The 102,560-nt window shown below is 43.0% G+C and overlaps 5 protein-coding genes across 11 annotated transcripts; 2 read left to right on the top strand and 3 right to left on the bottom strand.

Annotated features, from left to right (window-relative positions):
- Positions 1-18,189: 18,189 nt before the first annotated feature.
- LOC139538852 (succinate--CoA ligase [ADP-forming] subunit beta, mitochondrial-like) lies at positions 18,190-35,967 on the bottom strand. Its single transcript, XM_071341341.1, has 11 exons — positions 35,793-35,967; positions 34,296-34,482; positions 30,739-30,838; positions 30,492-30,654; positions 29,596-29,724; positions 28,067-28,205; positions 23,267-23,428; positions 23,003-23,145; positions 21,976-22,096; positions 19,924-20,012; positions 18,190-19,253 (listed from the first exon to the last, which is right to left on the bottom strand). The coding sequence occupies exons 1-11, from the start codon at positions 35,874-35,876 to the stop codon at positions 19,179-19,181; spliced, it is 1,392 nt and encodes a 463-aa protein (XP_071197442.1). The 5' UTR covers positions 35,877-35,967; the 3' UTR covers positions 18,190-19,178.
- Positions 35,968-36,098: 131 nt separating this feature from the next.
- LOC139538854 (mediator of RNA polymerase II transcription subunit 4-like) lies at positions 36,099-39,778 on the bottom strand. Its single transcript, XM_071341343.1, has 7 exons — positions 39,629-39,778; positions 39,185-39,251; positions 38,772-38,942; positions 38,573-38,630; positions 38,379-38,465; positions 38,008-38,139; positions 36,099-37,845 (listed from the first exon to the last, which is right to left on the bottom strand). Exons 1-7 carry the CDS (start codon positions 39,697-39,699, stop codon positions 37,673-37,675), a joined length of 759 nt encoding a protein of 252 aa, XP_071197444.1. The 5' UTR covers positions 39,700-39,778; the 3' UTR covers positions 36,099-37,672.
- Positions 39,751-72,275, top strand: LOC139538853 (integral membrane protein 2B-like). The gene is made up of 6 exons (XM_071341342.1): positions 39,751-40,149; positions 69,657-69,788; positions 70,024-70,236; positions 70,378-70,488; positions 70,717-70,867; positions 71,329-72,275. Exons 1-6 carry the CDS (start codon positions 40,069-40,071, stop codon positions 71,415-71,417), a joined length of 777 nt encoding a protein of 258 aa, XP_071197443.1. The 5' UTR covers positions 39,751-40,068; the 3' UTR covers positions 71,418-72,275.
- Positions 72,276-76,160: 3,885 nt separating this feature from the next.
- LOC139538858 (serine/threonine-protein kinase Nek5-like) lies at positions 76,161-89,123 on the top strand. Of its 2 annotated transcripts, none has more exons than XM_071341348.1 (21): positions 76,161-76,265; positions 76,693-76,831; positions 76,972-77,068; positions 77,193-77,290; positions 77,587-77,670; positions 77,788-77,858; positions 78,057-78,143; positions 79,199-79,253; positions 79,342-79,542; positions 80,136-80,229; positions 84,686-84,810; positions 84,967-85,217; positions 85,336-85,414; positions 85,559-85,675; positions 85,768-85,848; positions 86,047-86,154; positions 86,273-86,476; positions 86,711-86,927; positions 87,578-87,706; positions 87,958-88,096; positions 88,183-89,123. In XM_071341348.1, the coding sequence occupies exons 2-21, from the start codon at positions 76,703-76,705 to the stop codon at positions 88,502-88,504; spliced, it is 2,688 nt and encodes an 895-aa protein (XP_071197449.1). In that variant the 5' UTR covers positions 76,161-76,265; positions 76,693-76,702; the 3' UTR covers positions 88,505-89,123. The 2 variants fall into 2 exon arrangements, with proteins under 2 accessions (XP_071197449.1, XP_071197450.1); XM_071341349.1 differs by having other exon boundaries at positions 84,692-84,810.
- LOC139538859 (GDP-Man:Man(3)GlcNAc(2)-PP-Dol alpha-1,2-mannosyltransferase-like) lies at positions 89,005-91,669 on the bottom strand. 6 transcript variants are annotated; one of them, XR_011667822.1, is made up of 5 exons: positions 91,578-91,669; positions 91,156-91,264; positions 90,531-91,019; positions 89,886-90,362; positions 89,005-89,700 (listed from the first exon to the last, which is right to left on the bottom strand). XR_011667822.1 is itself a non-coding variant. In XM_071341351.1 (5 exons), exons 4-5 carry the CDS (start codon positions 90,305-90,307, stop codon positions 89,303-89,305), a joined length of 633 nt encoding a protein of 210 aa, XP_071197452.1. In that variant the 5' UTR covers positions 90,308-90,362; positions 90,531-91,019; positions 91,156-91,264; positions 91,578-91,669; the 3' UTR covers positions 89,005-89,302. The 6 variants fall into 6 exon arrangements, 2 of the variants coding, with proteins under 2 accessions (XP_071197452.1, XP_071197451.1); XM_071341351.1 differs by having other exon boundaries at positions 90,073-90,362; XR_011667823.1 differs by lacking the exon at positions 91,156-91,264 and having other exon boundaries at positions 90,125-90,362.
- Between the last annotated feature and the right edge of the window lie 10,891 nt (positions 91,670-102,560).

Here is a 102,560-nt window from a genome sequence, read left to right on the forward strand (position 1 = left end):
ATTTCTAAGCAAACAGCTGGAGGCAGGCATTTCTCCTATAGAGCTCCATTTTTATGGAAAGGTCTGCCTATCCCTGAGAAAGACGCAGACTTGGTCTCGACCTTTAAGTCTTTATTGAAGACTCATCTCTTCAGTAGGTCCCATGATTGAGTGTAGTCTGGCCCAGGGGTGCAAAAGTGAACAGAAAAGCACTGGAGCAACGATCCGTTCTTGTTGTCTCTGACTGGCCGGTCCTCCTCTCTCCACTGGGATTCTCTGCCTCTAACCCTATTAAGGGGGCTGAGTCACTAACTTACTGGTGCTCTTCCATGCCGTCCCTAGGAGGGGTGCGTCACTTGAGTGGGTTGAGTCACTGACGTGATCTTCCTGTCTGGGTTGGCGCCCACTTCGGGTTTGTGCCGTGTAGATCTTCGTGGGCTATACTCAGCCTTGTCTCAAGGTAGTAAGTTGGTGGTTGAAGATATCCCTCTAGTGGTGTGGGGGCTGTGCTTTGGCAAAGTAGGTGGGATTATATCCTGCCTGTTTGGCCCTGTCCGGGGGTATCGTCGGCCAGGCAACAGTGTCGCCGACCCCTCTTGTCTCAGCCTCCAGTATTTATGCTGCAATAGTTTGTGTGTCGGGGGGCTAGGGTCAGTCTGTTATATCTGGAGTATTTCTCCTGTCTTATCCGGTGTCCTGTGTGAATTTAAGTATTCTCTCTCACCTCGGAGGAGGGGACTACCTGGCCTGATGACTCCTTGCTGTCCCCAGTCCACCTGGTCATGCTGCTGCTCCAGTTTCAACTGTTCTGCCTGCGGCTATGGAACCCTGACTTGTTCACCGGACGTGCTACCTTGTCCCGGCCTGCTGTTTTCGACTCCCTTTCTCTACCGCACCTGCTGTCTCAAACTCTGAATGCTCGGCTATGAAAAGCCAACTGACATTTATTCCTGAGGTACTGACCTGTTGCACCCTCTACAACCACTGTGATTATTATTATTTGACCCTGCTGGTCATCTATGAACGTTTGAACATCTTGGCCATGTACTGTTATAATCGCCACCCAGCACAGCCAGAAGAGTACTGGCCACCCCTCAGAGCCTGGCTCCTCTCTAGGTTTCTTCCTTGGTTCTGGCCTTTCTAGGAAGTTTATCCCAGACACCGTGCTTCTACATCTGCATTGCTTGCTGTTTTTAGGCTGAGTTTCTGTATAGCACTGTGACATCAGCTGATGTAAAAAGGGATTTATAAATACATTTGATTAATATATAATTTTCTTCCATTTTCACATTAGAGTATTTTGTGTAAATCATTGACAAAAAAAGACAATTAAATGCATTTTAATACCACATTGTAACATGTGAAGAAATCCAAGCGGTCTGAAATTTTTGCAAGGCGGTGTATTTAGAGTTCCTAAAATGGAGGAATTTTAAATACAAAGAAAGGACCCCTGCTTACCTGTAGCAGAGCTGCCCAGAGACAAGGCTGGAACAAAGTTGATGCCGTTGCCTAATGACTTAATGAGGAAAAAAGACAAGAACATTCATTATAAAACCATAATCATACAGAATTTGCAAACCATAAAAAACAACAGGCCTTAAACACTACCTATGTTTAATCTTTGTTCTCTCAAGTGTTGTCAGTGTTCTCTCTTGATACAGTAGTGGCATTCTTGCTCTGAGTGAAGTAAAGCTAGAAGAGAGCTTTTGATGGTTGCTCTTCAAACATAATTTCACACCATTCATTTCTAAGCAGGTAACTACCAAAATAAAGGAAACACTAACATAAAGTGTTTTAATAGGGCATTGGGCCACCACGAACCACTAGAACAGCTTCAACGCACCTGGAACTCTATTGGAGGGATGCGACACCATTCTTCTACAAGAAATTCCATAATTTGGTGTTTTGTTGATGGAAAAAGCTATCTCAGGCTCCACTCCAGAATCTCCCAAAAGTGTTCAATTGGGTTGAGCTCTGGTGAGCGAGAGACACACACACACACAATTTAAGCTCCTTTGAGACCCCTCTTTCAGTCACTGAGATCTATTCTTGCCAAGGAAGCCAAAATAATTGGCAACTGGGCATGACCCTAAGCATGATGGGATGTTAATTGCTTAATTAACTCAGGAACCACACTGTGTGGAAGCACAGGAACCACATGTGTGGAAGCACCTGCTTTCAATTGACTTTGTATCCCTCATTTACTCAAGTGTTTCCTTTATTTCAAATCAAATCAATTTGTATTTGTCACATACACATTGTTAGCAGATGTTAATGCGAGTGTAGCGAAATGCTTTTACTTCTAGTTCTGCCAGTGCAGTAATATCTAACATGTAATCTATCAATTCCCCAACAACTACCTAATACACACAAATCTAAAGGGGTGAATGAGAATATGTACCATTGAAGTCGGAAGTTTTCTTACACTTAGGTTGGAGTCATTAAAACTTGTTTTTCAACCACTCCACAAATTTCTTGTTAAACAAACTATAGTTTTGGCAAGTCGGTTAGGACATCTACTTTGTGCATGACACAAGTAATTTTTCCAACCATTGTTTACAGACAGATTATTTCACTTATAATTCAGTGTATCACAATTCCAGTGGGTCAGAAGTTTACATACACTAAATTGACTTTGCCTTAAACAGCTTGGAAAATTCCATAAAATGATGTGATGGCTTTAGAAGCTTCTGATAGGCTAATTAACACAATTTGAGTCAATTGGAGGTGCACCTGTGGATGTATTTCAATGTCTACCTTCAAACTGTGCCTTTTTGCTTCACATCATGGGAAAATCTAAAGAAATCAGCCAAGACCTCAGAAAACAATTCTAGACCTCCACAAGTCTGGTTCATTCTTGGGAGCAATTTCCAAATGCCTGAAGGTAACACGTTCATCTGTAAAAACAATAGTACGCAAGTATAAACACCATGGGACCATGCAGCCGTCATACTGCTCAGGAAGGAGACGCGTTCTGTCTCCTAGAGATGAACGTACTTTGGTGCGAAAAGTACAAATCAATCCCAGAAGAACAGCAAAGGACCTTGTGAAGATGCTGCAGGAAGCAGGTACAAAATTATCTATATCCACAGTAAAACTAGTCCCATATCGACATAACATGAAAGGCCGCTCAGCAAGGAAGAAGCCACTGCTTCAAAACTGCCATTAAAAAGACAGACTACGGTTTGCAACTGCACATGAGGACAAAGATCATACTTTTTGGAGAAATGTCCTCTGGTCTGATGAAACAAAAATAGAACTGTTTGGCCATAATGACCATCATTATGTTTGGAGGAAAAAGGGGGATGCTTGCAAGCCGAAGAACACCATCCCAACCGTGAAGCATGGGGGTGGCAGCATCATGTTGTGGGGGTGTGCTTTGCTGCAGGAGAGACTGGTGCACTTCACAAAATAGATAGCATCATGAGGAAGTAAAATTATGTGGATATATTGAAGCAACATCTCAAGACATCAGTCAGGGAGTTAAAGCTTGGTCGCAAATGGGTCTTCCAAATGGACAATGACCCCAAGCATACTTCCAATGTTGTGGCAAAATAGCTTAAGGACAACAAAGATAAGGTATTGGAGTGGCCATCACAAAGCCCTGACTTCAATCCCATAGAACATTTGTGGGCAGAACTGAAAAAGTGTGTGCGAGCAAGGAGGCCTACAATCCTGACTCAGTTACACCAGCTCTTTTAGGAGGAATTCATCCAACTTATTGTGGGAAGCTTGTGGAAGGCTACCCTAAAAGTTTGACCCAAGTTAAACAATTTAAAGCAATGCTACCAAATACTAATTGAGTGTATGTAGACTTCTGACCCACTGGGAATGTGATGAAAGAAATAAAAGCTGAAAAAAATAATTCTCTCTACTATTATTCTGACATTTCACATTCTTAAAATAAGATGGATTCTAACTGACCTAAGGCAGGGAATTTTTACGAGGATTAAATTAAATTGTGATAAACTGAGTTTAAATGTATTTGGCTAAGGTGTATGTAAACTTCCGACTCCAACTGTACAAATATATGGATGAGCGATGGCCGAGCGACATAGGCAAGGTGCAATAGATGGTATACAATACAGCATATACATGTGATATGAGTAATGTAAGATATGAAACATTATTAAAGTGGCATTATTTAGAGTGCATTGTATAAACTGACTAGTGATCCATTTATTAAAGTGGCCAGTGATTGGGTCTCAATGTAGGCAGCAGCCTCTCTGAGTTAGTGATTGCTGTTTAACAGTCTGATGGCCTTGAGATAGAAGCTGTTTTTCAGTCTCTCGGTCCCAACTTTGATGCACCTGTACTGACCTCGCCTTCTGGATGATAGCAAGGAGAACAGGCAGTGGCTCGGGTGGTTGATGTCATTGATGATCTTTTTGGCCTTCCTGTGACATCGGGTGCCGTAGGTGTCATGGAGGGCAGGTAGTTTGCCCCCGATGATGCGTTGTGCAGACCGCACCACCCTCTGGAGAGCCTTGCGGTTGAGTGCGGTGCAGTTGCCGTACCAGGCTGTGATACTGTAAAAGTATCTGTAAAAGTTTGTCAGGGTTTTGGGTAACAAACCAAATTTCTTCAGTCAAACTGTCTGTGTTAGTGGACCATTTCAGTTTGTCTGTGATGTGTACGCCGAGGAACTTAAAACTTTCCACCTTCTCCACTGCTGTCGCTTCGATGTGGATAGGGGGGTGCTCCCTCTGCTGTTTCCTGAAGTCCACGATCATCTCCTTTGTTTTGTTGACGTTGAGTGAGAGGTTGTTTTCCTGACACCACACTCCGAGTTTCCTCACCTACTCCCTACAGGCTGTCTCGTCGTTGTTGGAAATCAAGCCCACTAATGTTGTTTCGTCTGCAAACTTGATGATTGAGTTGAAGGCGTGCACGGCCACGCAGTCGAAGGTGAACAGGGAGTACAGGAGGGGGCTGAGCACGTACCATTGTGGAGCCCCGGTGTTGAGGATCAGCAACGTGGAGATGTTGTTTCCTGCATTCACCACCTGGGGGCGGCCTGTCAGAAAGTCCAGGACCCAATTGCACAGGGCGGGGTTTAGCAGTTACCTGTATATTCCAAACACTTACTTTAAAAAGCTTCAGACAATTGATCACCCAGTTATCAGACAGAAACCGTTAGCTGAAGTAACATTTCCATTTTAGAAGCCATCTCTTTTACACAACCTGACTTCTGCACCACTATAGTCAGGACTGCAACCTTTTCACAAGCTGAGAATAGACTGTTTGACATTTACTCCAGAAATTGTCTCTCACATTGTTTCGTGTGTGTGTGTGTGTGTGTGTGTGTGTGTGTGTGTGTGTGTGTGTGTGTGTGTGTGTGTGTGTGTGTGTGTGTGGCTTCACTTCTACATGCATGTCTGCATACTGTAGGGGTTCAAGAAAGAGAGAAAGAGAGAAAGAGAGAGGCAAAAACCCACCTGTGGACAAAAACACATTCCCAGAATGTCCTGCTGTTATGTGATTCATGTAATCCTCTCCCCAGGAGCACCAAGTTGAGTGCGGTGCAGTTGCCGTACCAGGCTGTGATACTGTAAAAGTATCTGTAAAAGTTTGTCAGGGTTTTGGGTAACAAACCAAATTTCTTCAGTCAAACTGTCTGTGTTAGTGGACCATTTCAGTTTGTCTGTGATGTGTACGCCGAGGAACTTAAAACTTTCCACCTTCTCCACTGCTGTCGCTTCGATGTGGATAGGGGGGTGCTCCCTCTGCTGTTTCCTGAAGTCCACGATCATCTCCTTTGTTTTGTTGACGTTGAGTGAGAGGTTGTTTTCCTGACACCACACTCCGAGTTTCCTCACCTACTCCCTACAGGCTGTCTCGTCGTTGTTGGAAATCAAGCCCACTAATGTTGTTTCGTCTGCAAACTTGATGATTGAGTTGAAGGCGTGCACGGCCACGCAGTCGAAGGTGAACAGGGAGTACAGGAGGGGGCTGAGCACGTACCATTGTGGAGCCCCGGTGTTGAGGATCAGCAACGTGGAGATGTTGTTTCCTGCATTCACCACCTGGGGGCGGCCTGTCAGAAAGTCCAGGACCCAATTGCACAGGGCGGGGTTTAGCAGTTACCTGTATATTCCAAACACTTACTTTAAAAAGCTTCAGACAATTGATCACCCAGTTATCAGACAGAAACCGTTAGCTGAAGTAACATTTCCATTTTAGAAGCCATCTCTTTTACACAACCTGACTTCTGCACCACTATAGTCAGGACTGCAACCTTTTCACAAGCTGAGAATAGACTGTTTGACATTTACTCCAGAAATTGTCTCTCACATTGTTTCGTGTGTGTGTGTGTGTGTGTGTGTGTGTGTGTGTGTGTGTGTGTGTGTGTGTGTGTGTGTGTGTGTGTGTGTGTGTGTGTGTGTGTGTGTGTGTGTGTGTGTGTGGCTTCACTTCTACATGCATGTCTGCATACTGTAGGGGTTCAAGAAAGAGAGAAAGAGAGAAAGAGAGAGGCAAAAACCCACCTGTGGACAAAAACACATTCCCAGAATGTCCTGCTGTTATGTGATTCATGTAATCCTCTCCCCAGGAGCACCAAGGTAACAAGATGTCTCACACAAATTACAACATGGAGAAGAACAAATGCATTATAAAGGAAGAGCCTCGCCAGGTATCATAAGTTGGTGTGTGTGTGCTCCAAAATGACCTCCGCCAGTCCTTGAAAATGCTGATGTTTTGACTTGGAACAAGAGGGGAAGAACCATGGGTGGGCCTCCACTGGTGGAGTGTGTGCGTGCATGCGTGTATGACGTGGTAGTGTGACAGCTCTATCTACTGGCAATTTCACATTTATAAACCCAGAGAGCAAGAAGCTCCATTTACTGCTGTTTCATTGTGGAGGAGAGAAAAATGACTCTCTCCAGAGTGAGTCATCATCTCATAGACTCTCTCCAGAGTGAGTCATCATCTCACAGACTCTCTCCAGAGTGAGTCATCATCTCACAGACTCTCTCCAGAGTGAGTCATCATCTCATAGACTCTCTCCAGAGTGAGTCATCATCTCATAGACTCTCTCCAGAGTGAGTCATCATCTCATAGACTCTCTCCAGAGTGAGTCATCATCTCATAGACTCTCTCCAGAGTGAGTCATCATCTCATAGACTCTCTCCAGAGTGAGTCATCATCTCATAGACTCTCTCCAGAGTGAGTCATCATCTCATAGACTCTCTCCAGAGTGAGTCATCATCTCATAGACTCTCTCCAGAGTGAGTCATCATCTCATAGACTCTCTCCAGAGTGAGTCATCATCTCATAGACTCTCTCCAGAGTGAGTCATCATCTCATAGATTATCTCCAGAGTGAGTCATCATCTCATAGACTCTCTCCAGAGTGAGTCATCATCTCATAGACTCTCTCCAGAGTGAGTCATCATCTCATAGACTCTCTCCAGAGTGAGTCATCATCTCATAGACTCTCTCCAGAGTGAGTCATCATCTCATAGACTCTCTCCAGAGTGAGTCATCATCTCATAGACTCTCTCCAGAGTGAGTCATCATCTCATAGACTCTCTCCAGAGTGAGTCATCATCTCATAGACTCTCTCCAGAGTGAGTCATCATCTCATAGACTCTCTCCAGAGTGAGTCATCATCTCATAGACTCTCTCCAGAGTGAGTCATCATCTCATAGACTCTCTCCAGAGTGAGTCATCATCTCATAGACTCTCTCCAGAGTGAGTCATCATCTCATAGAGTCTCTCCAGGGTGAGTCATCATCTCATAGACTCTCTCCAGAGTGAGTCATCATCTCATAGACTCTCTCCAGAGTGAGTCCTCATCTCATAGACTCTCTCCAGAGTGAGTCATCATCTCATAGACTCTCTCCAGAGTGAGTCATCATCTCATAGATTATCTCCAGAATGAGTCATCATCTCATAGACTCTCCAGAGTGAGTCCTCATCTCATAGACTCTCTCCAGAGTGAGTCATCATCTCATAGATTATCTCCAGAATGAGTCATCATCTCATAGACTCTCTCCAGAGTGAGTCATCATCTCATAGATTATCTCCAGAATGAGTCATCATCTCATAAACTTTCTCCAGTTTGTCATCATCTCATAGACTCTACAGAGTGAGTCATCATCTCAAAGACTTTCTCCAGTGAGTCATCATCTCATATACTTTCTCCAGAGAATGGCTCTCTTCCTCCTGTTCGAAGACAAGGATATATAGAAAAGAAAAAACAACAGTCCTTTTCACAAGAGACTAGAATTGTTTACAGAGTACACATACACTGAGTCAAATGTTCCCTCTAAACTGCGAGCCTGCGCCGGCGTGTAGTAGCCCCGAGACTGCCACACAGCTCCCTGGGACTGCTGCAGAAATATTAGCCTACAGAGAGAAGCACAAGATTGAACTTCATTCAACTTTTAAAAGCAGTGGTCACCATTCCTAGTCGATCGCCAAACATTTCTGTAAAAACCCCAACAATAAAGCCTTGTGTTCCTATTTTTTAATTCTTCTTGGGCTGTCGGTGTAGGCTCACCCGATTCAACTGCCGGGTAGGCAACTGTTGCCCTTTTTAACCATTTCATGTATCTGAAGGTACAAACTGTGCCTTCCCGGCAGGCCCAGAGAGCAAATCAAGTGCACTATAGGCCTACCGCTGGCCAATTAGATAGCTCAGATTACTATGTCTGCAGTTATATAGCAGTCATAAAAGAAAGCTACAGCAAAACTGATATGAGATTTCACAACGTTTAAAACCACGACTAGAGAGACTTTCAACGAATACAGCAAAGAGCTGTTGTTTTTATGAGTGAGTTCGTGTTTAAGTTCTTACTCAACACTGTCAACACTTTGTATTCAACACTTTTATAAGTCATAAAATGTGCATTCTTCCTATTTCCATTCAGCGCTACAACAAGCACTGCAGCAGTAATGAATGAGTAGGAAAGTCTATCTATAGGCTTGTGTTGTTGTTATTATTAGCGGCTTGGGTCTTTTTTAATGTCGAAGAATATTTCTCTGTTCTCTTTCTCTGTTCATAGGAGTAACAACATGAATTTGTGCATGAGGCAGAAAATGCGGTGCGACTCGAGTTTTGCCATCAGCTGGTCAGTGTCAGTGGAGGAAAGGGAGAGCAGAGGGAAGTTGAGAGGCGGAACCTCAGTTTGCTGCTCTTTCCTCCTTTGAGACTGACCATCAGTCAAATACAAATAAAAAGCTAATTATTTAAATGTATCCTCACTCAGCTGTGCCTCACAAGTAATACAACAACAGATCTATTACCTGTGTGATCATATAGCCGACCTCAAAAAAATGTATATAATTTTTAAAAAATGCCATAAACATCAATGCATTGGCAGGGCAATTCAAGCAAAGGCTTGCATTTTGACTCAGAAAGTGGTCTTGACCCAGAAAAGGTTGGTGATCCCTGTTCTAGAGTTTTCTCTGTTAGCGCAATCAACGTTTCCCTTTACTGTGACAATTGTGATCTAATCAATGCAATATTAGCCATTTTCAATACAACATACCGAAACAAAACAAACTATGCAAGAGATGTTGTTGTAGAAAGAATGCATCAGAGTAGGATTCTATTGCATTGACACCCAAGACTCAGCAAATACTCCACACAGACATGAGGTATAAACAATCAGAGCTGCAGTAGGCTAAAATGGAAATAGAACATTGCCATATATGGATCTGTGCCATTTCCTTTGAACTGGACTGTGTTTACAGCATGAGCAGTTGTGAGTAGATGTGCTTGTTATGAGATCAAAGCTAGAGCTGCATGTAGCCATGTGTGTACATTTTGTTCATGTCCTTTGCTAGCTAGTGAGTTATTAGCCCAGTCATAGATCATTTGTAGTCAACATTAGGGGAGTGATTGCTTCCTACAAGAGCACAAAACTTGTACATTTCTAGACATCTAAGCTAGTCAGGAAAGATCTGTTTTTGTCTTAAAGGGGCAGTGCTGTATTTTGAGACAGGCTTGAATAAGCTAAGTAACCAATATGCAGAGGGTAGAATAATTTGTCTGATTCTCTGAAATAATGGTATGGGAATAAGGATGCATTACATTTTGTAAAGCAGTTTCTTGCATCAAACAACACAACAACATTTTCAGTCACCTCCTTGTCTGAAAGACGTGGATAAACAGGTTAATGTCAAGCCCTGCATGTTTTTTCAAAAGTCTCATGGAATCTAGGCATACATTGAACACTACACATTGGCTGCTACTGCAGGTTGAATGATAAAAGAGCTATTTCCATGTTAAAATGTCATGGGATATATTTTCAACATTGTTTTTGATGGTAGGCTACTCTGGTAGGCCTACATTATGATCAAATAGCTACAGTAGCCTTACTTGGCCACTGTTAAAACTGTAACTTAAAGTGTGTACAGCCTAAGTGTTCACAGTAAACACGTGCTGGAAGTTGCACAGAATTTTCCCCACTTTCAAGTTTACGCTCAGCAGACCTGAAATTTAGTCAGTGCCGAAACATTTTTGAGGGAACATTGACTGAGTGTAAAAAATATTAAGAACACCTGATCTTTCCATGACATAGACTGACCAGGTGAATACAGGTGACAGCTATGATCTTTTATTGAATCCACTTCAATAAGTGTAGATGAAGGGGAGGAGACAGGTTAAAGAAGGATGTGTGTGTGCAATTCAGAGGAATGGGCAAGACAAAATAAAAAAAAGTGCCTTTGAACGGGGTATGGTAGTAGGTGACAGGTGCACCGGTTTGAGTGTGCAAGAACTGCAACTCTGCTGGGTTTTTCACGCTCAACAGTTTCCTGTGTGTATCACGAATGGTCCACCACCCAAAGGCTCCCAAGTGGCGCAGCGGTCTAAGGCACTGCATCTCAGTGCTAGAGGCATCACTACAGACACCCTGGTTCAGCGGTCTAAGGCACTGCATCTCAGTGCTAGAGGCATCACTACAGACCCCCTGGTGCAGCGGTCTAAGGCACTGCATCTCAGTGCTAGAGGCATCACTACAGACACCCTGGTTCAGCGGTCTAAGGCACTGCATCTCAGTGCTAGAGGCATCACTACAGACACCCTTGTTTGAATCCAGACTGTATCACAACCGGCCGTGATTGGGAGTCCCATAGGGCGGCGCACAATTGGTCCGGGTTTGGCCAGTGCAGGCAATCATTTTAAATAAGAATTTGTTCTTAACTGACTTGCCTAATTAAATAAAGGTTAAATTAATGAAACAAAAATCCAGCCAACTTGACACAAATATGTGACGCATTGGAGTCAACATGGGCCAGCATCCCTGTGGAACACTTTTGACACCTTGTAGAGACCATCCCCTGACTAATTAAGGCTGTTCTGATGGTAAAAGGGGGTGCAACTCAATATTAGGAAGGTGTTCTTAATGTTTTATCTCAAGAAAACACTTGCTATAATGTAACAGACACGTTCCTATACTTTGCTGTACAATTTACATTGCATTAAAGAATTGAAACATCCACTTACGATTCTTAATAGAGATAGTTTGAAATTTACTGGGGTGGGGGCTGGTTATCTAACTTTTATTTTGCTTTGGGGAGGATGTGTGTTTTTTTAAATGGGCACATGGGAGGGTAGTGCATTTGTCCCTGGTCTACATTCGCTCTTTTGCTGGTTTTACTATATTATTTCTTCCATCCTATCCATATTACCTCATACCCGTGCATGCACCTCCCCAGAGAGGAAGAGGTGAAGCGAAGGATAACTGGGCCCAAAATGTCTTCTCCAGCAGGTGCCGTATTTATTTGAAAAAATTCACTCACCAAGCGTGGAGTTTGTGTATGGAGGTCAGCGAGAGTGTCGAATTTGGTTTAACAAAAAATGTAATGGCTTATTTGCTACGTGTGGTTTATTTGATAGCATAGAAGTTTCATAATGCTTAGGTTGAGTGAGTGAGTGTATTAATGTACAGTGCCTTCAGAAAACATGTTTTTTTATTTTTATGTTTGCTAATTTCTTGAAAATTAAATACAGAAATATCTAATTTACAATAAGATTCACACCCCTGAGTCAATACATATTAGAATCACCTTTGGCAGCATTTAGAGCTGTGAGTCTATCTGGGTAAGTCTCTAAGAGCATTGCACATCTGGATTGTACAATATTTGTACATTATTCTTTTTTTTTTAAATTCAAGCTCTGTCAAATTGGTTATCGATCATTAGGACAGCGATGTCCAAGTCTTACAACATATTTTCAAGCCATTTTAAGTAAACTGTAGCTAGGCCACGCAGGAACATTCAATGTCGTCTTGGTAAGCAACTCCAGTGTATGTTTGGCCTTGAGTTTTAGGTTATTGTCCTGCTGGCCTTGAGTTTTAGGTTATTTGTCTCCCAGTGTCTGTTGGAAAGCAGACTGAACTATCAGGTATCAAGGTAAGACGCAAGTGCAGACTGTGTGAGGTAACAATGTTTATTGTAATAACAGGGACAGGCAAACAACAGGTCAAGGCAGGCAAGGGTCGATAATCCAGAGTAAGAGCAAAGGTACAGGATGGCAGGCAGGCTCAGGCAGAGTGGTCAGGCGAGCAGGTACAGGGTCAGGACAGGTAAGGGTCAAAAACCAGGAGGACAAGAAAAAGAGAAGCTGGTAAAAGACAGGCGCTGACAAGACAAACGCTGGTAAGCTTGACAAACTGGCACAGACAGACAGAAAACACCGGTATAAATACCCAGAGGATAAGTGGGGAAAATGGGCGACACCTGGAGGGGGTGGAGACAAGCACAAGGACAGGTGAAACAGATCAGGGCGTGACACTGAACCAGGTTTTCCTCTAGGATTTTGCATGTGCATAGCTCTGAACTCCCTAGTCACTGCCAATGACAAGCATAACATAACATGATGAAGCCACCACCATACTTGAAAATATGAAGGGTGGTACTCAGTGGTGTGTTGTGTTGGATTTGCCCCAAACAAAATGCTTTGTATTCAGGACATAAAGTTCATTTCTCTGTCACATTTGCGACATTGCAGTTTAAGTTTAGTGCTTTACTGCTAACAGGATGTATATTTTGAGAAACATTTATTCTGTACAGGATTCCTTCTTTTTTCTTCTTTAGTATTGTGGAGTAACTACAATATTGTTGATCCATCCTCAGTTTTCTCCTATCACTCTGTAACTGTTTTAAAGTCACCCCTGGCCTTATGGTGAAATCCCTGAGCAGTTTCCAACCTATCCGGCAACTGAGTTAGCAAGGATGCCTGTATCTTTGTAGTTACTGGGTGTATTGATACACCATCCAAAGTGTAATTAATAACTGCACCATGTTCCAAAGGATATTCAATATCTGCTTTTTTGTACACATCTACCAATAGGTGCCCTTCTTTGTGAGGCATTGGAAAACCTCCCTGGTGTTGTGGTTGAATCTGTGTTTGAAATTCACTGCTCAACTGAGGGACCTTACAGATAATTGTATGTGTGGGTACAGAGATGAGGTAGTCATTTAAAAATCATGTTAAACACTATTATTGCACACAGAGTTAGTCCATGCAACTTATTATGTGACTTGTTAAGCAAACCTTTACTCCTGAACTTATTTAGGCTTGCCATAACAAAGGGGTTGAGTACATTTCAGCGTAAAAAAACATGACATTGTGGGTATATGTTCATTTCAATTCAGGCTGTAACACAAAATTTGGAAAAAGTCAAGGGGTGTGAATACTTTCTGAAGGCACTGTAAGTAGGACAAGTGACATCCAAGCAACGTTGAGAAAAAACACATATCGGAGTTGTGCCTGTTTTTCACACACGTATAGCCCTCTCATTTGCTAGAATAGTCCCACCTGATCTTGCCTCCTACGACTGCCTTCCATTTTTTAAGACATTTATTTTCATTGTTAGAGCGGCCACTAGAGTATCTGGACAAATTGATAATCTGCTGCCACCCCTATCAAGGTGTTTTGGTATTTCCCTTATGCAGTACGCTTTTCTGCGCATTAACTTTTACTATACCACCACAAGTCATTCCAACCATGACAATGAGCCCGTCCTCCTATCAGTCCTCCTACTAGCCTCCTCTGCTGCCCACCCGCCCGCCCACCCATTCTTGACAGAAAGGGTCAAATTGATGCCCTTTATCATGCATGAATAGGCGAACAGGAGGAAATGCTCTGCCCAATCACTCATCCCCAGCAGAGTTTACCCATAGAGATGAATACACTCCTGTCATATAGCACTGGAGAGGGGGAGACAGACACACAGAGGGACAGATAATGGAGGAGGGAGAGATTGAATGGGAAAGTGAGTGATGTGTGAGAGGAGAAGAGGTGAAGAGGAGAGAAAAGAACTAGAACAAGACAGGGGACATCCTCTCTCCCTCCCAGCCACTAAGCTGCACAGTTAGTACACTATGTACGTACATTGAATGAGGTTTGACTGACGGGTATGAGTAACCCACATGAAGGATTTGACCGCTCTTCGCACCCTGGCATACCAAAGGCCCTCTGGGAAAGCAGTCTAAATGCCATCTCACATCGAGCTCAACCTGCTAACTAGGGCACATCTCCATAATCCTCCTTACAGAGCATGGTGTGCCAAGGAACAGAACAGAAGGCTGGTGACCAAGCATGATTAGGATTAGCCGCGGACACCAGGAGACAGGGAAAGAGCTCCTCTACCTCAACCCAGCTGGTAATGGCGTAGCCGGCAGGAGTTTATCCTAATGGAAGAAAAGACAGACGTAACTCTGCTTCTCCACGCCCTCAGATAAGAACAACCCGCTTAGGACCTAATGTTCCAAGGTGTATGGGTTTATTTAGTTTAGTTGAAGGCACCAGCAGACAAGCAGGGATAATACCCTTCATTATCAACCTAATGGTTCTTTTCTTTGCTGAGTCGCTGGTTCAGTCAGTTTAATAAAAGTGTCTGGGAGATATTTGTCTGCGTTAAATGTGTACATAGTCTTGGTCTGTTCTTGGTACACCACCAGACACAGGAAGTTCAATGTATTAAAGTTTGTTAGGAGGGTGATGTCAGCTAACTGGATGAGGTAAGGCAGATAGATATAAAGATATGGTCGTGTTCTATAACTGCTTTACAATATCTAAACCTAATTCAATCCAGGATGGCCCACATTGTTTGAGTTTTACTGTAAACTTTCAAACAATTCCAAAATCTGTTTTATCTCAAGCTGACATATGTGCATTGCAAGAGAAATGTTTGCTGTCGAATAATGATATTCCCATTAAAGATTATCAAAGTTTTGTGATGCTATTGATGAGCCCAACAGAGACCGAATGTTATAAAACAAAGAAACAGTGATTCTATATGTGTGTGTGTGTTTTTGTATGTTTTCATTGTTAATGATTATTGATGAACATACTGCATTGTGGGGGGAGCTAGTACCTAAGCATTTTGCTGCATCTTATTAACTGTGTATGTGATAAATACATTTATGTTCGAACATGCAACTTCTCCTTGAACAGAATACACGAGCATCATCAGGTATGCTAGACATTTTACATGATAAAATGGGACCCAATGCATTTGTTTACATTCATGTGCATTGTGTTCAATCACCTTCACATGGAAATTAGACAACTCTTTTATTTTACATCAATGTCTGTTTATACTGGCAGCCCACATGTACGAAGCCATGAGACATGCCCTACCTTTAAAATATGGGAACATCACCAGAAGTCTTGCCTTGTTCTTGCCTTCTTTCTTCAAATATTCTAATCCGGAATTTTAACAGGTTTATAAAGGACTGATATATATATCAGGGTCCAGGCAGAGTCCAGTCTTCATAATGATCACTGTAATCAACTCAACTGCTAGAATTGATCACAGTGTGTCTTTGAAGCAGTCAGTAAAGAATATCAAACCAACCCTACACAGCTCTTTAAGGCCTGATCTTCCTCCTCAACCTTTAAAGTGATACAAAATACCCTCTCCAGCAATCAAACCCCCATTACCTTGTGGCCAACAAGACCTTATTACAGTACAGTATAACTGATTCCACCCACACAGTGATATCCCACTGGGCCACAGCCATTAGCTCCTGCCCTTTGAAGGTTCCAGACGCACATCAATCAAATCAGACACCCCCTCTCTACGCGGGTACAATCAGTGCCCTGTCTCCACAACGTTATTTGGGATAATGTTGCCATGATTCAGCTGAAAACATCAAATCATTTCGAGCTCCAAAAGGAAAATATAAGTGAACCAGGGCCTCCCGGGTGGCGCAGTGGTCTAAGGCAGTGCTAGCTGTGCCACCAGAGACTCTGGGTTCGAGCCCAGGCTCTGTCGCAGCCGGCCGCGACCGGGAGGCCCATGGTGCAGTGCACAATTGGCCTAGCGTCATCCGGGTTAGGGAGGGTTTGGCCTGCAGGGATATCCTTGTCTCATCGCGCAGGTGTACGGTGTTTCGTCCGACACATTGGTGCGGCTGGCTTCCGGGTTGGCTGCGCGCTGTGTTAAGAAGCAGTGCGGCTTGGTTGGGTTGTGTTTCGGAGGACGCATGCCTCTCCCGAGTCCGTGCGGGAGTTGTAGCAATGAGACAAGACAGTAACGACTAGAAATTGGGGAGAAAAAGGGGGTAAATGTATAATTTAAAATATATATATATAAATGAATCAGTAAAGAGTGTGGACATCTGTTTGATGAGTTTTTTTCTTTCAGATCAGAGAAGCATAGGCATGAAAAGTTGAAGAAAGATTGGATCGGTCAAGTGTACTCTTCTTTGTATTCAACTGAAAGTAGAGGTGTGGCTATACTCATTAAGAAACAACTACCCCTCAGAGTTGAAATGTCTAAATCTGATTCGGGGGGTTGCTATGTTTTCATAAAAGGATATCTATATGGGGAGAAAATTCCCCTTCTTAATGTGTATGCTCCTCCCAAATCTCCCCCACAATTTTTTGGTAGCCTTTCAGCATTGGTCTCATCTTTCAATTAATCAATAACAATCATTGGAGGAGATGGGAACTGTGTTCTTGATAAGGATCTTGATAAGTCACCAAGAGCTAAATCATTAGGTAAAAGCTCTCAAGCTTTGGGCAAAATTACTAATGAAATAGGGCTGGTTGATATTTGGCATTGAACACATCCCTCAACCAAAGACTACACATTCTTCTCTGACCTTCATTGTTCATATTTGAGGTTAGTCTTCTCATTCCAAGTAACCTTGTTGGTCACAACCTTGTTGGTCACATGCTGTTGTGCAAATGGAATAGACAAAAGGTGGAAATTATAGGCAATTAGCAAGACACCCCTAATAAAGGAGTGGTTCTGCAGGTGGTGACCACAGACCACTTCTCAGTTCCTATGCTTCCTGGCTGATGTTTTGGTCACTTTTGAATGCTGGCGGTGCTTTCACTCTAGTGGTAGCATGAGACGGAGTCTACAACCCACACAAGTGGCTCAGGTAGTGCAGCTCATCCAGGATGGCACATCAATGCGAGCTGTGGCAAGAAGGTTTGCTGTGTCTGTCAGCGTAGTGTCCAGAGCATGGAGGCGCTACCAGGAGACAGGCCAGTACATCAGGAGACGTGGAGGAGGCCGTAGGAGGGCAACAACGCAGCAGCAGGACCGCTACCTCCGCCTTTGTGCAAGGAGGAGCACTGCCAGAGCCCTGCAAAATGACCTCCAGCAAGCCACAAATGTGCAGGTCATTTAATAACAGGTAGACCCTCTTTTGGCAGCAATAACTTCAACCAAACGTTTTCTGTAGTTGCGGATCAGACCTGCACAACAGTCAGGAGGAATTTTGGACCATTCCTCGTTACAAAACTGTTTCAGTCCCACAATATTCTTGGGATGTCTGGTGTGAACCGCTCGAGGTCATCCCAGAGCATCTCAATCGGGTTGAGGTCAGGACTGACTGGGCCACTCCAGAAGGCACATTTTCTTCACAATTCGGTTTTAACCCAGTATGCATCCACGCAGTTGCTCTAGAGATGGAAAATAAAGTTGTATTCTATTGGTTAGAACAGAAATTTGAATAGAGGCTGAAATTATTATACATATGTTATGCAACTGCAATAGAGTCTGGCATGTAGAAAATGTTGTAAGAATCTAACACTACTATGCTAATATCAACAGTATATAAGCTAATTTGGAGTCACATGAGCCTTATCATTATACACATTTGCGCTTTAGCAATTCCTCCATTGTTTTTGTTGACATGACTAATGCCAAACACAACCTAACTAGCCATAAGGAGAAGTAAACAACTTTCACATTGCAAGTACAAGTGCTGCAAAACTAAAACAAGAAGCAAATTGTGTGTTCCCTATTTATTAATTTTATTTTTTTTACTCCCCAAGAGAAGCATAAATATTTTATAGAAGAGAACAGCCGTCTCGATATTTACAAGATATAATAAATGTCTTACAACTCACAATAAGTGTGTTTCTGTGTTCTAAGGGCTGGGGAGTAACAGATACAGAGGAACGGAGAAATAGAGAGAAGACTTAACTACAGTACAATTTTTTAACAGTTGAGTGGACACGGCCCACCCCCATTTTTGTTGTCATATGTACCAGAACAGAGTGAGAAAGGTTGTTCCTGTGACATGGTGGCAGACTATTATATAGGAGACTGTCCTATTGAAGGGATGGAATAGACAAATACACAAACATGCAGTCAACCAGATAAGCAGTAGTTTAGATATCACACACACTAAACACTCACAAATAACTCTTACTAGTTCAGGAGTAAAGGAGAGTACTCCGATGCTTTTATCCAGGTATTAGTCAGTCTCTCTCGCCAGACTCAGACCAATCCACTATTCAGCTATGCATTTCAAATTGCATGGATGAAATGATTGACATAAGAGGTACTCCTAAAAGCGATTTACATTCCATCAACTCTTTTCTTAGCTGAAGTGTTTGCCAAGTATTAGTCCAGTGTCACTACCTAGCAGCTGTCATTACAATGGGCATCTCCCCTTTAAACCCCCCTCATTCTTACCCAATCTCCCATTCTCAGACCACTCAATATAAGGCACTCCTGCAGGACAAGGAGTCTGGGTAGTCAGGCAACTTTGTATCCCTCATTTACTTAGTTTCCTTTAATTTGGCAGTTACCTGTATGTGTGTGTGCATTTTGGAGCCTTGCCACAGAGAGAGAGAGAGAGAGAAACAGAACTAACAGAAGTTGGTGGGCTGTGTTATATTGGTGTATTCGCTCAGTAATGAGAGGCTCTTCTTGTTGTTCAAGGGGTGGGGTGTCAGGGTTCAGATGGGGTCGTAGAGTCAAGGGGCATGGCTTAGAGTGGCAGCTGGAAAGAGATGTCCACATGAGCCTCCTGAGCCAGCGACACAATTTCAGAAAGCTTCACAACCTGCAAAGAGGAAACAGAGAATACTTTAAACACAAGCACAGCAGCAGGGAACTATATGAGTGATCTCATTAAAAAACAGACAAAAACACTAAAAGTGAATAGTTTTAATTGCGGGGGGCTGTAACTGCCACAGGGTGGTCATGCCAAGCTGCCATTGTGCTGGCTAACTGATGCTCGTCTCTTTGGGGAGTAGAACACTCCAAAAACAAAGGAGAGCGAGTGGAGAGGAGAGGAGAGATAGTGGGAGTCAGTGAGAGCAAAGCCAGACTAGTGGTAGAGGGAAAGATAGATGGAGGGGCGAGATGAGAGAAGGGGGGCCTCTGCTCTGACTCACTGCTGCTAGCTCTGCCAGAAATCAAAGCCATAAAACTCAGGCAGTGTCACTTCAACCAGTCAGGATGGCGATGAGCTGGGTTTAAACTGTCACTATACCCTGACGGTGTCAATTGACACACACCCCACGCACACACACACATTCAACCCTGCTGGTGACCCTCGTCTCACACACACACACCTCATTGCTCTGGAACCTCAAACAGTTCCTGACATTCCTTTTCACATTCACACACTTCACATAGACCTACTGTACCACACACACACACACACACACCACCCTACATAAACCAGACCGGGTGCTTAGAGGGGTAGAGGTAGAGAGGTGTGGGTGTACCATTCTAGCGGCCTCGTCCAGATCGTCACAGGCCAGGAGCTTCAGTGGGCTAGCGGCAATCAAAGCTTTGGCATCGTCCACTCTGGATCCTGAAACACAACAGAACGAGGCTGAAGGAATGCTGATCTTTTAGAAAGCTCTTTGGTTCTCTTTTATATAGCTCAGATATCAGTAAGTGGACTGGAGGGAGGCTGGGAATGGAAAAGGATAACGAATCCAGTTATTTGTGTCATCCGTACCTGCATAATTGTGGACCCAACTCACTCGAGTGCTTCGCTATATCACATTTGACATTGTCTGTAAGCTTGAGTTCATTTGCACACAAAATCATCCAATGATGGAAAGTCCTATGTGTTGTCCTTGTTAATGCAGGCAGAGAAGAGCTCCAACTTCTTAATCATAGCCTCAATTTTGTCCTACACATTGAATATAGTTGCAGAGTCCCTGTAATCCTATATTCAGATCATTCAGGCGAGAAAAAACATCACCCAGATAGGCCAGTCGTGTGAGAAACTCGTCATCATGCAAGCGGTCAGATAAGTGAAAATGAAGCTTGTCTCTCAATTTTTAAAAAACGTGTCAATACTTTGCCCCTTCATAACCAGCGCACTTCTGTATGTTGTAAAAGAGTTACATGGTCGCTGCCCATATCATTGCATAGCACAAATAATACACGAGAGTTCAGGGGCCTTGCTTTAACAAAGTGAACCATTATCACTGTAGTGACCAGAACATCTTTCAAGCTGTCAGGCATTCCCTTGGCAGTAAGAGCCACCCGTGGATGCTGCAGTGTACCCAAGTGGCGTTGGGAGCAACTGCTTGCGTGTGCGTTACCACTCCACTATGTCTCCCTATCATGGCTTTTGCGCCATCAGTACAGATACTAACATGAGCAGCAGCTAAATTTGGCTACAGACGAACCGTTAGTGGAATTCCCGCGAGAGAGTAACGGTTAATGTGATTGGATGTTAATTATTTGACAAGGCTACCTGTATTTGACATTGTGTTGTTATTTCCCTGAACACATTTTATTTTTGGCAGTGAAACGAGGCTACTCAGGCAAGAAAAAAAAACTTACCCAAATGTATAGCCCAGTTGAAAAATATAAATGAACTGTTGGAAAATGTGAAAATATTTTTTTAAACATAAAAAAAAAAATGTGAATCACATTTTTTATTTGGCGTACCCCCGACGGCATTGCGAGTAGCCCTGGGAATACCTGGGCTAGACAATTGTAATAACAGCCCTGCATCATGATTACAAAAGCATTCAAAATAGCAGACTAAATAAATTAGAAGTCTAATTTGTGAAAGTTCATTATACATTACTAAACCGTTTGTGAAGGAAATCATTTTAGTACAATTACATTTAGTTTATGAGTGATTGAGTTCTGTATAACTTCACACATTCTATTTGTCCCCGTGTGTTTCAAAACATGTCCAGACGGGAGAGGCTGGGAGCTACAGGGTCCCATAGTGCCGGTATTATGTGATACTTAGGTCCGATACGATATGCATTGCAATTCTCACAATTCTATATTTATTGCGATTCGATACTGTGATTTTATTGCGAATCGATGTTCCAAACATATTGCTCACCATGTCTGCTGCAGAAAGACAAGTGAGCCATGAGAAAACAAATTTATCAGTCATGGAAATAAGTGCTGAAAACAAATTGGTACCTTACTTAAAAAAAGATGAAGAACAAGCTATGAAGGAAAAATAATATTGCGATAGTGTATCGTAAAAAATAACATCCCGATATGCAACTGTATAAATTCCCCCCCCCCACATCACTAGCGTGTGTGGGGAAGTACTAGAAGAGCCTAATCCTGACAGGCTGCTTGCTCGTTGACCTTTAAAAAGGCCACGCTCCACTGTCGCTGTCGCCCCCACCTCTCTCCCAGCCCCGTATGTTTGCCAAAATGGCAGTGCAGTAGCCTATATAACAAAGCTAAAATTGTTTTCACTGTAATTGCCAGAGGGTGGTCATGCCAAGCTGCTATTGTGCTAGCTACCTCATGCTTGACGGTATAAGGGAGGTCAGTCTCACCTTGTAACCGCACCACAATGGGGATCTTCAGGTCCAGGTCTGTAACAGCCATGATGATGCCCTGAGCGATGATGTCACACCTCATGATGCCACCAAAGATGTTCACAAGGATGGCCTGCACCTGAGGACCACAAACCAAAGAAGTTGACCATGAAAGCATAACCGAAGATATTGACCATAGAAGACCAAAAACCAAGCAATCACAAAAGCTTGATCACAAATTCATACAGGAACAATAACAACCAAACGTTTAAAAAAAAATCATATAACATCAACAAGATCAAGATCACACTGTAAATGTAATGTGTATTATAAAACTGTAGCGGTTTAAATGAAAACGTATAAATACCACACCATTACTGAGGCTACATAATAAACCACAGACACCACTAGGACCACACTAAGCAGGTGTCAACACATCGACAGTGATGGGAAATTAGCCACTAATCTCCCATGAGAGCTTATAACCATCTATCAAAAACCTACTCACCCATCAATGAATGAATGACTAACTGTATGTCACACAGCAGGTTAGAACCCTCCCTGTACTCCCTCTAAAGTCCTCCCCCATTCAAAATCCCACAGATAAATGTCACCCAATAGGTTCCACCAGTAGTAAACCCCACCCTCAGAGTGAGCTATCCTACTGATATCTTCAGGTAACTCCAGACATGTCTGTCAAAAGATACACTTACTAACTAGGGGATGCGTGTACTGAAAAGTTACTTTATACAACCATAACCTTCCTGAAGGTCCAAACATCAGGAATTCCTAATGAATCCCTACCCCCTAACTCCATTAAAACATCAATAGTATCAACTGCAGGCTACTACTGCTCTAGATACCCAGCCATCCCGTTCCAGTTGGGGATAGAGGTCAGGGTGAAGGACTGTGGAACACGTGACATGTCTGTGCCTATTGGTTCCACAGTGAGAAGTGAGTGCCTACTGCAGATTAATGCTTCTTCAATGACAACCAGAGATGCTAAGTGTTACAGTGATAAGTGTCCCCCATTCCCAGTCCTTACCTTCCTGTCAGAGGTGATGAGTTTAAAGGCCTCCATCACCTGGTGGGCTGTAGCTCCGCCCCCCACGTCCAGGAAGTTGGCGGGCGTGCCACCATGCAGCTTGATGATGTCCATGGTGGCCATGGCAAGACCAGCCCCGTTCACTACACAAACACAGAGAATATAGAGTGAATATACAAAAAATATATTTTTTTATCAATACTGCTACTATAAAGCTAGGTTTGTGGTGCTGTGAAGCAGTGTCGGGTGTGTTGTGGCGCTCACCCAGACACCCGATGGATCCGTCCAGGCCAATGTAGTTGAGGTCAGCCTTGGCTGCCTGTCGGTCCCTGGCATCCTCCTGGGTCCAGTCCTGCATGTCAAACACCTTCTTCTGGCGATACGCTGCGTTCGAGTCAAAGTTGATCTTGGCGTCCATGCACATCACTGTCAGAGGGACACACAGGAGACAGAGGCTGAGCCCAAGATGGCTGACATCATCATTTGGTGACAAAAACCCAATGACCCTGTAACTTCATTACAACAAAGCCAGATACAGATGTCCGTTTGTACTTGGAGGGGACATTTTCCAATGCCTGGTCCAAGGTGCAACAGATTATCTATACTGAACAAAAAATAAAAACGCAACATTCAACAATTTCAAAGATTTTACTGAGTTACAGTTCATATAAGGAAATCAGTCAATTGAAAGAAAAAAAATTGGGCCCCAATCTATGGATTTCACATGACTGGGAATACAAATGTTAAAAAGAAAAGTAGGGGTGTGATTCAGAAAATCAGTAAGTATCCATTTGCCTCATGCGTCTCCTTCGCAGATAGATGATCAGGCTGTTGATTGTGACCTGTGGAATGTTGTCCCACTCCTATTCAATGGCTGTGCAAAGTGGCTTGATATTGGCGGGAACTGGAACACGCTGCTGTACACGTCAATCCAGAGCATCCCAAACATGCTCAATGGGTGACATGTCTGGTGAGTATGCAGGCCATGGAAGAACTGGGGCATTTTCAGTTTCCAGGAATTGTGTACAGATCCTTGCGACATGGGGCCATGCATTATCATGCTGAAACATGGAGGTGATGGCTGCAGATAAATGGCACGACAATTAGCCTCAGGAGTTCGTCACGGTATCATTGTGCATTCAAATTGCCATCGATAAAAATGCAATTGAGTTTGTCTTCAGTAGCTTATGCCTGCCCATTCCATAATCCCACCACCACGGGGCACTCTGTTCACAACATTGACATCAGCAAACTGCTCATCCACACAACCGACAAATTCTCTAAAACGTCATCAGAGGCGGCTTATGGTAGAGAAATTAACATTAAATTCTCTGGCAACAGCTCTGTTGGACATTCCTGCAGTCAGCATGCCAATTACATGCTCCCTCAAAACATGAGACATCTGTGGTATTGTGCTGTGTGACAAAACACATTTTAGAGTGGCCTTTTATTTTCCCCAGCACAAGGTGGACCTGTGTAATGATTAGGGTTGACCCCATTTAGTCGACTGGACAAGTGTTTGGTCGATAGGCTGTTTGTCAACTGACATTTCTTTAGTTCAGCAGTAGCAAAATAAATAAATCCAAATCATGGTGTACTAGACACTACCGTTCAAAATTTTGGGGTCACTTAGAAATGTCCTTGTTTTTTAAAGAAAAGCTAATTTTGCATTCATTAAAATAACATAAAATTGATCAGAAATACAGTGTAGACATTGCTAATGTTGTAAATGACTATTGTAGCTGGAAACGGCTGATTTATGGAATATCTACGTAGGCGTACAGAGGCCCATTATCAGCAACCATCATTCCTGTGTTCCAATGGCACGTTGTGTTAGATAATCCAAGTTTATCATTTTAAAAGGCTAATTGATCATAAAAAAAAAATGTTTACAATTATGTTAGCACAGCTGAAAACTGTTGTTCTGATTAAAGAAGCAATAAAACGGGCCTTGTTTAGACTGGAGCATCAGCATTTGTGGATTCGATTACAGGATCAAAATGGCCAGAAAGAAATAACTTTCTTCTGAAACTCGTCAGTCTAGACACTAGACACAAACTAGACACATTAGTGTCTAGTGTGAGAAACAGACACCTCACAAGTCCTGAACTGGCAGCTTCTTTGGCTTTTTCTTTGCAACTCTGCCTAGAAGGCCAGCATCCCAGAGTCGCCTCTTCACTGTTGATGTTGAGACTGTTTCTCAAACTAGACACTCTAATGTACTTGTCCTCTTGCTCAGTTGTACACCGGGGCCCCCCACTCTTTCTATTCTGGTTAGAGACAGTTTGCACTGTTCTGTGAAAGGAGTAGTACACAGCATTGTACGAGATCTTCAGTTTCTTGGCAATTTCTCGCATGGAATAGCTGTCATTTCGAAGAATAAGAATAGACTGACGGGTGTCAGAAGAAAGTTCTTTATTTCTGGCCATTTTGAACCTGTAATCGAACCCATAAATGCTGATGCTCCAGATACTCAACTAGCCTAAAGAAGGCACATTTTAATGCTTCTTTAAATCAGAACAGTTTTCAGCTGTGCTAACATAATGCAAAAGGGTTTTCTAATGATCAATTAGCCTTTTAAAATGATAAACTTGGATTAACTAACACAATGTGCCATTGGAACACAGGAATAATGGTTGCTGATAATGGGCCTCTGTGCGCCTATGTAGATTGCTTTAAAAAAAAAGTTGTTTCCAGCTACAATAGTAATTTACAACATTAACAATGTCTACACTGTATTTCTGATCAATTTTATGTTATTTTAAAAAAGGGACAAAATTGTGCTTTTCTTTCAAAAACAAGGACATTTCTAAGTGACCCCAAACTTTTGAACGCTATATTTACAGGAATAAGACAGATCCTGCTTCTGTTGCCTGTTTGAGTGTTTGTTTAATAGCCTACTGATTCCTTCTGCACCAAGCCTCACGCAACTGCAAAATGTTGGATAAAGCAATTTCACAAATCCGGCTGTTTTTAATCTTTGCTATGCTGTAATTAAAGGCTTTATACTTTTTGTCATTAGATCAGTCTCTGGTATTATTTATTTATTGTTATTTACACTTTTCCAAATGGTCAGAAATGATTTTTATTTCTCCATTTTCCGTGATCTCCTTATTATGATCATCATTATAATTTTAATAATTCATGTCATTATCATTAGTAGGCTTAGTATAGCAGCCTTGTACATCCTGTTTAGCCTTAATACCGTACCTTACTTAGGCCTATATTTCAATACTTATAGGCTACTGTATCAATCAATCATTTATTCGTTCATGTCATCACACAGCATACGAGCCATTCATGACTTTAAATGCAATCAAGCATTTTAGTTTTCAAATAAAATAACAAAAGTGACCATTGAATAATTAGCGTAAACAATAAATAGGCCTAAACCGTTCCATTCATGTTTAGACTTTGCTGTAATAAAGGCTATATAAAAATATAAAAAATTACAGACTCTGGTACGCATATAATAGTTTACATTGTTCCAAACTGTCAGAAAAATTATATTCTAATCTAACAGCACTTGTTTGGCACACATAATATGCACGCATCGTTTGCTCCTTAGTTCCTTTTTCCTGATCTACAGTATTTTCTACAACGATCACATTTATTCCACATATCTGACTTTCCCTTTACCCCCTGAGAAACCAGTAAACATTCCCCATTTTCTTTATTTGTCACGTCCTCTGCATCCATTTTTCTGTCACGTTTTATGGCGTTCAGAGTTTGTTATAACCTATTTATTGATGTGATTATGATATGCTATTAGGTCACGCCCTATTTGTCATGTTTCACGTAAAGAGAGCAATGGTTGAGGGAATAGGAAATGTTTTTCCTTAACAAATTAGGGATTACAGTAACATAACTTTTCAGTCAGAAATGGCTATAATTATGTTGCAGCTTCAACAACACAGACAGTGCGATACACTGCTGATGTTCTGTGGTGGTCGCTGCAGCAAGGAGAAACAGACAACGGGTGCTAGTCACACAGTCACTTGCTGTCTTTTTTATTTTATTATCTTTTTTTTTTTTTTACACAGCAAGTCTGAACCAGGCCCGGCACAATCAAATCAATTGTGGTCGGACTCCCTCTAGTCATTTGTGTCTCTTAATTATTTAATCAAACAGTGTGCTTAAAGCATCAGACAAGCTCAGTCCAAAAAGTTGATTTGATTAAAACACATAGGATTTGTCTATATATGGAAAAATACACCTTTTAACGTTTCAACCAATCGATTGGTGAAAAGAATTCTTGGTTAACTAAGATTTTTTTTTGTCGGTGACAGCCCTTGTAATGATCATGCTGTTTAATCAGCTTCTTGATATGTCACACCTGTCAGGTGGATGGACTATCTTGGCAAAGGATAAATTCTTAATAACAGGGTTGTAAACAAATGTGTGCACAAATTTTGAAAGAAATAATCTTTTTACGTGTATGAAAAATTTCTGGGATCTTTTATTACCGCTCATGAAATCAACACTTTACATGTTGCGTTTATATTTTTGTTGAGTATAGTTCTGTGACATAGCTTTACTGTGTAACCTTGGTTGGCTGTACAGTACATGTCAAGGACAGATCTGGGTTAGTGACAGATAAGATAGAGACCTCTACAGATGTTGCTAATGTAGTAGGGTCAGCACTGGCCATTCCTACTGTCAATCAACTCTCCTGGTATGTTTGGGGTTGGTCAAGTCAGCCCATAACCACAAGGTCATTCGAAGTACATATGAGCACTGGAATGCCTTTTACATTTCAAAGCTAACATTTGACCCAGCCACCATACTCTAACATGTATGGCTATGATGTTGAAGACGGTTGGTTGTGCAATAACACCATCATTCCTTCAGTACCATGGGGTTTAGCTGCCTAATTGGCCCATCAGTTAAAAGTGCAGTGATTCACACTAAGGTTTTTCACTGGGAGTGCGTTAATGAGAATGATTGACAGTGAGTCATAGATCAATGGGAGAAGCCTCCAACCAAGCAACACACTCTCACCCAGCTCTTAACACTGGCGTGACTAACAACATCACTAGGAACAAAAAGCAAGTGTATGTGTACCCTGGCCAGAGGCGTCCTCCACCATGGGGTTGATCTCCAGCATGGAGGCGTCAAACTTCATGAAGACGTTGTAGAGCTTGATTATGTTAGCAGCTGCGTCGTCAATCAGAGCAGCAGGGAAGCCCATCTTTGTGGCAATCTGGAGAGAGAGCGAAGACAAAGAGAAGAGCGAGAAAAGAGTGAGGGAGCAAAAGAAAGAAATGTATCAATATCAGTTCTTCAAATCTACATTGTTTGTCATTTATTTCTACTTTAGCAACATTTACAAATCTATTACCAGCTTGTAAAACACTTGAATTCAATTGAAGGTGAGGAGGAACGAATGACAATGAGGGGTACAGTCTGGGTTGGCGCCCCCCCTTGCGTTGTGCCGTGGGGGAGATCTTTGTGGGCTATACTCGGCCTTGTCTCAGGATGGTAAGTTGGTGGTTGAAGATATCCCTCTAGTGGTGTGGGGGCTGTGCTTCGGCAAAGTGGGTGGGGTTATATCCTGCCTGTTTGGCCCTGTCCGGGGGTATCATCGGATGGGGCCACAGTGTCTCCTGACCCCTACTGTCTCAGCCTCCAGTATTTATGCTGCAGTAGTTTGTGTCCGGAGGCTAGGGTCAGTCTGTTATATCTGGAGTATTTCTCCTGTCTTATCCGGTGTCCTGTATGAATTTAAGTATGCTCTCTCTAATTCTCTTTCTTGGAGAACCTGAGCCCTAGGACCATGCCTCAGGACTACCTGGCATGATGACTCCTTGCTGTCCCCAGTCCACCTGGCCGTGCTGCTGTTTCAACTGTTCTGCCTGCGGCTATGGAACACTGACCTGTTCACCGGACGTGCTACCTGTCCCAGACCTGCTGTTTTCAACTCTCTAGAGATCGCAGGAGCGGTAGAGATACTCTCAATGATCGGCTATGAAAAGCCAACTGACATTTACTCCTGAGGTGCTGACTTGTTGCACCCTCGACAACTACTGTGATTATTATTATTTGACCATGCTGGTCATTTAACATTTGAACATCTTGGCCATGTTCTGTTATAATCTAAACCCGGCACAGCCAGAAGAGGACTGGCCACCCCTCATAGCCTGGTTCCTCTCTAGGTTTCGGCCTTTCTAGGTAGTTTTTCCTAGCCACCGTGCTAGGTTTCTGGGTTTCTGTACAGCACTTTGATATATCAGCTGATGTAAGATGGGCTATATAAATAAATGTGATTTATAGTGAATGTGAGAGACGTTGCCAGGTCATGGTAACATTGCAGGCACTCTAAGACACATGTAGTGTATGAGATGCCATGTTGAGTGAGCATTTCAAAGTCAAAACCTGACGTTTAAAGATGTTACACTGCATGGGGGGGACATGCCTAACGAATAAGGTTCTGAGGCCCGTTACTGCAAGTCGTTTGTTTAAACATGGACCAAAATAGCTAGCTTTAAAATCAGGTGGAGTATTGTTTATTTACCAGAGTATGTAGTGTTTCCTGGGATCTAAGAGACTGAAAGACAAATCAAGAGGTATTTCTACAACCCGATCAACTGTACCGAAACAGCTTGTTCCATCTTGATTCCCTCCATGATGTCGATTGGCTCCTTCACAATGGCGTCGGGATTTTCCGCTGCCACATCCTCGATGTTCACGCCCCCCTGAGAGCTGCCAATCAACACAGGGCCCTGTTCAGAGGGAGTGGCCGAGAGATTATGAGTACCAATCATTTTACACATTCATTGAGTGGCAATCAAACTAAAAAAGAGCAAATTAATGGAACATAGGTCTCACAGCAAATCAATTTGTATTTGTCACATGCTTCGTAAACAACAGGGGTAGATTAACAGTAAAATGCTTACTTACGGGCTCTTCCCAACAATGCAGAGAAAAACAAAAAAATAATAACACAAGGACACAATGAGTAACAATAACTTGGCTATATATACCATTACAGTGGTACTGCAGGGGTACAAAGTAATTGAGGTAGATATCTACATAAAGGTAGGGCTAAAGTGACTGGATAGATAATAAAAAGCAGCAGCATATGTGATGAGTCAAAAGTGTTGTGCAAAAAGGGTCAATACAGATATTATATAGTTAACCTAATAGTACCTGGGCTATCATAAAAAAATGTAACAAACGATTGAATTGATCCATCGGTCTTTAAATTCTCAATGACAACTGGTGTCTGATTATCCTATTTAGAAAACAGAACTGTAACAGCAGCTGGACGAGCAAGTCCCACGGAGCACAAGTATTTCAACATGTCCACGGCCATGTCCTTTACCACTACGCCATCTAGTGGGACCATCCAACACAACACAATCAACATTCAAAATAAAAAATAACAGCTGCCCAATATGTCAAATCTGACGGCCTGACCCAGAATGGCTGAGCGTGATTTGTCAGCTGTTGTCACCTGAGAGGCGTGAAGGGGCGGGAATGACCTCACCTGAAAGGATCTCTCCATGGTGATGGCGAAGTAGTACTCCCTGCGGGGGTACCTGCGCTCACAGATGAAAACCTGGTTACAGATACGGCCCTGCTCGCCTGTCTGCTTGGTGTACAGCTTACGGCCAATCATCTGAGAGGAGATGTCCCGGGCCTCCTCTGGACTGTAGGAGAGGGGAAGAGAGACAAAAGAATTGACACAGAGTAGAAATGGGTGCAGTTTGAGAGGAGTTCTCTCGGACACTCACGAGTAGACAATCTTCACTCCTCCCTTCAGACCTCCCTCGAAGGTGCCTTTGCCTCGGCCTCCAGCCAACACTTGAGCCTTCACCACTAGATCCTTGGTGCCTGAGACACCCACCCACACACACACGAGGGAGAAAGAGACCATAGCAGTTACAGACTAGCCCAACACTCCACTGCCATTTACACCCACAGACCGATAATAATGCAGACGTACAAACTACACAAAACATTGTCAGTGCAAACACTGCCTAACACAACCTTTCTAGCAAAGGCATGCACTCATGGCCCTAAATGACTAGGCTACTTCTGGACATTGTCAAGTTAATCTGTATCCACAAGCAGAAAACTATGTGTTAGCATCGAGTAAGCTACACAGTGAATGGATACATTGTTCTACATCATGTTAGGTCCTACTCATTACCACAGAGGAATTCAGTAGGGCAGAGATTATTTAACTTTATTGATCTAGTATAGTAACATATTAACAAAGTTAGACAACACACTATTACAGTTAGTTACAGAGTAGGCTACCTAAAAATGACATGCCTAAAACCTCTATGTAAAGCCTGGAAGGACATTTTGATTTCATTAACATATAATAATCTAAACACTAGTCTGAATCAAATGAAAAGAGTATCCCTAGTCCAGAGCAATGCCATTTATCAAAAAGGCTAGTCCAAGAGTAGAGTAGTTCCATGACACTGGCCCCTGAGGAAAAGGAAGCACTGATAGGTGTAAACAGGTTACTGTGTGTCCAGCTGAGCACAGCAGGCTGCAGAACAGTGTTAACTGATAGCCTTGGGTTCAGTGCTATGTTTAGACTGTAGTCTCTACTGCCGCCTCAGAGGCTATTAAAAACACCCTAAACAAGGCCAAGGGTCACACCATGTCAGATGTAGGTTACAGATTCTGTGTGCAGCACTCTCAGATTAGTCCAGAGAAATGTGGGTGAATGTGTATACATGGCATTTTCAAAGTAACAAGAAAGTACACTAGGGCTGACTTCAAAGATATGAATAGATTCGAATTCGATTTGTTAACTCAGATTTGAATCAAATCACTTTTGCTGATTCTAGCATTCGCAAATGCAGACGAGCTGTCACACACACACACACACACCAGAATGCCCCATAACAATGGTAACCCCCCAGCCCCTAAAGGGACAGGCCAGCTAAGTATTTTAACATAACATGAGACTATGTTCGTATTGTTAACTTTTATTATTTCTTATTGTTGTTGCATTGTCAAGAAGGAACCTGCAAGTAAGCATTTGGGGCTCCCGAGTGGTGCAGCGGTCTAAGGCACTGCATCTCAGTGCCTGAGACGTCACTACAGACACCCTGGTTCGATTCCAGGCTGTATCACAACCAGCCGTGTTTGGGAGTCCCATAGGGCGGCCACAATTGGCCCAGCGTCGTCTGTGTTTGGCCAATGTAGGCCATCATTGTAAATAAGAATTTGTTCTTAACTGACTTGCCTAGTTAAATTAAAGGTATTTAAAAAATAATAAACAATTTGTTGGACAATGTATACCATCTGTATCCCGTACATACAACTAATAAAACTTAACTCAATAAAATGTTGAAACCATGTTGGCTCACCGTTTACAAAGAAGATATAAATGGAGAACCAAAGTTCTGGATCAGATAGTCAACTAATGCTGGCTATTGTTAGTAATTAAAGCTACTAAGCCCTAAAACGGCACTGTCTTTGTGCCTTTTGAATTCTTATAAGATATTATAAACTTCCAGAGGTTCTCTCTGACCTCTGACTATGGCACTACGATGATAGAGATATCCCTAGATTACAGTATAGGCCTACAGTCCACTCTGACAACATACCTTACTCAGTAGTGGTGAATGATTAGTGCTTTTGAGGACGGTTTGGATTATGAAAAAAAAAAGAAAGTATATATTTAATTTTTTTTACATGAAATGCACTATGCATGATGTGGGTTGAATGCTGTAACCCAGAATAAGACAATAAAAATCAGATGATAGTACTGACTGCCCAATACTGCTTATCACTTAACATTACAAAAAATACATTTTAATTGTGTTCTATTACATTTGTTTTATTTGATGACTTTTATTTAATTCCAAGTAATCATCTCATCTCTATATGCGGTCTGACAAAATCTCTATTTTAGTAGTTCTTCAAAGTAAATAAGGAATACTTTTATGACTGCTGAATACCAACTACCAATCACTTAGATCATGTATTTTCAGGTAGAGATACCGCATCTCGCGAAGAAACTGTTTTCTATCGCGCCTTCTTCCATCTCATCTCTCTCTCTCTGCCCCACAATAACCTAACATAGCAGGCGTAAAAGAAAAACACAGACCGGACGAGTAGGTACCCAATGGATTATGGTCATTGTAGTTGTTTAATAACAAAGATCAGACATTTTGGTTAATCGCTCAGCACTATTGCTCAGTCAAACAACAATAAATAGGCCTATTGTATGTAGAACGCACTACTCAAGCACTAATACCTGGTCTGACATCAAAATCAAATTGTATTTGTCACATGCGCCGAATACAACAGGTGTACACCTTACCATGAAATGCTTACTTACAAGCCATTAATGAAAAAATGCAGTTGAAATATTTACTAAATAAACTAAACATTTAAAAAAGTATCACAATAAAATCACAATAATGAGGCTATATACAGGGGGTTCCGGTACCGCGTCAATGTGCGTGGGTACAGGTTAGTCAAGGTAATTTGTACATGTAGGTAGGGGTAAAGTGACTATGCATAGATAATAAACAGCAAGTAGCAGCAGTGTAAAAACCAAAAATGCAAATAGGTGACCATTTGATTAATTGTTCAGCAGTCTTATTACTTGAGGATAGAAGCTGTTAAGGAACCTTTTGGACCTAGACTTGGCACTCCGGTACCACTTGCCGTGCGGTAGAAGAGAGCAGTCTATGACTTGGGTGACCGTGGTCCAGTGATGTACTGGCCTGTACGCATTACCCTCTGTAGCACCTTACGCTTGGATGCCAAGCAGTTGCCATACCAAGCGGTGATGCAACCGGTCAGGATGCTCTCGATGGTGCAGATGTAGAACTTTTTGAGGATCTGGGGACCCATGCCAAATCTTTTCAGTCTCCTGAGGGGGAAAAGGCGTTGTCGTGCCCTCTTCACAACTGTCTTGGTGTGTTTGGACCATGATAGTTTGTTGGCGATGTGGACACCAAGGAACATGAAACTCTCGACCCGCCCCACTACATCCCTGTCAATGTAAATGGATGCTTTCGCCCCTGCTTTTCCTGTAGTCCACAATAATCTATTTTGTCTTGGTCACGTTGAGGAAGAGGTTGTTGTCCTGGCACCACACTGCCAGGTTTCTGACCTCTTCCCTATAGGCTGTCTCATCGTTGTTGGTGATCAGGCCTACCACCGTTGTGTCGTCAGCAAACTTGATGGTGTTGGAGTCGGGTTTGGCCACGCAGTCGTGGGTGAACAGGGAGTACGGGAGGGGACTATGCACACACCCCCAAGTTTGCCTACTCAAATTAATTTGCCCACATCCTATTAAGGCATGGCTTACCAATCTCCTTGGCAACAGAGTAGGCTTCATCGGGTGAGCTGGCAACCTTGCCCACGGGCACACAGACGCCAGCCTCTTTGAGCAGGCCGATGCTCATGTACTCATGCAGGGAGAGGTTCTTCTGCTGCTGCTGAAGGTGGGGTGGCTGCTGCTGAGCCCCAAGAAGGCCGGAGGAACCGCCCAGCACCTGGAGAGAGGGGAGGCAGAGGGGGATAGAGAAAACAATTGTGTGGGGGGGGGGGGGGGGGATGCAGTAACATAACAGTACCTACTCATATGTCAGGGGGAGTACATAGCGCTCTGTGAAAGGACACTGAATAAGAATAGTCACACCCATACAAAAGACTAAGAGGACACGTACACAACAAAAAATGTGGAGTAGATGTGTGCAATACTGTAAGTTTGCAGATATGAAAGAGGAACACATTAAACATATCATTTGGGCATCAAATTAATCATTATGTCATCATCAAACCCATTTATTTTCAAATCTGAAAAGGCCAACTTGGTTCTAAAAATGTCAGCTTTGTCAGTGCAAGTGAGCATGAACAAACAGCCTGGATGGTGCATATCCTCCCTTCTCCCCCCAGGGGCATCATGCATCCAAAAAATACAAGGAAGCAGAAAGTATGTGAGGATGCTTTGGGGGCTGGAGAATTGAAGATTTTTTTCAAACACGTGAAACAGCTTTTACCTGCAATCTAGTCATAATCATATATCTAAGCATTCCTCTTGAGCTGTCTGTATACTCCCAAATGGTGGTTATTTTTTTTAAAGAAACTAAATATGATTCTCTGAATCTCTGCTAAAATCTGGGTAAAAGATCGAAAGTAATGTGAGTCTTATTCGGTACATTTAGTTATTGTTTGCCTTTCTAAAGTCTACCAACCTTGTCAGCAGGTATGCCAGCTAAGATGGTCAAGCTAGCCACTAACTTAATTGATAGCTTTAAATGGCTTCTTGGTAGCTAGTTGTGAGGTTGGGCTAGCTAAAGCCAACTTCATAAAATTGCTAAGTGGATAGTAGTATTATAAAATGGGGGGGAAAAGTTGTTAATTGTGTTATTATACAGGACATATATGAGGGGGCACCTACCCCTGTACCCCCGATGGGCATGACGCTCCTGGCACCCCCCGTCCTGTCGTCTCTAGTCTATGGCAGCTGTGTTGGAGGTCACTGTCTAAACAACTAGTACTGTATGTGAGCGAAAAGCTATTGCTAACAAACAAATCCCTGAACCCCCATAAGCTTGTTTAAATACATGCACTGATACATTCGTCTTTCCATTGCTAAACAAGCAACGACGTTAGCTAGCGAGCTAAACATTAGTAATGTGGCTAGCTAGCCAACATAGCCAGTTTCCTAGTTACCTCAAAGGAGATAAGCGAATGTCAAATTTCACCCCATTTCTCGGGGACTTCGAAGACGGTGCAGCAGAAAAATTATCACAGGTACAGGCAGCCGGATTTCATAACATTTTTATCAAGGTAGACTTACTTTGGATGCAGTGTTAAGCGTCGATCTTGCCCCAGAATTTCTCAGGCTAGCCGACAATCGGCCGCAAATCAGGGACGCCGCCATGTTCCCTTCTCAAGCTGACGAATTAGGCGCTTGGTTTGTTATGTCACTACGCATGCGCCCGAGCGCCCCTTGCATAGGCGTGACTCACATTCAATGGTCTTCACAATTTGAAGACAAGGCTATAAATACATACGGTCAACTGGACATTATATAATGCACACTTAAAACGAGGTCATGGTGGCCTTTAAAATTGTATTCTCTAAGATATGAGCAACACAAACGTATTTCCTCAAAATTGGTATTTATTTACCCGGTTTGGAAAAACCTACTGTATATACAGACCTATTTACACATGGAGCAAACACTCATCAGTCAAACAAAACAAAAATGACTTTCTATATAAAGAATATACGGTGTGCTTGATGAACCTTGGCCGGCAAGTGTGAACTCGGGCAAGCTGAACAAATTCAAAATCTACTCCTGGAGAGATGTTTTAACCAATAGCAGAGACGTTAAGGAGCACTTGGGTTCAAATCTGCAACACATTCTTTCAAAACAAAACAAATACAGTTATATTCCCTTCAAGGGTACATGTACTTTTCAACACTATTCCCCATTGTCAGTCTCTAAAAAAAATAAAAATAAACAAATGATGGGGAGCCAGATAGACAATGAAAGGAATACAACAGTGTTATCACTATCAGAGTTACGTAGTACCAGACATTTCCCTGAACTGAATCAGCGTAACCATACTGTGGACTTTACAGACACTGTAATACACTACATGACCAAAAGTATGTTGACACCTGCTCATCAAACATCTCATTCCAAAATCATGGGCATTAATATGGAGTTGGTCCATGAGGGGGGACCATGACATTGCTCATGGTCCCCCATTTGCTATAACAGCCTCCACTCTTCTGGAAAGGCTTTCTACTAGATGTTGGAACATTGCTGCGGGGACTTGCTTCCATTTAGCCACAAGAGCATTAGTGAGGTCGGGCACTGATTTTGGGCGATTAGGCCTGGCTCGTAGTCGGCATTCCAATTCATCCCAAATGTGTTCGATGAGGTTGAGATTAGGGCTCTGTACAGACCAGTCAAATTCTTCCACACCGATCTCGACAAACCATTTCTTTATGGACCTCGCTTCGTACATGGGGGCATTGTCATGCTGAAACAGGAAAGGGCCTTCCCCAAACTGTTGCCACAAGGTTGGAAGCACAGAATCGTCTAGAATGTCATTGTATCTTGTAGCGTTAAGATTTCCCTTCACTGGAACTAAGGAGCCTAGCCCGAACCATGAAAAACAGCCTCAGACCATTATTCCTCCTCCACCAAACTTTACAGTTGGCACTATGCAGTCGGGCAGGTAGCGTTCTCCTGACCTCCGCCAAATCCAGATTAGTCTGTCGGCCTGCCAGATGGCGAAGCATGATTCATCACTCCAGAGAACAGCACTGTTGACAGGGGCAGCTCTTTAGTAAGGCCCTTCTACTGACAAAGTTTGTCCATGGAGATTGCATGGCTGTGTGCTCGATTTTATACACCTGTCAGCAACGGGTGTGGCTGAAATAGCCAAATCCACTAATTTGAAGGGGTGCCCACATTCAAAAGTATATATAGTGTATTACATTGGGGATGACAGATAATTTAGTACAAATGTTTCATCAACAAGCTGGGAAAAGAGAGGGTCAGAGTGATCAAACTCTAGCTTTTCATATAGGTTATGGGTGTGATGGATCGCTGGCTCTACGAGGTACTGGGAGTGTCCAATTCCCAACACACAGTCAGCTGATGATACAGATATATACACACAGGTGGGCGGGCTGATGGACAGACACACACTCAGCCAGTCAGTCCGAGTCGCTGCTGCTGCTGGATGAGTCTGTAGACATGGCTTCCACGTCGTCCTCGTTCTCTTTGTTGTGGCCGGGGGGCTCCAGCCCAAAGTCGTTGCCATGGTGCGGGGGGAGCATACCCACTGAGACGTCGGACGATTGCCAGGGGTACTGGGGTGTAAGCACATCTGAGGGGGAGAGGAAGGAAAGAGTATTTGAGCTGCGTGATAGGGTTAGTATTATACTGTATAGTCCACAGAATCATATCAAACACAAAGACCATAGGAGAAGAAAAAAACATTTGACTCAATTTGTAGAAGAAAGGAACCACACATACAACAAAAGCATACCCGGCAATCTCCCAGCAGCCAGTGCATCTCCAGGGAGGTGTCCGTTCACGCCATTAGTTGGCAGATTGCTCATGTGACCCAACATTCCACTGCGCATCTCCAGGTCAGTCGGGTAAGGTCTACGTGGATCACCTGTTATAAGGAATATGTCATCAAGTCGATTGAAGAGTAATTACTGTAGTATTGTGAATGCTAGTCACTGCTGTGATAGGGATTATTTGAACCTCAGCCACTATCTCTACCGAGAGGAAATTCCAGTCTGGAGAGAAGGAACATGCAAGGGAAGGAGGATCTGGGGGAGGTAGTGATTGGGGGGGAAAGGGTATCTAAGACTTCAAAACAAAATAAAAAAGGGCAGAAAGAAGACAAACCTGGTACCCAGTTGAGAGGGGCACACACTGCATTGCTGGCACTAATCCTGTGGGCATATTTGATGATCTCTTCTGAGGAAATACTCCCTGAAAGACAAAAGTTATTTTAGTTTCACATTTATAATCTCTGGTGGTATTTATGTATCAGAAAGCTCTCCAGCTACTCATACGAATGCTGTGAAAATCAGGCTCACCTTTTCTGGCCTTATCAATAGATTTTAGCTTCTCCTTTGCTTGGTATACAGCAGTCGCCTAGAAGAGAGAGGTTTGGGCAAAAAAGGTTAGGTTGAATCAAAGCCATAAACAATGTGCTGTTGGGTTCCAATTTAGTAAAGGAGACACATTGTAGTCTCTTTAGGATTTCTTATCATTCTCCAGCTCCACTATTCTCACCAGTATATGTTCAGCCTCCTTCAGCTGTTTCTGGAGCTGCTGGATGTCGCAGTCTCTCTTCTCCACCTCCTTCTCCAGGACGTGCATCTCTTGGTGCACCTTGCCCTGCTCCTGTGCCACCCTCATCAGCTCCTGGAACTCTCTGTCTCGCTTCACCAGCAGCTCCAGGATCTGCCCACAGCAAAACACATGCATTCAGACTTCTGACCGACTGCACATTGTAAGATAGACTACTATTGACACAAAGTTGTGTGGAGAAAAGCAGTCTCAAAAACCTATTTCACAAAATGCAAACTAAATCTGAGTGGTATGTTCAGGTATGGTGCACATCTTATAATTCTTTGAATAGCTTGGATTGCAGATATTGTTGCTACATCTAAATATAGTTTTAGGTTGAATCCGATGCCTGTTACCTGGGTGTCCTCGCCTCCTTGGGGGAGTTTTTGGCTCCTTGACAGTGCAAGCATCTCTATCAATTCCCTGAAATACGAGTAACATTGGGTTTTATATATACACAATCCATGGCTGACGTTATAGCCTATACAACAGTGGTTCACAACATTTTTCGGTTACTGTACCACCAACTGAATTTTGCTCTGCCTGGAGTACACCTAATGTACCCCCTCATGTGCATTTGACCAGTAACCCTATGATCTCATGAGTCTTCTCAAGTACCCCCTGTGGATAGGCCAATTACCCCCAGGGGTCCCAGTAGCCCTGGTTGGGAACCACTGGCCTAGCAGTAACATTACACTCAGAACACGAAACGTAGGCATTGTTAAATAAACTACAAACTAGATCATTTGAATGGCTGTTCAGGAAACAATTATTCGGGTGAGAAAATAATAAATTCGTACCTGGATAACACTTCTAAATCGTCCAGTACCGATAATAACCGCTCTTTCGTAGATTTATCAGTCACCGCCATCACTGTTTCCACGCCACTGCGCAGAACAGGAAATGGAGCTGATATTTTGTTGTGTGGAAATAAAGCTTGCTAGCGACGTCTGTTGGAAAGGAGTGAAAAGTCCTTCTGTTGGCGAAGTCACTGAGGCAAAAAATAGAAAGAGGCGGAGCCACATCTATACAGAAGAAAATAGTATTCTCTGGAAGTTAGGTACTCGGCGCTCAGCTGTTGAGTTGAGGTGAATATTTGGTTGAGTCGGGCAGCACGAGCTGTGTGTGTTTATCTGCGCGGTCGTAGGAGCTAGCTACAGCAGCAAGATTCCAAACAACTTCGACGTGCTAAACACACTCACACTCTGTTATTTTGAAATCAACCAGTGCAAATTTCACGATGGTGAAGGTATCCTTTAATTCGGCCCTCGGGCAGAAAGACATGAAAAAGGACAGCGAAACCCTAATTCCCGAGGACAAGGTGAGTAATTACAACTGCGAATAGCCATCAAGGATTGTGTTATTGACTGTACGTTTGTTTATGTGTAACTCTGTGTTTTTGTCGCACTGCTTTGCTTTATCTTGGCCAGGTCGCAGTTGTAAATGAGAACTTGTTCTCAACTGGCCTAACGCTACCTGGTTAAATAAAGGTGTAATAAAAACTAAACTAAAAGATTATTACGTTAACTTAACGTTAGTTATCTAACGTTAGAAAACATTGTCACAGTTGAACAGACAGATGGCAAAATGAAGACGTCAATCCCCTAGTTAGCTCCTTTAGAAAGATCAGAGATTAGCCAATACGTTATATATAGCTATCTAATTACCGACATTAGATACATTTGAACTAATTGAAAGTAATATTTGGCCAAATGTCTAAATTAATGTTGTTAGTTCTGAGACTTGCTTAATCAGCTCTCAACAATTCACTGACCACCATTATCTAACGTTAAATTATAGCCTACAGGGGCTGCCAGTTATTGCTTTCTTTCCCCTTCATTGCAAATGGCAGGCTGAATGTCAATTAATGTTTGAGTTTTGGAGATCAGCTGGAACTTGTTTGTCACTTGAAGCCAGCGCTTGTTTCAGTGTTCAGTCCCTGCTGCTTACATTGATACACCCTCAACTGTTCTTTCTCATTCCAAGAACAGCAGTAGCGTTATGATAAGGGTTATCAACACTGAATTGTCATCATTCTGTTTGTCAGTGTTGGTTGGACCAAGAAATGGACAGACACAACATTCATTTCTAAGAACGGTATGATGCCAGGTATTTAGAAATAATCTAAAATAAGAAACTTTGTCCCCAGGGGAGAAATTTCTCTTGCACATTAACAACATCTCAAAAATATATGAATAAATATGGTATATGAAATATGCAGTACAGATGCCTACATGACACAATGCACATGCTCACAACTGATAGGAAGAGTAGGAGCGTGAGACAGCACTCATATGATGTCTGCTCACTTATCATCAAAGCCATGCCAATTGGGCAGGTTGCCTCTGAGAAGATGATGTGAAGTGGCAGGCGAGTCTGCATTGCAAATAACTCCATCTGTCTCCCCTCGCTGACTCATACCATTCAATACATTTTTCAGTACACAGTTCTGTCTTCTATCCTTCCACCCATTAAGATTCTCACAGCCTAGACTGTTTCCCCTTGGGGAAATGTGTCTTGGTTCTCCCAACAAACCCAGCATTGTATTACATTTATCACAAAACAATACAGGGTTACATACAGTCAATATGGATAATGGAACTACCATGCATTGGTCAAATCAAGCTTTTATTTATACAGCACATTTCAGACAATATGCTTTACAGGATAGCATCTTTTGGCATCTTAAGGTTATCTGGCAGGCTATTCCAGAGGCTGGGGGCATAATAACTGAGGGACCTACTGGGTAGATACCATTAAAGCATGCCTGACATGTATTTTGGTGCACAATTGTGGGTTGATTTTAAAAACCAATAGAAGAATCTTAAAATCTATTCTAAATCTCACAGGCAGCCAGTGCAGAGACCTTAAAACTGGTGTAATGTGTGCTGTCCATCTTGGTCATTACGTGTGCTGCAGCATTCTGTATGTTTTGCAGTTGACCAATGGCATGCTTGTGTAGACCAGACAGGAGAGCAATACAGTAGTCCAGCCTGCTTGTAATAAAAGCATGAATAAGTCTCTCTGTATCAGCCTGAGAGAGAAACGGCTGCACCGTGGCAATGTTCCTCGGGTGGTTAAAAACCTATTTTGGTCACATTCCTGATTTAGTTCAGAATTTAAAATAGCACCTAGGTTTTTTACCTGGTGTTTTATCTTTATTGCCTGTGAATTCAAATGTGCGGCTAGATTCTCTCTGTGCTTTGGCTCCGACAATAAGTACTTGATTTAGCTGGAGGAAGTTGAGTCATCAAAGTATTTTAATCACTAATATAGTCTAATCATTTATTTGTGGAGCTAAAATCCTCTGGTGACACAAATGTAAAGTTGTGTATCTTGCTGTGCTTTCTGATAATGCTGTCAAGGGGTTATATATATATATATATATATATATATATATATATATATATATATATATATATATATATATATCACACACAGTTGAAGTCGGAAGTTTACATACACCTTAGCCAAATACATTTAAACTCAGTTTTTCACAATTCCTGACATTTAATCCTAGTAAAAATGCCCTATCTCAGGTCAGTTAGTATCACCACTTTATTTTAGGAATGTGAAATGTCAGAATAATAGTAGAGAATGATTTATTTCAGCTTTTATTTCTTTCATCACATTCCCAGTGGGTCAGAAGTTTACATACACCCAATTAGTATTTGGTAGCATTGCCTTTAAATTATTTAACTTGGGTCAAACGGAGTGTGGTGTCAGGAAAATAACCTCACACTCAATGTCAACAAAACAAAGGAGATGATCGTTGACTTCAGGAAACAGCAGAGGGAGCACCCCCCTATCCACATCGACGGGACAGTAGTGAAGAAGGTGGCAAGTTTTAAGTTCCTCGGCGTACACATCACGGACAAACTGAAATGGTCCACCCACACAGACAGCGTGGTAAAGAAGGCGCAACGGCGCCTCTTCAACCTCAGGAGGCTGAAGAAATTTGGCTTGTCACCAAAAACCACTCACAAACTTTTACAGATGCACAATCGAGAACATCCTGTCGGGCTATATCACCGCCTGGTACGGCAACTGCTCCACCCACAACCGCAAGGCTCTCCAGAGGGTAGTGAGGTCTGCACAACGCATCACCGGGGGAAAACTACCTGCCCTCCATGACACCTACACCACCCGACGTCACAGGAAGGCCAAAAAGATCATCAATGACGACAACCACCCGAGCCACTGCCTGTTCACCCCGCTTGCCTATGCCGTTCAGCCATCGCTCATCCATATATTTATATGTACATATTGATATTCATTCCTTTACACTTGCGTGTATAAGGTAGTTGTTGTGTAATTGTTAGATATTACTGTGTGGTCGGAACTAGAAGCACAAGCATTGCGCTACACTCACATTAACATCTGCTAACCATGTGTATGTGACCAATACAATTTTGATTTGATTTGAATGTTTCGGGTAGCCTTCCACAAGCTTCCCAAAATAAGTTGGGTGAATTTTGGCCCATTCCTCCTGACAGAGCTGGTGTAACTGAGTCAGGTTTGTAGGTTTCCTTGCTCGCACACGCTTTTTCAGTTCTGCCCACAAATTTTCTATGAGATTGAGGTCAGGGCTTTGTGATGGCCACTCCAATACCTTGACTTTGTTGTACTTAAGCCATTTTGCCACAACTTTGGAAGTATGTTTGGGGTCATTGTCCATTTGGAAGACCCATTTGTGACAAAGCTTTAACTTCCTGACTGATGTCTTGAAATGTTGCTTCAATATATCCACATAATTGTCCTCCCTCATGATGCTATCTATTTTGTGAAGTGCACCAGTCTCTCCTGCAGCAAAGCACCCCCACAACATGATGCTGCCACCCCCATGCTTCACGGTTGGGATGGGGTTCTTCGGCTTGCAAGCCTCCCCCTTTTCCTCCAAACATAACAATGGTCATTATGGCCAAGCAGTTCTATTTTTGTTTCTTCAGACCAGAGGACATTTCTCCAAAAAGTACAATCTTTGTCCCCATGTGCAGTTGCAAACCGTAGTCTGGCTTTTTTATGGCAGTTTTGAAGCAGTGGCTTCTTCCTTGCTGAGCGGCATTTCAGGTTATGTCGATATAGGACTCGTTTTACTGTGGATATAGATACTTTTGTACCTGTGAAGATGCTGCCGGAAACAAGGTCCTTTGCTGTTGTTCTGGGATTGATTTGCACTTTTCGCTCAAGTATGTTCATCTTTAGGAGACAGAATGCGTCTTCTTCCTGGGTGGTATGACGGCTGCGTGGTCCCATGGTGTTTATACTTGCGTACTATTGTTTGTACGGATGAACGTGGTACCTTCAGGTGTTTGGAAATTGCTCCCAAGGATGAACCAGACTTGTGGAGGTCCACTTTTTTTTTTCTGAGGTCTTGGCTGATTTCTTTTGATTTTCCCATGATGTCAAGCAAAGAGGCACTGAGTTTGAAGGTAGGCCTTGAAATACATCCACAGGTACACCTCCAATTGACTCAAAGGATGTCAATTAGTCTATCAGAAGCTTCTAAAGCCATGACAATTTTCTAGAATTTTCCAAGCTGTTTAAAGGCACATTCAACTTAGTGTATGTAAACTTCTGACCCACTGGAATTGTGATGTAGTGAAATAATTTGTCTGTAAACAATTGTTGGAAAAAGTACTTGTGTCATGTAGAGGTTGACCGATTATGATTTTTCAACACCGATACCAATTATTGGTCCTCCAATCAAACATTTTTGGAGGACCAAAAATAGCCGATACAGATTTAATTGGCCAAATGTTCTATTTATTTTTGAATTTTTAATTAATAAAACATATATATATATATATATATTTGTAATAATGACAATTACAACAATACTGAATGAACACTTATTTTAACTTAACATAATACATCATATAAAATCATATTTAGTCTCAAATAAATAATGAAACATGTTCAATTTGGTTTAAATAATGCAAAAACAAAGTGTTGGAGAAAGTAAAAGTGCAGTATGTGCCATGTAAAAAAGCTAACGTTTAAGTTCCTTGCTCAGAACATATGAAAGCTGGTTGTCCTCTTTTACGCTGCTTCTACTCTCTGTTTTATCTTATGCATAGTCACTTTAACTATACATTCATGTACATACTACCTAAATTGGCCCGACCAACCAGTGCTCCCGCACATTGGCTAACCGGGCTATCTGCATTGTGTCCCACCACCCGCCAACCCCTCTTTTTACGCTTCTGCTACTCTCTGTTCATCATATATGCATAGTCACTTTAACGATACCTACATGTACATACTACCTCAATCAGCCTGACTATGAGGTGTCTGTATATAGCCTTGCTACTCTCTTTTTCAAATGTCTTTTTACTGTTTTATTTCTTTACTTACCTACACATACACACACACACGCACCATTGGTTTGTTCCTTTTAACATGAGTCTTCAATATTCCCAGGTAAGAAGTTTTAGGTTGTAGTATTATAGGACTATTTCTTTCTATACCATTTGTATTTCATATACCTTTGACTATTGGATATAAGAATAGGTACTTTAGTATTGCCAGCTTAATCTCGGGAGTTGATAGGCTTGAAGTTATAAACAGCGCAATGCTTGAAGCACAGCGAAGAGCTGCTGGCAAATGCAGGAAAGTGATGTTTGAATGAATGCTTACGAGCCTGCTGCTGCCTTCCACCGCTCAGTCAGACTGCTCTATCAAATCGTAGACTTAATTATAATATAATAACACACAAACATGAGCCGTAGGTCATTAACTTCTTGGAACTATAGGGGGTGCTGTTCCGCATTAGCATATTTGGGTCTCCAAATTAAACTGCCTCGTGCTAAATTCTTGATCGTACAATATGCATATTATTGTTATTATTGGATAGAAAACACCTTCTAGTTTCTATAGAAGTTGGAATTTTGTCTCTGAGTGGTACAGAACAATATCTACAGCACTTTTCATGACAGGGGTCAGATTTCAGAAATTTTTACCCCTGATCTGGAGTCTGTTTTTAAGGCGACAGTGAATGCTATGAAGAAACCGACACTGCCTACGTCTTCCTCTGGGTGTCTGTACGTCATCACGTTTTGAATGGAATCGATTGCACAATCACAGCCATTATAAAAGAACAAAATGTATAGGGACCTCCCTTTCTCGTCGCGCGCCTGAAGCGTGAAGGACATCGGACTTGCCTCATTCCAAATCGTTGTCTAACCAGCAATATTTCTCCGGTCATGTTTTCAGTCGTTATAGTTGTTAAAAACATCATAATGTAGTTAATTTGAACCGTTTTATAGCAATTTATATCCGTTTAGTGCGATTTTGAGGAATTTCTTTGTTGTGCACTCTGAAACTTTGGACACGTTTTGTGGTCCCGTTCGATCGTTAGTGGATATTTCGAAGGACAGAGGACATCTATCGACCAAAAGAAGATTACAACATAGAAAGGATACATTGCCCAAGAATCTGATGGAATAACAGCTCAAAGTAAGCAATATTTAATATGATAAATCGTTGTTCTGTCGAAATATTTTAAACGCATATTTCGCCATTTTGTTTTATCGCGTCACTTGGCGAACCCTGTATTGAAAAGTAAGGATAATTTTAAAAATGTAAGTCAGCGGTTGCATTAAGAACTAATTTGTCTTTCGATTCCTGTCAACCCTGTATTTTTTAGTCAAGTATATGATTAGCTTTCAATTAAACTAGATCACTCTGATAGATGACGTCAGACATATTGAGGCTTGATTTCCTAGTATTTTTATTGTGTAACCACGGTTTTGTATGGCTAAATATGCACCTTTTCGAACAAACTGTATATGTATGTTGTAAAATGATGTTACAGGAGTGTCATCGGAAGAATTCTGAGAAGGTTAGTGAAAAAATTAATATATTTTGGCGGTGATTACGTTATAGCGCTCTTTGGCTGGAATCGATGCTCTGGTAACGTTTTCACATGTGGTATGCTAACTTATCGATTTATTGTGTTTTCGCTGTAAAACGCTTAGAAAATCTGAAATATTGTCTGGAATCACAAGATCTGGGTCTTTCCATTGCTATGCTTTGTCTATTCTTATGAAATGTTTTATTAAGAGTAAATTGGTCATACACGTTGCTCTCTATAGTAATTCTAGTCGTCTTGTGATGGTAGGTGCAATTGTAAACTGTGATTTCTACCTGAAATATGCACTTTTTTCTAACAAAACCTATCCTATACCATAAATATGTTATCAGACTGTCATCTGATGAGGTTTTTTATAGGTTATTGGCTATCAATATCTTAGTTTAGCCGAATTGGTGATAGCTACTGGTGGAGAGAAAAAATGGTGGACAAAGAAATTGTGTATTTTGCTAACGTGTTTAGCTAATAGATTTACATATTTTGTCTTCCCTGTAAAACATTTTAAAAATCTGAAATGGTGGCTTTATTCACAAGATCTGTATCTTTCATCTGGTGTCTTGGACTTGTGATTTAATGATATTTAGATGCTACTATCTACTTGTGAAGCTATGCTAGCTATGCTAATCAGTGTGTGGGGGGATGGGGGGGGATCCCGGACCCGGGGTAGAGGCTCGTGAAAGGTTAATATGGTCAAATCCAGAAACGATCATTTCGAAAACAAAACGTTTATTCTTTCAGTGAAATACGGAACCGTTACATATTTTATCTAACGGGTGGCATCCTAAGTCTAAATATTGCTGTTACATTGCACAACCTTCAATGTTATGTACAATTCTGGCAAATTAATTACGGTCTTTGTTTGGAAGAAATGGTCTTCACACAGTTCGCAACGAGCCAGGCTTATAAGATAAGTTTAATGCTAGCTAGCACCTTACCTTGGCTCCTTGCTGCGCTCGCATAACAGGTAGTCAGCCTGCCACGCAGGCCATAATTGGTGTCCAAAAATGCCGATTACCGATTGTTATGAAAACTTGAAATCGGCCCTAATTCATCGGTCATTACGATTATTCGGTCGACCTCTAGTGTCATGCACAAAGTAGATGTCCTAACCGACTTGCCAAAACTATACTTTGTTAACAAGAAATTTGTGGAGTGGTTGAAAAGCGAGTTTTAAAGACTTCAACCTAAGTGTATGTAAACTTCTGACTTTAACTGTGTGTATATACAGTGGGGAGAACAAGTATTTGATACACTGCCGATTTTGCAGGTTTTCCTACTTACAAAGCATGTAGAGGTCTGTAATTTTTATCATAGGTACACTTCAACTGTGAGAGACGGAATCTAAAACAAAAATCCAGAAAATCACATTGTATGATTTTTAAATAATTAATTTGCATTTTATTGCATGACATAAGTATTTGATCACCTACCAACCAGTAAGAATTCCGGCTCTCACAGACCTGTTAGTTTTTCTTTAAGAAGCCCTCCTGTTCTCCACTCATTACCTGTATTAACTGCACCTGTTTGAACTCGTTACCTGTATAAAAGACACCTGTCCACACACTCAATCAAACAGATTCCAACCTCTCCACAATGGCCAAGACCAGAGAGCTGTGTAAGGACATCAGGGATAAAATTGTAGACCTGCACAAGGCTGGGATGGGCTACAGGACAATAGGCAAGCAGCTTGGTGAGAAGGAAACAACTGTTGGCGCAATTATTAGAAAATGGAAGAAGTTCAAGATGACGGTCAATCACCCTCGGTCTGGGGCTCCATGCAAGATTTCACCTCGTGGGGCATCAATGATCATGAGGAAGGTGAGGGATCAGCCCAGAACTACACGGCAGGACCTGGTCAATGACCTGAAGAGAGCTGGGACCACAGTCTCAAAGAAAACCATTAGTAACACACTACGCCGTCATGGATTAAAATCCTGCAGCGCACGCAAGGTCCCCCTGCTCAAGCCAGTGCATGTCCAGGCCTGTCTGAAGTTTGCCAATGACCATCTGGATGATCCAGAGGAGGAATGGGAGAAGGTCATGTGGTCTGATGAGACAAAAATAGAGCTTTTTGGTCTAACTCCACTCGCCGTGTTTGGAGGAAGAAGAAGTATGAGTACAACCCCAAGAACACCATCCCAACCGTGAAGCATGGAGGTGGAAACATCATTCTTTGGGGATGCTTTTCTGCAAAGGGGACAGGACGACTGCACCGTATTGAGGGGAGGATGGATGGGGCCATGTATCGCGAGATCTTGGCCAACAACCTCCTTCCCTCAGTAAGAGCATTGAAGATGGGTCGTGGCTGGGTCTTCCAGCATGACAACGACACAAAGCACACAGCCATGGCAACTAAGGAGTGGCTCCGTAAGAAGCATCTCAAGGTCCTGGAGTGGCCTAGCCAGTCTCCAGACCTGAACCCAATAGAAAATCTTTGGAGGGAGCTGAAACTCCGTATTGCCCAGCGACAGCCCCGAAACCTGAAGGATCTGGAGAAGATCTGTAGGGAGGAGTGGGCCAAAATCCCTGCTGCAGTGTGTGCAAACCTAGTCAAGAACTACAGGAAACGTATGATCTCTGTAATTGCAAACAAAGGTTTCTGTACCAAGTATTAAGTTCTGCTTTTCTGATGTATCAAATACTTATGTCATGCAATAAAATGCAAATTAATTACTTAAAAATCATACAATGTGATTTTCTGGATTTTTGTTTTAGATTCCGTCTCTCATAGTTGAAGTGTACCTATGATAAAAATTACAGACCTCTACATGCTTTGTAAGTAGGAAAACCTGCAAAATCGGCAGTGTATCAAATACTTGTTCTCCCCACTGTATATATATATGAACTGAACTGTTCCGGACCCATCAACCAAACCTCATGGAACGCCACATGTGATATGTATTTTCTCTGAGTTATGTTCACCAAGGGTGACAAACTCTTGACCGGTTAAATAGGTCCTAAACCTATTTCATATCAAATTTTGTATGTCACATACACATGGTTAGCAGATGTTAATGCGAGTGTAGCGATATGCTTGTGCTTCCAGTTCCTACCATGCAGTAATATCTAACAAGTAATCTAACCTAACAATTTCACAACAACTACCGTATACATACAAGTGTGAAGGAATGAATAAGAATATGTGCATAAGAATATATGAATGAGTGATGGCCGAACGGCATAGGCAAGATGCAGTAGATGGTATAGAGTACAGTATATACATATGAGATGAGTAATGTAGGGTATGTAAACATTATATAAAGTGGCTAGTGATACATTTATTACATACATTTTTCCATCTTAACCTCTCTTGGGTAGGGGGCAGTATTGTCACGTCCGGATGAAAAGCGTGCCCAGAGTAAACTGCCTGCTACTCAGACCCAGATGCTAGGATATGCATATTATTAGTAGATTTGGATAGAAAACAGTCTGAAGTTTCTAAAACTGTTTGAATGATGTCTGTGAGTATAACAGAACTCATATGGCAGGCAAAAACTGGAGAAAAGAATCCAACCAGGAAGTGGGATTTTTTGTTGTTGTAGGTTTATAGTATTTCAACTCTTTGCTTATCCAAGATACAGTGGAAATGGGGTCATATTGCACTTCCTAAGGCTTCCACTAGATGTCAACAGTCTTTAGAACCTTGTTTGATGCTTCTACTGGGAAGTTGGGGCGAATGAGAGGGGAATGAGTCAGAGGTCTGCCAGAGAGCCACGAGCTGACCATGGGCGTTGATGTGAGAGAGTTAGCTTGCGTTCCATTGCATTTCTGAAGACAAATGAATTCTCCGGTTGGAACATTATTGAATATTTATGTTAAAAACATCCTAAAGATTGATTCTATACATCGTTTGACATGTTTCTATGGACTGTAACGAACTTTTTGACTTTTCGTCTGCACCTAGTGATCGCGCGTCATGAATTTTGATTACTGGGCTAAACGCGCGAACAAAAAGGAGGTATTTGGACATAAATGATGGACTTCATCGAACAAAACAAACATTTATTGTGGAACTGGGATTCCTGGGAGTGCGTTCTGATGAAGATCATCAACGGTAAGTGAATATTTATAATGCTATTTCTGACTTCTGTTGACTACACAACATGGCGGATATCTCTTTGGGTTTTGTTGGTCTCTGAGCGCTGTACTCAGATTATTGCATGGTTTGCTTTTTTTGTAAAGTTTTTTTAAAATCTGACACAGCGGTTGCATTAAGGAGAAGTGGATCTAAAATTCCATGCATAACAGTTGTATCTTTTAGCAATGTTTATTATGAGTATTTCTGTAAATTGATGTGGCTCTCTGCAAAATCACCGGATGTTTTGGAACTACTGAACATAATGCGCCAATGTAAACTCAGATTTTTGGATATAAATATGAACTTTACCGAACAAACATACATGAAGTCCTATGAGTGTCATCTGATGAAGATCATCAAAGGTTAATGTAGTATCCTTAAAGGCTTCTTAAAACTACGACTCATGAGACTTACATATGGTTTAGTATTTAATTGTAACTTAGATTTACATTATCTTATGCACCTGGCTTAAACTACCTGAAGCTTTCTAAATCATAGTTAAATAGGCAGACATAGGAAATAGCTACGGATAGCGGGAAGCAAACCCCCGTCTTGAGTCAATACTGCCATCTATTGGTAAACATAAATATACCAGGCTACTACAGGTAATGATTCAATTTATCTCTATTTCTGCCTTTTGTGACTTCTCTTTGACTGGAAAAATGGCTGTGTTTTTCTGTGACTTGGCTCTGACCAAACATAACATAATCGTTTGGTGTGCTTTCGTCGTAAAGCCTTTTTGAAATCGGACACTGTTGCTGGATTTACAAAAAGTGTATCTTTAAAATGGTGTAAAACACTGTTGACGAGGTGAGACGCTACCGTCCCACATACCCTAGAGGTTAAAGTGGCTGGAGTTGAGTCAGTAAGTTGGCAGCAGCCACTCAATGTTAGTGATGGCTGTTTAATAGTCTGATGGCCTTGAGATAGAAGCTGTTTTTCAGTCTCTCGGTCCCCGCTTTGATGCACCTGTACTGACCTCGCCTTCTGGATGATAGCAGGGTGAACAGGCAGTGGCTCGGGTGGTTGTTGTCCTTGATGATCTTTTTGGCCTTCCTGTGACATCGGGTGGTGTAGGTGTCCTGGAGGGCAGGTAGTTTGCCCCCGGTGATGCGTTGTGCAGACCTCACTACCCTATGGAGAGTCTTACGGTTATGGGCGGAGCAGTTGCCGTACCAGGCGATGATACAGCCCGACAGGATGCTCTCGATAGTGCCTCTAAACGTTTGAGTGTTTTTGGTGACAAGCTGAATTTCTTCAGCCTCCAGAGGTTGAAGAGGCGCTGCTGCACCTTCTTCACCACGCTGTCTGTGTGGGTGGACCATTTCAGTTTGTCCGTGATGTGTACGCCGAGGAACTTAACTTTCCACCTTCTTCACTACTGTCCCGTCGATGTGGATAGGGGGGTGCTCCCTCTGCTGTTTCCTGAAGTCCACGATCATCTCCTTTGTTTTGTTGACATTGAGTGTGAGGTTATTTTCCTGACGCCACACTCCGAGGGCCCTCACCTCCTCCCTGTAGGCCGTCTCGTCGTTGTTGGTAATCAAGCCTTCCACTGTAGTGTCGTCTGCAAACCTGATGATTGAGTTGGAGGCGTGCATGGCCACGCAGTCGTGGGTGAACAGGGTGTACAGGAGAGTGCTGAGAACGCACCCCTGTGGGGCCCCAGTGTTGAGTATCAGCGGGGTGGAGATGTTGTTACCTACCCTCACCACCTGGGGGTGGCCCGTCAGGAAGTCCAGGACCCAGTTGCACAGGGCGGGGTCGAGACCCAGGGTCTTCTGTGGTTTTCCACTAGAAATGTGTAATTGGACCTCTTTATCTTGACCACAAACTGTACAGAGATAGGCTTTTGATTTTCACCTTCCCACACATTCTTAGCCTCTGACCTTATAGTCTGTCTGTCTGTATAATCACATTTATGTTCTTCCTCCCTGGTTTGAAGTGGCCTTTAACAAATGCATTTTTCACCTCTGCAAGGGGATTTCTGTAGCTTTGCCTAGTGGTTCCACATGCTATAATTAGTTTATATTAACATCTTCAGACTTTATTCACTTGAGTAACCAAGATGAAGAAGACCCATCATTACAGTATGCTTGCTCCTTTGAACCTTTTGGGGTAATTCTTTTGTTAACCGTTATCTTGTTTTCTTTGGGAAGTCAGCGTTTTCGTGCTGGCCAAACGTTTACATAAGTTTCGAGGCAAAGCAAGAGGACCAGAGTAGCCTTCTCTTTGGCCCAATAGGCAGCATGCATTCAGCATTGTTCCTTGAGGCATTTAGGCATAGGCTCCATTCCAAATAGCCAACATTTCTTTGGCTTCGTAGATGGGTTGGCTGACAATGGCACGAAAAGGATGTGCACGCATCGGTGGCCGGAAGGCGTGTGTGCATTATGATTCTGAATGGTCAGACAGCTAGTAACAATGACAAGAAGCTGCCATGTGAGGAATCATAGGTGGCTTGTTTCTGCTCTTTGTATCCTATTGATACCATGTCTTGTTTTGACTGATGTCATGCTATGCTAATATGACAAAAATATATTTTACATGTTCACAGTCTAAGCCAGGGCTCTCCAACCCTGTTCCTGGAGAGCTACCATCCTGTAGGTTTTCACTCCAACCCTAATCTAGCACACCTGATTCTAATAATTAGCTGGTTGATAAGCTGAATCAGGTTAGTTACAACTGGGGTTGGAGCGGAAACCTACAGGAGGGTAGATCTCCAGGAACAGGGTTGGAGACTCCTGGTCTAAGCCAACCCTGTCTGTTTTGCCCCATAGTTGTGGTTTTGTTTCTAAATAACCAACCACTTCCCAGTAGGCAGGATGATGCTTCCCTGGCTGGGAAAGCAGTCTCAGGGAATGTGAAGGTCAGTGGCAGTAGCTCGTCAGATGGCGTGAGAGATGGACAGTGGGAGGGTCGGCTCTTGTTCACACTCTGCCTGATTAACGGGCGCAGAGTGATTGGCAGCGGGCAGGAGACAGGGCAGCTGCACATGCCTTGTGTGTATCAGGGGTTCTGCCAAGAGCAAGCCAGAGTGCTGCTCTGCAACCACTTAACAGTTCACTAATATTATGTAAATATAGCCCAACTTCATCATTATACAGACACTCCCTAACAACAGAGGCACCCTAGAATATGGTAATATTATAGGGCACTATAAAATCTGCGTTGCAGACGGACACGGAATCCAGACATTGAAACGGAATTCAACAATATAAAAAATTTATTAAACTTAGGACATCAACTAACTTCATTGAACTTAGTAGAAAATTCCTTAATTTTCCTGAGATTTATCATATGACATGAGCAAAATACATCAATGATTTGTATATTCCTTCAGCTTTCTAAAGAGCAGCGGCACAGGAATGCCCCTGTCTGTGTGCGCATTTGTCTATCACTTTGTGTAGCTGTTAGTGATGATGCTAATGTAATGACGACCGCCTTCTGGTAAATGGAGAGGCTTTCCCAAAAACATTAATATTAACTACAAAGTAGCCTACCTGGCAGAATGATTTCATGATTATTTGCATAAATCCAGTGGCCATTTGTTTTGCAAACACTGCAATCACATGAGTGCTACAGAAACACCGCTAACCAAATAAAGGTCTCTGGCTGGTGCCCAGTTGAGTAAAAGGGTAACTACACCCAAAATTCAAAATGTCTTAGATTTTTCCCAGACCTCAAAAGTGGTCTCCTGCTGTTTCTGGCATTGCTGTGGTCTTAGAAAAACAACAAAATTCGATATTCTATTAAATGTGATTTGTAGAGCAATAACCTTAAACAGAAAACTTAACACTAAATGGAGAAAAAATAATTTGTGAAAAAATAACATTTTTATAGGGCCCTGTACTAGCCACTTTCTAAACAGTATACTATCAGCAGGTCTAGAAGGAGACTGATGGCAGATCAGTTGATGGCAGATCCCCATGGTGTATGCATGACCTCTACTAGGCAACTTTCAAGGGGATGTCTATCTGGTCGGCTTGTTTGAACACAGAAACCGATCTGATATCGAGTTAGCACCTCAGTCTTTTCCTGTCAGCTGAACGTGTCAGCCAGTGTTTCCTCTATATTCACTTAGCAGCGGTGGCCCAAATTGTTGCCATGGCTCCAAAAAAATATGATAGATTTTAAAAAATATATATTTTCTATTTCTGCCGAGATGCGCTTTTTAAAGGGATAGTGCAAGATGTTGGCAATTAAGCCATTTTTCTACTTACCCATAGTCCAATGAACTGCATGCCGTTTGAAGGAAGTTTCTAACTACTGTTAGCGCAATGTCTGGACGTCTATAGGGACAGCTACCTTTTCCACTGCTGCTTAAAAAACCTAGGGGAAACGCTGTATCAGCTACTAAGCTAGTTGTTATTAGACTGCTGTGGCAGTGTGTCGGTACATCAATGTAAACTGTAGCATGTAAATAAAGGATGGGGCATGCAAATGTACAGTAGGCTATGTTAATGGGAGTTTTGGGTTGTATCAATGTCTGTCTGTAGATGGGAGAGAGATGGCTTGTATGGAAATGAATACAAATTAAGATCAAATAATATTCAGCAGTGCACAGACTAGGCCTTGTGTTCTGGCTTATGCAAGGGCTGCTTTTAGAGTAAAGGCATATCGGACAGTAGAGCTGGCTTGGCTCTGAACTCTCTTCTTCATTAGCCATGCTAACCACTTTGCTGTTTGAGCCTATCTTAAATAAGACCTGCTGGCAATAAGTTCACTCCGCATTACTGAGGAGATATTCTAGGCATGTTGGGGTGGAGATGGGAGGAGACAGGGATTTAGTTGCCTGTGCATGTTTATTTACATGTGCTTGCTTGTCTGTGTACTGTTTTAAAAAACATTTTTTTTACCTATATTTAACGGCCTAGGAACAGTGGGTTAACTACCTTGTTCAGGGGCAGAATGACATATTTTAACCTTGTCAGCTCAGGGATTCGATCTTGCAACCTTTCGGTTACTAGTCCAATGCTCTAACCACTAGGCTACCTGCCGTGTTGCCTAGTTGTTGTGGGTGTGTGTCAATTTATTGTATCGTGATTTTTGTTAATTCGAGTGGATGCACGATGGTATGACCATGGTGAAGGCTTATCGTCAAAGGCTTAAATTGGGTTGTTGCACCCCACAGATTTCCTTCTCTCATGTGGACATATGGAGCCATAGCTCCTCTGCAGAATCAAGTGTGATGTGGTTCTGAATTGTCTGGTCAAGAGCCCAGGCCAAAAACAACCATTTGATCTATCAGCAGACAGTTGGTGCCTTGTAGAAGAGTCAGATGGGGAGAGGGGTGCAAATTGAAGTAGATGGGAGGGAGAGCAGAGGGGTAGTCTGGTACACAGGACTCTCACACTGGCACTGCATGCTCATGCTGCTTATGTTGCTATCTGAGCCTGTGTGTTCTACGCGTCTGTGTTCTACGCGTCTGTGTGTTCTACGCGCCTGTGTGTGTGTTCTACGCGCCTGTGTGTGTGTTCTACGCGCCTGTGTGTTCTATGCGCCTGTGAGGCATGTGGATCCAAGGGGTGATTACACCCTAATCGCTCTGATAGACTCAGCCAGGGAGCTTTAGCCTAGAGCCCCCTACAGGGTGTCGATCATTAAAACTGGGAGATATTAGCCAACCAGCCTCAAAGGCAAGCACGCGAATTTAGTATATAGTTTGCTTATTGATCATAGTATGGATATAGTTATTAAGCCAAAAGTTCCTGGATGTCGTACTAAATTCACCAAAATATGAAGTATACAATGAGTGTACACAATTTCTGTGCTTTTAGGGCCCACAATGCAATTCATCAGAAAATGGGCATGGCTTCACGTTTTCAGATTATAAGAAAATGGCGGAAAATATGCAGCCGAAGTCCGACGAAACGGATACAAATACTTTGCTTTAACTAATTATGACAAATGTTAATAAAATGTTGAGCAATGTAATAATGTCATGACTTTTCAAATACGTTACGTTGGCTGACAATTTTTTTTGCCGCGCTATCCATACGAACCGCATAGCATTACAGCAGTATGTACCGGTATGTTAGCTAGTTACCTAACGTTAGTTGGCTACTAATACATTAAACTTGCCAGGCAGTATATTAACTAACTACCCAACGTTTATTGACTTGATTATTCACATCATTCTTAGCTAAGTGGTATAGTCGTTGTGCATTTCAAGAGTGCCAGAGTGCAGAATAACTGCTGAATTTACAAACGCTCAACACCCGTAGAATATGGCCAGTAAACGTCGGCAAAAAAAGTGTAATTAAATTGTTGCAGCACAGTTATAGTCACCAGCGCTCTTGATGACATGAAAACAGCCTAACCAGCTCTGCTAGGACGATTAAAATGGTCACAGTGAGGTGTTCTCTCATTTGTCTGGAAGTAGCTAGCCAACGTTAGCCAATTAGCTTGGGTGCTTGACTGCCGTTGAATGCTCGGTCAACCCTACTCGACCTCGGCCAGAGCGTCCAGTGCGCACTTTGAACACTCCAAGAGCAAAACGCATTGAATTAACGAAAGGACAATCTGACAACGCTGTGTATTTTAAGAAGTCCCAGAGCGCACTCTGGCACTCCAGATTGAATTTACGAACACACCCAAAATCGTAAAATGTCTAGATAGTCATTTGATATGCTAGCAAGGGGTTGCTTAGCAACAACATCAACTTCCGGTAGACAGGCGATGTGCTAGTACACTCAACTGAAGGATACCGTTCGTTTACAGTATACTAAAATTAAATAATAGTATGTAGTGTATATACTCATTAAGTATGTAGTATACATTACATTTTACATTTTAGTCATTTAGCAGACGCTCTTATCCAGAGCGACTTACAGTAGAGTGCATACATTTTATTACATTTTTTACATACTGAGACAAGGATATCCCTACCGGCCAAGAGCAGACGCTCTTATCCAGAGCGACTTACAGTAGAGTGCATACATTTTATTACATTTTTACATACTGAGACAAGGATATCCCTACCGGCCAAACCCTCCATAACCCGGACGACGCTATGCCAATTGTGCGTCGCCCCACGGATCTCCCGGTTGCGGCCGGCTGCGACAGAGCCTGGGCGCGAACCCAGCCCAGCCTGGGCGCGAACCCAGAGACTCTGGTGGCGCAGCTAGCACTGCGATGCAGTGCCCTAGACCACTGCGCCACCCGGGAGACAGTATGTTAGTATGGGTATTCGAACACAGCTTCTGTCACTCCATTTACCCCCCCCCCCCCCGAACTCACGACCTCGGACCCTAAACCCCAGAACAAGCTCACCTCAGCCCCAGACAGAGCAAAACGCATTGAATTAACGAAATTAACGAAATCTGACAGAACAAGCTCACCTCAGCCCCAGACAGTCTGCACAGTACCCAACAGACTAAACAACATGGTTGCCTCTACCTCCACGCTGATTATCTCTTTCAGAATGAAGGATGAGGTTTCACAGAGAATCCTTGAGTTACTGAAACTGTAGCTCTTCTTCTGGCACAGTGATAGACTACATCACTCCAAGCTACTGAAACTACCTCATTTCAGGGTATTGTTACATTTCTGAACTTTAGAATGAAGATGTTCAGTCAATGCGAAAGTAGAAAGGGAAGTATTTTCTCTCCTTGCTGGGGAAAGAGGCATACTATAACAATAGAACAGGAATAGAAATTCAGAAGTTAAACAAATTATACTCATCTGTCACTTTGTCATTTATGAGAATGTAAATGCCACTGTAATACAGTACAGCTTGATCGTGAAGACCAGTGTGTCAGTACCACTGAATTAGATATAGGCCTAGTCTAGGCCAGGTAGTTTGCATACTGAACTTGGCCACACCTGCTGTGTCATTCGTGGCAGCAGCAGGTTGGGGAGCAAGTGTAAACTTGCAGGAACACACCTGAGGGACAGATGGGTCTTGGTCGGAACAGAGGGAGAGGCTAGACGACGAAGACCACCAAGGGATAGAAGGACTCTCTCTAATGCAACCCATTTAGTTTTCTTACAATAGGAAGTGTGAGCAGCTGAGTTCATCATCAAGGCCATAGGGATAAAGGAGAGGCCAAAACAATATTTTGAAACTCATAAATACACCCTCCCAACCCACGTAGCATATGGTTCCCTCTATACCATGTGAGACCACCATCATGAGATTATTCAAAGGTAAAGCATACATCTTTGTCTGTTGTGGCTTCCTCCAAAGGGGTGAAGACCCAGCAACACTTTGAAGCTCAAACACATAGCTCGTGGTGTCTCGTACCATATAAGGAACGAAGCATTTATCTGAGAGGAAGCACAAGTGTTAGTGTGTATTGGTTTCCTTGATATGGGTGGTTTGGACACAGACCGAGCATTGATCATCACCCTAGTGTGACTGATGTGACTGCAGCCCAGATGAAGAGCCTGTGGCCTGAGGGGGCTTGGCAGAGCAGTAGAGCGGAAGCCAATCTCTGTCTGAGCAGAGTGGGGAGAGTAAACATGAACAAAGTATAGGCATTAGGAAAAGATTAAGCTGCATACAGTAAAGCACGTCAAGTATTTTCAAGCAAATGCTGGAGTGTAAAATAATTTAATTGTAACTTTATCAACACTTGGTCTTTATCAAGACCATTAGGTCTTTTTTTCTGTCCCCCTGATGAATATCTACTTGGATATCCCGTACCAGCTTCAAGCCTCTGGATGTGTGTATGTTCTAACCCTTCTCTCACGGAAATGGGGAAATAAACATTGTCAGAACAGACGAACACAGAGAGGAAGTGAATTGTAGCCAGCCGTAGAACAAAACTCAAGTTCATTTGAGTGCAGCAGCCTTGCGGTCAGAGTTCAATGTGAGAAAAAACCTGAGGGAAAGTATGTGGGTCATGGTATGAGAGTAAACTTTGGTAAAGCCTCTTTCTCCAAACCCAAGTGTATCCACACCAAAGACACTGGGGTGTTTCAGAAGTTCTGAAACCCATCGGTTGGCATGTTGGTCACGTTCATGGTTTCGGGCACATACTTACACTACCAGACTGGTACAAAACCATCTCTGAGAAGTACGGAAAGTAAGCAGTGATCTACCCCAGCTAGAGATGTGATCACTCGGAGTGTGTTTTGGTGCGATGGTGTGAGATGTAGGCCCACCACATCATTTGAATCAGTTGTTGTCATTGGAAGAAATAAAAGATCCCAGAAATGTTCCATATGTACAAAAATCATATTTCTCTCATTTTGTGCACAAATTTGTTTACATCCCTGTTAGTGAGCATTTTTCTTTGCCAAGATAGTCCATCCACCTGACTGGTGTGGCATATTAAGAAGCTGATTAAACAGCGTGATCATTACACAGGTGGGGAGAATAAATAACACTATAATGAGCAGTTTTGTCACACAACCCAATGCCACAAATGTCTCAAGTTTTGAGGGAGCGTGCAATTGGCATGCTGACTGCAGGAATGTCCACCAGAGCTGTTAACAGAGAATTGAATGTTAATTTCCCTACCATAAGCCACCTCCAATGTCGTTTTAGAGAATTTGGCAGTACGTCCAACCAGCCTCCCAAACGCAGACCACGTGTAACCACGCCAGCCCAGGACCCCCACATCTGGCTTCGTCACCTGCGGGATGATCTGAGACGAGCCACCCGCTGAAACTGTGGGTTTGCACAATCAAAGAATTTCTGCACAAACTGTTTAACCGTCTAAGAGAAGCTCATCTACGTGCTCATCGTCCTCACCAGGGTCTTGACCAGATAGTAAGTTCGGCGTTGTAACCGACTTCAGTTGACAAACGCTAACCTTCGTTGGCCACTGGCATGCTGGAGAAGTGTGCTCTTGACAAATGAATCATGGTTGCAACTGTACCGGGCAGATGTGTATGACGTCGTCTGGGCGAGCGGTTTGTTGACGTCATGGGGCACTCTGTTCACAACGTTGGTGGGGTTATGGTATGGGCAGGCATCTGCTACGGACAACAAACACATTTTACCGTGAAGAGATACTGAGGCCCATTGTCATGCTATTCATCTGCCGCCATCGCCTCGTTTCAGCATGGTAATTAATGTTCCCATGACGCAAGGATCTGTACACAATTTTTAGAAGCAGAAAATGTCCCAGTCACCCATTGAGCATGTTTGGGATGCTCTGGATCGACGTGTACAACAGTTTGTTCCAGTTTCCGCCAATATCCATTCCAGCCATTTCACACAGCCATTGAAGAAGAGTGGGACAACATTCCACAGGCTACAATCAACAGCCTGATCAACTCTATGTGAAGGAGATATCACACTGCATGAGGCAAATGGATACTTGCTGGTTTTCTTATCCACTCCCCTACTTACCTTTTAAAAAAAATAATCAATGACCAACAGATACAGATCTGTATTTCCAGTCATGTAAAATCCATAGATTAGGCCCTAATGAATTTATTTCAGTTGACTGATATTCCTTATGAACTGTAACTGTGAAATATTGAATGTTGAGTTTATATTTCTGTTCAGTGTATTACCCCATTTCCTCTTACCGTAAGTCGACGCCTATCCCTGGGAACTCCCTGCATTCACTCAACAAAGGCAAAACCGCTCTGGCATTTATCTCATGGGCAAGAGATTAGGTGTAAACGCACCCAGAAAGCCCAAGGAAATATTTCCTTATTGCTATCTCTTGTAGGCTACATCACTTGCAGCCAAGGAGTCTAAAACATAGTGAATAATGGGATGAATGTTAGTCTCTTTCTCCAGTCTCTTGCCAGCTTTTGATCTTTCTAGAAACCCCACTCTGCTGCTCCCAGAGTTGTTGACGTTATTAAATTGATTGGAGTCAGGCTGACTTAATTCTTGGGAAGGGGCGAGTTGCTTGATTCTTCTCATTGCGCTGTAGCTTTTCAGCTGAAGTTTGGTTGCGAAAAAGGGCTCTTTCTTTTAATGAGCTCCTTTTGACCAAGAAACATGACTCATAGAGTCATACCTTTTACATCGACTGATGGGCTGGCTCAGCAATGTTCTCAGTCAGCAAACTTGTTTCTTTGGAGGCCAACTCTAGAACTTCCTCTTGTTGAAATGGACGTCAGGGTGTTACTGAAGAATGTTAATACTTTGGTGGTGGATAATGATTGTCTGCCAATGCCATTACCCACCCTCTCCCATTACGGTCAACCCAATGCCTAGAAAACCCCTTCACAAGGTGATATGCAGTTGGTGGAGGGGACATGCCTTGGCATGTTTAAAGAAGGGAGAGCTTATTGCTGGTCAGAGTCCATTAAGTCTGTGAAATCCCATGTTAGCTGGTTGATAAACACCTTTGTTTGTGTGTCCACCTGACTCACTCCCTCTGTCAACCTCAATCAGCTCAAAGTTTATGGCTGTGGATCCGAGCACTCTGCTGTTCTTTATAGCCAGCAGTGCCTTTTAGGTGGGTGCCTGTCCTCCCTTTTTAGATAAGGGCTCTACGCTGACCTTTTTTACAAGGAGCACATGTGAAAATATTTTTGGTATTTAATTTTTCAAGGCGAACTGGTGCTCCTAAAATAAAAATTCCAGGTCACACAGCAAAATAGTTAGGCACATATGAGAGAGAAATGGTCAGACTAAAGTAGTGTTGCACGGTATGCTGAAACTTCTGTACTTTTTCAATACTAGAACATGAAAGCGGTTCCGTACTAGTTTTTTTTTTAAACTTTTTGCTGCTTCTGTCAAATGTGTCTCACAGATCAACTCAGTGTAGCCGATGTCCCCCTTATAGCACGAAAGCCCAGTGCCTGCTCCACTTAGCCTGCACTGGGAGTCTGGGCTGCATCATGTTAGCTCCCCACTCATGCTGCACCGACGTTAACACACTTGAATAATGCGACATGACATGTTGAAACTGTTTTGCGAACAGTAATGAACAATGTCCAACACTTTTTACAAGGCAAAAAGTTACTGGTAGGCTAACTTTTGTTGCTAGCTCACAGCTTAGGCGATCATCAATTCAACCTTGGTTCTTTGTTTGATACCATAATGCAAAATATGCTGATTGCCACAAACTTTATTAATTTACTTAATCTTTTGGACAGACATGAAAGAGACCTATTGTCTCAGCGATCTGACTCCAGGTGGCCCGGTCATGGCCAGAAGGGATCCAGCTTTTGTAAAATTAACATCAAAAGTAGAATTTGTCAATGTTTTATTTTTTTGCATAAAAAAATGCTTACCCTTAACCTAATTCTCCTGACCTGTTGTGTAAGTTCTAACCTGCTACGAAAAGTCAAATCTGACGTTATTTTGTCAAAAGCTGGACCCCCTTTGCCTCGTGAATGACATCATTACTGGTTAGAGACGGCGCACACTTTGATCAAATAAGCAAAGGACTGTGTTAAATATTTTGGAATAAATCTGTCAAAAAACCACTTAGTCAGACAACATTAATTTCTTTCCTAAAATTAAGAAACAAGAATATATTTAATAATTGGCTACAAAGGAATTTTTCTTTACTTGGGAGAGTGCTTCTGCCCAAGGCAGAGCGACTGTCTCGCTTTGTGTACCCCTCATTATCTTTATTTGTAAATTCCTCTATCTGTAAAGAGATCAACAAAACCCTTGAGACTTAATTTTCCAGATGTAGTCAGAAACTAAAAAAGTCAGTCCTCTCAAATAAGAGCTGGAGGTCTGCAAGTGTTGATGTTGTTGACATGAATATCACTTTCAAGATCAATTGGTTGAAAATATATTTGGTCAATACAGAATCAATTTGGTGTTTAAGTTGGGAGGTCTTCAATTTTTACTGAAATGTAATTATATTCCTGAATGACTACCTGCTAAATTGGCTAGGTTTCACCAACAAGCTTTAATGTCCTGGGAAATATGTTTCCTACACAATTTTGTGGAATAATTCAGACATAACTGTAAGGAATAAGTACTTGTTCTACCCTAGCTGGCATGAGAGGAATATTGACTTTGTTCTTGATGTTTTTGACAACGGGTAATATTTGTGCATATGAACAATTTATAACATTGAGTTTCAATACCTTTCGGAGAGTTTATTTCTGTGATCAAATCCATTCCCAGTGGTCTAACTACACTAATGAAAACTCATCTTAGCTTTGGTGATGATCACAGAGCTTATCCAGAACTCAGTTTGGAAGGCATGGGCTTACTTGAAAAATCTTGTTGTAATAAATACATAAGAAAAATGTTCCATTCACGGATCCAACTTACGCCTAGAGGAAAATCTTTCTGGAACATGCTTATTCCTGACATTGTCTGCAAAAAGCTTGGTTGATGCCTTACGAATATTGTATACCAAACAAATTTAAGGAAGTGCACTTTAAGATTTTACAGATTCTGTAATTCTATGTTGTCCAAATTTGTGACTATTGATGATATCTGCATTTTTCTGCGAAAAAAGGTGATCTGACTCACCTAGATTTTTGGGAATCTTGTTTTTGACATAAAGGATATAATGTTATTTTTGCAATGATTCTTGTTACCAAATTTATACACAAACAAATTCCAGAATTCTATACCAAAATTACTATTATTTTTGATTGAATTGAATAATCTTGTTAAGACATTATCAACGTCAACAGTGAAGAGGCAACTCCGGGACGCTGGCCTTCTAAGCAGAGTTCCTCAGTCCAGTGTCTGTGTTCTTTTGCCCATCTTAATCTTTTATTTTTATTGGCCAGTCTGAGATATTGCTTTTTCTTTGCAACTCTGCCTAGAAGGCCAGCATCCCGGAGTTGCCTCTTCACTGTTGACGTTGAGACTGGTGTTTTGCGGGTACTATTTAATGAAGCTGCCAGTTGAGAACTTGTGAGGCGTCTGTTTCTCAAACTAAACACTCTAATGTACTTGTCCTCTTGCTCAGTTGTGCACCGGGGTCTCCCACTCTTTCTATTCTGGTGAGGGCCAGTTTGCGCTCTTCTGTGAATGGAGTAGTACACATCATTGTATGAGATCTTCAGTTTCTTGGCAATTTCTCGCATGGAATAGCTTTAATTTCTCAGTTTCATAAGAAAGTCCTTTGTTTCTGGCCATTTTGAGCCTGTAATCGAACCCACACATGCTGTTGCTCCAAATACTCAACTAGTCTAAAGAATAACTTTTTTTTTTATTGCTTCTTTAAATCAGCACAACGTGCCACAACGTGCCATTGGAACACAGGAGTGATGGTTGCTGATAATGTGCCTATGTAGATACTCCTTTAAAAATCTGCCATTTCCAGCTACATAGTCATTTAAAAAATTAACAATGTTTACACTGTATTTCTGATCAATTTGATGTTATTTTTGCTTTCAAAAACAAGGACATTTGTAAGTGACCCCAACTTTTCTTTGTGAATTCAGCAAAAAAATAAATGTCCTCACTGTCAACTGCGCTTATTTTCAGCAAATTTAACGTGTAAATATTTGTATGAACATAAGACTCAACAACTGAGACATAAACTGAACAAGTTCAACAAAGGGGGGTCAAAATCAAAAGTAACAGTCAGTATCTGGTGTGGCCACCAGCTGCATTAAGTACTGCAGAGCATCTCCTCCTCATGGACTACACCAGATTTGCCAGTTCTTGCTGTGAGATGCTACCCACTCTTCCACCAAGGCACCTGCAAGTTCCCAGACATTTCTGGGGGGAATGGCCCTAGCCCTCACCCTCCGATCCAACAGGTCCCAGACATGCTCAATGGGATTGAGATCCGGGCTCTTCGCTGGCCATGGCAGAACACTGACATTCCTGTCTTGCAGGAAACCACGCACAGAACAAGTAGCATGGCTGGTGGCATTGTCATGTTGGAGGGTCATGCCAGGATGAGCCTGCAGGAAGGGTACCACATGAGGGAGGAGGTTGTCTTCCCTGTAACACGCAGCGTTGAGATTGCCTGCAATGACAACAAGTTCAGTCCGATGATGCTGTGACACACCGCCCCAGACCATGAAGGACCCTCCACCTCCAAATCGATCCTGCTCCAGAGTACAGGCCTCGGTGTAACACTCATTCCTTTGACGATAAAAGCGAATCTGACCATCACCGCTGGTGAGGCAAAACCGCGACTCGTCAGTGAAGAGTACTTTTTGCCAGTCCTGTCTGGTCCAGCGACGGTGGGTTTGTGCCCATAGGTGACGTTGTTGCCGGTGATGTCTGGTGAGGACCTGCCTTACAACAGGCCTACAAGCCCTCAGTCCAGCCTCTCGCAGCCTATTGCGGACAGTCTGGGCACTGATGGAGAGATTGTGCGTTCCTGGTGTAACTCGGGCAGTTGTTGTTGCCATCCTGTACGTGTTACACGTGGTCTGCCACTGCGAGGACGATCAGCTGTCCGTACTTTCTCCCTGTAGCGCTGTCTTAGGCGTCTCACAGTTCGGACATTGCAATTTATTGCCCTGGCCACATCTGCAGTTATCATGCCTCCTTGCAGCATGCCTAAGGCACGTTCACGCAGATGAGCAGGGACCCTGGGCATCTTTCTTTTGGTGTTTTTCAGAGTCAGTAAAAAGGCCTCCTTTAGTGTCCTAAATTTTCATAACTGTGACCTTAATTGCCTACCGTCTTTAAGCTGTTAGTGTCTTAACAATCGTTTCACAGGTGCATGTTCATTAATTGTTTATGGTTCATTGAACAAGCATGGGAAACGGTGTTTAAACCCTTTACAATGAAGATCTGTGAAGTTATTTGCATTTTTACGAATTATCTTTGAAAGACAGGGTCCTGAAAAAGGGACGTTTTCTTTTTTTGTGGAGTGTGTGGGTGTGTTTTTATTGTATGTCTTTAGTATTTTCTTGTTTATACCTGTTTTGTTAGACATGTTTGATGTAAGTTGTTGATGATCATTTTGTATTGTGATTAAACGAATACAATTTTTTTTTAATTACTTTGATCAAATAAGCTACTTCTATGCAAATGTTGTTGATCAGTACAATAAAATAAGTCCCAAATGGAATGGAAACAGATTCAGGAAACCGCTCAGGGATTTCACCATGAGGCCAATGGTGACTTTAAAACAGTTACACATGTATCTGTCACATCCATTAAACTCTGTATCTGTAGCCCTGTAAAATCAGCCAAAACAAGATCAATAACTCACTGTATGCACACATTCCTATTGAACTGTATTGTAAATAGGCCTTGGCTACTTCTTTATTTACCCGGTTTGTCAATATAGATTTACCATTCGAATAAATGATTACCGTTCTGTAGTTAGATTGGTAAAAACAAATATCAAATTGATTGTATTGTTTTTTTTAATCAATGCATACATGGATTAGAGGTCGACCGATTATGATTTTTCAACGCCGATACCGATTATTGGAGGACCAAAAAAGCCGATACCGATTCATCGGCCGGTATTTATTTTTATTTTTTTATTTTATTATTTTTTATAAATCTTTTTTTAAATAATTATTCAAATTTTTTTGTAATAATGACAATTACAACAATACTGACTGAACACTTATTTTTACTTAATATAATACATCAATAAAATAAATTTTAGCCTCAAATAAATAATGAAACATGTTCAATTTGGTTTAAATAATGCAAAAACAAAGTGTTGGAGAAGAAAGTAAAAGTGCAATATGTCCCATGTAAAAAAACGTTTAAGTTCCTTGCTCAGAACATATGAAAGCTGGTGGTTCCTTTTAACATGAGTCTTCAATATTCCCAGGTAAGAAGTTTTAGGTTGTAGTTATTATAGGACTATTTCTCTCTATACGATTTGTATTTCATATACCTTTGACTATTGGATGTTCTTATAGGCACTTTAGTATTGCCAGTGTAACAGTATAGCTTCAATCCCTCTCCTCGCCGCTACCTGGGCTCGAACCAGGAACACATCGACAACAGCCACCCTCGAAGCAGCGTTACCCATGCAGAGCAACGTTTGAAACGCTATTAGCGCGCACCCCGCTAACTAGCTAGCCATTTCACATCGGTTACACCAGCCTAATCTCGGGAGTTGATAGGCTGGAAGTTATAAACAGCGCTTGAAGAGCTGCTGGCAAAATGCACGAAAGTGCTGTTTGAATGAATGCTTACGAGCCTGCTGGTGCCTACTATCGCTCAGTCAGACTGCTCTATCAAATCATAGACTTAATTATAACATAATAACACAGAAATACGAGCCTTAGGTCATTAATATGGTCGAATCCGGAAACTATCATCTCGAAAACAAAACGTTTATTCTTTCAGTGAAATACGGAACCGTTCCGTATTTTTATCTAACGGGTGGCATCCATAAGTCTAAATATTCCTGTTACATTGCACAACCTTCAATGTTATGTCATAATTACGTAAAATTCTGTCAAATTAGTTCGCAATGAGCCAGGCGGCCCAAACCGTTGCATATACCCTGACTCTGCGTGCAATGAATGCAAGAGAAGTGACACAATTTCACCTGGTTAATATTGGCTGCTAACCTGGATTTCTTTTAGCTAAATATGAAGATTTAAAAAATATATACTTCTGTGTATTGATTTTAAGAAAGGCATTGATGATTATGGTTAGGTACACGTTGGAGCAACGACAGTCCTTTTTCGCGAATGCGCACTGCATCGATTATATGTAACGCAGGACACGCTAGATAAACTAGTAATATCATCAACCATGTGTAGTTATAACTAGTGATTATGATTGGTTGATTGTTTTTTATAAGATAAGTTTAATGCTAGCTAGCAACTTACCTTGGCTTCTTACTGCATTTGCGTAACAGGCAGGCTTTTCAGAGTGTTGGACTAGTTAACCGTAAGGTTGCAGGATTGAATCCCTGAGCTGACAAGGTAAAAATCTGTTCTGCCCCTGAACAAGGCAGTTAACCCACCGTTCCTAGGCCGTCATTGAAAATAAGAATGTGTTCTTAACTGACTTGCCTAGTGAAAAAAAAATATCGGTCGACCTCAAACATTATTAAGTCGATTAATCGGTCGACCTCAAACATGGATGTCTGAAAAATGTTGATATATAAAAAATGTCTAATGTTGTGATATTGAACTCAAAAGATTCCCAACTATTGAACAGCGCAGTAGCTGAGTTTGTCTGGATTAAGTGCCATTCTGTGACTTTTTTTGTAGTATTATTGTTTTTGTATTGAGTATCGTGATACTAAACCTGGTATTGGTATCGAAGTCAAAATTCTGGTCTTATGACAACACTACACTAGATATTTGACCCGTCTCAAATTCCCTAATAACAATCAAAGGAATGAACTTCAGACTGAATTTATTAATTCAAAAGGATCATAAGACAAGCTTTATTACACCAAGGTCCAAGGATCAAGCAGGCTGTGATATTACAAATTGACTAATCATATGACATCATTCACGTCAAGCTATTGGGAATATAAATGGTCTACTCCCCACCCTCTTTTCTTTCTATGTTCTTCTTCTGTTCTCTCTTTCTCCTCTCTCTCCCTCATGGTGCTTATTTGTTTCTCTGATTTGCATAATGATGACTCACTCTGTTCTGTGCCTCGGGTGGATTCTGGAGCCCTCTTCATCCCTTACTCAAACACAGCCTTTGTTTGGACTCAGCCCCCCCCCCCCCCTCCCAATGTGCTGCTCCCTTAATCAACATTGAGCCCTACCTCTTTTTGTTGTTTTGAAACAGGAGTGTTGCCAAAACTCTCATAACTAGTTTGGCTGCCTGTGCCCATCCCTCCTACACTGCCCGGAAGCAAGTGAGGGAAGTGGGGGTGAGAGGGACAAGGAAAGTTAGAGAAATGCATGGTGATTGGAGAGAAAGGGCAGGGAAAGTAGAGTGTAGAGAAGGTGAGAAGTGTTTCAAGTGAATGAGGCGAGGAGTAAAGAGAGAGATGAGGATTGAATGACTTGGAAACATCTGGTGAACTGTGCACTTGACAATGAAGAATTAAAATGCATTCTTTGTCACATTTCAAAACAATGTCTTTCTCACATCCTCCCTCTTCTCTCTGTGTTTCTCCAGGATCCAGAGGTGGCTCTACCGGTGCGTCAGCAGTCCAAGGCCTGGTGCTGGTGCATGTGCCTGGGCCTGGCCCTCATGCTGTCTGGCGTGGTGGTGGGAGGGGCCTACCTGTACAGGTACTACATCCTGGAGGTGAGACTGGATTACTCAGACCCCAGCGTCGATCTATGGCTTACTGAATACACTGTAGCTGGCTTGATTCTAATCGAATTGACACTTTTAAGAACTTATTGTATTTGTATACAACATTATAGTTCAAATGTGTAATTGACAAGAGACATGATGCTGGAAAGGTAGAGCTCCATGCAGTAAAAAGTATAAATATAAACGTTTTCCACCAAGTGCTGTGTGTCCTCCCGTCCACCAGGAGGGCCAGGTGTTTGTGTGCGGGGTGAAGTACCGTGAAGAAGACATGATGATCCTGGAGGAGGAGGATGTGGAGGTGGACATGCCCTCCAGATTCAAGATGATCCAGGAGAACATCCGTGTACTGGAGGACCAGGAGGTGGCTCTCATCAATGTACCCGTGCCTGAGTTTGACGACAGTGACCCCGCCGACATCGTCCACGACTTCCAAAGGGTAAGGAAATTGAATCAACTTCATCCCTGCTGTTTATTGCTAACCCCTGTGATGTTTATGTAGGGATAACCATCCACAGATCATGTATTTTCTGTATTCAGTGGAGTTCCATGAGGTTGTTCTGTTGGCTCCCTTCCATAGAGACTGACTGCCTACCTGGACCTGTTCCTGAACAAATGCTATGTCATCCCCCTCAACACCTCCATCGTTATGCCTCCCAAGGACTTCCTGGAGCTGTTGGTCAACATCAAGGTAACAGGAACTGCTTTATGAATTATGTTCCAATAATGATAATAATACATTCGATTTCTTACCCACTTGTCTGGACACCCAATGTAATTCTATACTATTTTTAAAATGAAATAAGACCGTTTTGGTGGTTTTAATAAATGTTTTGAAATTAACCACCCAGTAGCTCTAGCTCATACTGATAGGATATGTTATTCAATGTTGTACCCCTCTTTCTCCCCCCTCCCCCAGGCTGGTACCTACCTGCCCCAGTCCTACCTGGTCCATGAGGAGATGGTGGTGACTGAGCGCCTGGAGGATGTGGAACAACTGGGATACTTCATTAACAACCTCTGCCAGGGCAAAGACACCTACAAGCTGGAGCGCAGAGACAAGATCCTGGGTCAGTACACACAGACCCGTATAAATACACACACATGCACATATACAACAACATATACAACACGCATGCATATACATCACAGATCACACACACGCGCTACATAGTTGTTTGGACAAGTGAAGAATTATGCTAACATGCCCAAAAGAAAATGGCTTCTACATTCAGCCATCTTTTGCATGAGATATTGACTGACTGGTCTCTAAGCACACAGTTAGACCTCATATACCTAACACACCTCTCACACAGATGTGCATGCGTTCGCACAAGCGCACACACACACACGTCTTACAAAACTACCACATGGGCATTGCGACATATCTGATTCATACCTTTCCAAAATTATGTTTTCCCAAGTCTTGTATGAGCCTGTATGAAGAACCAATCACCATATTGTGGCAGCTCAAAAGGGTTTTTATCAAGTGTAGATCAGCATTTTATTCTCTCCATCCCCCACATTACAGGTATGCAGAAGCGCGAAGCTCTCAACTGCCACAAGATCCGTCACTTTGAGAACAAGTTTGTGGTGGAGACCTTGATCTGTGAGCCCTAGTGATGTTGTTGTGGCCGTGGGAAAAGTGGCACATCGTCTCTATACAACCTCGCTTCATTTTACTGGGAGCACAGTTGGAGATTTGTAATTGTAGTTTTTTCTGTTTTAAATGTTTCCATTTGTTATTTTACTTCAGGTAGTTTTGTGTGCGTGAGAATTGTAATGTGAAAAGGGGCAATTCGTCTCTGCTTAAAACATGTAAAAAAGGGTAGCAGCGTGTATTTTTTTATTATTATGCACGGATGCAATTCTTCAACAAAAGACCGTAGGGTTCTGTTTTAGGGAGGATCTTTTCGAGGGCGGGACTGCTAGCTTGTCAAATGTTTAGATTACTTGAATAATCTAAAACTGTGATTTAAGGGTTGAATTGATGCAGAACATGTATGGTATAGACTTAATGAAACAGAATCTAATTGTATTTTTTAGTACAGAAATGAAAATGTTCAAAGGCATGGCAAATTGATACTTTTGTACCACTGAACCTGGTTTTAGAAGGGACTATTCCAAGGAGTTTTCTAGGTTTTATATTTTAATTGTCTGCTGTAACTTAATATACTGCAAATATGATTTCTTAACTGTAAAACATAAGATAAGAGTGTGGATACATGTTTTCTTTCATCTAGCTTTAAGAATAAATCAAAACCAAGACAATTATCAAAAGAATTCTAATCAGGAATGCATTCATTCTTATACAGCAAAGTAAAACATACACGCTATCTTTTTTTCACAATTGTTTTTAGTGAATGTTTCTTTCTCCAAATGTACTTTTTTTTTTTTTTTATCACTCGTACTAATTTGTATATAACCTCTGTAAAGATATGACCAACACCACAATAAATCTTAAACCAGTAATACGGATATTGTAGTGTGGCCAGTGTGTTCCTTAATGCCACATTTTACTCTGACAGACTACACATAGATGCTGGTCATACAGGGGATTACATGGAGTTTTTAATTTAACCTTTATTTAACTAGGCAAGTCCGTTAAGCACAAATTCTTATTTACAATGACGGCCTACCCTGGCCAAACCCTAACCCGGACGACGCTGAGCCAATTGTGCGCCGTCCTATGGGACTCCCAATCACGGCCGGTTGTGATGCAGCCTGGAATTGAACCAGGGTCTGTAGTGATGCCTCTAGCACTGAGATGCAGTGCCTTGCACCACTCGGGAGCACCCCCCCACCCCCGAGTGGCGTATGCATATTTTAAACCAAATACTTTTAGACTTACTCAAGTAGAATTTTACTGGATGACTTTTACTTGAGTCATTTTCTGTTAAGGTATCTTCACTTTTATGACAATTGGATACTTTTTCCACATTTACATTTACATTTAAGTCATTTAGCAGACGCTCTTATCCAGAGCGACTTACAAATTGGTGCATTCACCTTATGACATCCAGTGGAACGGCCACTTTACAATAGTGCATCTAAATCTTTTAAGGGGGGGGGGAGTGAGAAGGATTACTTTATCCTATCCTAGGTATTCCTTAAAGAGGTGGGGTTTCAGGTGTCTCCGGAAGGTGGTGATTGACTCCGCTGTTCCACCACTGTCTATGAGACTCGAAATTGAGCTCAGGTGCATTCTGTTTCCATTGATCCTCCTTGATATTTCTACAACTTAATTGGAGTCCACCTGTGGTAAATTCTATTTATTAGACATCATTTGGAAAGCACACACCTGTCTACACAAGGTCCCACAGTTGACAGTGTATGTCAGAGCAAAAACCAAGCCAGGAGGTCGAAGGAATTGTCCGTATAGCTCCGAGACAGGATTGTAGGAAGGGTACCAAAACAATTATGCAGCATTGACAGTCCCCAAGAACACATTGGCCTCCATCATTCTTGAGTGGAACCACGAAGACTTCCTAGAGCTGGCCACCCGACCAAACCGAGCAATCGGGGGAGAACCAAGTTTGACCAAGAACCTGATGGTCACTCTGACAGAGCTCCAGAGTTCCTCTGTGGTGATGGGAGAACCTTCCAGAAGGACAACCATCTCTGCAGCACTCCACCAATCAGGCCTCTGTGGTAGAGTGGCCAGACGGAAGCCACTCAATAAAAGGCATGTGACAGCCCGCTTGGAGTTTGCCAAAAGGCACCTAAAGGACTCTGACCATAAGAAACAAGATTATCTGGTCTGATGAAACCAAGATTGAACTCTTTGGCCTGAATGCCAAGCGTCACGTCTGGAGGAAACCTGGCACCATCCCAGCCAAGACAACGCAGGAGTGGCTTCAGGACAAACTTCTGAATGTCCTTCAGAGGCCAGACTTGAACCCGATCGAACATCTCTGGAGAGACCTGAAAATAGCTGTAAAGCGATGCTCCCCATCCAACCTGACAGAGCTTGAGAGGATCTGCAAAGAAGAATGGGAGAAACTCCCCAAATACAGGTGTGCCAAGCTTGTAGCTTCATAACCTAGAAGATTTGACGCTGTAATCGCTGCCAAAGGTGCTTCAACAAAGGGTCTGAATACTTATGTAAATGTATTATTTCAGTTTCAATATTTTTGTATAAATTTGCAAACATTTCTAAAAACCTGTTTTTGCTTTGTTGTTATGGGGTGTTGTGTGTAGATTGATGAGGGTGAGAAAAAAAACAATTTAATCCATTTTAGAATAAGGCTGTAACATAACAATGTTGAAAAATCAAGACGACTGAATACTTTCCGAATGCACTGTAAAAGTATAGATGCTTTCCTTTTAATACACATGTTCATTCTTTTACATTTGGCAACCTCATCCATTCCTGTCCTTATGTCAGCCCTATTCATGTGAACACATTTGTCACTTGTTTGAATGTAGTCATGCTGGCTTCGCCTCTGTTGTCATTGGATCCTGTTCACTGTATGCTGTTTATTTTGTGTGACTGCATTTGCTTACGTTTGCTCCCATAGCAGTATGTCTCATCTCTGATAGCTATCAATTGACGTGTATTATAACTATAAGCCCTGTAATATGATCATAGTGGAAATATCTCTGATTAAGATCCTAATGAGTTGGACCTTGCAGAAGGGTATCATGGGAGAGATGCCAGATGGGTTCTGCGTGTTCACCTTCACACCGACGTACTCAAGGTGATGAGGGTCCTATGGATTTTTCTACAGCATGTAGAGTACATATGCTTTTGTGAGCACCTTTTTGATATTGTTTTGAATAACCAATCCTTACTTTCTCTAATTTTAGTTAGTCCATTTGGGACAATCTTTTTTAATTTCTCAGAATTATCAAAATTCTGTGACTTACACTCCCATCTCAAGAACATCCTGCTTTCTCTGTCACCCTGTTCTAAACACACACAGATGGCAGGGGAACACGTAGACAGGCGACAAGAAGAGACCGATATAGCAGTCGTTAGACTCCTGTCGTAAGCTAGTTCCCTCTGTGAGGAGGGAGATGCCAGCGATCAATAAGGCTGTCAGCCCAGAGTAGGAAGACTTCCTGTCATAAATTTATGAGGCCTGTGCTGAGTCACTGATTCGTGGGATATGTTCTTTGAATTCTGTTGCCTGATGTTCTTGAATGGTTGCTGTCACTTCACACCAGAAAGGATGAATGATTGAATAGCTCTTATATATGTGGGCCACTGCACTGACACAGGTTAGGGACAGGAAGCCTGGTCAAGTCTTGTGGCTTGTGTATTCATAAGGATCGCATCAAATAGATTGAAGTTCAAAATATCTAAGAGACATATCAGTATGACTTCATTTTTGTTAAGAAAAGATACAGTACAGGTTAGAATCTAAAGTGATGTGCATGTGTGTATTTCGGGCTGTACGTGTTTCCATGTTTGCATCGTGGGAACATTGCTCCCAGTTAGAGGAGGAATCTGTGAATCGTATTTGCACACAGAGGGCTGGCCATCCACTGACCCTGTGGGAGAGCTCAGCTCTGTTGACAGACCACAGAGATGCTGGTAATGCAGGGGATTACATGGAGTGCTATGAGTCTGATGCCTCGTAAAGAGTCACTGATCCCACATACAGTAGAGGCCTTATGGCTAGCTGGTGTCCTGTGTTTCTGCTCGCAGGCCTGGGCTATAGGGTATAACTTACATTGGCATTAGTTGGTCCAGCTGCACCTTATCCACTGACTGGTCTGGAGCACAAACACACTCCCTTGCATTTCAACTTTGGGTGTGATATAGGCTAATCTTGTAACAGCCATATGATCCCTGGGCCTTGAATAAGCCAAAAAATTCAGCTGCCATACCAAGTTTTAAAAAGTGACTTGTCTTTGCACTTGCCGCAAACCCATATCAGATTACCAGTCAAAGATAAATTAAAGATAGAATTGCATTATTAATATACATTCCATCAATCATTGATGCATAACCATGTCATCATGGTATGTATTGATATTTATAATGTGGTGTCGACCATTTCATTGGAACACATTTGTCCCTCATTAAAAGTGTAATAATAACTGAATGCACTGAGGATATATGTATGATACATTTCAGGCTCTTGACACCACTAGTTTAGATGGCTCCTGTTACCTAATCCATCTCAATGAAGTGTGCTTTCGGTGTTGGTTATTTTGCTCAGTGCTAAACATTTGATTCAGCATTGCCAGAATATTCCATTGAAAGAAGTGTAACAAACATTGCCATAAAATCTCTCTCTCTAATAATTAGCCTTTGAAATATGACACTCCCAGTATTTGGCTCCAGGTAGACAATTGTATTGAAGACATTGCCTACAAGTCCCAGAGTACTTAGCTTTTTTGTGCATCCTGCCATCAGTGTCAACATACTTTTCCGGTTAGATTTAACTCTGTTGAAAAACACACATCACCACATAGTGTTCCCACAAATGTACATTTGAAAGGGAACGTGTCGTCTTGGTAAGTACCACTTTTGTTTGTTTGTTTTTAATGTAAAGTAAAGCACCAATATTACACCAAAGAAGGTTAGTAAACTAGCTAGCAGACAAGCTAGCACATCGGCTCTGTGTATCTATCGCCATGGTAACGGGCTCGTGCTGTCCTGGCGTTTTGGCAGCTGATTTTGTGGGTATCATCTGATCCATCCTATCCCCAACCAATGACAGGAATAGTGCTATCACCCGCCATCACGTCTTGCTATAAATAAATGTGTCGTGGTGAATTAAGCATATGAAATCCAAACCATTCTCGTGTGTGTGAAATTGCATTATACAAGTTCATGCACTTAGAGGTCTCATTTTCTGAGAACACACAAGGATGATTTGTAAATGTATGACGATAGCTGTGTGTTTTCAAAACCCCTAAGTTTCTCCCACTGTTTCCTCAGGTGTGGTGTTATGAACCAGTATGAGGTGGTCCATCAGATTGGAGAGGGGGCATTTGGGAAGGCCTTCTTGGCCCTGGACAGGGACAGAGACTGGGGTGGTGAGAGCCAGTGCGTGGTCAAAGAGATCAACCTCAGAAAGGTACCAACCATAGACTTATCTGTGATGCTCATCAAATCATAACCAAGCCTCTACACAACCGACTGCATTGTTTTAACCAGTAGGCCAGAAATTTGTTATGAGAATTTCCATCCCCTTTTTTGTTGCAATGTCATTCATAGATGTCACCTATGGAAAAGGAAGCATCCAAAAAGGAAGTAATTCTGCTTGCAAAGATGAAGCATCCAAATATCGTCACCTTTTTCAAATCATTTCAGGGTTTGTATTCAGTCAATATGTCTGTCTGTGTGTGTGTGTGTGTGTGTGTGTGTGTGTGTGTGTGTATACATGCGTACGTGCTTGCTTGTGTGTGATGTTGATCAGTTTATCCTGTCTGAAACAGAGAGCACTAAACTTTACATAGTGATGGAGTACTGTGATGGAGGAGATCTGATGAAGAAGATCAGTATGCAAAGAGGGGTTATGTTTACTGAGGAGCAGGTACAGACACACACACACCACAGGAGGTTGGTGGCACCTTAATTGGGGAGGACTGGCTCATGATAATGGCTGGAGCGGAATGAGTGGAATTGTATCAAATACATCAAACACATGGTTTCCATGTGTTGGATGCCGTTCCATTAGCGCCATACCAGACATTATTATGAGCTGTACTCCACTGAGACACACACACACACACACACACACACACACACACACACACACACACACACACACACACACACACACACAGGGTTCAAGGAAAGACTCATGTAAACTATTTTGTTCCCACTCAGATAGTGGATTGGTTTGTACAGATCTGTTTGGGACTGAAGCACATCCATGACAGGAAGGTTTTGCACAGAGACATCAAAGCACAGGTATTAAACAGCTGTCATAGTCAGACAAAAGCCACATAGATATCAAAGCACAGGTACCACTTATAACAACTTGATCTACTCTGATCATTGTTTTGTTTTTGTATTGCTTTCCTCTAGAATATATTCCTTACCAAGAAGGGGATGAAAGCCAAGCTGGGAGACTTTGGCATTGCAAGAATGTTAAACAAGTGAGTTTCTATGATAGTGGCAGAAGACTCACAGCCAGGAAAGAGACTACTGGTATTTTCTCCATAACAGCTGCTGATTACAGAGAGCTAGGACATGTTCCAACCATGTTATTAACATTCCACATTACCCCAACCATACTGTTACATTGTGTATTACCACTCATGTATATTTATGTTCTGATGAATGTGATTGGCTAGTACCATGGAGCTTGCCAGGACCTGTGTTGGGACGCCATATTACCTGTCTCCTGAGATCTGTGACAACAGACCGTACAATAACAAAACGTATGTACCATATTATCCTCCCTTCTTTTTATTACTCTCTCTCTCTCACTCTATCTATCGATGTCTTTCTCTCTTATTCACACACAGCCTCCCACTGGACACAGACGTCAGTTCAACGTCTAGTTTTGATTTACATTTGTTGGAGTTGTCAACTAACATGAATTCAACATGAAATCAACAACAAAAAATCACCATGCTGTTGGATTTAGGTAAAAAATTGGGTGAAAAAAATATGAAATCCAGTTAGTTTGTCATCACATAGCTTTTTTGGGTTGAAATGATGTGGAAACAACGTTGATTCATCCAGTGTCTTGGCCTGCAAAAGTAAAAGCCAAAATGTCAGTGTTGTGTTTTGGTGAAATTAGCTACTGTAACTCTACCTAGCACACCCACAAGATTTCCTGTTATGCTGTTATGAGTTTAGACAACCCAAAAATAGACCCTGTGTTACTTTCTACCAATAACATATGTCGGCGGTGTCTAATATGGTGATATGTTACCTGATGAGACACTGACTGACTGTGGGGAGAAGTTAACACATTTATTCAGTATATGGACATAACTGTTGTGTTGCAAACACCTTGCTCCATCTGAACAATCAAAACATTGTGTGACATAACGTATTTCGTGTTGGAACTTGTGTGTTTGTGTAAACAGTGAAGCAAGCAGACAGGACTGTAGAGCATTAGCTAGCTGCCTGATCAATCAGCCATGTGGCTGCAACAACGCCACAATATTTTCCATCATACTCTCATTCTGGCTAGTCTGAAATGGGTGTCCTCCCTCCATTAATAGGCGCACATACACATACACACTTTGTCTAGGCAGCTATTGTTCTGCTTTCTAGAACTGGGCTGTTTTGACACTAGCTGGGATAGAGAGGGCGCTCCCTGAGTTTCACTGTCATTTATGTGTCATTTCCCCTCTATTAGCTCATCATATATATCAGTAACTGCCATCCACCATTACCACAGTTGCAAAGTATCCTTGTGCATTTTATAATGATTGCTCTTATAATTAACAACAATCTTTGACTGGTTCTCTCTGTTCCTCAGGGATATATGGTCTCTGGGCTGTGTCCTGTATGAGCTCTGCACCCTCAGACATCCAGTAAGCACTGCTACAAACACACGAATGCACACACATATGCACATGCAATTCAATTCACTATCTCAATAGTATTTCTCTCCACCTGCAGTTTGAGGGCAACAGCCTGAGGCAGCTGGTAGTGAAGATCTGTAGGGGGCGCTATAACCCAGTCTCCACCCGCTACTCCTACGACCTGCGCCTGCTGGTCACTCAGCTGTTCAAGGTCAGCCCGCGAGACCGGCCCTCCGTCAACTCTGTCCTCAAACGGCCCTTCCTGGTGAAACACATCAGCAAACACCTGGACCCCCAGGTAACTACTAGGGTACCAAGAAAGGGACTGGAGGCTCGGCCGGTAACCTTTCTATACGTTCCCCCTTAGGCTTAGATAATTATAAACAAAGGGGTGACTTTCTGTTTACAGAAATTAACATTGAAATCTTTTGGGGTTGAAACAGTTAAACAAAACTTGCACAACCCAAATGTCCTAACTACTCACACTTTGTAGAAGTCTTGTGACTTCTTGTCAAGAACAGATATTATTAGCTTGCATGTTTGTGTGTGTGTGTTTTTGGTTTTACTATCCTTGTGGGGACCAGAATTCCTCACAAGGATAATAAAACAAGGAACATTATGCCAGTCCCCTCAAGAAAACATATTTTAGCCTTAGGGGTTAGGTTTATGGTTAAGGTTACAATTAGGGTTACAATTAGGGTTAGGAGTTAAGGGTTTGGGGTTAAGGTTAGGTTAAGGACTAGGGAAAATAGGATTTTGAATGGGAATCAATTGTTTGGTCCCCACAAGGATAGTAAAACAAACATGTACAGTGTGTGTGTGTTATTGTATTATTGTGTTAACTTCAGGATGTCCTGTGCTGTTTCCTTACTCTGTTCTGGGTGTTTCTAGGTCATTGAGGAGGAATTCAGCCACACAGTGCTGCACAGAAAGAGAGCTGCAGGCCCACTGCCTAGAGTGCGGGCCGCACCAGTACAGATCACCGGTACACACGCTTAAGGGACATAAGCGAAAAGATTGTATTGCTGTATTTCTGTCTGAGTCCAAACATCCCCTTAACATAATCATTAGCTTTTCTCAGAATGGTTTCAGCCACACATTACCCAACAACAAAGTTTCCTACTTAAATAGGCTTGGCTCATAGGCTTGGCTTCACAGTAGCTGTGATGAAATGTTGTCAGTTACACCACCTGGTGGTTAGGGTCATAGCATTCTCTCCAATATCTGTTCATCGTCATCAGAATACATTCACTAAAACTCTTGGCCTCAAAACCAGTTGCACAGAACTGAACTGTGAGCACAGTTCAAAGATTCCTGGGCATGAAATGTAACTGACGTCAGCCGTGTCTCTCATTCTCAGAGTACAATCATCTGGTGAATGGCAATAGATGTTGTCATTCTATTAGGAAGCATGCCAGTGCTGACGTCAATTCTGGCACCTGTATTGTTATGGTACCATTATAGCAACATTGGCTTGTCTGGGTATGCCAACTCAACATCACAATGTCAAATCAAATCAAATTTTATTTGTCACATGCGCCGAATACAACACCTTACAGTGAAATGCTTACTGAATAGCCCTTAACCAACAATGCTTTAAGAAGATTTTAAGAAAGTAAGTGTTAAGTAAAAAATTGAAAATAAAAAACAAAAGTAACAATTAATCAAACAGCAGCAGTAAAATAATAATTGCGAGCCTACAGTTGAAGTCGGAAGTTTACATACACTTAGGTTGGAGTCATTAAAACTATGTTTTTCAACCACTCCACACATTTCTTGTTAACAAAATATAGTTTTGGCAAGTCGGTTAGGACATCTACTTTGTGCATGACACAAGTCATTTTTACAACAATTGTTTACAGACAGATTATTTCACATGTATCACAATTCCAGTGAATCAGAAGTTTACATACACTAAGTTGACTGTGCCTTTAAACAGCTTGGAAAATTCCAGAAAATTATGTCATGGCTTTAGAAGCTTCTGATAGGCTAATTGACATCATTTGAGTCAATTGGAGGTGTACCTGTGGATGTATTTCAAGGCCTACCTTCAAACTCAGTGCCTCTTTGCTTGACATCATGGGAAAATCAAAAGAAATCAGCCAAGACCTCAGAATTTTTTTCTCCAAATGCCTGAAGGTACCATGCTCATCTGTACAAACAATAGTACGGAAGTATAAACACCATGGGACCACGCAACCGTCATACCGCTTAGGAAGAAGACGCGTTCTCTCTCCTAGAGATGAACGCACTTTGGTGCGAAAAGTGCAAATCAATCCCAGAACAACAGGAAAGGACCTTGTGAAGATGCTGGAGAAAACAGGTACAAAATTATCGATATCCACAGTAAAACGAGTCCTATATCAACATAACCTGAAAGACCGCTCAGCATGGAAGAAGCCCCTGCTCCAAAACCGCCATAAAAAAAGCCAGACTACGGTTTGCAACTGCACATGGGGACAAAGATTGTACTTTTTGGTCTGATGAAACAAAAATAGAACTGTTTGGTCATAATGACCATCATTATGTTTGGAGGAAAAAGGGGGAGGCTTGAAAGCCGAAAAACACCATCCCAACCATGAAGCACGAGGGTGGCAGCATCATGTTGTGGGGGTGCTTTGCTGCAGGAGGGACTGGTGCACTTCACAAAATAGATGGCGGCATGAGGGAGGACAATTATGTGGATATATTGAAGCAACATCTCAAGACCTCAGTCAGGAAGTTAAAGCTTGGTCGCAAATGGGTCTTCCAAATGGACAATGACCCCAAGGATACTTCCAAAGTTGTGGCAAAATGGCTTAAGTACAACAAAGTCAAGGTATTGGAGTGGCCATCACAAAGCCCTGACCTCAATCCCATAGAAAATTTGTGGGCAGAACTGAAAAAGTGTGTGCGAGCAAGGAGGCCTACAAACCTGACTCAGTTACACCAGCTCTGTCAGGAGGAATGGGCCAAAATTCACATAACTTATTGTGCTAAGTTTGTGGAAGGCTACCCAAAATGTTTGACCCAAGTTAAACAATTTAAAGGCAATGCTACCAAATATTAATTGAGTGTATGTAAACTTCTGACCCACTGGGAATGTGATGAAAGAAATAAAAGCTGAAATAAATCATTTTCTCTACTATTATTCTGGCATTTCACATTCTTAAAATAAAGCGGTGATCCTAACTGACCTAAGACAAGGAATCTTTACTAGGATTAAATGTCAGGAATTGTGAAAAACTGAGTTTAAATGTATTTGGCTAAGGTGTATTTGGCTAAGGTGAATGCACCAATTTGTAAGTCGCTCTGGATAAGAGCGTCTGCTAAATGACTTAAATGTAAATGTAAATGTGTATGTAAACTTCCGACTTCAACTGTATATACAGGGGGTACCGGTACAGAGTCAATGTGCGGGGGCACCGGATGGTCGAGGTAATTGAGGTAATATGTACATGTAGGTAAAGTGAATATGCATAGATAATAACCAGAGAGTAGCAGCAGCGTAAAAAAGGGGTCTGGGTAGCCCTTTGATTAGCTGTTCAGGAGTCTTATGGCTTGGGGGTAGAAGCTGTTTAGAAGCCTTTTTGATCTAGATTTGGCGCTCCGGTACCGCTTGCCGTGCGGTAGCAGAGAGAACAGTCTATGACTAGGGTGGTTGGAGTCTTTGACCATTTTTATGGGCCTTCCTCAGACACCGCCTGGTATAGAGGTCCTGGATGGCAGGAAGCTTGGCACCAGAGATGTACTGGGCCGTATGTACTTCCCTCTGTAGTGCTTTGCGGTCGGAGGCCGAGCAGTTGTCATACCAGGCAGTGATGCAACCAGTCAGGATGCTCTCGATGGTGCAGCTGTAGAACCTTTTGAGGATCTGAGGACCCATGCCGAATCTTCTCAGTCTGCTGAGGTTTTGTCGTGACTGTCTTAGTGTGTTTGGACCATGATAGTTTGTTGGTGATGTGGACACCAAGGAACTTGAATCTCTCATCCTGCTCCAATACAGCCCTGTCGATGAGAATGGGAGTGTGCTTTGTCCTCCTTTTCCTGTAGTCCACAATCATCTCCTTTGTCTTGATTACGTTGAGGGAGAGGTTGTTGTCTTGGCACCACACGGCCAGGTCTCTGACCTCCTCCCTATAGGCTGTTTCATCATTGTCGGTGATCAGGCCTACAACTGTTGTGTCATCGGCAAACTTGATGATGGTGTTGGAGTCGTGCCTGGCCATGCAGTCACAAGTGAACAGGGAGTACAGGAGGGGACTGACCATGCCCCCCTGAGGGGCCCCCGTGTTGAGTATCAGCGTGGTGGATGTGTTGTTACCTACCCTTACCACCTGGGGGCAGCCCGTCAGGAAGTCTAGGATCCAGTTGCAGAGGGAGATGTTTAGTCCCAGGGTCCTTAGCTTAGTGATGAGCTTTGAGGGCACTATGGTGTTGAACGCTGATCTGTAGTCAATGAATAGCTACCTCACATAGGTGTTGCTTTTGTTCAGGTGGGGAAGGGCAGTGTTGAGTGCAATAGAGATTGCATCATCTGTGGATCTGTTGGGGCGGTATGCAAATTGGAGTGGGTCTAGGGTTTCTGGGATAATGGGATAATGGTGTTGATGTTAGCCATGAACAGCCTTTCAAAGCACTTCATGGCTACAGACTTGAGTGCTACCTGTCGGTATTCATTTAGGCAGGTTGCCTTAGTGTTCTTGAGCACAGGGACTATGGTGGTCTGCTTGAAACATGTTGGTATTACAGACTCAGTCAGGGACAGGTTGAAAATGTTAGTGAAGGCACTTGCCAGTTAGTCAGCGCATGCTGGGAGTACACATCCTGGTAATCCGTCTGGCCCTGCGGCCTTGTGGATGTTGACCTGTTTAAAGGTCTTCCTCACATTGGCTACAGAGAGAGTGATCACACGGTGTTACTTGCCTCGAAGCGAGCATAAAAGTAATTTAACTCTTCTGGTAGGATCGTGTCACTGGGAAGCCCGCGGCTGTGCTTCTCTTTGTAGTCTGTAATGGTTTAGCAAGCCCTACCACATCCGACGAGAATTGGAGCCAGTGTAGTACGATTCAATCTTAGTCCTGTATTGACGCTTTGCCTGCTTAATGGGTCGTCGGAGGGCATAGCAGGATTTCTTATAGGCTTCCGGGTTAGAGTCCCGCTCCTTGAAAGCGGCAGCTCTACCCTTTAGCTCAGTTCGGATATTGCCTGTAACCCATGGCTTCTGGTTGGGGTATGTACGTACGGTCACTGTGGGGACGACGTCATCGATGCACTTATTGATGAAGCCAGTGACTGATGTGGTGTACTCAATGCCATCGGGGGAATCCCGGAACACATTCCAGTCTGTGATAGCAAAACAGTCCTGTAGCTTGTGATATTTCATCACAATGATTTACCTCCTATCTGTTAGCTGCATACTGTATGTATCTCCTTTTTAATTCATCCTCTGTTGGGTCCAGAAATAGTCCCCAAAGCCAGAGTCTCAGAGAGGCCTCCTCCTCGGTCGAAGCCTGGGCCCTCGGTGAAGAAACCGCCCCCCAAACCAGATTGGAAACCCCCTACCAGAGTCATGCCACAGCACAAAGTAACTCACCTGTCTAAAGATCAACTATATCAGTTACTCCTACAGTAGCCTACTACTGTATAACAGCTACAACATGAAAGCATGTTCCTAGAACTGTACCACTGAAATTCCATTTTATCTTGTTCCATCTTTTGGGTTTATGTTTTTGTTCATCAGCCGTTTCATCCACGAGCAGCACAGATTAGGGTTCCAGTGGCCAGACAATACGGTCAACAGAACCCCAGGTGGGACGGTCAGGCTGAAGTCAACCCTTACGACCACCACTATGCCCAGCTGGACGCCATCCAGAGGAGATACTCTCCTCTACCTCCTCGTCCTCCTCTTCCCTCCTGTCATCCTCCGGTGGTTCAGGAGAGACCTGTGGAGCGCTATGATGACAGAGAGAATCACCCAGAACCTTATCAATTGTGAGTGTTCAGTCAAGCATAACCATAATTATAGAATAATGAAGTGTTCTTCAAACCTGGTCCTTGCGAGATACAGGGTTTGCAGGCGTTGGTTAATTTGTGTGTGTTCGGCCTTCAGGGTGGCTGCTGCTCATGATGAATACCGCCAGAGGAGACAGGAGGCCAACCAGTACAAGCTGAGGGCAGAGAAACAGCTGGTGGGTCTCAGGCTGTATTATGCTGAAACAGAAGCCAGCAAACAGCTGGCTGTTAAATACTAGAAAAACTGGATATGCTGCTGATGTATTGTAACTGTAATATCTGTAAATATGAACCCTGGCCCTTCCTTTTTTCACCCCCAGGGCCTGCGGCCCTCCACAGCAGACACTGAGCGTTACAGACAGCCTGAGCAGGACCAGGGGGCAGGGCGACCTGCACATCCACCCACACCTCACGACAGGAGGCAGGATGGGCAGCAGGTAAGACGGAACGGCAGGAGAAGGTGCAGAAAAGTGAATACGTGATTTATTGTTTATTTGTCAAACATTCAGGTTCATGTCTATATGTATAGGAGTATCTACGGAAGTTGCAGCACATCAGACAGCAATATTATAATGAGATGAGAGATATCAGAATGAGAGCTGATGCTGAGGTAAACACAACAACATATTGACATAAAGGTTTCTCTGTCATTCCCTATGCCCTACCATTCTTTATCACAAACACGTGCTATCTGCATAACACCACTGCACGTTTCTAATACCATTCTCACTGTACCAAACACAGATTTTTCCAGAATTTAAGTCTATATAATGACATTGATATTAACAGAACAGACATATCTTTTCAGCCCCAGCCACAAGTGAAACCAGGCACATACCTGGTAGAGAAGCCTAGACACATAGAGCCACCAACACATAGTGGAGACCAGGACAGAGACAGACCCCAACCTGACCAGGTAAGACCAGGGGCTTATTGCGAACGTTCACATAGAAATGGATTGTGTTAAATAGAAGTCTCTCACAAGAAATAATAATTTCAGGCCTGTATCTTACATTTCTATCTGCAACATTTAGGACATTGAAGGGGCCCTGAGACAGATCAGGCAGGAGAACAGACTGGAGAGGAGAGAGCTACAGAAGAAGCACAAAGACAAGAAAGCTATCATGTTTGAGATCAAGTTAAATGACGAAAGGATTCAAGAGGATGAAGACAAAGAAAAAGAGGAGAAGAGGGATGAGGAGAGAATAGAGGAGGACAAAAAGGAAGACGAGAAAGAGGTAAAAGATTACATGTTACCATGTTGCCTAAGTGAGTATTCATGTTCATTTCAACGTGGTGTGTGACTTCACTTAGGACAATGGTGGGGCTCTCAAGCATCTCACCGTTTACCCGGTGTGTGTGTCTGTGTCTGTCTGTGTGTCTGTCTGTGTGTCTGTCTGTCTGTCTGTCTGTCTGTCTGTCTGTCTGTCTGTCTGTCTGTCTGTCTGTCTGTCTGTCTGTCTGTGAGTGAGGTGGACCCACTGAACCAGACCCTGAGCTTCCAGGCAGGGGAGGACCTGAGGCACAGGGATTGGTCCGGGGCAGGATTGGGGGCAGGGCAGGATGAAGGCACCCCCAGGTCTGAGGTGAGGAAGGGGTGGGGCCAGGCAGCACCACAGACCCTACTGGATGCCCTGGCTGAGATGGACGTGTCATCAGTGTGTACCACCATGGCTGTGCCTGAACTGGGTGAGTGGAAGGGACACAATGGAAGAATCTGAATTGCATACTCCTCGCGTCCTCTCTCCTTGCCTCCTTCTCAAAACCCATTGGATGAGAAAGCCAACGGTCCTCCAATGGGTTTTGAAGCGGCCAGGACCAATACCTCCTCTGTCCTTCGTGTTCCAGAAACCGATAAGTGGTCAAGGAGAGTGTCAATTCGTTAGTAGGCGAACCGAGGAGTATGCTACCCTCCTCAATTACCTACTTCGCCAAAGGATCCACAAGAGTATCCTCCCAGCGGCAAGTGCGGATGTGTTTTTTAATCCGCCACACCCCCTTTAAATCAGCTGTTGTTTTCTTGCAGGAGGAAAACTTAAACATTTAAAAACTATACGCTACTTATCCTTTAATCTATAAAATGTCTTGAACAACTAACTTAAATAGTTTTACAAATGTACACATTTATTTTGGAATTTCACCCTGTATATGGAATTTGCCTGATGACATGTGATTGGAGAAGGAGAGTCTAACTTCATACAAGTGCATTTTTGTCCACTTTCCCTCTCCTTGCCGCCTCTCCTCAAGAGAGGACGCAGGAGTTTAAAAAAACCAATTAAGATCTTCCCTTAGTGTCAGTGTTCAGCAGGGTCAGTACTGTACTCTCTTCCTTCCCCCAGGTGACGCTGCAGATCTCAAGGGGAAGGCAATAGGGGAGAGGAGACAGTGGGGAGAGGGTCCCCCCAACACCCTGCTCCATGCTTTGGGCCAGGCTGAGCTAACCTCCACCCTGGACTCCGTAATGCCAGGTCAGACTCCTCTTAGACTTGACCCCAGGGTTTTAGATTGATAGGGAGAATCTCGATTGTATACTCATCGCGTCCTCTCTCCTCGCCTTCTCAAAACCCATTGGTGGAGAAAGTCACATGGACGGGACCTCTGGCTTTTGGTTTTGAGAAGGAGGCGAGGAGAGAGGAGTATGCAATTGAGATTCTTCCCAAGTCTAGGATTCTCAAATACAAGAGCACAGCAATTAGACACCTTTCTCCTTCCCTCTTAGAACCATTGACTGAGAAAGACCGCGCCAAGGAGCAGGAGAAAGAGGGAGCCGAAACAAAGGAAAAAGCGGAGGAGAATAAAGACTCAGATGTGGAGATGGACGAGGAGCGTCTAGAGCCCAGGTCGGATGATGACGACACGTGAGTGTGACACTGGTTTGATGCTGACAATGTGCTTGTGTTACTAGGCCAACCTTTATGACATTTCTCAATCTCTCCTTCCTCAGGAACTTTGAGGAGTCTGAAGATGAGCTGAGAGAGGAGGTGGCAGAGTCAATGATGAACCTTTTTATAATGGAGGATGGAGAGAGTGTGAAAGAGGGAGAGAAGGTTGTAACAGATGGAGTAGTGGGGGAAATAGAGTTAGTCAGGAAACTAGAGCTCCAGCAAATACACCCTGTGATAGAGCCCACTGGTTACACCTCCATAGAGGGTAAACCCTCTCAGACTCAAGCTGCAGGGTGTGAGACTCGGGCAGAGCAACCAAGGGATACTCAGGTTTCAGACGAGGACTGTGAGGCCAATAAGAAGCAACAGACAGAAAATTAGTTTTCATATTATTTAGATTTAAGTGAAACGATGACAAGGACCTTGTTATTGGATTCCTTTCTACAAAAAAACAGCAAGTTTGAGTAAGCCGTCTTTATAATTTTCAGCAACATAACTTGCATATTTTTTTCTTGGATATAGCCGTCACAGGAGGTTGGTGGCACCTTAATTGGGGAGGATGTCCTCATGGTAGGGGCTTGAGTAGATTGGTATCAAATACATGGTTTTGCGCCGCTGCAGCCTTTATTATGAGCCGTCCTCACCTCAGCAGCCTTCACTGCAAACCTGTGGCAAGAATAGGTATCACTTGGCCCAAACTTAAACCTAGTAGACATGTCTTACATTTCTCTAAACTGCAGGTTAAAGTTTGGTGCTACCTATTCTTGCCATAGGTTAGCAGTATAACATAAGCAGGCAGACAAGTATTTGGGTGTTGAAAATGTTTCAGTATTGTGGTTACATGGCACAACTTCTAAAGACTAAATCCAAATAAAATACAACAAGGTTGAATTTTTTTTATTCAGACATGAATACATGTACTTTTCCAAAAGAAAGCATTGTTTGTAAATTTTCTGCACATTAAATCAGTAACATTTGAGCCATGGTCCCTTACAGAGAAGGTGGAGAAAAAAATAAAAATAGCACAATGATATTTGGTCATTCTTCGCAGGTGAAACCAGTACAGAAACCTCTATTCAGGATCAAATGCTTTTTGAGTGTAAATGTATAAATAGAATGTCCACCACATCACTTCACTGTAACTCTATCAAGACAGAGCAGGTAAGATAAGCATTCTTATTAATAAAGCCAGCAAAGCGCCGATAGACCATCAGCGATACAACATTCTCGGCCAATCAGGCCTGTGAGTGCTGCAGAGGGGAGGGGCTTCAGTCTGAGGTGGGAGTGATTGGTCTTCCTTCTTCGCTGCTGTGTTCCCATCAGAGGTTCCATGGAAGACAGGAAGCTAGAGTCGAACTCATGGTTTGAGAAACGGTGTACGGACCGCCGGGAGTTCCGCCGGATCTTCATCGTGCCGCCAACGACAGGGTCCGGATGGTCTCCATGGCAGTGGCGTAGCTGTCCTCGCTGTCGGCCAGGAAGCCAGTCTGTCCACCCTCGTAGGGAACCACGATGTCCAGCTTGGGGTAGCCGGACTTGTGAACCAGGAGTCCCTGCAGCCATACATTCTACGACACCTGAGACAGAAGAGAGGAGGCAGAGTAGGGACAGGGATCACGAGTTTGGCATTTACAATACTTGTCTAAAAGATAAGATTAATACCCAAGCCAAAATGCTCGTTCCACATAGTGTGCACGCCAATGGTGCCATCCATCAGCTCCCTCTTTAGCTCCTCAAAGGAAGCGTTGAGTTTAAACTCTACCCTGTCAGTCACACACAGCTCCTGGCACAACCCCTTAGCATCAACACTATCCTCATCCTCCTGGTTATGGCAGCAACCAATCAACACCAGTCTGAGACTCCCGCCCTCCCGGGCCCGCCCCTTTCCTCTCCAGAAGCTTCTGAAATGCCCTTTTCTGTAGCCGGTAGTCTTTCTGGTCAGAACTGACCCACGGACACTATCGAATGGCACTTCCTGTCTCTGATAATCTCCCGTTTCACCTCGTCCTCCAATGGCATGTCAATGAAGAAACGGACGTCACAGGGCAGGTAGACCATGCCTGTGCGGCTGGGGATGCGCCACAGAGCCGGGATGTGGCCCAGTGTCCAGGTTGAGTTGACCATGATGACATCGCTGCAGGAGCCAGCTAGGCCGTAGATCAGAGCGAAGGCACAGTAGTACATCACCTTAACCGTACTAAGGACAGGATTAGTAGAGATGTAGTCTGCATTGTTGAACCTGTAGGGATTGTAGGAGGGAGTGGATGATTACAAATACTGCAGAGGAAAATCAATTTGATAACTAGGCCTATAACAAAGACACACTATTAAAGAGCACATTATCTTCAGTATCACAATTAATAACAATATCAATATGCTTTATGTAATTAAAATAAACAGTACTGACCTGGGGTTCCTCTCACCACAGAAAGCATGTTGAGTTTTTTTTTTTTTTTTTTTTTTTTACAGGGACAGTGCACATTAATCAACGTTTCAGTAAAAGTGCCAGTTTTAGCCAGCCGGCTAATTTTCAACCGCAGTCCCTGGGCAGGTTATTGTCAGTACTGACAGTGGGGAAGTGCACATAGCTGCCCACCCTGCATCCTCCCAGGTAGCGGAAGATAGGCAGAGTGAAGGCATAGCCCATGAAGTCCAAATAAGAGGTCTGGTATAAAGGATGTGAGGGCTTCCCAGCCCAGGCACATGGTGTCCATGCTCTGCCCCAGCAGGGTAAAGTGAGGGTAGGAACTAGCCTCAAGCAAGAGACGGTTCTTCAGGAATATGAAAGTCACTGGACGAGACAGCCTGATGTTGAATCATTGTCGTGGCACCCTCCAGAATCTATTCCCCCGTGACACCTTGGTCACCGGTGTACACAACAGAGATGTTTGGGTATCTACAGGTGGGAAGACACAGAAGAGACATCTCAACATATCAGGAGATGAAGTAATGGAAAACACAGGTTATGAAGCTCATGAGCACTCTATGAATGCATTGAAATCTAAAAATAGGCTCAGACAGTGTAAACCTGCCTATTCTGACTTCTCTGTAGCCACATTCGGACACCCATGGCCAGTAGAAACAAGCAGCGTCAGCACCAAGTTCAGACACACACATGGCAGCACCATGGCCCATACTAATCTGTTAAAAGACAGGAAGAATTATACTACTAGCGATAACACCATGGTGGCTGACTGACTGGTTCTCAGTAGCTAGCTAACTATGAATTTAACACCAGTATTTGACAATGTTATGTCGATACAATGAACTCCGATTTTAAAATGTATTTTCTTAGTCATAGATATGGCTACTAGCTAGCTATGACTGTCACTTGTTCTTTCTTCATATAGCCAGTTTCTGTTGGCAATAACTGTAAGGTTAAGATAACTACGATCTGCATTTACTACGACAGGTGTTAGAAACAAAGCAACATAATTTATTTAATCATTATTACCTGATGAAGTCGCATGAGCACAGCGACAGATGATGATGATCATGGCCAGCCATCTTGACAACACAAACTTTGACACCGGAAGTATTTGTAGCGCTGTCTTTTGAGGTGCGTGTATGTGATTGGTCCATATTTAGTCGTTTACATAGGATGTCAGAATTAAAGCTACACGCTGCTTGATGGCTAAAATATGCATTGGTGGAAAAAGTACCCAATTGTCATTCTTGAGTAAAAGTAAAGATACCTTATTATTAGAAAATGACTAAAGTAAAAGTGAAAGTCACCCAATAATATACTACTTGAGTAAAAGTCTAAAAGTATTTGGTTTTAAATATACTTAGTATCAAAGTAAATGTAATTGCTAAAATATACTTAAGTATCAAAAGTAAAAGTACAAGTATAAATCAAATTCCTTATATTAAGGAAACCAGATGGCACAATTTTCTTGTTTTTTTATTCACGGATAGCATGGGGCACACCCCAACACTCAAGACATAATTTACAAATGAAGCATTTGTGTTTAGTGAGTCCGCCAGATAAGAGGATGAACAGGGATGTTCTCTTGAGTGTGTGAATTGGACCATTTTCCAGTCCTGCTAAGCATTCAAAATGTAACAAGGGCTTTTGGGTGTCAAGGAAAATGTATGGAGTAAAAAGTATATCATTTTCTTTAGGAATGTAGTGAAGTAAAAGTAAAAGTTGTCAAAAATATAAATAGTAAAGTAAAGTACAGAAAACTACTAAAGTAGTATTTTCAAGTATTGTTATTTAAGTACTTTACACCACTGAAAATATGCAGTTGAACACAACTAACTAGTATTCAGATGGACATTTTAAAGACATTAAAAGTGCCATAATAGTGTGACTGTTCACATACACTTGCTGTGCAAGATACATGTTATTCAGACAACTACTCAGACAACTACTCAATGCTACATAAAGAGAATGACACCAGTACTGGGAATGTTCAAATTTAGCACAAGATTAGTGCTGATGACTTAGATGAGCGATAGAGGTCTTTGGCTATTCAGGCCAAGATACAGTAGCCACAGTATTGGTTCCTTCATAGTCATGTTAGTTGTTCACTATTGTGAGTTGTGTCTTTTCTCCATACAGAAGACTCGAGAGACTCTTGGTCTGGTTCTTGAAGTTCCAGTAGCAGGCTGGGGTGCAGGCAAATAAGATGAAGGGCACCCTGTGTAGTCCAAATATGTTGTAGCACGGCCAGATCACCTTGAGTCCAGGTCCGTACATAGAACCCCTACAGCAGTCACATACACTCACCCTGGCAACACAAAAAAACACGCACACACACACTACGACACAAGTCACCCCTTTAACCTCTTTAAAGCATGGCCTTTAGCTATTATAATGTACTTGATCAGTTGTATCTGACCAGGGCTGTGTGTACCTGCTGAGGGCTAGCTGTGCCTCAGTGGGCAGGCTGGCATAGCGCAGGCAGGGGTCTGTGAGAGAAAGGGCCATAGTGGCCGAGTGTTGCGGCTCTTGGAGGGAGTTCCGGGTGCAGCTCTTCCAGAAGTAGGGGTGCATGTAGTTGTTGGACATCCTGAGCTGTGTGAGGGAGAGGCGCAGGGCACCACAGGGCAGGCCAGGCAACTGGGTCCCCCTACACATTCAGGTACTCCAGAGTCCTGCAGCCAGAGGTGTTCTGGTACAATAATAACACAAGGTGGGTACTATACAAAGGTGTTGAAATGGGTGAGTTACCCCCACACAATGTAAGCTCTTGGGAAAAGCTCTATATTATGGTCTTTGCAACCTTACTGCCTTCGCTGGACTGTACCTGAGTTTTCTGATGCCATTGGTTAGGGATGAGAGAAGGTTGTAGGAGACATCTATAAACTGCAGAGAGGGCAGCCGGTATAGTCTGTAGGTAGGACAAACAGCACAGGACTCAGATCTGGGACACTGACAGACTTCTGACAGCAGGTTAGGTTTATAACACTGTGTATAACAGGTTCCCAACACTGTAGCGCCCCATTGTGGCTCTTACTTAGATGGCAGGGAGGTGTTCTTGCAGAAGGACATGATAAAGGTCTTGAGCCTGGTGAGTCTGTGGATGCCGGTATGAATCTCCTCTATGGGGCAGTCTCTCATCTTCAGCACCTCCAACTGTGTGAGCTCATACACCTGTTTAAAGAGAGTGGGGGAAATACATATTTGGCTATATACATACTTCCCAGAGACATGGAAGTTGTCTTGCCATGGAATTGCAGTACCATTTTGCGACATGCTTTCAGAAGACCCTTTTCAGATAAATAGGCTCTAAAATAAGCCCCCGTAATTCGGTATGACATGCTTGTGGTTTGTCTCAGTTCACAAGGAATCTCACTTCCACTGGGAAGATAGTGAGGTCATTAAAGGACAGGTTAAGATACAGCAGGTTCTGGTCCAGAGGAGCTAGATCAGGAAGCAGGGCGATGATGTGGGCCCGAGAAACACACTGTGAATCCCTCCGTCAAGGTTCAGAGAGAAAGAGAAGCTCTAGCTCACATTTCCTCTTCTATTTCCTGTTATGCTATATTTGAGTGATAGTCGTTTTATTTCCTTTTAATGTTAGGTCGGTCGAACAAAGGATGTTTGTGTTTCTGTCACTCTCTCAATTATGCTGCAAAGCCTCAAAGGCAACAAAGGCATAAGGAATAAATAATAATATATAAATAATTGCCAAAGGACACACACCCACAAAAACATACAGTCAACAACACACAGCACATTCAGGGTGAATGCCTTGCCCCCCTCTTTCAGACAGTCGAGTATGGCCAGCTCAGATGGGCTGATGGCCTCTCCAGAGTGCCTGAACAGGGAGTGGGTCTGCCGAAAGTCCCGGAAGTGCTTGGGCTTCAGAGTTCAGGATTACCTCCATTCCTGCTCAAATGAAAAGTGGATTCATTTTCTACAAGAAATTCTGAGCTTGGCTTGGTACAAACTCATCAAATCAAGCTTTATTTATACCGCACCTTTCAGACAAGGAATGCAACGTAATGTGCTACACAGGAAAATAAAAACTGAAATATTTACAATACAACAAACATGAAAAAAAAACAATAACAAATCAAAACTGAACGACTAAAAAGCACCATAAGGAAAGGCACCACTAAAAAAGTGTGTTTTAAGAGGGTTGTTTATGTAGTGTTGGTTATGGTATAGTAAGTGAGAAGGCAAACATGTTCTTGCCTGGGGGTATACGTTTTCCTGCTTCTGAACATATTGTCTTTCCCCTGGTGGTACCCAGATCTCCACAGACCTCTGCTCAGACCTGCAGGTCTCGTCTCCCTGACAGCTCCACCGACACATCTGAGCCTGCACCTCCATACGGATCAATGCTGTCAGTTTTAATCAGATAACACAACAAATACTAAGACACACACAATACGCATGAAGAAACAGTACACCACTGTAACTTACAAAAGCAAGCAGCCTTGTCATACAATACTCACTTAATAATACAATCTGGACTCTAGCCTACTACAATGGCAGGTCATCTTTTAACATATTATATACAGTGTGTTTCACATATGATCTGCCTCTGTGGGATTCTGGTCTTTGCCTCTAGCACTTTCTCAGTGGACTTGGACACTTCAGCTGCTTGGACACTTCAGCCCGCTGCCCTTGGTGCAGTTACATTAGGAAGAACCCAACCAACTTCCTGTAGTTGCAGCGAGACAGGGCCACTTTCTTCAGGCCCTCCAGCAACTGGTGCCCACTGCCGCCATTAGGGTCCCGCAGGAAATCATTGAAGCTAAAGGTAGGGGGAGAAGGGATGCATCTGGGGTCTGTCTTGAGGCGGTTGTGTAGGGGGATTTTAGGGAGGGTGCATGTGTAACAGTATAACTTTAGTCCGTCCCCTCGCCCCGACCCGGGCGCGAACCAGGGACCCTCTGCACACATCAACAACAGTCACCCACGAAGCATCGTTACTCATCGCTCCACAAAAGCCGCGGCCCTCGCAGAGCAAGGGGAACCACTACTTCAAGGTCTCAAAGCGAGTGACGTAACCGATTGAAATGCTATTAGCGCGCACCACCGCTAACTAGCTAGCCATTTCACATCCGTTACACATGGGGGTTAACAGGAGAAGCCCTCGATTATTTTAGGCATCAGCATCATTGGGACTGAGGTCAGGGGAGTGGGGGCCACTCTGAAGGCTGCAGGGTCATAGTCCCAAAGAGGAAGCACATGGCAGCTCGACTCCATCCCCTCTGTGGCACTGTTCTTCAGAGCCTTTTCCCTCTGTTGATGGCAATGAGTCTATGATTGTACTTGGAGAAAACAAATACAAATGAGTTCACAAGATTCCATGACACTTTTAACAGTTGCATCAAACATAGGCCTAGATTAAGAAGGATACGAATTGTATGCTTCCTGCAGTTCATTTCTGCAGTTATCAAATGCAATGAGACATGCTCAATGAGGGTAAGGTACTTAACTTACCTGAAAATATAGGTGGAGGAAGTGGTTTCACAATGGGGGGAATCTTTTTAGGGGGCAAAGGCCACCGAAGAAGCCTTGCATGTTCTGATGGCATAGCGACTCCACATTGAACATTTTTAATTCCTGGCAAAAAGTAATGTAGCTAAGTTAACTGTAGACATTTAGAGTAGCATAAATGCCTGACAAACCAATCTACAAATATTTCATGAAGCTGTAAATGGGAGCCAATGGTAGCAGTATGATGGGAATAATATAAAAGTCCTAGAGTTAGGTAGCTAGGTAAGTTAGAGCCATCACCAAAGTCTTTATAGGCTACCTATCCAGTCCCATCAGCATCAAGTGTGTCTGCCCAATATAACCTAAGCTTCATTTACTGGTTAAACGGCCTGTAATCTGTTTTAAGTAGCTAATTAATCAACTGAGGGAGCAAAACTGGCAAGCCTAATGCTGCGTTTATGTGGTAAGCGGTAGACGGCGTCGGTAGACGGCAAACCGGATGCCATTGTTTTCAATGAACATACGATTGTATATGCCGCACAGACAGCTGTGTTAGGTGTTAGGCTATTAGTTGGTTGTGTTGTACTTACCAGTACCCAGTGTTCGCAGGTCCGACATGCCAATCAACCTGCTGTCTGCCAATCACGGGAATGCCTGGAATGTTCTGATGCCGGGCATCCTGGTGGTTGGCGGAGTAGCGTGGAGGGGGGTTGGGCAGGAGGATGGAGCATTGGAAGTTAAGACCAGGATTAGCCATTGTTCTCGCTCTTACGTCTGGTCTTCACAAGAGAAGGTCATGGTTGTTTTATAGGGTATCCTTCATTTATTTGGCGTGGGCTACGGCCAAACAGTAGCCTGTGTGAAGTTGGGTTAATAAACCATAAATTCGTAAACTCAATCTTCTGTCTGGACAATTGTTCCTTTATGATCTAGTCAGGACATTACAATATAATCCAATCAGATTTTATTGGTCACATACACATGGTTAGCAGATGTTATTGCAAGAGTAGCAAAATGCTTATGCTTCTAGATCCGACAGTGCAGCAGTATCTAACAGGTAATATGTAACAATTCCACAACAAAACCTAAATACACACAATCTAGTAAAGGAATGGGATAAGAATACATAAGTATAAAATATATGGATGAGTAGTGACAGAGTGGCAAAGATGCAATAGATATTAAAGAATAGATAGTGAAGGATACAGTGTCCGCCTCCGCCGAGGTCCACCAAAACCTCCTCCTCAAACTCTAGCATTCGCCGCCCTCCCTGATGAGAGATGAGACACGACGAGTGAGCCCACTGAAGTACCTTGGACCATGCCCCAATAGGGGCAAAAAGTCTGTTAGGTTGACAGCTGTCTGGAACTGCCTCCCTACCATGCACCTCCCTCACTACAGTCTCTATACCTCAGGACACCGGCGCGAGGATGAGCGACCTGGGGATGATGGAACCATTGCGCAGCCACAGAACTAAAAAGTCACTCACAAATCTCTGGGAGAAATTAGCAAAACCCCAAAATCACTGGTCTTGCTTGACTGTGTTTGGCTGCAGCCAGTTGACCACCGCTTCTACCTTTTGGGAGTCCATCCTTACACAGCCTTGAGACACGATGTATCTTAGGAAGGATATTTGAAGAACGTGAAACTCACTTCTCGGCCTTCATGAACAAGTGATGAGAGAGAAGTCTTTGAAGGACATGTTGGACATGTTCAACCATGGACCTGGAGGAGATGAGGATGTCATCCAGGTACACAAACACGAAGAAGTCGCGCAGCACATCATTAACCAGGGCCTGGAAAATGGCGGAAGCATTAGTAAGTCCAAACGGCATGATCCGGTACTAATAATGTCCATTAGGGGTGTTGAACGCTGTCTTCCACTCATCTCCCTGTCTGATGCGCACCAGATTGGATTTACGGAATGCGTACAATTTTGAGAAAGCCGTAGCTCCCTGGAGTCTCTCAAAAGCTGACAACATAAGAGGAAGAGGGTAACGGTTCTTGATGGTAATGTTATTTAAACCCCAGTAATCGATACAGGGACGTAATCCCCCATCCTTCTTCCCAACAAAGAAAAAACCCGCTCCTGCAGGTGAAGTGGACAGCCGAATAAAAATCAGCCGCCAGCGCCTCCTTAAGATAACTTTTCATGGCTGCAGTCTCTGGACCTGAGAGAGAATACATCTCTCCTCTCAGAGGAGTGGTGCAGGGCAGGAGGTCAATGGCACAATTGTAGGACCTGTGAGGAGGTAGTTCGCTGGCCCTTCGTTTGCTGAAGACCTGACCCAGATCCCAGTAATCCCGAGGTACGCAGTAAAGATCAGGCTTGTCATCCCCAGTCGGGGGAACAGGACTCCATTCCAGAACTTTTCCAGAGGGCCAGTCAATTTGAGGATTATGGGTGGAAAGCCACGGATGTCCAAGAACCAGGGGGAGCTCAGGTGATTCCACTAGATGTAACTGTATAAGCTCCACATGGTAATCTAGAACTCGTAGCTGAATAGGCATGGTGAATTGCTTCACCTTCCCCAGACCCTAGGGGTTGACCATCCAGCGCAGTGACCGACAATGGAATGTCCAGTTTAGTGAGAGGCAGCCCTTATTGGCGATCTAACGTGTGATTTAGAAAACAGCCGGTAGCCCCAGAGTCTATGAAAGCAGGAATGTCAAACTGACCATTGTCCCACTTAAGGTTGGCTGGAAGCAAGGTGCGTACCATGTCAGCAGCTGGAGACTGTATCTGACTCGCCGGTATTCTTCCATCTACTGACGAGTCATCCCGTTTCCCGTCAGCTCGGGACAGGAGGCACGGAAATGTCCAGACTGTCCACAGTAAAGACAACGTTGCTCGTTAATCCTGCGCCTTCTCTCCAGAGCAGACAGTCTTGTGCGTCCCAATTGCAGACTCCTCTTAAGCATATGAAGGAGGCCCAGAGCTGAATTGAGAACACTGACGGGGTACAGGACAAGCATACGCAGCATAAGGCAGTGCAAACCAACGAAGAATCGACTCCCTCAGCAGAACCCGAAACACTGGAACCAACACGTAACTCCTCCGTCCCCTCCCGACAACGTTCCCGAACCCGGTTGTCAATCTGAATGGCCAGAACGATAAGCTCATCCAGAGTGTCAGGGTTGTCCCGGGAAGCCAGTTCATCCTTGAGAACCTCGCTGAGTCTGTTCAGAAAGGCTGAGTGAAGTGCCTCTGTATTCCAACCGCTCTCAGCGGTGAGCATCCGAAAGTCAATGGCGTAATCAGCTACGCTCCGGCTGCCCTGCCGCAACTCAATGAATCTTTGGGCAGCATTCCTGCCACTGATGGGGTGATCAAAAACCTGTTAATCTCCTGGCTGAAGCTTTGCCAATTAAAACAAATGTCTGATTGTTGCTCCTATATGGCCGTGGCCCAGGCCAGAGCCCGTCCTGAGAGCAAGGAGATGATGCTACTCTGGAACGCTCGGTGGGAAACGTTGATGCCTGCAGCTCAAAGAGCAGGAACCCACGACACCTCCCAGGATGCCCCTCATAGCGCTCCGGTGCCGGGAGATGAGGCTCCCGAGGGAAGGAAGACGATGAGCTGGTAGGGAGTGGAGGGTTAGGAACCGTCACAGGTGTAGTAGCCGTTGCTCCCGTCTGTCCTGTCTGCAGAGCGGACACAAGAGTTCTTAAATCCTCCGACAATGTCTTCAGCCGCGCCTCATGACGACCAATCACAGTTCCATGGTGGGTGAGAACCGACCGTAAATGGTGGAGCTCAGAGTGTCGCTCAGATGACGGAGAAATCTCTGCTGGATCCATTGTGGCTTAGGTCTACTGTGACAATAATGCTAGTACGAACTCAGACCCAGGCGCAGAGAAACACAGCAGGCAGAAGTAAGGGTAAATCCAGAATATTTACTAAGGTCCTCACAGAAAAAACAAAGCAAGAGCACACTAATTTAAACATGAGACCTAAGCAAAGATCCCTGCCCACAGAAGAACATAAATAGCCAGGCAACAGGTGAACCGAGGGGGCAATCAACCACAGGTGAAACGAATAATAACAATCAGGGTAACCTGGACACTAGAAACAAAGTAAGGGTGCCCTCCAGCAACAACCTAAGGGAGCACACTCAAAAATGAAACAGACACTGTGACAGTTTCCATACATGTTTCATTTTAAAACATGTATCTTACAAAGGAGTTGTTTAATCTAACTTTAATCTATTTATCTGTACATGGAATTGTATTTGGGGTTTTTTTACTCATTTTTTTCTCATCTTTACAGGAAAATGCCACGGGCACTATCTGATGTGTGGAGACATTTCACTGCAGCTAATGTAGAAGGAAAAGCTGTGTACATTCGCAAATAGTGTGCCAAATCATATGTGAAGAATGCAACAAAGATGCAGAATCATCTTGGCCAAGTAGATAAAGTTTCCTCAGCGCTCACAGCAAGCAACCTCTGACAAAAGTCCCTCTATTTCTATTCAAGGTGAAAATGATGAATCAGACACCTTATCGATAGCAACAGCTCATGGTCCTCCTGGAATCAGAAGTTTTTTGACTCAATGGAGGAATGTAGTCAGAGAAATGCTGATGAATGTCTTGCTCAAGCTATGTATGCAACTGGTTCACCTCTGATGCTCACAGGCAATGTGTATTGGAAGAGATTTCTGAATGTTCTTCCCCCAGCATACATCCCTCCAACCAGACATGCATTATCTACTCATTTTCTAGATGCGGAGTTCAACAGAGCTCAAGTGAAGGTCAAGCAAATCATAGAGAAAGCAGACTGTATTGCAATCATCTCTGATGGGTGGTTGTATGTTCTTGGCCAAGGAATAATTAACTACATCATCTCCACCCCTCAACCAGTATTCTACAAGAGCACAGACACAAGGGACAACAGACACACTGGTCTCTATATTGCAGATGAGCTGAAGGCAGATATCAATAACCTTGGACAACAGAAGGTATTTGCACTGCTGACAGACAATGCTGCGAACATGAAGGCTGCTTGCTCTAAAGTGGAGGAGTCCTACGCTCACATCACACCCATTGGCTGTGCTGCTCATGCATTGGAGCTGCTCCTCAAGGACATCATGGCACTGAAAACAATGGATACACTCTACAAGAGAGCCAAGGAAATGGTTAGGTATGTGAAGAGTCATCAAGGTATAGCAGCAATCTACCTCACCAAGCAAAGTGAGAAGAATAAGAGCACCACATTGAACTTGCCCAGCAACACTTGTTGTCATCATGTTTGACAGTCTCCTGGAGGGGAAGGAGTCTCTCCAAGAAATGGCCATATCACAGTCTGCCGATATGGACAGCCCCATCAAATCAAACTTTATTTGCCACATGCGCCGAATACAACAAGTGTAGACTTTACCATGAAATACTTACAAGCCCTTAACCAACAGTGCAGTTCAAGAAGAAAATATTTACCAAGTAGGCTAAAATAAAAAGTAATAATAAAAAGTAACACAATAAGAATAACAATAACGAGGCTATATACAGGGGACACCGGTACCGAGTCAGTGTGCAGGGGTACAGGCTAGTTGAGGTAATCTGTACATGTAGGTGGGGGGAGTCAATGTAAATTGTCCGGTAGGGATTTTTCTGAATTTTTCAGCAGTCTAATGGCTTGGGGGTAGAAGCTGTTGAGGAGCCTTTTGGTCCAAGACTTGGCGCTCTGGTACCGCTTGCCATGCGGTAGCAGAGAAAACAGTCTATAACTTGGGTGACTGGAGTCTCTGACAATTTTATGGCCTTTCCTCTGACACCACCTATTATATAGGTCCTGGATGGCAGGAAGCTTGGCCCCAGTGATGTACTTGGCCATTCGCACTACCCTCTGTAGCACCTTACGATCATATGCCGAGCAGTTGCCATACCAGGCGGTGATGCAACCGGTCAGGATGCTCTCGATGGTGCAGCTGTAGAACCCTTTGAGGATCTGGGGGCCCATGCCAAATCTTTTCAGTCTCCTGAGGGGATCCAAGAGGATCCTCCTGGATGATGTATTTTGGGAGAGAGTGGTAAGCAGCCTGAAATTCCTGAAACCTATAGCAGTAGCCATTGCACAAATTGAGGGAGACAATGCCATCCTGTCTGATGTTCAGACTCTGCTTGCAGATGTAAGTATCATGACACAAGGCGAGACCCAGATGCAGACACAGGAGGCAGATGGTTGGAGTCTTACAATGTTTATTAATCCAAAAGGAGTAAGCAAGAGAATGGTTGCGGACAGGCAAAAGGTCAAAACCAGATCAGAGTCCAGGAGGTACAGAGTGGCAGACAGGCTCATGGTCAAGGCAGGCAGAAAGGTCAGGCAGGCAGTCGTGCCAACATATCTCATCAGCCACCTGGTGGAAGGGACTTTGTGGATCTGAGGCTCTTTTCCCTGTTGCCTCCATAATCCTCCAAATCCCACCAACCACAGCCGCCTCAGAGCACAACTGGTCCTTATTTGGGAACACTCACACCAAAGCACGGAATAGGCTGACTAATACAAGGGTTGAAAAATTGGTGGCCATCAGGGTAAAT

Source organism: Salvelinus alpinus, chromosome 14 (genome assembly GCF_045679555.1).
Source record: "Salvelinus alpinus chromosome 14, SLU_Salpinus.1, whole genome shotgun sequence".
Classification (NCBI taxonomy): domain Eukaryota; kingdom Metazoa; phylum Chordata; class Actinopteri; order Salmoniformes; family Salmonidae; genus Salvelinus; species Salvelinus alpinus.

Coding starts and splice junctions, on each gene's coding strand:
- LOC139538858 (XM_071341348.1), top strand. CDS start 76,703: ATGAACCAGTATGAGGTGGTCCATCAGATTGGAGAGGGGGCATTTGGG. Junction 86,155..86,272: donor ACAGACCCCAACCTGACCAG/GTAAGACCAGGG, acceptor TGCAACATTTAG/GACATTGAAGGGGCCCTGAG. Junction 88,097..88,182: donor AGGTCGGATGATGACGACAC/GTGAGTGTGACA, acceptor CTCCTTCCTCAG/GAACTTTGAGGAGTCTGAAG.
- LOC139538853 (XM_071341342.1), top strand. CDS start 40,069: ATGGTGAAGGTATCCTTTAATTCGGCCCTCGGGCAGAAAGACATGAAA. Junction 69,789..70,023: donor ACAGGTACTACATCCTGGAG/GTGAGACTGGAT, acceptor CCCGTCCACCAG/GAGGGCCAGGTGTTTGTGTG. Junction 70,489..70,716: donor AGCTGTTGGTCAACATCAAG/GTAACAGGAACT, acceptor CCCCTCCCCCAG/GCTGGTACCTACCTGCCCCA.
- LOC139538859 (XM_071341350.1), bottom strand. CDS start 90,307: ATGTACTACTGTGCCTTCGCTCTGATCTACGGCCTAGCTGGCTCCTGC. Junction 89,701..90,072: donor CCATTCGATAGTGTCCGTGG/GTCAGTTCTGAC, acceptor CTTCTGTCTCAG/GTGTCGTAGAATGTATGGCT.
- LOC139538852 (XM_071341341.1), bottom strand. CDS start 35,876: ATGGCGGCGTCCCTGATTTGCGGCCGATTGTCGGCTAGCCTGAGAAAT. Junction 22,097..23,002: donor TCATCACCTCTGACAGGAAG/GTAAGGACTGGG, acceptor TGTGGTCCTCAG/GTGCAGGCCATCCTTGTGAA. Junction 20,013..21,975: donor CATTGTGGTGCGGTTACAAG/GTGAGACTGACC, acceptor GTTGTGTTTCAG/GATCCAGAGTGGACGATGCC.
- LOC139538854 (XM_071341343.1), bottom strand. CDS start 39,699: ATGGCGGTGACTGATAAATCTACGAAAGAGCGGTTATTATCGGTACTG. Junction 38,943..39,184: donor AAGGAGGCGAGGACACCCAG/GTAACAGGCATC, acceptor TGCTGTGGGCAG/ATCCTGGAGCTGCTGGTGAA. Junction 38,631..38,771: donor AGGAGGCTGAACATATACTG/GTGAGAATAGTG, acceptor TCTCTCTTCTAG/GCGACTGCTGTATACCAAGC.